This window comes from Schistocerca americana, chromosome 2 (assembly GCF_021461395.2).
Source record: "Schistocerca americana isolate TAMUIC-IGC-003095 chromosome 2, iqSchAmer2.1, whole genome shotgun sequence".
Classification (NCBI taxonomy): domain Eukaryota; kingdom Metazoa; phylum Arthropoda; class Insecta; order Orthoptera; family Acrididae; genus Schistocerca; species Schistocerca americana.
The window spans coordinates 1,053,331,761-1,053,475,939 of record NC_060120.1 but is presented as its reverse complement, the minus strand read 5'-3'; positions in this window follow the sequence as shown (position 1 = coordinate 1,053,475,939).

Genomic DNA, 144,179 nt, shown 5'->3' with positions numbered 1-144,179 from the left:
ATGAATACCCGTTTATCATCTGCATTTCTTCTTGGTGTAGCAATTTTAAGGCCAGTAGTGTAGTTAGCACATGGAGGACATATTCTGGGACATAATGGTAGATAAAGCAACGTGTAGTCCATCTAATAAGTCCCATATCAAGTGCAGTGTAGACTTCGTGGGTGAGCTCTGGTAGAGGATGGTATTTCGAGGTGAGTCACAAACCGTTCAGGAGCAGCACAATCCGTTTATTACACGCCTACATCGCTCAAGCACACATCAGATGGTGCTGGGATAGAGGCCTCGACCCACTGCCTGGCGTTGTTACGTCACAGTAGGATACAGACCACTCTGAGCTCCGGGTAGCCAAGGCGTGACTCGACCTCACATAGACCATGATCCTAGTCTGCAACCAAGCTATATCACGGCTGATGTGGCAGCCTACTCTGCCACCATTGTTCCAGAGATGGTTCAGACCTGCTCTATTGTGTCGAGTAGCGTATGTAGACGCCCAGGGAGTGAATACTGGATTGAGGAGGTGACAGATACTGATGACCACTCCAATAGCTCGTCGGTTAGGAGCCCAACAGCCAGTAGCTAGACTACCCAGCAGGCCATCCAATTGTGACGATGGTAGAGTGGCAGCGACCTCATGGTTGAAGTTGACAGTATGACGAACGACATCCCAATAATTCACCGCTACGATTGACCTGCCTGGATTCGCGACTAGTATTTATTGGTGCACCTTCAATTTACAGACTGCTACCATGTATGGTAGTAGAGCATCCCACACACTTTGGTGACTATTCGTACGATAACCCAGCATCTTCTTTATGCCTCTGTGGACTTATGTTCTCCATTCACGTGTCAGGATCATTGGCTAGCCTGCATCGTACAAATTCGTGTAAAATTTATACAACTGCCTCATTAACTCTGACACAAAACCGGTACCCTGATCCATTATTGCAGTACCCGCTGTCTCAAACTCAGAATCCGATGGTTCATATTTGCCTGAGCTACTGCCTCTGCCAGCTGGTGTGGGCAACGATCACAGCCAAATGACGTGAAAAGTGATCTCTTACAGTTAATACATATCAGTACCCAGTCGGTTTTTGTGCAAATTGTCAGAGGATATCCATTCTGTTCATCTGGAATGGTCTATTTGGCACTATCAATCTCTGTAACACAATGCGTCAATGACAGCTCCGTGCACAGGTGTATATTCTGCAGCACTTTATTCTACATCTTGCTTGCACGTTTCCCACCGATAATTTTCTGCAGTACCTCGCTCAGCAGTACGACGACCTCCATTGCCCTGCTAAGACAGACACATGGCCATATCTTAACAGTTCACTGTGTAGAATCGCCGGCACGTCAATATTTCACCTGCAGTTCGTTTGTTTGTACAGTACTTCATCGTCGAAACAGAATACGACTTGTACCACACGCTGTTAACAATCGCGGTCATTGGCTTACGCTGCTGATTAGCAAACTTTCACCGCGGCCCACCGAACGTTGGCTGGGGTGAGGAAGCACGCTTCTGACGTTTGAGCTAAGTACAGCTTTTGAAATGTTTCAAACGTACCGTCTATTTTACAGTTTATTCGAGTCTTTTGCCCTTTTGGGCGTTTGTATTAATGTTGGACCATGCCTCTTTAGGCAGTTTGTAGTTTTAATGTGTTCCGAAGAAGGCGTGGTTATCCGCGCCGATACTTAGACCAACATCCCGTTTCTACTTGCAATCGAGGCGGATTCTTTATAATCATTAAATTATTCACGATTGCTGACTCGCTGCAATGTTAAAAGTTCTCAGACTTTACATGCTTTGTCACACCATACTCATCAGACTCGAGCCAGTTATTGAACACCTCCCCAAATACAGGCTCGATTTCAGTACACATCCCTCCTTTATATTATTTCTTATGTTTACAAACTACACATGCCTTTGGTTTAACATGCATATAAAGTAAGGCTGTTCTATCATCAGAGTTTATCTCCACATATTAATTTTTCTCTACCCAGCCTGTCTCTTCAAGGTCCATATTTTATAAGATTTACTTTTTATATTGAATTATGTAGGCTACATGTAGATAAATGTTAAGCAGCTTTGGGTAGTATCAACTGCTTTTACGAAAAGAGTACAATTTTTTATTAAGAAATACACTGTAGGGAACTCCAGTATTGTAAGCGCTTGCCAGCTGCTGACAAGCTTCTGTCGTTTTACTATCCAATAGCTTCAAGCACGTCGTTTACTCTTGCTTAATCGCTATATGATTTATCAAGCGCTCATGTTACATAGGCCACTTGTAACATACGAAAAGTGTTGTAACATTAAAGCGATTATATTCTCCGTTGTACACTGTATCACTCTGTGTTTTCGACCATATACTTATGCAGGCTACACTATGAATGAGGTGATCTATAGTGAGTGGTTCTTCAGGGAGTTCTGAATAGGGGATGTGGGATCAGAGTGGTTGTGGATTCAAATGGTTTTTCGAAGTTGAGCTTGAAGGGATAGTGTTGTTAGAGAAGTGGTGGGATAAGGGGCAACAAAGAGGCGTGAGATCCAAAAGCTATGGCAAGAATTCTGTGCTGCAGGTGGGAAGGGAAATCAGATTGCAGGGGCTTTTCAAGGTGTGAAGTGTGATATTTTGTGGTTTGGAAGCTGCTTTTTTTGGATGCATAGAATTTTAGGATTTAAGAATTGATGAGATGAAGAAATGTGTTGGAGAAGATGTTCGGGACATGATGAGGTTCAGTGGAAGTTTTTGGGTTTTAGGATGGTTTGGGTATCAGTGTTAGGCCAGTCATGGGGACGTTTAGAGTATGGCTTGTATGAGAGGTTTGACTGGGGACTGGCGCTGGTTTTCACATACTTTATTTCGTATCTGGAGCTGATGGAGTTGCAGGTGACAGAGATGTGACTGGTGCAAGTCAAAGCTATTCCATGTGGCACTTTTGCAGTTTTTATTGTGACTGTAGTAGTTTTGGCATGTGATGACACTGGTAACAATGAGCAGCAGTAGGGGCTGGTGATGCAGTTAGAATGATGATGGTGGCTGTGACGGTGGTTGTGGTTGAGGGGGAGGAGGGAGGCAGGGGAACTGCAGGGCATGCTGGAGTGATACCATCAGCAGAGGAGAAACCTAATAGGTTAGAGCCCATGTGCATATGTGGGAAGGCTAATGAAGCCATTGAAGTAGTGGGGAATTTGGCAAAATTGAAGAGAGCTGGTAGAGATATTGAACAGAGTTAGGGAATAAATGGAGATGGGAGTTGAGTACATACGGGTGGAAATAGATGAGTGTGGGTAGTCCATTTTAGATTGTGAGGGCAGCAACACTGAAGGTGGAAGGCGGAAGAACCTTGGCGAAGGCGGCCACAGGCGGGCAATGAAATGGTAGCAAAGGTGTCGAAAAACCCCCACCAGTTCAATCGCTCCGATTTTTCTGTAGAAACTAAAGCGGCTGTGTGTGGCGATCATGTTGTACAGGCAAGTCGCTGTGTTCTTGTTTACAGTAAACAAATTTACTTATTATTTTCATCATGACAGCAACACCAGCAAAAATGGTTCAAATGGCTCTGAGCAAAAAATGGCTCTGAGCACTATGGGACTCAACTGCTGAGGTCATTAGTCCCCTAGAACTTAGAACTAGTTAAACCTAACTAACCTAAGGACATCACAAACATCCATGCCCGAGACAGGATTCGAACCTGCGACCGTAGCGGTCTTGCGGTTCCAGACTGCAGCGCCTATAACCGCACGGCCACTTCGGCCGGCCCAACACCAGCAACCGTTACGAAATTGTCTCGAATGAAAAACAGCCCACATTTGCACTAATTATATTTATTAGAATAAATATAATTTGTGCAACTACGGGCTGTTTTTCAGTCGAGACAAAACAAGTTTACAGTAAACACAATTACTTGACGACTTGTTCTGAGTAATCGAAAGATGTGAGGAGTTATCGAGACGAATCTGAAGGATAAGTGGTCCTGTTCACTTCACTGCATGCTTCTCACCATTGCGCCAACCCACAAGCAAGGGCTGTGACAATGCAGGTGCTTCACGAGGTTGCTATGTGTTCCCTCTATTCAACTCCAGGAAGCAGTGGTACAGGCGGTTCCTATTAACATGCAAAGACTTCATACCGCCTTTCTCCTCTTGTGAATTTCGAAAACGCACATCACTTTATATGGAGCTGTTAACAAAATGTGGTTTGAGATTTTGAGAAATTTGTGTTGAGATCAGAGCTTTGGCCTCTGAACATTCGGCACAAAACCTCTAAAGAATCATTTCACACCGCAGAGCTCTTGGCTGCTCATGGGAAGTTCTCAATTATCAGTTCGCCAGCGACTTTCTATCTGGATATACCTGTCTGTAATGATCTGACACCACATGTAATAAACTACCAAGTGCCTATCGACTCTTATGTTCACATCAGAGCTGCAGGATGGTCATTTCTACGCCAAAATGGCATATGGAGGATCTGTGGAATGGGATCTTCTAGTAGCGCAGTGAGTCTGAAGTCAGTACTGGTTATTCGAGAGCAACGTTGTTTATTAAACGGTGCTTCCATGTAGGATGACGACAACTATCCCCATATGCCGGCTGAAGGTTGGTGGATGACGAGTGTGCATCCTCAGACGGCGAAGTGCGTCAGTGGCCTCACTGACGCAAGACTGGACTCAGCTCAGCAGCCACCGAGCTTACGGCTTGTCTATACTTCAGACAGCCTGAGGCAGCTGGCAGGGATGTGCAGACACCTCGCACTGAAAGCAGTACCCACGGTGACTGGCTGTAGTGTCAGGTCATGGTACCCAACGGCTGGCTTCGCCTTGGTGGCACCAATCGGAAGCACAGCGGCTTTGCCCAGTGGATAATGATGCTCGATGCAGCTGTAGGTTCTTCGACAAACGCCTGATGTATGGCTGTCATTACAACTGTCACGACAGTGGTGGAAGACCAAGTGCTGCTACTGGCTGAGTGAGAACATCTCTTACCTGGTACGGCTCGGTGTGATGTGACAGGCGCTTAAAGTCATGTAGGCAACTGCGGAAGTACAGCTTTGTCCTGTGATACGCTGCAATCCACCACACCGTTGGTGGTAGAACGTCGTGTTGCAAAACACTAAGAAAGTTCTCCTTAGCTGCTCAGCTGCTGCATTTCGCATTTGGCATGCCCTCGACACAACGCGACTCCTATTCGGAGGCCGCTACTGCAACGTATCAGATACAGAAATGCCAAAAATAGCCCTACAGGTAGCCTTGCAGCGTTACAAATCGAACACTTCGTGTGTTCGTAAGCATCTTGCATAGAGCTTCTAACATCGCTAGTATGACCAACCACTTGTAAATAAACATGACTTTGTACGCTAAAGAGCCAAAGATACTGGTACACCTCCCTAATATCGTGTAGGGCCCCTGCGAACACGCAGAAGTGTTGCAACACGACATGGCATGGACTCGAATAATGTCTGATGTAGTACTGGAGGGAACTGACACCATGAATCCTTCAAGGCTCTCCATAAATCCGTGTGAGTACAAGGGGGTGGAGATATATTCTGGACAGTACGCCATAAGGCATCCTAGATATGCTCAGTAATTTTCATGTCTGGGGAGTTTGGTGGCCAGTCGAAGTGTTTAGACGCAGAAGAGTGTTGCTGGAGACACTCTGCAGAAATTCTGGACGCATGGAGTGTCGCATTGCCCTGGTGAAATTGCGCAAGTCCGTCGGAATTCACAATCAACCAGAATGAATGCAGGTAGTCAGACAGAATGCTTACGTACAGGTACGTGTTACGTGTCAGAGTCGTATCTAGACCTATCACTCCAACTGCACATCATTACAAAACCTCTACCAGCTTGAACAGTTCTCTGCTGACATTCAAGGTCCGTGAATTCATGAGGTTGTCTCCACACCCATACACGTCTTTGCGCTCAATACAGTTTCAAACGCGACTCGTCTGACTAGGCAACTTATTTCCAGTCATCAACAGTCGAATATCAGTATTTACGGGCCCAGGCGAGGCGTAAAGCTTTGTGCCGTGCAGTCATCAAGGGTACACCAGTTGCCTTTGGGCTCCGAAAGGGCATATGGTGATGTTTCGTTGAATAGTTCGCACGCTGACGCTTGTTGATGGCCCAGCATTGAAATCTTCAGCAATTTGCGGATGGGTACCACTTATATCACGCTGAACCATTCGCTTCAGTAATAGGTCCCGTGTTTGCATTATCGTTTTCAGGCCACAGCGTTGTCGGGGATTTGATGTTTTACCGGATTCCTGGTATTCACGGTACCCTCGTGAAATGATCGCGGAGAATCCCCTACTTCATCGCTACCAAGGAGATGCTGCTTCCCATCGCTCGTGCGCCGACTATAGCACCACGTTCAAACTGACTTAAATGTTGATCACTGCGCAGCGCCACGCCCACTCTTCTAGTTTGCAATGTTTTATTACTTCCTGCTGTCATAAAAGCATCAGAAGAGTATAGAACGCTGTGGACCCGTTTGCGTCTTGTTATCTTTGCCTTCCGCTAGCTATTTTTGACAGCTGTTATTGTCTGTGGTGCAGAAATATATACATTTCAGTTCTGCTGTTAGTGTGAGAATTAGACTGCGTTCAACCTTTTCTTTGTATGACTTACCGTTTGAAATGCCAAGATCGGGTGGTAAAGTGTTTAAGAAAGTGGCTAAAACTCGCGATTTATGTGTGAATAAACAGTTTCTACAAGTGAGTCAACATAATTCAAAGGAAGATAATTGTGAAGCTATGACGACGGGCAGTGCACATAAGGAACTTGGGATTGGTGTAGAGTTTCAGTCCACTAAAGACGAAGTGAATAGTGGCTTTAGGGTAATTGATTTTGAAATTATGTGTCCTATTATTAGAAACTCGTGTGCATGTGGTAACTGTGGCATTAAATACTATTAAATAATTGTGGCATTATACGACAGCAATGACAGAGACGGTATTTGTGCAATATACGCTTGTTTTGTGACAGCTGTCAAACTGTCAGTCAACATTCAATTCAAAACATAAACTGCTAATAATTGGGTATATCAAGCGAACATAAGATTCTGATATGGGATGAGGTGTGTTGGTGTTACAAGGCAAGATAGAATCTGTTTTGTGCGATGATAAATATGCCATCTCCGTCTGCCTCATACTCAACACTAAACAATCATCTTCTGAACGCCTTGGAACCAGAGTGCAATATCAGTTTATCAACAGAAGTCAGACAGAAGTAAATGACACTTTGCTTTCTACAGATATATGTGTTTCATGTGATAGCACATGGATGTAAAGGGGCCACACGATCCTACACGGTGTTTCATCAGTTATAGGTGTTGACACAGGAAAAGTTTTGTATGTCCAAATATTGCTCTATTTGCGCACAGAGAAAGACGTTAGACGATAAGGAAGAAGAGAGACAATTGCAAATAAAACACAAAATAATTTGCAGCAAGAATTATGATGGAGTTGGTGGTGGCTTGGAGCCAGCAGGTATTAAATTAATATATCAACGGAGCGAAATGAGGCATGGAGTTAGATATGTGAAATATCTTGGAGATTCTAGTGCTTTCAGATCTGTTGTAGAAAGCAAGCCATATGGAAATGGTTGCAGTGTGTGGGGCTCATTCAGAAGAAGATGGACGGGAGACTTGAGAAAGTGAAACGACAACAAAAGATGGAGAGCCACTGGGTGGGCCATAATGCTTGACTGACAAAGAGATCCACAATTTGCAAATACATTACGGCAAAGCAATAAGCCAAAACACTGGAGACTTGAAGGGAATGCAAAGGCCGTATGAGCAATATTGTTTCACAAGTTGTCAACTGATGTGAAGCCAGTTCATGAATTGTGTGATAAATCCTGGTGCAAATATAAGCAGGAAAATGCAGAAAACGAAACCTATTCACATGAACATAGTCTTCCTGGAGCAGTCCTAAACACCATAAAGCCAACATTCCAGTTTCTAGCTGATCCAGATTTGTTAAAGAAATGCGCCCATGGTGGAACACAAAATCAGAATGAGAGCTTCAACAGTCTCATTTGGAAGAGATGCTCAAAAACAACACTAAGTTCATGTACTGTTGTTGAAATTCCCACATATGATGCATGTCTGGTTGTTCCATAAAAACACGGGAGAACTGCCGGATATCAGTAACGTCCTGCCACGATATTTCGGCGCAGAGACTTTTGGCCGTCTTCAGGTCAGTACCACTGTAGTGGAAAGCTTTAAACATCAGATGCATGTCTGCTGTTTAATGATGTTAACAATGGAAGAATAAGGACCCTTACTGGGGTTGCTTCACCGAAAAGCTATTGAAGAAGATAGATACTGCGAGTGTTGCACGTTCTGAACTGTCTGTGAAGGATATAGCCAAAAGGGCACGCCAGAAACAACAGACAACAAGCGAACAGGTACACGAAGAGCAAGAAGACCAAAAGTATGGATATGGTCAACATTAAGGTACTAGTTTATGGTGTAAATCTTTATAAAATCTTTTATGTACATTTCCCGGAACTTTCATTTTTCAGTGTTTAAGGAACACTTTCCCCCGAACAAATGTAGATAGAAAAGCGAAATTTTCAAATATGTGTGAAATCTTATGGGACTTAACTGCTAAGATCATCAGTCCCTAAGCTTGCACACTACTTAACCTAAAGTATCCTAAGGACAAACACACACACACCCATTCCCGAGGGAGGACAGGGAAATTTTCAGCAGAATTTTTTCGTATTTTAATATAACTTACTGTGGTAATAATTCTGTCAAAATCATTTACTTTTCTGGTAAATTGAAATTGCTTTGTTTCATACGCATATCTTTTATAATAAATTGTAAGAGCTCTAAAACTGATACTAAAATCTGTTCCACACGTTTACTTATCTGATTACTAAGAATTGCGTACCACAATATGAAAGTTGCAAGGAAAGTAATTTTTGTGAAAATGTTCTTCGTGTGATAGCATGTGTTGCGAAAATTTCCAACAATGCCGTGATCAAATTTTTTGAGAAAAAGTTTTGAAAAAGTTCCAGAATGTATCCCTTAACATAATTACCTCACGTACAAAATTTGGTACTATCATCTTTCAAACATCAGAAACTGTGTTAGATTGTGTAAACATGTCCCTTTTCTCCTACGTCCCCCATTTAATTCAGGCGCTAAAAAGTTTTACAACATGACGTCAGCACTTTCTCTCGAAACGCGTTGTTGGGCTCTGTCTAGAATAGAAATGAGGTTGAATGCTACCAATGATTACTATAAAATTTAACAACCGGTGTCTCACACCCTTAGTCGATAACATTACAGAGAATCATGTCCTCTGTCTGCAACCGACAATGTATATCATGCAGGAAACTTCGTGAAAGTTACTTATACGAGAAACAATAGTACCTTTTTCAATAAACAACGCAACATGATATGTGTTTTCTATTAAGAGCAGTGAAGAGCTACAGCGAATACAGCGCATGAAAGTGCTTAACTATTGATCATTTTTTGTATGACACACTGCACTTAAACCTTCCATGAAATTAAGATGCAGTCCCAGTTATGTACTCAAATCTGTACCTGAAGGGGAAATTAGACATATAATGCTATATCAGTGTCCAGCACCTTACAGCTTACTGTTACTTTATCATTTGTTTCACAGAACCTGTTAACTTTGCTAACAATTTGAACAAGTCGACTCTTGCTTCCACTCAGTATTAAATTTTACTTTTCCCAGGAGTTCACTAGGGTAATAACAAGATAGAACTGTTGATAAGACTAAGGCAATCAGCCACTGAAAGCAACAGATTGCAGCGAATATTGGTTTCATTATTTTATCACTGCGTTTCAGGAGTAGAGCGTGGAAGTCGTTACGACGGCGATTGACCCTATATTGCTGACCCGCAACAGCAGTTGTTGGTGATCGTGCGGTTAACCAGTCCGTGATGTAGACCGCTGACCCCGGACACGGCCGGTCGTCACCAGGTCAGCGCGACCGCTGCCGCCCTCTTGCCCTCTCGCCCTCCTGCCCTCCTCACAGACCTCGCAATCCTCTGGTTAGAAACTCTTGCCTTCGCTTCCCATCTCTCAACAGAAGAAAATTTCTCCAATCCTTCCTATCGACGGTACATAACAAGGGAATCGTGGTTTAGCTCTCGATCTAACGTTTCCCGATGATCTCTGTTCTCTGTCTACTACTTTGATGAGCTAAGTATTATACATATACTGGTGAAGGACTCGTATTGTAACTAACATCGGGAAACATTCTCCAAGTTTCTGGGATTGCAGCATAACTGTTTCGACAGCCTCCCTCGGTCCTTCATCAGGCTTCGAGAGCTGACTTCGTTGCACTGTGTTCAGAATCCCGTCTAATATACTGGAAGCAAAATAACAACATTACTTCTGCGACAGACGGGAGCCTTAGAATGTGTCACTGATGCTGAGAAACCTTCATTGTTGAGAATGAGATTTTCACTCTGGAGCGGAGTGTGAGCTGTTATGAAACTTCCTGGCAGATTAAAACTGTGTGCCGGACCGAGGCTCGAACTCGGGACCTTTGCCTTTTGCAGGCAAGAGCTCTACCATCTTTTTTTCGATATGGTTCGTTGCGTTTGGTCTGAGCGAACGTCACAAGACATCCCTTCAAGTTGTTCGTTCCTTCCTTGACTCAGTTTTTTTTTTTTTATTACAGATAGCACGCCGCCCTCTGACCGAACACGCTGAGCTACCGTGCCGGCATCATCTGAACTACCCAAGCACGACTCATGCCCCGTCCTCACACTTGGCGGAAGTAAAGCTGTGAGGACGGGGCGTGAGTCGTGCTTCCGTAGCTCAGATGGTAGAGCACTTGCCCGCGTAAGGCAAAGGTCCCGAGTACGAGTCTCTGTCCGGCACACAGTTTTAATCTGCCAGGAAGTTTCAGCTTCATTGATGTTTTCTTTTCACTACGAGTGCTGCTCTGCCAAGCAACGAAGAACAGTTCAGTTAACATTACAATACGAAGATGATGTAAGTTAAACACTAACATCTCACTTTAACTATGTATATACACTAAGGCGCCAAAGAAACTGTTATAGGCATGCATATTCATATATAGAGATGTGTAAACAGACAGAATACGACGCTGCGGCTGGCAACGCCTATATAAGACAAGACTGAACGTGGTGTTACAGTCGACGCACGAGGGATGGGATAGAGCATCTCCAAGGTAGCGATGAAGTAGGGAATTCCCCGTGCGACCATTTCACGAGTGTACCGTGAATATCAGGAATCCGGTAAAACATCACTGCCGGAATAAGATCCTGCCAGAAAACGACCAACCATGACTGAAGAGAATCGTTCAACGTGACAGAAGTGGAACCCTTCCGCAAATTGCTGCAGATTTCAATGCTGGGCCACCAAAAATGTCAACTATGCAACATAACATCATCGATATGGGCTTTCGGAGCCGAAGATTCACTCTTGTACCATTGATGACTGCTCTACACAAAGCTTTACGCCTTGCTTGGGCTCGTCAACACTGATGTTGAACTGTTGATGACTGGAAACATGTTGCCTGGTCGGACGAGTCTCTTTTCAAATTGTATCGAGCGGATGGACGTGTACGGGTTTGCATGTCAGCAGGCGACTGTTCAAGGTGGTGGAGACTTTGTAATGATGTGGAGCGTGTGTAGTTGGAGAGATACGGGACCTCCGATACGTCAGGTGAAACATACGGAAGGATCCGTCTGTTCACCTGCATCCATTCATGACTTTAGAAGTTACGTCCCATAGTGCCCAGAGCCATTTGAACCATTTTTGAACAATTACAGTCCCTTGTCCGTTTATTACATGCTAATTCACTTATATCATACTGTACTCAGAAATATGTTGTGTGACAGTATAAGGGACATGTAACATCACAACCGTCACTGACGACGTAATTCTAATGGACGCTATCAGTGGTGTCGCAGTTTCTGAGTGTAATTTCTGGTTTTGTTTCGCACCCATATTGCCTAACAGTCGTGCAATCTCGGGCAGTACAATGTTCATCATACGAACTGTTTTTACAGAAGGTTCAACACAACACAAACCACGGAAATGAAATGTCTGACATTTCCAGTTTCTGCAGATTTTCTCGCAGAAGCATGACACTATTGACAAGTTCAAATTAATAGCGTGTCTAAACAAGACCCCTTGACTGTAATTAGTCTGCTGACGAGCATCAAGTTTTTTATCCATAGTCTGCTCGTTGAAATAATTAATTCTTCTCCTCATCGCTAATAGAGTCCATCGACGTAAATTTCGAGAGTTTACACATCTATGATTTGACATTTCTTCAGTAAATTCGGGACCCATAAAAGATTTACGGTATGGGTGAGTTTCACTAACATGTTCATTCTACCACACAAGCAACGATGGAAGATAACGCAGTCCGTAACAGTGCTCTGCATATATCTGAGCACCATGACTCAGGACTGAAATGAAAAAGTTACAGCAAAACTCCATGCTCTCTGACAGATCCGTAATCTTTTCATGTTTGGCCTGACCTAGTGGGCGTCTGAATGTCAACCGAAAGTTCTTCGTACAGATCTGCCACACGATTTTGCTATGTCGTGTGACTAGGGCCTCCCGTCGGGTAGACTGTTCGCCGGGTGCAAGTCTTTCGATTTGACGCCTCTTCGGCAACTTGCGCGTTGATGGGGATAAAATGATGGTGATTAGGACAACACAACACCCAGTCCCTGAGGGGAGAAAATCTCCGACCCGGGCGGGAATCGAACCCGGGCCCTTAGGATTGACATTCTGTCGCGCTGACCACGCAGCTACAGGGGGCGGACGCACAGCTTTGCTGATGATTCAAGTTGACTGGTAACCTGCCTAACAGTGTTTGTTGCCGACACGGGTTTAATGAAGTCCGTAGTCTCTCCTCGTACTCTGCAGAACAGATGGCTGCAGGAAGTACGTCGGTCGCAAAGAAAGAGGCAGAACATCGCAGAGAGGCAACATCGACTTCAGAGTGAAGCATATTTAACAATCCTCCGCCATGTTTTTGGAAGTCAAAACAAAAGGGCCTGGTACATGATAGTGCATAATGAAATTACGAAACCTAGATTAAAATAATAAATTAACATGGAAGTTCTTTCTTTGCTGGAGTATAATACAAACGAATAAAACCCTCAACAGAGAATATTTTAAACAGTAGAGACATGAAATGAGATATATTCGTAGTTTTACTGCTTTTGTTCGTGCACTTATATGTTACGCAAACTTTAGTCCTGATTTCGGAGAGAAATTCAGCAACTGCATATTTTACAATTCACACATGTGCTGTATCTCGCTTCTGAAACAACCACAGAATGACAAGTGACTAAAATGAGGAAACCACAACCGCTTTCGAATGGTGTTCGTCTGAAATCGGAAATCTGTCACGTAACATTCAACATTCGTTAATTTGGAAAGGATTCATCGCATTTCGTTGTTTCCGAAAAGAATAGAATATTTATTGACCTTTGAATATGTTTACATGTAATTGGTGTTGTCATATGCCTTATACACTGCTGGTCATTAAAATTGCTACACCACGAAGATGACGTGCTACAGACGCGAAATTTAGCCGACAGGAAGAAGATGCTGTGATATGCAAATGATTAGCTTTCCAGAGCATTCGCACGAGGTTGGCGCCGGTGGCGACACCTACAACGTGCTGACATGAGGAAAGTTTCCAACCGATTTCTCATACACAAACAGCAGTTGACCGGCGTTGCCTGGTGAAACGTTGTTGTGATGCGCCGTGTAAGGAGGAGAAATACGTACCATCACGTTTCCGACTTTGATAAAAGTCGGATTGTAGCCTATCGCGATTGCGGTTTATCGTATCGCGACATTGCTGCTCGCGTTGGTCGGGATCCAATGACTGTTAGCAGAATATGGAATCGGTGGGTTCAGGAGGGTAATACGGAATGCCGTGCTGGATCCTAATGGCCTCGTATCACTAGCAGTCGAGATGACAGGCATCTTATCCGCATGGCTGTAACAGGTCGTGCAGTCTCGTCTCGATCCCTGAGTCAACAGATGGGGACGTTTGCAAGACAACAACCATCTGTACGAACAGTTCGACGACGTTTGCAGCAGCATGGACTATCAGCTCGAAGACCGTGGCTGTGGTTACCCTTGACGCTGCTTCACAGACAGGAGCTCCTGCGATGGTGTACTCAACGACGAACCTGGGTGCACGAATGGCAAAACATCAATTTTTCGGATGAATCGAGGTTCTGTTTACAGCATCATGATGGTCGCATCCGTGTTTGGCGACATAGCAGTGAACGCACATTGGAAATGCGTATTCGCCATCGCCATACTTGCTTATAACCCGGCGTGATGGTATAGGGTGCCATTGGTTACACGTCTCGGTCACCTCTTGTTCGCATTGACGGCACTTTGAACAGTGGACGTTACATTTCAGATATGTTACGACCCGTGGCTCTACCCTTCATTCGATCCCAGTGAAACCCTACATTTCAGCAGGATAATGTACGGCCGCATGTTGCAGTTCCTGTACGGGCCTTTCTGCATACAGAAAATGTTCGACTGCTGCCCTGGCCAGCACATTCTTCAGATCTCTCACCAGCTGAAAACGTTTGGTCAATGGTGACCGAGCAACTGGCTCGTCACTACTCTTGATGAACTGTGGTATCGTGTTGAAGCTACATGGGCAGCTGTACCTGTACACGCCATCCAAGCTCTGTTTGAATCAATGTCCTGGCGTATCAAGGCCGTTATTACGGCCAGAGGTGGTTGATCTGGATACTGATGTCTCAGGATCTATGCAACCAAACAGCGTGAAAATGTAATCACATGTCAGTTCTCGTATAATATATTTGTCCATTGACTACCCGTTTATCATCTGCATTTCTTGTTGATGCATCAATTTTAATGGCCAGTAGTGTAGTTACAGTATAACAGTTATTTTGCAATTATCGTTGCCTAATTATGTTGCAAGGAGGCTTTTACATAAGTAACCACTTCAGAAAAGTACATTGTGCACCAACTGATCACTTTTTGCAAACCAAGTGCAGTATGCCACAGTGCATCAGCATATCATGTTAGTCTCCATGTATCTAAATAGCTCTATGCAGTTATAATGATTATAAATTTTATCTCTATGTTGACTTACACAATATGGTGCAGTGAATTAACATACCACACTGATAGCTTCATAAAATATTACAATTTATAATTTAGTATAGCCTCATCTCAAAACTCCAAATCATCTATTACACATTCCTCAAATTCTTTCACTGTATAGAAGGCTTTACTTTTTCTACACTTTGTTATTACACTTTTCCATTTATCCAGGGGCAGTGAGTGGGCATTTTTAGGTAGCTTGTTAAAATATGCGAGACTAAGATATTTATAGCTATTGCGGATCTTTGCTAGTCTGGCATGGGCGATCTCAACTGCATGTCTCTGTCTAGTGTTATGACGGTGTATTGACACCCTAAGGTCAAAATTATCCATGTTTTCTTTCGTGTCTACTAGGCAGCTATAAATACATAAATAAGGTGCTGTCATAATATTCATTTCCTTGAAGCAGTGTCTGCATGATTCTCGTGGTGTGAGGCGCGCCTTTTTTGCCATTTAAATACAGTATTAGATCCAGGTGAGTTTTCCCATAGCTAAATGCCATATGTCAGAAGGGAATATAAGAAAGTAAAGTATGCATAGAGAAGCAGAGATTCACTTACGCGGTCTCTCAACTTAAACTGCACATAAATCACACGTGCGAGTCTGGAGCATAACTTATCTGTATGCGTATCCCAGCTTAAACTTTGATCAATATGGAATCCATGAAGTTTCACTGATTTATTTTTCCATTTGGGGGTCATTCAGATGAAATCAATGTCCTCTGTTTCACTATTGCTTATGTGTAGTGCATTAGCCTGAAACCAGGATATATATACATTTAATGCTATTGCTACATTCAGCTGTAACTCATCCATGTTAGTATTATGAGCTATTAATGAGATGTCATCTGCATATAGTACAGTGTCACAGGGCCATATGGAACGCAAATCATTTATATATGTAGTGAATAGAAAGGGCCGAAGAACGGAGCCCTGTGGCACTCCTTTTTTAACAGGTAAAGGATCTGATTTTTGATTATTCACGCACACTGACTGTTTTCTATTACTTAGGCATGACTGCAGTAGGAGGAGGGCCTTCTCACCAATTCCGTATTGCTGTAGCTTTCTTATCGGGATAACATGGGACATTGTATAGAAGGCTTTCTTTAAGTCACGTAGTGTCACACAACTTACTGACTTTTTTTCGTATTTTGTTCTAATACTGTCAACTGCTTTGACAGTAGAGAGGGTAGATCCAAAGCCATACCGTGCAGGACAGATTAGGTTATTATGTTCAAGATATTGGTTCATCTGCTGGTGAGTACAGTGCTCTGTTGTTTTGGAAATAACTGCGACTAGTGAAATGGGCCGGTAATTGTCAGATGATGTGCTACCTTTCGTATTATAACTTGCGTATTATTGCAGTACGCTGTTTCAGGCTAACCCCGCATTGAAAATGTATCACAAACATGTCACTCTCGGTACAATGTGTTATAATTAAATGTTATTTAAGGACACATCAACTGTAAAAGTCCTTAGGAGATTCTAAGACGAACGGTAATGATTCTCGAAACCGTGACCGACTGTGTGGTCATAGCGTTAAAGACATGCTGTTGGGGAGTCTAAGGAGGTATGTTGGTGTTCTGGTACATGGTTTTTTTCCATCTTCGCGTTTGTAACACACTCTGCGACTTTCTAATTCACGTAACAGAATCATATTCTGCAACGTTCGATGTTATCTGCATATAAGAGCGTGCTCTATCAGGAATGATTTTTTTCCATTTTGTGACTTCATTCGGATCAGAAAACAAAAGATCACGCTGCTGCGAGTTAAACAACCCGCAATATACCCTACTGACTATTAAAATTGCTACACCACGAAGATGACGTGCTACAGACGCGAAATTTAACCGACAGGAAGATGCTGTGATATGCAAATGATTAACTTTTCAAAGCATTCACAGAAGGTTGACGCCGGTGGCGACACCCACAACGTGCTGACATGAGGAACGTTTCCAACCGATTTCTCATACACAAACAGCAGTTGACCGGCATTGCCTGGTGAAACGTTGTTGTTATGCCTCGTGTAATGAGGAGAAATGCGTACCATGACGTTTCCGACTTTTATAAAGGTCGGATTGTAGCCTATCGCATTTGCGGTTTATCGTAGCGCGACATTGCTGCTTGCGTTGGTCGAGATCCAATGACTGTTAGCACAGTATGGAATCGGTAGTTCAGGAGGGTAATACGGAACGCCGTGCTGGATCCCAACGGCCTCGTATCACTGGCAGTCGAGATGACAGACATCTTACCCGCATGGTTGTAACGGATGGTGCAGCCACGTCTCGATCCCTGAGTCAACAGATGGGGACGTTTGCAAGACAACAACCATCTGTACGAACAGTTCGACGACGTTTGCAGCACCATGGACTATCAGCTCGGAGACCACGGCTGCGGTTACCCATCACGCTGCATCACAGACGGGAGCTCCTGCGATGGTGTACTCAACGACGAACCCGGGTGCACGAATGGCAAAACGTCATTTTTTCGGATGAATCCAGGTTCTGTTTACAACATTATGACGGTCGCATCCGTGTTTGGCGACATCGCGGTGAACGCACATTGGAAGCGCGTATTCGTCATCGCCATACTGGCGTATCACCCGGCGTCATGGTATGGGGTGCCATTGGTTACAGGCCTCGGTCACCTCCTGTTCGCATGGACGGCACTTTGAACAGTGTACGTTACATTTCAGATGTGTTACGACCCGTGGCTCTACCCTTCATTCGATCCCTGCGAAACCCTACATTTCAGCAGGATAATGCACGACCGCATGTTGCAGGTGATGTACAGGCCTTTCTGGATACAGAAAATGTTCGACTTCGGCCCTGCACAGCACATTCTGCAGATCTCTCACCAACTGAAAACGTCTGGTCAATGGTGGCCGAGCAACTGGCTCGTCATAATACGCCAGTCACTATTCTTGATGAACTGTGGTATCGCGTTGAAGCTGCATGGGCAGATGTACCTGTACACGCCATCAATGTTCTGTTTGACTCAATGCCCAGGCGTATCAAGGCCGTTATTACGGCTAGAGTTGGTTGTTCTGGGTACCGATTTCTCAGGATCTGTGCACCCAAATTGCGTGAAAATGTAATCACATGTCAGTTCTAGTATAATATATTTGTCCAATGAATATCCGTTTATCGTCTGCATTTCTTCTTGGTGTAGGAATTTTAATGGCCAGTAGTGTAATTTACATTCTTTCTTGTCACAAATACTTGACCGTGTATTTTTTTTCGAATATTTACCGATATCGATGGGTGTGGTTAGATAGCAATCTAATTTAGCTGCTGCGTGTGAAATGAGTAGCTGTGAAATTTATATTTTTCATATCACCAATACGTGGCTGTTTATTTCCGTATTGGTTGCGATTTCCAAGAGTGTGAATAGGAAGGAACCTAAGAGCACAGCTTGAATTGCTACGAATGAAACGAGCAACAATCATATTTATAATCTTGTTCCTCACAAAATATTTAGCTGCCATCGAATCCTGATCAACCCTCTCGTAAATCTGGCTGTCAAGACAAAGAACGCACCACACAGCTAGCAGCTGAAGCCACGTGAACGATTCCGAACGCCAATTGCGCGCTACACTACTTCTATTCACTCGTGCACAATTACTTCCGAAAGTGTGGCGGTCGATACTACTGTGTGGCACCGCAGGGAACGCTATTCAACGTGTCACAGCCTCTCTATTTATACTCCGTCTCTTTGATCGCAACGATATCTTTTGTGGCTGCATCCCAGGGTGGCTGGGATGGGAAGTCATCCGTGCCGAAAAACCTGTGTCAGCGATGGTTGTGTGGAGACAGGGTGGCATGTACCGACAAGGATAAGCACTCCGTCTTCAGGCCACGAGTGGCTTACCGGGACCATCCGACCGCCGTGTCATCCTCAGTGGAGGATGCGTATAGGATGGGCGTGGGGTCAGCACACCGCTCTCCGGGTCGTTATGATGGTATTCTTGACCGAAGCCGCTGCTATTCGGTCGAGTAGCTCCTCAATTGGCATCACGAGGCTGAGTGCACCCCGAAAAATGGCAACAGCGCATGGCGGCCTGGATGGTCACTCATCCAAGTGCCGACCACTCCCGACAGCGCTTAACTTCGGTGATCACACGGGAACCGGGCTATCCACGGCGGCAAGGTCGTTGCCTCTGTCTTTTTTGAGAGGTGGAGCCCCTCCACGCCCACACCGGCATGATGGCCAACACAAAAGGTCTACTGCCATCTCTGCATAAGGGTTAGTATTCACTAAAGTGAGGTGTCGCAGGATGTGGGTACTGCGATGTCTCCGTACGTCTGGTTAGGATTAACCATTAATACGCGCTCATCTGGAGATAGATTGGTCGAAATCTGACGAAGGGTAGCGGTTTGAAGGGCAGAGGAAAAAAAGTGCCAAAGCAAGAGCCAAGGGAAAAGAACCTCTGCGAAAGTTAGGTAGGGCGGCAAGAGCAGTAGCGGTTGTCTTGCTGCCTGCGATAGGTTGTGTAAGGATAGGCTTTGTTAGTAGTGGATATCATGCATGTCGATACCTTGACGTTGTGCGTTTGTGCTGCTCGGCGGCTGGCGCTGGGTGCTGGTACAGAGTCCTCGTTCAGCGTCCTGCATCCTGCAACAGTTAGGTTTGTTATCGGTCTTGTGTCCGATAGGTCATATACCGGAGGCACAGTGTGAGGGAGTGTTGGCAGATTGTTCGTGCGTCTGTGGGCGAGCTCGTCGGTGTCCCTGCTGTGGCCTGTTGGTTGGCTCTAATAGCAGCTGGTAGTTGCCAGTCAGTGTTGCTGATATGCAGGGGCTTACCGGCGTTTGTCGCTGTTTGCGTATGTTAGTTTACCATAGGTGGTTATGCCCTAGCTAGCAGTGTCTTTGGCCGCTTGTGTTTCCACCTGTGGTTGTGATCGTAGTTTCCCAGAGTGAGGATGAAAGGATTGTTCGAGTGTCTCGAGTTCTTGTATAGTCGTGTGGCGTGTTTCTTGAATACTTCCTTGAGGGTATCAAGGCGGTATTCATGGTGAAGATCCACGGTGCGTGTGTAGCGTGGAGCATTGCTGATGATTCGTAGCACCTTGTTCTGTATGATCTGCAGGCGGCGCAGTCGTGTGGGAGCTGCATATCCCCAGACGGGAGCTGCGTACGTCATCAGAGGTCTAATCAGTGTCATGTGTAAGGACCTCGACACCCTCCTATTCAGTGTGCTTGCCCTGTTGAGCATTGGGTAGAGCTGTTTGAGCCTCGCGTGCGCTCGGTTGGCAACGTATTCGATGTGGCCCCCCCATGTAAGTTTCCGGTCCAGCCAGACACCAAGGTATCTGACTTTCTCTCGGAAACGTATTGGGCGTGTATGTAGTGTTATCGGTCTACAGTGTTGGTGTTTGCGCAGTAGTTTCGGTCTGCGTGTGAACAGAACTGCTCCGCACTTGTCGACGTTTACTTTAATACGCCATCGCTCCAGCCAAGGCTCAGCTGTTCTGAGTGCTGTCTGTATTCGTGAGTTGATGTTCGACGGTTTTCAGTCTTGCGCGAGGATGGCTGTGTCATCCGCGTAGACGGCTAACGTCGTGTTTCGTGTCGCTGGGAAGTCATTAATGTACAGGTTAAACAAGATGGGCCCTAGGATGCTTCCTTGGGGTACTCCAGCTTGGATACCGTGTTGTGTTGATTGTTTATCCTGCACGTTAGTGTTGAAACATCTGTTCGTGAGATATGAGTGTATGAGACGCACGAGTCCGTCCGGGAAACCAGCTTCGCTTAGTTTGCGTATGAGTCCGTTGTGCCAGAGACGATCGAAAGCCTTTTCGATGTCTAGGAACACGGCCCCTGTGGCTTTGTTCATGTTGTAGCCGTGTGTTATATGTTCGACTACGCGGAGGAGTTGTTGTGTTGTCGAGTGGTGATTCCTAAAGCCGAATTGCTCCGGTCTTAGGGTGTCGTTGGCGATGCAATGCCTAGTGATACGTTTTAGTATTACCTTCTCAACAATCTTGCTGAGCGAGCACAGCAGACTGATAGGTCGGTAATTTTGTGGGAGGGAGTGGTCTTTCCCTGGCTTCCTGAACATCAGGACCTTGGCCGCCTTCCAAAAGTCAGGGAAGTGTTGGTGTGTCAGGATGGCATTCGTTGAGTGTGTGAGGTATTCTACGGCTTTATCCGTGAACTCCTGGAGGACACGGTTTTGAATGCCATCAGGCCCAGGGGCTTTTCTAGAGTTGGTGTGCTTGATAGCCCATGTGACTTCATTTGTGCTAGCACGTCTTATTTCGTTGCGCGAGGGCTAGGCTACAAGTCGTGTAACCTCCTGGTCCTTTCAAGTGTGAATGCTGGGTCTGAAGGAACCAGATTCGGCATGAAAGACGCTGCAAGTGTTGTGGCCATAAGCTCTGCCTTCTCCGTCGCGGAGTAGGCTGGGCCGTCTGGTCCTTGTAGCGCGGGAATGTAATGTTTCTCCCTGGTGAAGTGTCTGGCCAGCTGCCACACGCCAGGACGTGTGGTATCCAACCCAGCAAGTTTCTGTCCCCATTGTTCGTTTCTGAATGTTTGAATTTTATTCCGTATTATGCCCTGGAGTCTGTTGACGTGCAGTTTATAGAACGGGCGCCTGGTACGCTGCCAGTATCTCCTGAGGCGGTTCCTCGTTGAGATAAGGCCCAGGATTTCCTGGGGCAGGGCCGTCGAGTGTTGTCTTGGTGTTGTAAATGGAATGGCGTCAGTCATTGCGTCTTGGACGGCAGTTGTGAGAGCCTCCACAGCCTCATCAATTTGCTGTGTGTTGTTAATTTCGTGTGTGTCAGGAATGCGACTATCAAGCGTTTCCTTGAACAGTGTCCAATTCGCACGCTTGTAGTTGAGCATCCTGCGTGGTTCGATGTCCTGCAGTGTCTCTTTCATGTGCAGTATTACAGGCATGTGGTCTGAGTCCAGATCGTTTTCAACCGTTAGGTTGAGTGTACATGTAATGCCCTTTATGAGGGCTATGTCTAACACGTCTGGCCTATGTCGGGCCTGTGTAGGCACGAACGTGGGAACATCCGGTCCAAGTATAATGTAGTTTCGGCCTAGCGCGTGTTCGTACAGTTTCTTGCCGTTGGAGGTTCGTATTCGTGAGTTCCAATCAGGGTGTTTTGCGTTGAGGTCTCCAGCGGCTATTACCCGCGGTGCTATGTTGAGTATTGTGCTGATATCGCGTGTTACTATGTGATTAGGAGGATTGTATAGCGATACCAGTGTGGTGTTGGCTCCGTTGAACTTGACCCGGACGGCCGTAGCCTCTAGTCTTTCAAGTGCTGGGAGCTCGATGTTCGTGTGGTCTATGTCTCTGTGTATGATGATTGCCGTGCCGCCTCCCCTCCTGCCATCCGCTCGGTCGGTACGATAGACGCAATAACCTGGGAAGTTTAGTTGTTTGCGAGGCGTAAGCAGTGTTCCGTTCACAAGAGCGATTCGGATACCCTTTCGCTCCATGAACGCGGCCATCTCGGCTTTTTTGCTTGCGATCCCGTTGGCATTCCAAAACAGGATCTGTGTGATTGTGTTTAAGTCTGCGTTTCGGGGCTGGTGTGGTGTATTATCCATGTAGTAGTGTGAAAAGCGGTGTGATAGTGGCTTGGAAGCTAGTCCAGTTGAGCGTACCCGACATGAACTGCATGAAGAGTTGTGAGACACACCCCATAATCTTCGTGACTATTTGGGTGGTCGTGCGTCCGGGGACTAATGTTTCCATTATTCTCTGGAATGTTGTAGTAATGTTGGTCATGTCGGCCTGCGAGTTATTGGTCGTGTTAGCGGCCGCTTGTTCCAGTGTTGGCGTTTGGTGAGGGCTGGCCTGAGAGTCGGTTGTTCGTGTGGCAGTTGTGGTCGCCTGTGTATTCTCTGTGGTGAGTGGGTGTGTTATGTGAGTTGTTGAGTTGGTGTCCGGGATGTGTTCGTGGGTGTTGGTGTTCTGTTTCCTGTGTAGTTGTTATGGTGTGGTCGTGTTCCTCGTGCTGCGGCTGTTTCTCCTTCTCCTCCTCCTCTGGCGCTGTGGTTGTCCCTGTGTAGGTGCGTTTTCTGTAGCCTGTGGTGGGCTGCAGTTCGCGATCTCAGGGGGTAGGGTGGTGTTGTTGCCTGTTTCGTGTGGTGTGCCCGGTGCGGGTGTGGTGTCAGGCGTTGTGCTTGTCTGTTGTGTGTCTGTTGCTGGGGGTGTTTGCTGAGCGTGTTCTGAGCTCTGGGGCTCCTCTGACCGTCCCGCGCTGCTGGGGCTGCCAGCGACCACTCCAGCGAAGGATATTCCACTTCTTACTGGGCGCGGGGGCGGTTTTGGAACTGTGATGGCGGTAGGTTTCGCATGTTTCGCGATTTTGCGCCTCAGAGCTGCTTTGTAAGCAATGCACCCTCTGTAGTTTGCCGGATGGGCAGCACCACAGTTGGCGCACTTGCGAGGTGCTGTATGGGGGAGTTTGCAGCGTTGGGTTGTGTGACCGCCAGCGCAAATGCGGCAGCGGGGTGCGAGACCGCATCTGATACCCGCGTGCGCATAGCGCTGGCAGTTGTGGCATTGTTGGGGGGTGCGCGGCGTGTTGTAAATTTCTACATTTACGACCATGTGAAGAAATAGCTTTAACTTCAGCAGGTCGCGGGATTTGGCCGTGTCGGCCAACTCCGCCATGTAGTTGTGAGACGGTCGCGCTGTGCCGAACTCTGACATTCGGTTTACCCGAATGCACTCCCACCCGAGAGCAGAGAGTTCATTGTGTACTGTGTCGGTCGGAGTTCGTGAGTCTATCCCCTTTATTACGTACTGCTGTGTTTTTTCCAGGACAGTCCTGTACGTGAAGTGTTCTACCTTCCTTTTTTTGAGAAAGTCCAGTAGATTTGTGTAGTCTGCCTTGTTCGCCACGTACAGTGCGGCGTGTTCCCCGGTGAGCTTGGAGTAGTATGTTGTGGGGCTGTGCTGATTGTTAAATTCCTTGTTTAGGAGACTTGGGTCTCCGTAGTTGTGGATGATGACCGGTGGGAAGCCAGTCGCAGTGTTGTTTGTGTTCTGCGTAGCTGCTTGTATATTTGTGGTTGCTGCAGTCGCAGGGTTGTTTGTGTTGGTCCCTGTGTTGTTATTGTTGTTTGTACGCGATGTAGATGGTGTTGGCAGCAGCGCTCGGCCGTTGCCTCGTGAGTTTGTGGGCTCACTTGTTTGCGTAGTTGGCTGCTGTTTGCGCCTTGGGCCGGCCTGCTGCCACGGCCCGTCTTCATCTGTGTTTGTTGTGTCCTCTGTCGGCTCTGGATCCGGTTCCGTCGGTGCCTGGGCCGCCAGAGGTGAAATAGGGGGCATGTCCTTCTGTTGTTCAGCAGGTGCCTGTGTGTGTGGTGTGGGTGTTTCTGTTTGTGTGGTTTCACTGCCCATCAGCTCTGCGATCAGCTCCAGCTGTTCCGCGATCTGTTTGTCCTTCAAGGCAACCTGCTCTTGGAAGGTGGACAGTGGGACGGAAATGATGGCGGGAGTAGCCGGCATTTCCGCCTCTTGTGCTGCAGCTTTGCTGCGGGTGAGTGGTGGGGAAGCACAGGAAAGATCGGACATCTTTGCTGTTTCGGGATTATTTATTTATTTGGATAGGGAAGGATGGATGCACGAAAATTTTGCTCCTTTTCAAGAAGCGACAATATTGCTTTTTAGCGAAAGTGCTGTGTATCGTGTTCCTACAGAAGAGGGGTGTCCTTACGACCTATCTGCGCGGAGTGCAATGCGCGGCGCCAGAGAGCGCGGGTTGAAGAGAGCGGCCTACAGTGCGCGGGGTTATCCGACGTGAACGGACCCCTGACACTGAGATTACCCTACCAAAGAACGGGAGAGTCCCGCTGGGGAGATTTGCAACCGAAGTTGCAGGAAGTTGAGCCGAAGCTCTTGCCACTTAGCGCCCGAAAGCGTTAAGCGGCTTGCGCGGGTTCGTGCCGCTCAGTAGAGCGTCACTGGCAGCTACGCCAGTTGCAGCTTGTTAGAGACCACTCCGAGGAGCTATCAGCGGGCAGCTACGCCAGGTGCAGAGAGCAGCGTTCCGCTCGGGTCGGCTGCTCGACTGCGAGTGCGTTGCCTCTGCCGACAAGGATGCGCATTCTTATAGCTGACGGTGCAGCTGGAGAACAGCCACGTACCTGGATGGAACTCGCTCAGCTGCAAGTTCCCTCCAGTCCTCGCTAGGCACCCAACGCCATGTTGTTTTCACTTGGTCAGCTGTGACAGCCGAGGCTCATGTTTCATTTTCTCGTGCAATTGTGTACGTCAGATTGGTCGTAAATGCTCTTGAAGACTAGTACATCATGGCATTGGACAACAATGCTAGAAAGGTCCTAACAATACCACTGCACACGGTTAGCAAATTAACAGAAAGTCAACAAAATCTTCACAAATAATGTAAAAAAAAGAAGGCAGTACTACTTACAGCTCTGTGACTTCATAAGTCTAAATAAGTACTGTGGTTCTTAGGCCTTCAAAACTGTAACAAGTGTTCATAAAGCTTGCATAAATAAGCCTAGGTTCCGCGGTGTTAAGAGTATTTAAACTATTGAAGTCACTCTCATTGGCCTCTTAACGATTGTCGGAACACATCTAATGATTAATAATATGGGCCATATTCAGCCTTAATATATCATTATTCCTCTAAAAAGCCGGCCGGAATGGCCGTGCGGTTCTAGGCGCTACAGTCTGGAGCCGAGCGACCGCTACGGTCGCAGATTCGAATCCTGCCTCGGGCATGGATGTGTGTGATGTCCTTAGGTTAGTTAGGTTTAATTAGTTCTAAGTTCTAGGTGACTGATGACCTCAGGAGTTAAGTCGCATAGTGCTCAGAGCCATTTGAACCATGTTTTCCTCTTAAAAGAGTTTATTAATTAGCTTAGTCAATATCCGTTTGTGGAGATGCGCATGTGTGTGGATAGCATGGGTTTCTTTATTAAGTTATTGAGCTATTGTAAGTAATCATACTCCCTGATTATTATGATAGGTCTTCCTGTCTCCCTGTCTGTCTGATGTCCTCTTCCTTAATCAACCTTCAGCTAAAGTGCTCCGTTTTTCATCTAGGTTTCGTAGGACTGTGCTGAAGCACGCCACGGTGCACATACATGCCCTAAGTTCGACGACTTCACAAAGCATAAAACTTTATCAATCTATGCATCATACCTGCTAAACATTTACGTAAATGCATCCCATAGCTGTAATGGCCTCCATATTTTACTCCTTTTTTTTACATTAAGGTGGTCTTAACAAGGTTCTAGAGCCCGTAGGTGGTAATCGTATTACTGTAAAACTACTTAATAGAATGTTCTTCCACCGTATGACAGTGGTATCCACTGCGAACAGCTTATTCAAAATAAGTCGTACATTATCAGTTGATTGGCCACACTTAACTTTTCGTGATGTGGCGTGCTACAAAATTAACCTCCCATAAACAATACCACAATGCCTCACGCTACTGCCGCAGCTAATCTCAACTTCAACAAAATCCTCATAAGGTTGGCAGTGCATTACGTAAGGCTAAACATAATAACCTCCACCCCCCCCCCCCCCCACGTCTGCCAGAAATAACTGCATAGTACGAGCGCTATCGACTTCAAATATCAATTATAACTCGCAAAAAGAAGTCCATGTGGGGAAAATTTATAGAACGTCTCAACCAATACACTCATTATTATAAACTTTCAATTGTGCCTCAACAGCTTAAACATCACGGGAAATCTTCCATACACTATTCATCTCCTTTATTCTTCAATGTGCATCGCCCACGGCTATAAAAGTGGTGGTTACCTGTTCAACAAACCTCTTTAAAGACGAAATATGTTGCCTACCTTTCGACTTGCAAATTCTAATGCTCTCAATCTTCACAAATTATTTATGACTGATTTTCCTCATTCTGTATGGCCCACAGAATATGCGGAGAAAGTTATGGGTAATGAATCTGCTCTTTTGTGATCTTCTTCTCGATTTTAATAACACATTACCTGTAGTTCTTTTATGGGGTCTCATTGTTCATACCAAAGCAAATTGTGTTTTACATTCATACGAATTTCCACATAACAATAATTAATTACTTGTACTCTAATCTAACTAATCATACTCCTAATTCTTACTGACTATTTTCATCATTAATGTCGAACAACGTGCTACATATCTCGTCATTGTTATTGCTGTTCAAAACTTGTACCGTGTTCTCTACTCAGCTTGCATCAGCAGAACAGACGGATCTCTTGAAACAGCTACACTTTCATCTCTGGGCTTAATTCTCCACTTACGCATTCAAATTCATCTCCACGGTAATTTCGTCATCTTCCGGTAGTAAAATGTTGCCTTTAGCCAATCTTTTACTTGGCGAAACACATCAAATGTTTTACCAGCCTTGGCTAGCTTATTGCAACTAAGTACTAGCAATTAATACAGCCGTCCTCTGACTCGCTACTCCATACATTTTGCCATCTTCTGTCGTCCTCATCTGATCCTTTGAACACCTATTTATTATTTTCTATGACTACTTCGCTCATTACCTCTGTCTCCAGTACTCCAGATGATGCAGGTGGTTTAGCCTCTCTTTCTTCCACACTAACTCTTCATTGCATATTTCCGTTACTCGAAGTTCTACATTTCTTATTAATGTATTTTCGTCAATAGTCAAAACGATGCCTAGCATTTCAAAATTTTCCTTGCATGATTCACCCTGATTGTCCTTGTGATTTGATTTGAATTCTTTCCAGTGAGAACACGCTAGTGCATAGAGGTACAATACCACCTCGCAGAAACTGAGAAAGTCAATACCGAGAATCACTTTCACACACAAGTTCCAGATGATCAAAGAGTTTGTGCTAAGCATGTGTGACTGATACACAAAGTCAGTTCTGGCTTGCTCCTTTACTTTCGTACATTTTCCTTGTATTGAACCATGACTCTCATCCCTTGTACCTTAAACAAAAGCCACATCTCATCTTTATCGTACATGTCATATACATGTGATTACGTAGGCTTGAAAGTCTCTTCGGGTTTGCTGCCGGATCCTAAAATCAGCGTGACTCGATATTTCGGCGATTTTTCCGGATGTTGTTGCCTCGTGTGACGGCGATGTTCCACACACCTGTCATGCACTGTACGAATAGAACGGCCAACGTAAGCTTACTCACATTGACACGGGATTTTGTACACCCCGGGTTTCCTAAGTCCCAAATCATCCTTCACAGAGCCGAGCAGAGCCCTAATCTTAGAAGGTGGACGGAACACGCTCTTAATGTTAAAATTCCTTCAAATTCGTCCAATCTTAAACGATAAGCCTCCAGCATAAGGAAGAAAGGCCACACATTTATGTTCCTCTTCGTACACCTCCGGAGATGGTCCTAACTCCATAGCCCGGGCTATGCAGTAGCAGAACACTGCATAAATGAGGGACACAAAATGAAATTTGAGGAAACTGTTGTGGTTGCCAACATTTCCGGTTTTTGGAACAGTGTCTATAAAGAGGCGATTGAAATTAGGTTGGCTGATTTTTTAATCAACAGAGACAATGGGTTTCCTCTACGCAAAACATGGAATCCTGTATTATGTCGCATCAAAACTGAACGTTCTTCGGTGCGGCCTTGATTGCGATAAATCGTTGCCAGCAGTGTTTCACTAAGGGCGGCGCCACCTCCCTGTTTTGGAAGGCAGAAACTGATGGGCGGCGCATGCACCGTGTACTGAACGGTGGCCTATGTAGGACGTCGATTTGCAACCTGGCGTCAGTTCTCAGCGGGACTCATCAGCAGAAGCAGCATTTCCTGAAGATGGCGAACAGTTGGATCGCCGAAATATCGAGTCAAGTTGATTTTAGGATCCGGCAGCAAACCCGAAGAGACTTTCATGTCATATACATCCTGACTGAGACTTAGCTTATACTTCCTGAATCTAGCATGCATGGTACAGTTACATCCCGTAGTTCAACATCGAGTACACGATAAGCAATATCTCCTTCTACAAATCCTCGAAATCGACATGGCTCATGGCTGCTGAATTCCTCCTAGTGACGAAGTTGGAAACTTAGTCACTAGTCAGTGTCTCGTCACATTTCTTTCTTCCTCATTTTGTTGCGGATTTGTTTGCGGACGAGGGCCATATACTTCAACGACGTTCTCATCCTCTTGTCTTTCGTCATCACATCCTTCGCGATCTCGTCTATCGCTTGCTCTATAGGGCTTTGCCCAAGAAATGTGCTAATTGTTCCTGTTCCAGTTGTTACCCTTCTTGTGGGGTGAATGCCGCTCTCGCCGGTTCGCATTCGGTGGCCCACGTTATGGCAACCCTATTACGTTTGCACAAAGTGGACTGGTTCTCTGAAATTGGTGTCACGACTGTAGCTAAGTTCATCTAGCAAAAAAAGAATGCACCTGCATCATCCATATCACAACCGTCTAACGTACTGTCTCTTTCAATATGGATTGGCCGTATGATTTGGCAGATCTATATGAGCTGCTTCACCACAAACAGTGCGTCCAAGAATTGGTTTTCCTGACCATTTCTATAAAGCAATGCGTCGGACTTTAAAATTGAGAATCCGCGTATGACATCGTCAAATGCCTAGTTTGACATAGTCCTGTTTTTCCTTCTCCCCAAAACTCGTGCATAAATGCGTCTTTAAACTCTTCATATGTTTGTGACTTTGGCGTGATGACGTACGCAGTCACGGCTGCTTCTTGACATAGGTGTGCTCAAATAAAGTTGATTTTCTAACCATTGCGTTGAGATCTAGGAAAATATTCCTGGAACTACTCGATCCAAATTTTTGGATTTAGGCAGTTTGACCCGTCTGGAAGCAGTGTGTGTGTAAAAAAAAAATCGGATTCGTTCTATGCCATGCTGAGCGCCACGTACACGTTGTGAATTTCTTGAAATTAAGCGTTTTGCAACCAAGGCTTTCTCATTTCGAGACTTACAAAATGCCTCTTTTTTTCGGGGTCCACGTCCTAAGAACTTAATCCTACTGACACAGCTAATTACTCTTCCACGGCGTGTGGTACAAGACCACCAAGTATATACGTCAGAGTCTGTCAGTTAATTCTCACAATTTGTCGTCCTCGTTTTGCCCAGCTTCCTCACTCATCAGTGTTGCACCGATCCACATACTGCCTGGCGATCCACTACTTCGTTGTCTGTCTTTAAACAATTGCACCAGCGCTTCGCAAAACAGCACTTTTATTTCTTCTTGATCTTTTCACCTACAGTAACTACCCGAGCTTGCGTCGTTACATGATGAAGATTCCTCTACCTGCTTCTTAATTTGACAAACGTCGTCCGTGACTACATCCTTCCTTTCTTTAACGTCATTACGTAACTCATTAGTCGTGTCCTTCACTTCTTGAGTAGCAGCGACTAATTTATTTTCGCAACTGCTGACCTGATCCTTAATAACGCCTTTTTTTCTCTCTTCTGAATTTTTAACTTCTTCCCAAATCTTTTCGTCTAGTTTTTCCCCTCATACATGCACGTCATATGTTAATTGTTATTGCAATCTCTTAACGTGACCTTTATCTTCCTCGAACTGTTCTTGAACACTTTTAAATGCGCAACAGTTTTCTCGTCTTGATTTTTGAAAATTTCTTGTATCCTTTTCAAATTCTCGTGTGTTCAACTTCTTGAAACATTAACCTATCATTTTGAAATTGTCAGGTATGATTTTCAGCGTCTTAGGAGTTACTGCTGAAGAAGAATTTCGAGCGTGATCGGAAACACCTTTCGTCACGTTTTCGCGGCCAGCAGCTACGAAATGTTCCGTTATAAGAAAGACTATCACATTCTCTTCACCTAACTCCTGACTGTTCTACGTTGTCCTTTAAGTACTCTGTTTCTCTCTTTATCGCTAACGACACGACTATACTACTTTTCCGACTTTCCCTCACTTCAGAACCGTGCGAACTGCCTTGTTCGATCTCTCTTTTAAGTTCGTTGTTTACATACTGATTCGTTTCTTCCCTTTATATAGTATTCATTCTTTCTAAACAACGTACACATCAGTTCCTTAGTCTACACAACACGCAACACAATAAAATCGTAGCCAAACAAAGAGACAAAATATTTCCCCCAAAATTTCAATTAACAGAAGTTCAGGACAGAGGATGGAACTTTATTTAGCAACCTTTCCTAGGAAGAAGTACAAGTTAGTAAAAAACGCCTGCAACTTCTCATTTAAAATTCCTGATGATCGTTCATTATTAAGTGTTTTTCCTTGCCTTCCCGGTTAAAATTTCAAACAGTTAAAAGATAATTTCACTACGAAACTCAGAGGGTTCCAGGTTTCAAAATTCCTGGCTAAGGGTCAACAAAACCGTATGTGTGGTTTCGATTGCGCATTTTATCACACACTTACATGCTGAAGTCAGATCTCTGGTGAACTACAGGGAAAGGAAGCATTCCATGTGGTCATGGAAACTAATTTAAAGTAAATGATAATATCGCAAAGCGGAAACATACTGCTGAAACCATAATTAGTATAGGTGGTCCAGTTACGAATGAAAATATTGATACCACAGTAGGCACAGTGATATCTTAATGAGAGGAGGGATCATCTGTCTGTAACAGAAACAAGTGATTTCTATAACAATCATGTTCATTATCGTAAACGTCAACATATGAATTACGCTCTGATATAGCTGAATGAACATTTAATAACTGGACTAAGGATTGTGATTCTAAAATTTACTTTGGCACAAATGGGTGGGCACAATAAGAGCATATTTATGAGAATATTTCATGGGTACGACCAGTGACTAGAAGAGTGGTTGGTTGATTACAGGATGAACAAGGAAGAACAGGTAGGAACACCAGAGAGTAGAGCGGAGCGCACAGTGGGAGCAACCAGCTGGATGCGAAACGGTAAAACAGTTCAACCGCCTGCTGAAGGATGTGAACTAACTTCCCATTATAACCTCATCGGTCTTCTCGACTCTGGCTCATCTCGCCAACCTCACATGGCGTGAAGGTGGAAGGCAGCAGGGCTCCCCACCAGCTCCAAGCGACAAATGTGTATTTCCCTATCTCCTAGCAGGAAGTGTTCAATATCTTAACGCTCGGAATGTTTGCTGCTTGTGTCAAAATAATTATCTCGAGGGCTAGTAGAATCAGACATCGCGAGTTACGTCCAGTAAAATATTAGCAACAAGGTTAAACAAACTCCAGAATTCGTTATTATTAACCAATAGTGTTGCGGCGCGTGAAAGAAGCCAGGAGATTCTCCCACTCCACAGAATTATTCTGACAAACAAGGAAGCTCCCACGTAGACGCGCATGACAAAGCGCGCGCTCTATGGCAAACAACATTATGAACCAATAGGAGCCCTTGTTTCAGAAAGTTAAACACATCTTTATTCTATAACGTGGCCATTGAGGCAATGGTGGGTCTCACGCTGGCCTCTGGGAAGCGACACCTGCGTAGATTTTTCATCGTTCTAAAAGGGCTCATCAGACAATGCTATTTTCCCCTCTGGCAGCTAGCTGTCCCTGTCAACAGCCCAGAGTAGGGAGAATGGGGAACTACCTGCGGATGAAACTGAGTTTCGGTCTAACAAGTTTACGGCACAGCTTGTTCCTTTAAGAAAACGTTTATTTTTTCACCGGCAGCTTGAAGCCTCTCAAGACTGCAAGACCCTCGCAGTAAAAATGAGAAGTGAAAAGAAGACAATAAACAGAACAGTCTCTGGTGGTGCCGAGTATGGTCCGCAGTTGTGGCGACTATATTGATCAAGGGAATGAGCATGCAAAATTCTGAAATATGTTGCGCAACTTGTGCGTATTTCACGAAGGGCACCTGACTACACACCACGAGCTGCACTTCAGAAGTATTTACTGCCCTGAATAATTTATGGGATAGCTTAATTTGACCTATGGTATGGTTCTGTATTTCCTGCTGCAAGCCCAAGCACAAACATTATGCGAAAGGAGGTCGTCTGAATCTTATCCTTAGCTACCAATGGTAATACGAAACGTGAACCTAACCGTACCATATTACTGATCAGTTAGCAAGTAACAGGGGGGAAATCTATTTCAGTTAGCACACAGGGCAACGTTTAACTTGGCGTATGTCGCCTCTTGGCCTGCTAAATTCTCGACCGGGTGAGCAAGAGGCGTACTGGGTCCAGAGTTGTTAAAGTAGAACATCTGAGCCCTATACTTCCAAACTGACCTGACAAACGGAAAAACGACAAACGAATGCAGCGGATACGGAAAGATACGGCGCAAACTATTTTCTTTCATACAGCAGCCATTTTCTTCCATAGATTTCTGATGTCACACAAACACTCTCTTAAGGACTATTGCTTTCAGGAATTTGGTTACTTATTGCATAGCTTGATACCAAATTGGACGTATGTAAAACATAGACAATCTTATACCACTTTTATCTACATCTACATTTCTGTGCAGCACATTCACTAGAAGCCATAGTACGGTGCGTGGCGGAGAATACCATGTCCCTCTACTATTCATTGCCTTTCCTGTTCCACTCGCAAATAGGACTAGGGGAAAACGACTGACTAAAAGCCTCCGTACAAGATATAATTTCTGTCATTTTATCTTCGAAGTCCGAAGTGCTGCGAAACTTTGGCGGCAGTAGAATCGTTCCGCAGTCGGCCTCAAACGACGGTTCTCTAAATTTCCGTAGTCGTGTCTCGCAAAAAGAACGTCGCCTGCTCTCCAGTTGAGTTCATGAAACATCTCCGTAGTACCTGTGTACCGATCGAACTTACCGGTAACAGACCTAGCAGGGGCCTCTGAATTGCTTCGAGGTCTTTCTTTAATCCGATCTGGAGGGGTTCCGAAACACTCGAGCACTACTAAAGGAAGGGTCGCAGTAGCGTTCTACGAGTACATGGCACCTACTTTATAGATGAGTTACACTTTCGCAAAATCCATACAAATCATAAAAAGTGATGTACGTATGTATGTATACATGTATGTTTGTATCGGCCACAGCTCCTCCTAAAACTTGGTACACATGTCATTTAATGTCTGGAAATAATCACTGTGGTGATAAGAACCATCCATCCATCAAAGAGGTGGAGTGTAGCCGACGAAACGAGAATACCCATACTTTAGTTACCCCGTAGTTGCGAATGAGACTACTTAGAGACCTCCAACAAGCTTTACACATTATTTCGAACCTCTACAAAACTTTTTCCGCCGACGAACCCCTCAAAGATCTTTACTAAAGTATCATAAATGCTGACATGTGTGAAAAACTACCGCAGCATGAAATATGTTTAAATTTATAACTTCGTTGCTACTGATCATATTCGCAACGCTTTTCGCAGAGAGCATTCACATATGCCACTGAATGTACCTAGAAAAATATATCATTGTACAACTCATAGTTCAGTAGATATGACTTCATAAATGCGTAAGAGACTTCCGCATCCTGGATGACGTTGTAATTTACTATTTCTTTGCTACTAGCACTTTTCACAGCACATTTCCCAGAAAATAGGCACAAATGCCACTGGATGTACCTGCAAAATTAAATCATCCCACAGCACATAGTTCAGGGCATACGACGTCATAGGCATTGAGCTGCGTGAAAGTGAAACTGCTGGGCGAAATTCGCTAGACATACAGGTGAAATATGTGTATAAATACGTGTGAAATTTGTTACATATGTGTGAAATGTATGTAACATGTTCGTATGTGGGCAAAGTTACGGGTAAGAAGCTCGTCCTAAATTCCAGGAAAGATTTCAATCTAATTTGGTACACATATTAGTTACAATCAGAAGGAAATACTGTAGGGATAAGAACCAGCAGCCTTCTACGGGGGTGAGCATGATAACGTGGAGAGAGAAGGAAGGACGAGGAGGTGGACGGACAGCAAGGGGGAAGGGGAAGATAGGCACAGAGAAGGAGGAGATGGAGAAAGGTGGAGGATGTGAGAAATGGACAGAGAAAGGGAAGAGGAGGAGACGGACAGAGAGAGGGGACAGAGGAGGCGATGGACGCAGAAAGGAAAGAGGAGGTGATAGACAGGGAGAGAAGGAGACCAACAGAGAGTCGGTGTCGAGGAGGTGAACAGAAAGAGGGGGTAGTGGAGATGGACCAAGACGGGGAAAGAGGGGACACACTGACAGAAGATTGGAATAAACTCATATCTGGGCAATGCTGGGTACTCAGCTAGTTCTCCGAATAAAACGAAGTTGAGCATTCGCCTTTATAAACCTCCCACTCTCATTCTTTCCTCCCTTACGAATAAATAAATGCAGATTTCGGTAACTTAGCATTGGAATTTATTGTGAAAATGTTCTTCATACCTTTGGGGCAATGATGTACACTCTAAGATAAAGATGGCTTCCCATCAGTGGCAGCAAAACGGGTCCTAGAATATCATCGATGTACCGCTGTGCTCTAAGGGTGTTTCAGATGTCAACCAAAAGGACGCTGCCACAAAATGAAATGACACTTCACACCATCGCTTCTGGCTGTCGGGCTGTATGGTGGTGACGGTATGGTTGGTACCCATTTGCCATCTGGGACGTCTCCAGACTCTCATTGAGCTCCTAGGACCAGCAAAATTATGTCTTTAGACGCCCCAGACAGTAATGGGATATCAACCCAACTGTCACATGCTTGAAGAGCACACTTTCTCAAGAAGTTCGGATATCTACGGAACCAATTACGATTACCGGTGCCTTGTCTTTACATGCACAAGTGATACTTGGTGACATCCATGCGACACTTCTGAAGATTATAATGTAGAAACTGGTTGCTAATAAAACAATCAAACCGCTGTTGCTGCAGTATTATTACATTTCAGCTACCAACCGCTGTCCCACGCTCCTGAACCCAAGATGCTCTTACATTTACTAACCCAGTAGCTATCCGCCATATGGCGCGACAACCAGGAGTGATGATCGGGTGAAATTTCATTTCATAGCAGGATCCCTGTGTTTATCATCCACGGCACAGAGCATATTGGTTCTTCGACGATATTCTATGGCCCGTTTTTTGGCCTTCGTACCACGCCACTCTGGAATTACGTTTCAGCAGTATAAAGCCCACTCCCACAGTATGGGGGTTTCTACTGCTCGCTTCATTCTTGCCAAGCCCTAGCCTGTTCAGCAAGAACGCTGGATGTCTCCCCAATGGAGAATGTCTCGAAAATTATGGGCGGGACCCCACAATCATCTCGAGATTCTGTTGATCTCACACGCCAACTGGACAGAATTTGGCATGATAGTCCTCAAGAGAATATTCAACAACTGTATCAATCAAATCCAAGCCGAATAACTGCGTGTCAAGAATGCACCAACACTTACCGACTTGCTGTATTTGTGGAGCTCTTTTTCTTGACTAAATCATTCAGTTTTTCTGAAACTTTAATCATTTTTGTGTGACTGTACATGTACATCACATCTACCGATTTCCGTCCTGTATGGACATTTCCCTCGTAGTGCATCGTCCTTCTTTCTTGTTTTTTTCCCCTAGAGTGTGTTTTATATAGACCTACTGACATCCACTCACACAGGAAATCGAACGAGACAAAAATGAATCGTCCCAAATCACAGTAACTACTAGAGAGCTGCAAATTACTCATTCCGTAAAATGACTATAGATTCTCGACAGACTCGCGTGACACAGTTCTCTCCAACTAACAGGAGGTTGCAGTCAAGCTTGGAATTACCGATGTCCGCGTAGCTTCCGACACCGTGCTAAGAAAAATTATAAGACTCGTACATCACTGAATTTGAAACATTCTGAATTAACGCTTCGGACATGTAGTTGCAGCTGAGGATCATGGGGGCAAAACTAGTGCAAAATTAATCACCTATTTCATGGACCGACCACGCTACTTACTACACGCGAAATGATCGCACGCAAAAGCAAAGACAAGTGAAGCGCATCACTCCCTAGTCCTGACGGTGCTGATATCAGTAGGCTGAGACGCGACTTAACATTTAAAACCTCGCCCTGATTTGATACACAACCCCTCGTTCCGTCAGAACGTGCGTACTCGCTGGATGCTAGAGTCCAAATGTCTAAGGAAAATACAAGGAGCGGCAAATTACCAGTCCCTGGCACCTGCTAAAAAGTTATGACTGCAAAGCCAACCATAGGGGTTACAAAATCGTAGGCGGCCGTTGCCGCCAGGTACTTTCTGAAGAGAGAAAAGTTCCAGAAAGTTCTAGAAGGCTCCGCGCGTTATTTTTGAGGCCAGTGAAAGGATTGGTATTTAAAAACAGCGGGAGGGCTGGCTGCTGCCGTTAACACATTTTCCCACCAGGCAGGCACAAGGAAAAGTCAACGATCTCCCATACAGTTCCGAGAGAAGGTCAGAAAGAGATTATCTCTGAATTTATGTCGTCATGTTCAAGTGACTACACTGGGACTTGCCAAAGGGAAAGGAATGAGACTGCTGGTCATAAAAGCTAAATGGAAAATAAACTCAAGTATCCACCAGAAAATCCTCCTCCAAGCATCAGAATGTGACAGACACAAATGTATCTGAGAGGGATTTTAAATAAAACGTAGTAAGTCAGAGAAAGATAAAAATATGGAGGGGGTACGAAAACAATGAGCCCCTTTCAACAATTGACATCAATTAAATTCAGTTGACATCAATTGTATTATATTCTTATATCTTACTTGTCGAAATGCGGTATTATGTGTACATAGCGAGTGCATGCTACAGATCTATCAGGGCTTGGTCTCAGAGGTAGAAAGAGACCTGCGCTACGAGACTATGTGACCTGACCAGTAGCCGTATGTGTTTTTACTGTGACTATAGTGTTGGATACGACCGGAATGTGTTTCATATTAGCAAAGTATACACTCTACGACCTGTCTGAGAGAAATAATTGAATATATCGTGATCATGTGCGTATGGCTGCGAATAAGGTTATGATCAGATTTCAAATATTCATGGCAATATGTCTTTCCTAAATCCACATCAGTTTTAATTATGAAAATGATTTTGTATTTTACAAGCATGTTCGATTATGCAGATGTGCTCAGTAAATACATAATATTATGTGTCTTCCTTAGTGCATGCCAAATCGCTTGTTTTACCCACATCGATGTGCCTACATTTATCTGTTCATCCTCTCTACCACATTCCACTCCTAATGAGTGAATTGACTGAATACTTGAAGACTGACACACGTAGGTACGATGACTTGTTACCAGATGTTGTGCGCAGCTTGTTACACAACGGTAAGGAGAGCTGGACTACAGAGTGGTATGGTAAATGTCGTCGTAGGAAAGCTGGACATCAGAAACGATTAGCGGACAAGTTAATACAGTAAACAGAAGATTTACTTCTAATTCTTCAATAAACAAGTTCCAGTTAATACAGCAGCAACAACAATGGAGCAGCGACTAGGCGGCCCCTTCGCAGCGTCCCAGTCATGTATTGTTGGTGTTTTGCCCTTAAAGAGCGCAGTTAGACTAAACTACATAGCAATTCCTTTTGTTGCCGTCCTTGCTGCCAAAACTTCCCTCATTCGCTCGCGGTGTTTCTGCTTCTGGTCCTCTGTCCATGCTTCTTGTTGGCTTCGTGTCTTCGGTTTCATCTTGGTCTTTTCGGTTGCCCATATTTCTTTCATCTTCCGTCTGTGATCTTGTTTTCGTTCTTCGGTCCATTTTATGCCTGTTCGTTTGTCACGGTGTATCTCATGTAGTATACTTTTCTTAATGATGTTCCTGCATTTTATTCTGTCGTTTACCGTGTTTGGTGTGATATTGAGTTGGTTCAGGTCGCTTTTACCTCTGACACTCATTTTTTGTTACCAGTGGTTACCCAGTCAAAGATCTGTTTGGTCAGTCTGTGTGATGGTATTCTGTATAGGCGTCCATAAAATTGTAGTCTATTTTTTCTAATCCTTTCTGTGATTGCCCCCCTATGTTTGTATAGTTCCTCTGTAGGTTTCTTGATCCATATTCCATTGTTGTCAGTTGCGCCAAATATTTTCGTACGTATTTTCCGTTCTACTTTTTCTAGTTGTCTGATACATATATGTCCTAAGATTAGTGTGGTCTCTGCTGCATACAGTGCTTCGGGGAGCACCAACGTGTCGTAGTGGCGTAATTTGGCTTTTTGTGAGATATACTTCTTGTTGTAATGATTCCACACTTCTTTGTATGCCTTGTCCAGTTTAGTTTTTACTTCTTCGTTTGAGTCTCTGTTATGTCCGTTTCACCGAGGTATTTGAAGTCTGCCGTTTTGTAAATCGTGCCGTACTTTGTGTTCAGAGATGAGAGTTCCTTTGTGCTCATAAACTGTGCCTTTTCGTAAGAGATCTCTAGTCCAGTTTTGGAAACGATTTCGTGTAGTTTTCAATAGCTTCTTTTGTTTCCTTTATACCTTTCTTGACAATCGTCAAATCGTCTGCAAAAGCCAAGCATTTAATCTGTAGGTTTCCTAAGGTTATCTCCTGTTGTGATATTTCCCAATCTTTTATTACCTTATCTAACACTAGATTGAAAAGGAGAGGTGAGAGGCCATGGCCTTGTCAGACACCTGTGCGAATTTCAAAGGGCTCTAATGGTTCGCCAAAGAACTTTCCTTTGGAGGTCGTGTTGGTCAAGGTTTGCTCTCTGATAGTCCGTGTTTTGTTGTCCACTTTCTGTTCAGCCAGAATTTTGAAGAACGTTTTCCGGTCGATAGAGTCGTATGCCTTTCTGAAGTCGACAAAGGTAATGATCAGATTCTGTTTGTGTTGTAAAATCATTTTCAGGTTCCAAGTTTGTTCGGCACAAGACCGCCCTTTACGGAAGCCTGCTTGGTATTCCCCAATCAAGTGGTCGCTCTGACATTCTAGTCTGTTTAGTAAAGCTTTAGAGAGGATCTTGTATGTGACCGGTAGTAGGAATATTCCTCTGTAGTTGTTCTGGTTAGTCTTGTCACTTCTTTGTGTAGTGGGTGTATCAGGGCAGTTCTCCAGTCGTCAGTTGTCTTCCAAGATCCTGTGGACGTCTTTGGTGAGTTCTGAGTCTTGTAACTTAGAGATTTCCGCTATAATGCCGTCTTCTCCTGGTGTTCTACGATTCTTGAGTAACTTGTTTATCTCTCTAACTTCTTCTAGAATTGGAGGTTCACTATCTAGCTTGTACGTGCTCGTTTCTGTCATCAGTTCCTCCAAAGGGGGGTCCGTATTGAGGAGTTTTTCAAAGTACTTTGCCAGAATGTCACGATTGTTTTTGGTATTGGTTTTCAGGGTTCCATCCGGTCTTCTGAAGCACAAGTTGGGTGGCTGATATCCAGTCATATTTTCTGTGAACGTTCGTAGAAGTTTCTTGTATTGTTCTTCGTGAAGTCCGATTCGATTTCCGTCAGTCACCGTTTATCATACTGTCGTTTTCCACTGCGGATGATTTTGCTTGATTGTTTCTGTGTTTTCAGGAAATTAATCCAACTCTCTGGAGATTTATGGCTACAAAATTTTTCCGACGCTCTGATTCGTTGGTCAATAGCTTAGTCACATGTGTGGTTACACCAACGGTGTTTCCTTGCACGTGGTGCTCGTGCTAGTTTCATGGCAGCTCGTATTCTTCCTGAAAGTTGTGTCCAGCCAGTTTTGTCTAATATTTATGTCTGGTTTAAAGGAAGGTATTCTGCATCTGGTCTAACAATTGGAGCTTTTCCTTAGGCAAAATACGAATTCTGGTCTGTAGTAGGTGTTGGTCTATGTCGACGTAGCTTTTACGTGTGTCTACGTTCAAAATTTCTTTTTGTGAGTGTTTCTGGACTATTACGTGGTCTATTTTTAGTTCTTGCTTTCCGCTGGAGAATTTCCATGTGGTAAGTTTCCGTATTGTTTCTTGAATTTTGTTGACATAATGGCGAGATCGTGGCTTTTGCAAAAGTCTATCAAGCGTTTTCCATTCTTCTTTGTGTCCTTATGGGGTGTATGTTTTCCTGTGGTATGTCTGTATTCCTTTTATTTTCCGAGTTTAGCGTTGAAGTCACCCAGTATTACTTTATGTGCAAGAATTTTCCTGATAGTTTCTTCCCTCGTTTACTTCGCTAATGCCGAAGCTCACCATAACGAGCGGCAGTTGCGTTAAAGGTGGCTGCCTTCACTGGACTAGAGCGTGCTAACTGTGTGTTTTGGTTTGAAGAATCGAAGTCATCGACAACAGTTCAGCGCATCCGGCCGGAGTGGCCGTGCGGTTCTAGGCGCTACAGATTGGATCCGAGCTACCGCTCCGGTCACAGGTTCGAATCCTGCCTCGGGCATGTATGTGTGTGATGTCCTTAGGTTAGTTAGGTTTAATTAGTTCTAAGTTCTAGGCGACTGATGACCTCAGAAGTTAAGTCGCATAGTGCTCAGAACCATTTGAACCAACCAAGCCAGTTCAGCGCATTTTCCGTACCAAGTACGCTAAATATCCTCCTACTGGGCCTACAATTTACGAGTGGCATAAATGTTTTGTAGAGAAAGAGTGCTCAGTAAGTCATGGGAAATCATCAGGTCGCCCAAGCACATCTGACGACATAGTTGTGTGAGTGACACAACAATTTTTGATACCACATATCGAAGAGGATGACCAAGAACGAAACGTTTACTTCATGCGAGATAGTGCACCATCCAGCTACCTGGCTGACGTCCGGCATTTTCTCAGTGACCGCTTTCCGGGCCAATGGATTGGCCGTGATGCGCCTATTTTCATGGCTCCCACGTTCCCCAGACCTACCACCGTTCGATTATTTTCTATGGGGATTTATCAAGGATATCGTGTTTTTACCTCCTATGCCGGCGTCTCTAGCTGAACTTAGAGCAAGAATTTACGCCGCCATTGAGAAAATTAAACCTGCAATCCTACAGCGAGTTTGGGAAGGAACTGACTTCCAATATGACGTGCGCAGGATAACCAAGGGAAGCCACATATATCTATAGTTTAAGGTAAAAAAACTTGTCGTGTTTCCCTACAAAATAACATTAAACCAAGCTCTATATCTTCTTTCAATAAATTGATACGAAGTTTTAAAGTTGTGAAGTCCTTTTTGAAACATCCTGTATATATGTGTGTGCAAGTGTTTTGAAGCACACCGTCCATTGTATATTGTTGAACACGGATGTCTGCAGCATACTACCTCTACGTGTTCACATGTTACCCAACGACATCGTCAATTATGATTTTCCTGGGACAAGACCGACGGGATTCGACTGTCGATCAATGGAAATGGTTCAAATGGCACTGAGCACTATGGGACACAACAGCTGTGGTCATCAGTCCCCTAGAAATTAGAACTACTTACACTTAACTAACCTAAGGACATCACACACAACCATGCCCGAGGCAGGATTCGAACCTGCGGCCGTAACAGCAGGGCGGCTCCGGACTGGAGTGGCTAGAACCATACGGCCACCGCGGCCGGCGATTAATAGAAACTTGTTGACTCTTCGGGTAAATCACATTCTTGCCACGCTAGGTCGATGGTCGTCTTCACAAAATACGTTTATGGCGTTAAATACACTACACAACAATTGCTACACCACGAAGATGACGTGCTACAGACGCGAAATTTAACCGACAGGAAGAAGATGCTGTGATATGCAAATGATTAGCTTTTCAGAGCATTCACACAAGGTTGGCGCCGGTGGTGACACCTACAACGTGCTGACATGAGGAACGTTTCCAACCGATTTCTCATACACAAACAGCAGTTGACGGGCGTTGCCTGGTGAAAAGTTGTTGTGATGCCTCGTGTAAGGAGGAGAAATGCGTACCATCACGTTTCCCACTTTGATAAAGGTCGGGTTGTAGCCTATCGCGATTGCGGTTTATCGTATCGCGACATTGCTGCTTGCGTTGGTCGAGATCCAATGACTGTTCGCAGAATATGGAATCGGTGGGTTCAGGAGGGTAATACGGAACGCCGTGCTGGATCCCAACGGCCTCGTACCACTAGGCATCTTATCCGCATGGCTGTAACGGATCGTGCTGCCACGTCTCGATCCCTGAGAACAGATGTGGACGTTTGCAAGACAACAACCATCTGCACGAACAGTTCGGCGACGTTTGCAGCAGCATGGACTATCAGCTCGGAGACCCTTGACGCTGCATCACAGACAGGAGCGCCTGCGATGGTGTACAGAACGACGAACCTGGGTGCACGAATGGCAAAACGTCATTTTTTCGGATGAATCCAGGTTCTGTTTACAGCATCATGATGGTCGCATCCATGTTTGGCGACATCGTGGTGTCCGCACATTGGAAGCGTGTATTCGTCATCGCCATACTGGCGTATCACCCGGCGTGATGGTATGCGGTGCCATTGGTTACACGTCTCGGTCACCTCTTGTTCGCATTGCGGCACTTTGAAAAGTGGGCGTTACATTTCAGATGTGTTACGACCCGTGACTGTACCCTTCATTCGATCCCTGCGAAACCCTACATTTCAGCGGGATAATGCACGACCGCATGTTGCAGGTGATGTACGGGCCTTTGTGAATACAGAAAATGTTCGTCTCTGCCCTGACCAGCACATTCTCCAGATGTCTCACCAATTGAAAACGCCTAGTAAATGGTGGTCGAGCAACTGGCTCTTCACAATACGCCAGTCACTACTCTTGATGAACTGTCGTACCGTGCTGAAGCTGCATGGGCATCTGTACCTGTACACGCTATACAAGCTCTGTTTGACTCAATGCCCAGGCGAATCAAGGCCGTTATTACGGACAGAGGTGGTTGTTCTGAGTACTGATTTCTCATGATCTATGCACCCAAATTGCATGAAAATGTAATCACATGTCAGTTCTAGTATAACAGGTTTGTCCAATGAATACCCGTTTATCATCTGCATTTCTTCTCGGTGTAGCAATTTTAATGACCAGTAGTGTAGATAGAATGTTACATAGATACAGGCAGTACCAATGCTGTAAGAATGTACAGGGTGATTCAAAAAGAATACCACAACTTTAGGAATTTAAAACTCTGCAACGACAAAAGGCAGAGCTAAGCACTATCTGTCGGGGAATTAAGGAAGCTATAAAGTTTCATTTAGTTGTACATTTGTTCGCTTGAGGCGCTGTTGACTAGGCGTCGGCGTCAGTTGATGCTAAGATGGCGACCGCTCAACAGAAAGCTTTTTGTGTTATTGAGTACGACAGAAGTGAATCGACGACAGTTGTTCAGCGTGCATTTCGAACGAAGTATGGTGTTAAACCTCGTGATAGGTGGTGTATTAAACGTTGGTATAAACAGTTTACAGAGAATGGGTGTTTGTGCAAAGGGAAAAGTTCTGGACGGCCGAGAACGAGTGATGAAAATGTAGCCTCCAAGAAGCCCTGATCTTACCCCCTGCGATTTTTTCTTATGGGGGTATGTTAAGGATATGGTGTTTCGGTCACCTCTCCCAGCCACCATTGATGATTTGAAACGAGAAATAACAGCAGCTATCCAAACTGTTACACCTGATATGCTACAGAGAGTGTGGAACGAGTTGGAGTATCGGGTTGATATTGCTCGTGTGTCTGGAGGGGGCCATATTGAACATCTCTGAACTTGTTTTTGAGTGAAAAAAAAACTTTTTAAATACTCTTTGTAATGATGTATAACAGAAGGTTATATTATGTTTCTTTCATTAAATACACATTTTTAAAGTTGTGGTATTCTTTTTGAATCACCCTGTATATCTGGTAACTGTTATGCCACATATACAAATGTGTAACTGAGTTGGTTTTTGGACTCAATAAAGGTCTGATCCTAGAACGAAATCTGTCGCTTCTAATAAAATATATAGTTACAGATGTGTATTGCATGTATGAAAGTGATTCACTTACTTTACGTTGCTCTCTGAATTGTTTTGTTCGTGGACCGCAAACATAATACGCTATGCCAGACAGACAGTATGACTGGGTCGCTAGTCGTAAGTTAAAAACGCACAAGGCACTAGTTGCTCGTGAGTACTCAACAACGGGCGGCTGTCGTGTATTTAGAGTGGAGGGCCTCCAAGACCGCCTGGAGGCCTCTACTGCCGTGTGACAGGTGGACAGAAGCCGAAGCAAGGCGGAATGCGCTGCTCCGCTGGCAGGCAGTGGGCGGGAGCGGTTCGCAGCTGCCTCAGCAGAGCGCGGGCGAGTGGCAGTGGGCGTGGTCCCAGAGATTAGCGGCCCCTGTGATCCCGGCCGGGCCGCTAACAACACGGCGCGCTTTGATCTGCTCCCCGGGCGCTCCGGCCACTTCTGCGGGAGAGCGCCGCCGCGCCGAGTCTAAGACAAACACACACAGACACCCGCGCAGACGGATCGGCGGCCGGGATTACTCCAGTAACCTTCGGCTTTGGCTCGTTATCGCCCCAGGGGACGGCTCCGCCTCCTCTCTGCCCTCAGCCGGTGCGCGAAAACGCTGCTGCCCATTCCTGGCTTCCACGCTGTGAGCTTCAACAGGACGTCAACCTTCATACACGTCCACTCCGTCTGCTATAGGTTACACAGTGTCCCACAATATAATACTGGAAGCAATATTGCCAGTAGGTTACCGCTGTGTATGAAGCCCACATTTCTCTAACCACATATCGGAGTGTTATAATTAAACTGAGCTACTCACGGACGTCCAGTACGGGCTGAAATGATCGTATGGCGTCGAAACTTGGTATATATTCTAATGCGTCAATGTGGAACCGATTTACACTCGAAAAATTAGTTCCAATTTTTGGGCACCAGGTGGAAATCTGGCGCTGTGAATGCAAAAAACACTTACCGTATGGGAATGTTTCCATATGTAATGGATTGGGAACGATATGGACAGAAAATGTGAAGCAAGTGAGAAACGCTTAATATTTATTATATTATTAACCGCCACTTACACAATTTGTTCAGTATGAGCACTGGAGACGTCGACGGGATGCTGTAAGGCACCAGATTTGCACCTAAAGGGCAACATTAGATTTTTTTCTGAGCATAAACCGGTTCCGCGTTAACGCATTAGCATATCTACGAAGTTTCGCTGCGATACGATAGTTACAATCCGCAATGGACCTCCGTTAGTAGCTGCATTTGAATTATAATCAGCCAGTACTTATACGAGATGTCATTTGAGGCAAAATGTTCCCCGTCTTGTATTGTAACGCCAACTGTCGCAGTTCTGACACTCCCCGTGACGCGGCGTCCGGCCTCTTCCAAGTCACCTCTCTTTCCCACGCCACTTCGTTGAGAATTTCTGTGACTCCGTATTGCAGTATGAGAGAAATCAGTAATCGTATTGCAGTATGAGGAAAATCAGTAAGTTGACATATTTTGCTTATGTTTATTCAATAATATCATGTGGAATAATGCTCTGGAGTAACTCATCTTTAAAGAAAGAAGGTTTTCATTGCCAAAAACCGTGCCTACTCGCTATCATCTTGTAGGCATCTGTTTAAGGAGTTGGGCATTCTGACTACTGCTTCACAGTATATTTAATCCGTCATGAAATACAAATGGCTCTGAGCATTATGGGACTTAACATCTGAGGTCATCAGTCTTCTAGAACTTAGAACTACTTAGACCTAACCAACCTTAGGACATCACACACATCCTTGCCCGACGCAACATTCGAACCTGCGACCGTAGCGGTAGCGCGGGTCCAGACTGAAGCGCCTAGAACAGTTCGGCCACACCGGCTGGCTATTCCCTCATGACGTTTGTTGTACGTAATTCGCTGCAGTCGACATAAAAGTTTTCTGGGTATCGTACCGCGTCATAATGTTAAAACTAATGCTGCTGGAGAAAAACCAACGTTTCGGCCACGATTGCAGCGGCCTTCTTCTGGGTGTGATGGTGAACTACAGTTCCAAAGGGACGAGATACGTAATTACAATACTAGAAGAAAAAATGACTCAACATTGAGGTTGTCTTTAGCACAGAAAGGGGTGCACGACGCTGCAACAAAAATTTTTGTCCACTTAACCAGTGATATAAAATGTCTAACAGACAGCAAGGTAAAATTTGAAAATAAATTGAAAAATTTTCTCCTAGACTACTCTTACTATTACGTAGAAAAATGTCTACGTTTGTAATGTGTAAAAGGTGGTGGATAAGAATTGCTAACTCAATCTGTATATCTTGTTTTCATTCCGGAAAAAAAAATTATTATATGGTGATGTTTAGAGTACAGAGAGGTGTACAAATTAATTTGCAATATGAATTCAAAATGACTCGTTCCATATCTTGACGATTTATCGTGCAAAATTATCCATGGAAGATGGAAGTAACTGACTAAATAACTAACTAACTAACGTGGTCGCCGACGTGTATGTTGCGAGCAAACTAGGAGGTGGCCCTGACGTCAGTGTAAACATAGACGCTAATCCAAATCAAACTTCAGGCCCACACACGTACAAGCGCAACTACTGAAAAGAGTACAGTTCTATATCCAAAATATACACTTATCCAATGACACACAAACACTCAGCTTCAAGAGATGGTGGTACGAAATTGCTAAGCTGTGACACTGCTCTGAGGGCGCGTCCAGTTGGTGCAACGACAGTCTTCGGTCCGGCGTAGGCACCGACGTGGTGGCGTCCTGCATTGTGAGACGCCTTCGGTTCCTCCTTCGGACAGGTGAGCTGCAATGAAGTGGAGCGGTAGTGACGATGCCTCTCGGAACTGGTACTTAGAAGGTCTCTCGCTGGAACTCTCGAAGGAACACTCCTCCGACGGTTAAGCCACGGAGTGCGACATGTATCCTGCGGAACTGCGACACTAAGCTGCACGCTATTCGTTCCACGACAAGCGTGGCGCGAAACGCAGTTCCGTCCCGCAAGCGACCTCCGTAGCAGGCCTCTAGAATTTGCTGGCGGACTAGCATCGCCTGGCATGTTAGCCGTCCCGCATAGCTTCCGTTGCTTGACGGAAGTCTAACATACAGGAGCTGCTGCTCAGGGGCACAACACACTGCGCCGCTGATAAAACCACTTCGTGCAGGTGCCTTAGCTCTTCCACTAACCTAGGTTTGTTTAGGCCCAGAACGAGGGGCAACACTAAAAATCGGTAGAAGAAAAGTTTTGTAAGCGATCTCATCGCAAATGAAACACTTTTAATCCTTTTTATTTTTTAAGTAGTCAGGCTTCTGACTGATGCGTTCGGCCAGGAATTGCCCTCCTGTGCCAACCCCCTCATTTCGCAGTAGCACTTGCAACCTATGATCTCAATTATTTGCTGATATACCCCAGTCTCTTTCTTCTTCTACAGTTTTTGCCCTCTATACCTCCTTCTAGTACCATGGAAGTCATTCCCCGAAGTCTTTACAGATGCCCTATCACCCTGTCCCTTCTTGTCAGTGTTTTCCAAATATCCTTCTCTTCTCCGATTCTGCGCGGAACCTTCTCATTCCATGCCTTATCAACCCACCTTATTTTCAACATTCGTCTATATCACCACGTCTCAAATGCTTCGGTTCTCTTTTATTCCTGTTTTCCCACAGACTATATTTCACTGCCATATAAACGTACATTCTCAGAAATTCCTTCCTCAAAGTAAGGTCTATATTTGATACTAGTACACTTTTAGCCAGGAATGACCTTTTTCCTAGTGCAAGTCTGCTTTTGATCTCCGCCTTGTTCCGTCCGTTATTGATTATTTTGCTGTCTAGACACTAACACTCCTTAACTTCACCTACTTTGTGACCATAAACCCTAATGTTAAGTTTCTCGGTCTTCTCATTTCTGCTACTTCCGGTCTTTCTCCAGTTTACTCTCAGTCCGTATTCTGTACTCATTAGACTGTTCATTCCATTCAGCAGATCATTTAATTCTTCTTCTCTTTCACTCAGGACAGCAGTGTCATCAGCAAACAGTATCATTGATATACTTTCACCCTGAATTTTAATCCCACCCCTAAACCATTCTTTTATTTCCATCATTGCTTCTTCGATGTAGAGACTGAACAATAGGGGCGAAAGCCTACATCCCTATCTTATACCCTTTTTAATCCGAGCAGTTCGTTCTTGGTCGTCGACTCTTATTATTCCCTCTTGGCTCTTGCACATACTGTATATCACCCGTCCCTCCCTACAGATTACCCCTATTTTTTATGAATTTCGAACATTTGCACCATTTTACATTGTCGAACGCTTTCTCCAAGTCGACAAATCCTACGAAAGTGGCTGTGTGCGCCGCCATATCGGCGGGTGACCTTGAACGAGTTTCGCTCGGCCGCCGCTAGAGCGGAGAGGATCGCGCTATAGTTCTAACTAAGCGCGATCCGCTGGAAAAATACAGGAAGCGGCCGCCATGTTGGTTTCTCGGCGCACTACTTCCTGCCGCGCCCAGCTTATCTGTGATGTACATCCGCTATGCAGGCAGCTGCACGCTCATTCTACTCGAGGCAGCCGCACTGAGCACACAGCCATGCCGTACAGGAGGAGAAGATATACAAGAAGATCAAGATTGCCTGTGTACAAGACTGTGGATACATTTAGTCTTACTCCTAATAATGTAGCACAAGAAGAGCTACTAAATGGACCTACTACTTTTGTAGGAGCTAAGATTCATTTTTCTTGTACAACTACAGAGGTTGTAACTGGTAATAGTTGGTTAACTATTGCTATTGTAAGGGGCAGTGATAAGCCTCAATTCTATTGAATTTCGAACATTTGCACCATTTTACATTGTTGAACGCTTTTTCCAAGTCGACAAATCCTACGAAAGTGTCTTTATTCTTCTTTAGTGAACTACACTTTCCTACAACATTAAATCTTGCATTTCTCTTCCCTTATGCTTACTTCATAATAGAGTTTCACCATGAAACACTTCAGCAAGACGCTCCTACACACTTGATTTTGATAAATGATTCCAGTGATTAGTCACCAATAATATATTTATACCATACTGCACCCTTTTGTCTAATTTAAGCCCACTTCATGTTATTTTCTTTGTAACAGGTACTTTTTCTGCAGTCTCAAGTTTCCACTTGATTACCTCAGGATGTTCATTTTTACTAACCGTTTTAGTAAGCTGACTCGATACACCTGTCAGGAAACGGAAGAACTCTATGTTTACAACCTCTGGCCAAATCTGTGCAGCCGGCCGGGGTGGCCGAGCGGTTCTAGGCGCTACAGTTAGGAACCGCGCGACCGCTACGGTCGCAGGTTCGAATCCTGCCTTTGGCATGGATGTGTGTGATGTCCTTAGGTTAGTTAGGTTTAAGTAGTTTTAAGTTCTAGGGGACTGATGACCTCAGAAGTTAAGTCCCATAGTGCTCAGAGCCATTTGAACCATTTTTGAAATCTGTGCATCTGATGGCAAACATGCAATTCTTCATTCCCGCAGTTAACCTCTCTTCCTTCCTCTACACCACTAGTCTCCATGCTTTCTTCTCTTGTATCGATAATGTATCAAGATTTTTACTACTACAATAATTTAACTTTAAAATGGTGGTTTACGAATGCAAACAAGAATAAAAGAATTATAGCGTGAAATGAGGTTGACTGATGCCTTAGTGATGATAATGGCTTACTTAGAGACCGTCAAAAGTGACCGACGATGACGACATGTGATTTGGTGGTAAACTCCCTGAAAATTCCCATGACAACGGCAAATCAATCTTCGCATCATTCATGAAGTGTATGTAACTACTGTTCATACGTCTCCAATCAAGAGATGCAACTTTTCTTGTCTTTGCTACTTTTTACAAAGTATCTGTTCTAAAAGGGAGGAGAAACTTTTGTCGGTGGCCGTTTAATTCTGTTAATGAGTACGAAGTATTTCGCGACGGAGTTCTTGGATAAAAGTTTCTCAGTTAACACGCACCGTGAAATTCGGATAAAATCGCAAGTTTTTGATGACCGCCCCCATCCTCTTCGTCAGGGGCTGATTCTGACTGTCCTCAAACTACCAGAGTTCTCAGTTTTACGCTGAGAGTACGGCACTTCACTGACTGACGTCAGGGATCTGGCACACGCACAGGTGGCGCCGGCTGCTTTCATAGATTACGTCCAGCTTCACCAGCAGTGCCACCGATCGTGCCAGGAGTCAAACTACGTGCATTCTTCCTCTGTAATCTTTCTTTACCAAATTCACGTTCTGATGTACAGCTAAGTGCATGTCCAGTGTCTCTGTTGAAGTTGTTATCTAATTTCCACTGCTTTCCTAATCAACGAGTCACAACAGTTCGAAGCGTGACTCAGAATTCTCGTACATTCAATCATACCCTTATGTTAATTAGAATGTGCTCAGGCATCGATGATTTTTTTCTCCTGCGTCAGGTGTTTCCTGCAGCACACCTTCTCAAACGCTACGTAAGTACACGTTCCTACCAGCACCATATATCCTCATCGGTCTACGCGCCTCCCAAAAGATCTACTCCTCCTCCAGAGTCCCTTCTCTTATTGCTCTCGCCCCTACGGACTCATGCCCGGGATGCACTCACGTTCCCCGGCAGGTACAGTGAGACATCAGAAATTTATTAAATGCTAAAATACGCCGGGACTGACACCAGAAATGCACCAGATTCAACACAACAACCACAACAACAATCCCATACGACATATTTTAACTGAGTGTGTTTTATATGCGGGTTTGAGGGAAGATTTAAGTTTCCCACCAGACCTGCCCTCTATTTTAACTAATAATGAGGCGAGTGTGGCTAGAGTTTTACGTTTTTGTGTGATGTCTGGACTTCTTCCCAAAATATTGGGATTGAAGTCTTAATGTGCTGTCCAGTGGTTTGGTCACCCATTATTTTTAAGTGGTCACTCAGCCACCGTTACTTCCTTTTCCCTGTTTGTACTCCTCTTTTATTTTTATTTTTATCTCCCTGTTTTGATGTGCTGTGTCCAATCTTGCAATTTGAACAATATCACTTCTCTCACGATTAGGCTCTGAATTGAACTTTTGGGAACGGGCGCTGATAACCTCGCTGTTGTGCGCCCTAAAACACTAATCATCATCATCAGGAAGGAGAGACACACGGCAGTCAGTTGTAATCCCATTAGTTTTTATTATACTTGTAAATGTAGATTTCTGCTATAAATAGCCATCTTCAGTGCGTTTTAGTTACAGATCAACAGACTCGCGGCGGTTCATATCTCCATATGATCCCACAGGCATGATCCACATATGGCGACCCGAATTGCCTCAAGTCTGTTTAGTTGTAATTAAAATACACCGAAGATTGCTATTTATAGCCGAAATCTAGATTTATAAGTACAATAAAAACTAATGGGATTGCGACTGACTGCCGTGTGTCTCTCCTTTCTAACAATACGCAGCCTCTGTGCAAAACGGTTCCTGGTGGAATCAAAGTTGGTCATCCCATACTTGACACCTGAGCAAAGCGCCCAATTTTTGTGACACCTTCACAGTTCCTGACGACCATAATTTTCATTACTGCCTGTTCCCTACAGTTTATGAACGCACAGATTCAATTGTCCCGCCCCCGACTCCCAGCTTTCAGTACATCTCCTACATACTCAGACTCAATTAAATGCACCATCACAGCACATGACTTAAAACAAGTACTTCGCAAATAACGCAACACTTCCCCTGGTGGCGACTGCATTATCTCTCTAAACGGAAAAAAGTACCCCTTTCCTTTCTAGCTCTCTTGCAACCCTTTGTAACACGACCCGAAACTGTGCTTAATCTTCAGTGTTGTGTCTAGGAATCCTGCATTCTCGGTTCGCTAGACAAACAACTCGTATTAATGAGTTTTGTTACAAAAAGGCAGTTAGAGATACTTTGGCAATTACACAGATGTGTCGCAAGCAAAGAATGACATACGAAACAATCAGTCTTTGCAGTGACTGCTGATCTCTAACTAACTAAAGTCTTTCCTGAAATGCTATCGAAGTGTCTAACGTTGGCGCTGCTATCCAAGTGAGCCGCCACCAGTCAGGCTCGGCGCTTACGTTGTCTCCTGGAAGGGAGGTCGGTCAGCGAGCGATTGGCTGACCTCTCATCACAGCCTTCCCTTCTTTATCGTTCCCGACTGACGTGCCGGCACTTGTCTTTACGCCTTAAGATTCAGAGTTATACTTTTCCTCAACCTGCACAAACCTGCTGCTCATACCTCCTCTTACCGTCACCTCAACATCACTTCGGTGTTTACCAACGTGTTTGAATCCTTTCTCTTCCGACGCATCCGTCAACTCCTGTTAGCCCGAGTGTCTATCGTCTGTATTTCTCCTCTGATGAACAGCTCCTGTATCTCATTTACCTCTTACCTCACCGGCTCAAACACCAAAAAATTCGCTTCTTTTGTATCATTCGAGCAGGAGAAATCCTGTAGCCGAATTTGGTGTTCCAGTCTCCTTTTTAAATTTAAAATCAACCACGTCCGTCTTATTGCACCATTCATCTCTAACCGTCCATCCTTTGTCACTGTTAACAATTCCAATTCCCATCTTGTCCATCTCACTACAGGCATGCTCCTAGGCTCTTTCTCCTCTCTCCCTTATCTCCTCTACACTGCCGCTAAGCCCAAACTACTTCCACCAGTCCGGCTCCTTCAGTATGCAAATAACACTGCTTTCCTCGCCCTCTGCCCTAGGCTCCAGAAATCACAACGAGCCCTCCAAATCGGTCTCAGCGAGTTTACCTCCTGGTGCAACCAATGGCTCCTCAAGACCGACACTTCCAAAACCCAGTCAATAATTATGGGACTAGCCCATCGGACCTTCTATCTCCATGACTTTCACTTATCATTTACGACCATCACACTCAGATAAATGATAGACTAATGTATCTTTGACTAATCCTAGACTGGCAGCCGACTGGGAACCCTACCTACTAGCTATCCGACAGAAATTCCACAATAAACTAAAACTGATAACTGCCGGACTTGAGGATTAACCTATACTATCCTCTACACCAATGAAACCTTGATCTGACCCATCCTCAGCTACACAAATGTTTCGCGGATATCCGCTCCACCTACTTTCAATCAGTCACTCCAAACACATGAACGTCAGGCACTCTGTTTTTTTCTGTCTGTTTATCTTATCCCACGTGGATCCTCCTCACCACATCGAACATTTTTTCATATACCGTGCTATCCGCGAACTACATTTCAATAAACTTCAGTAAACTTCCATCATTCATCACCAGTCATGCTACGCTGCTGTACCTATACAAATACATTCCACCATCCCTACACACACACACACATACACACACACACACACACACACACACACACACACACACACACACACACACATTCCATATCCTATTACTTTGCAACCACAACCGACTGTATCCCCCAGGTAATGAAATACACCACAATAATTATCAGTCCTACCAACTATAGCTCTTCCGCACCTATCCCATTCCACATCAGGGTTCCCTCTCCCTCGTACTCTCTTCATCTCATCCCATCCCTCCTCTCTTGATACTATTAACCTGCCCACCTACAAAGCTCCTCGTTCCTTTCCATTATACCACACTACATCCTAACATCTTCATCAATTTCATAGATAGAACACTACAGCGTTTATATAAGGTGGTTCTAGTGAAACTTTCACTACATGTGCTGTTGTAGACAGAAAACTATTTACCGTACGGGCACCAGACTTTGTAGGAACGATGTATAGACTGTGAGCTGCAGGACTTGCGTTCTTAGCAGTGTTAGCGTCATGTCATGCAGATAATCGCATGTACTGGTACGGTGACGCAGGGTTGAAAAACAAGCATCAGTGTACGTTACAAGTGCAGATAGTCGGAAAGGTTTTCTTCACAACGCTGTTTTATCAAAACAACAGTGATGCTACAGTTCACGTGTATCACTGCATCTAACGAATAGGAGAGGTCGTCTTTTCACAACGTGGTTGAAGAACAAGAGTGGGAAGTTCGAATTAACTGGCGATTTGGGAATTGTTCCTGGGAGATGTTGACGGCCGATTGCGCCACAAATTGTTGAAATGGTTGCTGTTTCCATGTTTAGGTTACAATCAGCAGTCGAGATGGCAATAATATTTGTTTATTTAACGTTTTCGGCTTATGTTAAAGCCATCTTCAGAATTTTTGGCTCTGCTAGGGTTGGAACAGCAAAGTTGCAGACAGTACTATTACACACGGAGTTAAAACAAGACAGAGAAAAGATGTAGGAAAATTAGAAACAGTACTATCACATATCGCGTTAAAAGAAAATAGAGAAAGGTTGTAGCGTTTACCCTAGGGCTGCTGCTGGAGCCTCCTCGGTTTTCTCGTAATGCCACGATCGTGCACTGTGAATGATGGCTGTGGGGCCAGGGGTTAAATAATGTGCAGTTCCCAGCCAATATAAAACGCTTCACAAGAACTGAAATGTTGTTGCTGTATGAAATTTTCATAGTAAGTTCTCGTAGACCACGTATAAGTACATAAGAAGTTAAAGCATTGTAAAGCATCAGGCAAGTAGTCATTTACGGCAAAATAAAATAAACAGACTTACAAGAAGCAGTGGTGCGATCTATTGACACTGGTGTGAAAGACAAACACATCGTTCTTACTAATGTTTTGTCGATAGACCAACAAACTAGACAGTGGTGATTCTATGCATGTACGTATATTACATAAAGACGTAAAAACAGATAAAACTAAATTAAAATATATAAGCAAAAAAATACACGTCGTTGCCGGCCGCTGTGGCCGAGCGGTTCTAGGCGCTTCAGTCTGTAACCACGCTGCTGCTACGGTCGCAGGTTCGAATCCTGCCTCGGGCATGGATGTGTCTGATGTCCTTAGATTAGTTAGGTTTAAGTAGTTCAAAAGTCTAGGGGACTGATGACCTCAGATGTTAAGCCCCATAGTGCTCAGAGCTATTTGAACCATACACATCGTTGTATATTTATCATTCAGAAATGACATTTCGGTTCTTGTGAAGCGTTTACCATTGGCTGGTGAAGACGTAATCCATAGCAGGCGCTCGAATTGCCCAATATTTAACGCCTGGCTCCAAAGCCATTAGTCAGTCAACCAAAAGGATAAACACTGCAACCTTTCTGTATTTTCTTTTAACGTAATATGTAATAGTACTGTTTCTAATATTTGCTACAGCTTTTCTCTGTCTTGTTTTAACGCCATATGTAATAGTACTGTTTGCAACTTTGATGTTCCAAACCTTGCAGGGTCAAAAATTCTGAAGATGGCTTTAACATAAGCCGAAACCGGTAAATGAACAATTATTATTGTGATCTCTACTGTTGATTGTAACCTAAATATTGCACCAGATCGCTGCACTCCATAGGCAATGTCGTCTAAATTTACTGTTGCCGTGGCTGAGAATTATGGATGCAATGTGCGATTTGCAAGTAGTGTACAAAATATGTCACGACAGCTGAACATTCTATGGCCACCATTCGGAAAATGCTGAAAAATACTGTGAGAGTGCGGTTCCAGTCTGTCATGGTTGCAGATGGTCGTCACATTCAGCAATGTTTGTAGCTTGTATCGTAAACATGGTACGCAATTAACAAATGTTACCTTCTCATGTGGAAATTAAAGTGTGTTTCTATCAACCGAAGTTCGTTATTTCTCTTCCTCATGCCCTTACAAACATTTCTACAAAGTTTCATTGTTCTGTGATAATTCGTTTTTAATGGGGGCCCTCTGATGTAGCGAAACTCTGACTATGACCACCCCGCATTTACAGTCATATCCTTCCCCCCCACAGGACACCCATCGTTTTCTCTCCCTATAAGCTTTTTTTCTCCAGTGTAGGACCTGCAACATTTTGGTGACAGCACAACACCCCTTTTTAATAAACACCACTGTTCATTTCAAAGCGTTTTAAATATCTATTTTTCTTTCACCTTTATCTGTTAGCCTTTCTCATTTTAATTAGAAAAAACGAAAAAAAACCTACATTGTCTTTTACATAAATAGCATAATACATTCATCTTTGAATATATATTAAATAAATTTCTAAATTTGCTACCTTAAATAATGTTGTAAGATCTTTATTTTTATTGTAAGGCATTTTGGTTCAAGAGCAGGACATTGTACCACTGGCAACCTCCCCCCCCCCCCTCCCCCCCCCAATCCATATGAGACTAATTAACAATGAAGAACAAACATCGATCTTTCAAAATTTCGGTAGTGGATGTGACTGTGAAGTACAACACAACGATGAGCAGTAGCCCATGCAGAAGGGCCGGCCGAAGTGGCCGCGCGGTTCTGGCGCTGCAGTCTGGAACCGCGAGACCGCTACGGTCGCAGGTTCGAATCCTGCCTCGGGCATGGATGTGTGTGATGTCCTTAGGTTAGTTAGGTTTAACTAGTTCTAAGCTCTAGGGGACTAATGACCTCAGCAGTTGAGTCCCATAGTGCTCAGAACCATTTGAACCATGAAGAAGGCTCCACGTAACTGCTGCCACGTTTGCAACGAATATTATAAATTCCTGCTACTCCGAAGCTGAGAATATCTTTATAATGGAGTCACACCTTCTACACACTGATCTGTACCCTGAGCCTTAATGTAATTTATGTTTCATGTACGTCAGGTTAAAAGTGGATGTAGAGGCACATATCATTAGAGGTAAGATAGATACTGCCTACAGGAAAATTAAAGAGACCTTTGGAGAAAAGAGAACCGCCTTTATGAAAATCAAGAGTGCAGATGGAAAACCAGTCCTAAGCAAAGAAGGGAAAGCAGAAACGTGGAGGGAGTATATAGAGGATCTATACATCGGCGATGTGCTTGAGGACAATATTATGGAAAGGGAAGAGGACGTAGATGATGAAATGGGAGATATGATCCTACGTGAAGAATTTGACAGCGCACTGAAAGACCTAAGTCAAAAAAAGGTCCCTGGAGTAGACAAAATTCCATTGGTTTATGGTTAAGTGTATAGAACCGGCAATTTTTGAATGTTTGAAATTATCTACTACTCAACTAAAGTAATTAAAAATAATTGACGCTGACCATTAGCTCATAATGTTAACATACTCTGCACTGTGCATGCTACTCCACTAGCCATGACAATAAAAGGAAGTACAAAAGTAACAGAAAAAATAAAATCTTTTGAGTGCAAATATATGAAGCTGCTTTCATATGATTAAAACACTGAGTAATACTTTATTTTCATGTATGTGGAGCGATATTCAAAAAATAGCCGTTGTGAGTGGATACATACATGTGTATCACTTTGGTCGACACAAGCCATGGAACACTGTTGTGCATATAAATCTGAGCGCATGTTCTTTGCTGAATATTGGTTGAGTGGAATTCTAGAGAGTTTAAGGAAAAATATGTTTAACTCAGATCCTTTGAACTTCCGACGAGGTAGCTTAAAATGTTGTATCGAGAAGTACATCAATAAAACTAGGTATTGGGGAGCAAATGTCACACTGTGACATTTTGCATGTTTCGAAAATGAAATTATCTACTGAAAAATTAATGGATGTTAGCTGACCGAACCTGGTTGATTTAATGTCAGTTATAGCTTCAATTGATATCATTTATAAAGACGGTAAAGTTGCGACAAACCAATGACCAAATCAGTTAGCTGTTCGTAGTACCTGCGCTGGTAGAGGATTTAAACCACCTGGTGAGCGTCAGTAGGGCCACCAGAATTATGAGCAAAGTTCTCAGGGAGAACACCCCTGCGTCAGTCGTTAGAATAACAACAACTATGATACTACTATTTGAATTGAAGGTGGAGAAGGGATATTACTATGATAATAATAACCAGAGTAAATAGAAAAGGCGAAACCCGGAGACGTAACCCCAGTTATACGCCACAGAGTGGCGATAGAAACAGTTACTGGGAAAACAGTAACCACACAGATATATCGAGTATACCTAACTGTAAGAAACAGCTCCCAGTCATTGCTAAAGTAGTCGATGATAACAAACAGTCATTAACCAGTAGATTGTAAAACTAATGGTGACGACATGTAGCCCTGGAATGTTGGTCATGGGGTGTAATAAGGGCTATGATAGCGGAGTAAACACACTAATATTCACCGATGGTAGTGGCATGAGGCACGAGGTATGCTAAATTGCTAATAACAGCAGTAATCAATATTCAATTGTTTTGCATTTCACAATAATTTCGCAGTAGCAGTTATGCCAGTTACATTTGTTCTCGATACCGGCTCATATGTAAGTGTCATGTCCTCTGCCTGCTAGTAACTGTAGAATTCTAGAAGTTGTCAGTACTACATCAAAGCATGTTAGAGAACAGACCTGCCTACAGGTGACGCTTCGAAGTGTAGTGATAGGATGCATGTTTCTTGTGGTGGAAGGTTTAGTGCTGGACTGCTTAATAGATATTGAGCTACCAAGAGAAATGGATGCAAAGCCAGACATTTCTTCAGGGAAAGGTCTTTTTCAGTAAACTGTGTACCCGTTTCAGATGATCTACTGAAAGCTGGTGATGCAGAGGGAATATACTCTCAATACGTCAAAATAAAGCGGTTAGCTACTAAGGTACTAACATTTTACGTACAGGATCCTGCAAATAATACACTTCTTTGTACTAAGGAATGTATACAATTAAAAGTATGAGAATGAAGCTCCTTCACTGAGAGACAAAGCTCTAAATTACTAGACCTGACAACTACAGATACATATGTCTTCTACGGGAAGCCTTGAGCAATCTGAGGCAATCAATACCACCTGAATTTCATACCCCAAAAAACACTTTGTAAGAGTTCCTATTCTCTTCCATAGTTAAATGGAGCAGCAATGGACAAAGTAATTGTGGAGGTCGCTGAATCATAAGACAGTCCACACAGACGTCAGCTTCTGGCAGTTTCAGAATCTGATGGCTATGTTAGATTAGTGAGATCCAACAACCAAATTAATGTAACTGTCTGAACCACACTGGAAAATATTAATGAATTAATACCAAGATTTCACAAAAAACAATACCTTACTAGTGTCGACCTACATAGACATTATTGGCAGGTTCCCCTGACAGCGGAATCTAGCAAATACACAGCTTTTGTCCATTCCATTAAGTTACCAATTCAGAGTGTTCCCATTTGGCCCAAATGTCAGCTGAGGCATCTTTATACGAGCACTTGACTCTATTCCAGGACCTAAATCATGTGACATTGTTTGTAGATGATTTGATGACTATCTACAGATAACATCGATCTCATTTGAAAGGTCGTGAATAAATTTTCACAATCCGGTGTAACTGATAACCTTGAGAAATCTAAGTTCGGTCACAAAAAAGCAAGTTTCTCGGTTCTAATAACATCACATGGAACACTACCGCACAGTGGAAAGCTCAGTTCAGTGGTTAATCTTCCTGCTCCTCGTATGAGAAAGCATTTAAAAGGATTCATAGGGCCCGCATCCCTTTATTGAAGTTTTGCTCAACTTAAAACCACTTCTGCACATCTATAGAATGAATTTGGAAGTGGTCCAGGTCTCAGGACTGACAGTTAGCATTTGACAGTATTAAATAGGCGCTGGTCAGTTTTAAAACGCTTTATCATCCATATGTGAGAGTTGGTTTCTGCCTGCAGGTAGATGCATCATGCGCGAGATGGGGGCCTGTCTCTTCCAAATAAGGGAAGTAGACGAAACGTCTACATTATGTACCGTTACCTTCATGAGCACAATGTTGTCCTGCAAAAGAGGATATTCAGCTACCGAGCTGGAGACTATGGCAATTGTGTGGGCATTTCGAAAATTTTATGACTACATGGATGGGGCACGCTCGGAAGTATATTGCTAACATCAGGATCTGAATTTTCTAATAACTTGCAACCTTGTACACGCATGCATAGCAAGGTGAATAAACCACATGAATGAGGAGGATAAGAGTAGTGGACACCCTATGAGGTTGCGTAAAATTTTCCATGTAACCCAGGAAGTAATTTAATGATCTGCAGAATTGAAAGTGTCATTGATGAAGAAAGCAGGAAATATTACCAATATCTCTGTAGGTATGTGGCCACATTACACAGTGCAGATAGTGCAGCATTGTAAAACAGTTATAACAAAACCTGAATCGAAAGCTCACCGTACATTACACCACAGCCAAAGCTCTTTTGTTCTATAATAGGAAGCTGGTGTCCGACCAGTGGTAGCAGTGATGCATGTGCAACTCGGGGCACTGCAAATACTACTTAATAGAGTACACTCACTGCATGTGAGGATACTTTGGTGTCATTAAATGTGGACAAAACACGTATTGCTACCTTCCTAACATGGGCAGAAAAGCGCGAAACTCACTAAAATCCACCACTCTCTGTCGAAAAACCAATGAAATCTAATCGATGTTAGTTATACATAATTTTGCCCACAAAACTATTACAGACAGTTCCAAGAGATGTCCGTGAATGCCATGCAAGAGCCCATTTGATTTATTTACAAAAATATTCTTTCTCTGCTGTCGAACAATCCAACCAATTTTACTAGGTACTGCTCGTGAAATTTCCTGCTCTACCAACAAATAAAACAAATCTTTACATCGAAAAACAATCCGGAAACTAATTGTTGCGTACATGGTCTGGAGCGGTCTTCTATTTCCTTTCTAAAAACATAACGTTGCACAAGTTCATCACAGTACCATAGGAACAAAATAATCAGTTTATGAATTATCGTGCACATTGCGACGTATCACAAGTGAGTCTTAAGTATGGATAATTGTGGGAATACACCTTCTTTTTTCTTCTAATCAGGGTCTCTGTGTGTGAAAATGTCATCAAATTTTAATGGTTGGTTGGTTTGGGGAAGGAGACCAGACAGCGTGGTCATCGGTCTCATCAGATTAGGGAAGGATGGGGAAGGAAGTCGGCCGTGCCCTTTGAGAGGAACCATCCCGGCATTCGCCTGGAGTGATTTAGGGAAATCACGGAAAACCTAAATCAGGATGGCCGGACGCGGGATTGAACCGTCGTCCTCCCGAATGCGAGTCCAGTGTCTAACCACTGCGCCACCCCGCTCGGTCAAATTTTAATGTATATCCATTGGCGGTGAACTGTCAGTGCTGTGAATATCTGTTGAAACTTTCCAAATTAACTTTTATTTAGTTTGTTTTGCTTATAGTCGAGTTCAGGATTTACTTTTTTTTTTTGCTACACAACAGTAAATTTTAAGAAATTTGCTAGCTTTTCCGTATATTTCCGAAGTTCATTAGGTTGTGAGGCTGTGTAGTGAGACAGCCAGAAATCTTCTTTGCTTTTTTTTCTTCTGTCAGAAAGTAGTGTACTGTATACAGTTATACAGTTCACAGTATTGCATTTTGCGGTAGGGTACAGAACATCAATGCGGATTTATCTGCTGGTGTAATATATTTGGGAGCCGTTCTTTTTATACTCGACAGCTTCTGTCTGACAATCTGCCAAATTTCAGTTACTTTCTTTCTTTTTTTTCTACAACTACATCTACATTTATACTCCGCAAGCCACCCAACGGTGTGTGGCGGAGGGCACCTTACTTGCCACTGTCATTACCTCCCTTTCCTGTTCCAGTCGCGTATGGTTCGCGGGAAGAACAACTTCCGGTAAGCATCCGTACGCGCTCGAATCTCTCTAATTTTACATTCGTGATCTCCTCGGGAGTTATAAGTAGGGGGAAGTAATATATTCGATACCTCATCCAGAAACGCACCCTCTCGAAACCTGGACAGCAAGCTACACCGCGATGCAGAGCGCCTCTCTTGCAGAGTCTGCCACTTGAGTTTGCTAAACATCTCCGTAACACTATCACGGTTACCAAATAACCCTGTGACGAAACGCGCCCCTCTTCTTTGGATCTTCTCTATCTCCTCTGTCAACCCGACCTGGTACGGATCCCACACTGATGAGCAATACTCAAGTATAGGTCGAACGAGTGTTTTGTAAGCCACCTCCTTTGTTGGTGGACTACATTTTCTTAGGACTCTCCCAATGAATCTCAACCTGGCACCCGCCTTATCAACAGTTAATTTTATATGATCATTTCACTTCAAATCGTTCCGTACGCATACTCCCAGATATTTTACAGAAGTAACTGCTACCAGTGTTTGTTCCGCTATCAATACAATAAAGGATCATTCTTTCTATGTATTCGCAATACATTACATTTGTCTATGTTAACGGTTAGTTGCCACTCCCTGCACCAAGTGCCTATCCGCTGCAGATCTTCCTGCATTTCGCTGCAATTTTCTAATGCTGCAACTTCTCTGTATACTACAGCATCATCCGCGAAAAGCCGCATGGAACTTCCGACGCTATCTACTACGTAATTTATATATATTGTGAAAAGCAATGGTCCCATAACACTCCCTTGTGGCACGCCAGAGGTTACTTTAACGTCTGTAGACGTCTCTCCATTGAGAACAACATACTGTGTTCTGTTTGCTAAAAACTTTTCAATCCAGCCACACAGCTGGTCTGATATTCCGTAGGCTCTTACTTTGTTTATCAGGCGGCAGTGCGAAACTGTATCGAACGCCTACCGGAAGTCGAGGAAAATGGCATCTACCTGGGAGCCTGTATCTAATATTTTCTGGGCCTCATGAACAAACAAAGCGAGTTGGGTCTCACACGATCGCTGTTTCCTGAATCCATGCTGATTCCTACAGAGTAGATTCTGGGTTTCCAGAAATGACATGATACGCGAGCAAACAACATGTTCTAAAATTCTACCACAGATCGATGTCAGAGATATAGGCCTATTGTTTTGTGCATCTGCTCGACGACCCTTCTTGAAGACTGGGACTACCTGTGCTCTTTTCCAATCATTTGGAACCTCACGTTCTTCTAGAGACTTGCGGTAAACGGCTGTTAGAAAGGGGGCAAGTTCTTTCGCGTACTCTGTGTAGAATCGAATTGGTATCCCGTCAGGTCCAGTGGACTTTCCTCTGCTGAGTGATTTCAGTTGCTTTTCTATTCCTTGGACACTTATTTCGATGTCAGCCATTTTTTCGTTCGTACGAGGATTTAGAGAAGGAACTGCAGTGCGGTCTTCCTCTGAGAAACAGCTTTGCAAAAAGGTGTTTAGTATTTCAGCTTTACGCGTGTCATCCTATGTTTCAATGCCATTATCATCCCAGAGTGTCTCGATATGCTGTTTCGAGCCACTTACTGATTTAACGTAAGACCATAACTTCCTAGGATTTTGAGTCAAGCCGGTAGATAGAATTTTACTTTCGAATTCACTGAACGCTTCACGCGTAGCCCTCCTTACGCTAACTTTGACATCGTTTAGCTTCTGTTTGTCTGAGAGGTTTTGGCTGCGTTTGAATTTGCAGTGAAGCTCTCTTTGCTTTCGCAGTACTTTCCTAACTTTTTTATCGAACCACGGTGGGTTTTTCCCGTCCCTCACAGTTTTAATCGCCACGTACCTGTCTAAAACGCATTTTACGATTGCCTTGAACTTTTTCCATAAACACTCAACATTGTCAGTGTCGGAACAGAAATTTTCGTTTTGATCTGTTAGGTAGTCTGGAATCTGCCTCCTATTACTCTTGCTAAACAGATAAACCTTCCTCCCTTTTTTTATATTACTATTTACTTCCACATTCAGGGATGCTGCAAGGCCTTATGATCACTGATTCCCCATTCTGCACACAAACCAGTGTCCCTCGCTGCTGATTAAATTACAAGAAGGACAGGATACTGAATTCTCTAGATGGACATCATAAAGTGTAGAGTTGGTCGGTACTTCTCTGTTAACTGCTTTACACCAGGTTGCCCTCACGTTTGATGGTAGATTCTGACAGCTGATTTTCTTGCAGATGCCTTTCCAATCATTGACTGAAAATGTTAATTCAATCGCACTTTTACTTTTGTTTCGCATCAGTTTAAGTTATATTTTCCCTGTCTTCGTCATATTCTGCTCCAGCATGTTTTTCTGTATATAACTGAATTCAGTTAAATCAAGCAATGGAAAATCCAGGACGTAATGCAACAATACGAGAGAAGGAAAGATGCTGCTCACCATATAGCGGAGATGCTGAGTCGCGATAGGCGCAATAAAAAGATTCACACAATCATAGCTTTCGGCCATTAAAGCCTTTGTCAGCAGTAGACACACATACAAATACACACACACACACACACACACACACACACACACACACACACACGCAAGCGCAACTTGCACACATGTCTGCAATCTCAGAGAGCTGAAACTATATTGCGAGCAGCAGAACCAATGCATGATGGGAGTGGTGACTGGGTGGGGGTAAGGAGGAGGCTGGGGAGGAGAGGGGGGATATTATGGTGGGAGTGGCAGACAGTGCAGTGTTACAGTTTAGATGGAGGGTAGGAGAGAAGGTGCGGAGGGGGGAGGGGGTAAGTAGCGGAAAGGAGAGAAATAAAATTAAAAATTAAAAGAAATTAAAGGACTGGCTGTGGTGGTGAAATGACGGCTGTGTAGTGCTGGAATGGGAACAGGGAGGGGGTTGGATAGGTGAGGACAATGACTAACAATTATTGAGGCCAGGAGGGTTATGGGAACGTAGGATGTATCGCAGGGAAAGTTCCCACCAGCACAATTAAGAAAAGCTGGTGTTCGTGGGAAGGATCCATATGGCACAGGCTGTGAAGCAGTCATTGAGATGAGGGGTATCATGTTTGGCAGCATGTTCAGCTACAGGGTGGTCCACTTGTTTTTTGGCCACAGTTTATTTGTGGCCGTTCATGCAGACAGACAGCTTGTTGGTTGTCATGCCTACATAGAATGCAGCACAGTGGTTGCAGCTTAGCTTGTAAAGCACATGTCTGGTTTCACAGGTAGCCCTGCCTTTGATGGGTAGGCGATGTTAGTGACCGGAGTAGGTGGTGGTAGGAGGATGTATGGCACAGGTCTTGCATCTAGGTCTATTACAGGGGTATGAACCATGAGGCAAGGGATTGGGAGCAGGGGTTGTGTAAGGATGGACGAGTATATTGTGTAGGTTCAGTGGACGGCGGAATACTACGGTAAGAGGGGCGGGAAGGACAGTGGGTAGGACATTTCTCATTTCAGGGCATGACGAGAGGTAATCGAAACCCTGGTGGAGAATGTAATTCAGTTGCTCCAGTCCCAGAAGGTACTGAGTTACGAGGGGACTGTACCTCTGTGGTCGGACTGTGGAACTTTGGGAGGTGGTGGGAGACTGGAAAGATAAGGCACGGGAGATTTGTTTTTGTACAAGGATGGGAAGACAATTACGATCAGTGAAGGCTTCAGTGAGACTCTCTGTATATTTAGAGAGGGACTGCTCGTCACTGCAGATGCGACGACCACGGATGGCTAGGCTGTACAGAAGGGACTTTTTGGTATGAAACGGATTGCAGCTGTCGAAGTGGAGGTATTGTTGGTTGTCAGTAGGTTTGATATGGACGGAAGTACTGATGTAGCCATCTGTGAGGTGGAGGTCAACATCTAGAAAGGTGCCTTGTTGGACTGGGTAGAACCAGGTGAAGCAAATGAGGGATAAGTTGTTGAGGTTCTGGAGGAATATGAATAAGGGTTCCTCACCTTCAATCCAGATAGCAAAGATTTCATCAAGGAATCTGAACCAGGTGAGGGGTTTATGGTTCTGTGTTTTTAGGAAGGATTCCTCTACATGACCCGTGAATAGGTTAGCATAGGATGGTGCCATGCGGGTGCCCACAGCAGTACCATGGATTTGTTTGTAGGTTATGCTTTCAAGGGAGAAGTAATTGTGGGTGAGGATATAGTTGGTCATAAAGACTAGGAAGGAGGTTGTTGGTTTAGAATCCATCGGGCGTCTGGAAAGGTAGTGTTCGATAGCAGTAAGGCCATGGGCAATAGGAATGTTAGTGCACAGGGAGCTGGCGTCAATAGTGACGAGCAGGGCACCATGTGGTAAAGGGAAAGGAACTGTGGACAGTCGGTCGAGGAAATGGTTGGTACCTTTGATACAGGAGGATAGATTCCAGGTAATAGGTTGAAGATGTTGGTCTACGAGAGCAGAGATTCTCTCAGTGGGGGCACAGTAACCGGCCACAATGGGGCGTCCTGGGTGGTTGGGTTTATGGACTTTAGGAAGCATGAAGAATTTGGGAGTGCGGGGAGTGATAGGGGTAAGTAGAGAGATGAATCTGAACCAGGTGAGGGGCTTAGGATTCTGGGTTTATAGGAAGGATTCCTCTAAATGGTGCATGAATAGGTTAGCATAGGATGGTGCCATGCAGGTGTCCATAACTGTACCGCGGATTTGTTTATAGGTAATGCCTTCCAAGGAGAAGATATGTACCCCACCCAGTCGCCACTCCCATCATGCACTGGTGCTGCTGCTCGCAGTGTAGTTTCAGGTCTCTGAGACTGCAGACATGTGTGCAAGTTGCGCTTGCGTGAGTGTGTGTGTGTGTGTGTGTGTGTGTGTGTGTGTGTGTGTGTGTGTGTGTGTATGTGTATGTTTGTCTACTGCTGACAAAGGCCTTAGTGGCCGAAAGCTATAATCGAGTGAATCTTTTTGTTGTGCCTATCGCGACTCAGCATCTCCGCTATATGGTGAGTAGCGACTTTCCTTCTCTCGTATTGTTGAATTCAGTTGAAAATTGTCATTTAATTCCGGTTGGGACGTGTTGCACATTTATTGATGGATTCACACTGACTGGAGTAAATATGTTGAGCAAGTGCGATGTTAAGCTCTCGAATGACCTTTTCCATAATTTGTACATTGTACATACAAATAAGGCTTTACGCTTTATGTTATCACTCACAAGGCTTATTTCACCTCTCTCTGTTGAGAAAGTGTCGAATTTAACTTTGAATAACTTTCCAAAGGTTACAAATTGACCAAATGCCGACATAATTCTGGTAGTTGTGTCTCGATATCTAATATTTTCATATGGGAGATGACGTTTAACTCTCCTGAGTTTTGCATACGTATTCCGAGTCAGATATTGATGATATTTGATTGTGAGACCCACGTCATCAGAAAATATCCAACAAATGCTAATTTGAGCATTTGTGTACAGTCCTCTTGTCTGTTACTCCAGAGTGATGTGGGACAGACCAATCGACACTGGACATTCCTATCTTACCGAACTGTTGCAGTTAAATGTTCTCATTAGTTAGATGAACGTTGGCTTAATATTCTGAACATTAATTTGATAAAGCGTTGTGGAAAACACATTACCGCCATCGTCTCGAATAAGTAATGATGATTTACTCCGTCAAAGGTTTCTTGAAAGTCTAGTAACGTTACAGCGCATTTCAATTTTAGAGTATCTGCTAAGGCTATTACATCTCTATAGCCACGCACAGTCTGTATAATCGCTCTATCCTTACCCACGCTGGTTTGGTAAGGGCCGGTTACTGTAAGCATTACATTCTTGAACCCGTAAGCTAGTATACCTGTCATGATCTTATAGTCACTATCCAGCATAGTTATGTGTCTAAGGTTTTCGATGGATACACTGTGTGGGTTTTTTGGAATTATAACCACAATTCTTAATAGTATTCTATATGATTGTAAACGGTTCATAGAGCGCCACTTTTATTAGATTCTAGGTTACTTCCGTTCAATCTAAAGTTTTTTAAGTTAAAAATGTCCGAACCGTATCAACTTATCGAATGAACAGACATGGCTGTAGTTTCATCCATTTCATCAGCCCACGAAATTTGAGAGACAATATTGCGACTACATCTTTCTATTTTACGTAATTTGGTAGCTGGGTAGCCGGGTACAATTGACCCTCGATTTGGAGTGATAGAAACAGCCAACAAGTTGCGGACTTGTTGTTGACCTGATATAGATAGATTTTGTACTACGTTTTCCACTCGTCTTTCAGTTAATTTAGTACTGGCCAGCTATGCCTTCTCACGTGTTGAAGGCGCGGTGTGTTCTGCATTTCTGAGTGTCAGCCTTTGCTGTTTCTGCCACGCGGGGTAGCTGCGCCGTCGAGGCGTCCTATCACGGTTCGCACGGCTGCCCCCGTCGGAGGTGGGAGTCCTCCCCTGGGCATAGGTGTCTGTGTTGTCATTAGCGTAAGTTAGTTTAAGTTAGATTACGTACTGTGTAAGCTTAGGGACCGATGACCTCAGCAGTTTGGTCCCATAGAAACATACCACAAATTTCCAATATTTGCTGTTTCTTTTGAGAGCAGACTCTAGTTGAAGTTTCGTCATTATTGGTAACAGTTTCCATTCATGGCTGTTCTCACCAACAGAGAGAGTCTCTCATTGCTGTCTGCAACAGACTCGTTTAGAGGATCCACATCTGAGTCTTTCGGATGTGCTCCAGTCCAAGTCACATCTTGTGTAACATTGATTCCACGGGTGTATTCTTGTCCATCTTGCATCTGCATTTCCTGGTCTCTGTGCAGTACTAGTGACATTTACATTGACAGTGATTTCGGTGTCTACAGTCGCTTGTCACAGTAAATCAGCAGCCATTACATACATCACTGATAAAGTAGTGACCGCTGCAGGCCACAAGGTCTCGACTTCACGCAACAGGCTGACGCACCGTTGCAAACACTGGGTGGTCACCTCGCCTGTAGAGCCTAACGCTGAGCAGCTACCAGGCTGTCCTTCATACGAAACTTGGACTCGGCGGCCGCTGCGTACGTCACTGATAAAGTAGTGCCAGTTGCAGGACGCGGAGCCTCAAATGCACAAAACTGGCCCACATGCCTGAATAAAGACTGGGCGGCCACCTGACATGAAGAGCCACGAGCTGACCAAGTACCAGGCTGTCCTACATACGAAACTGTGGCTCAGCAGGCGCTGCATACGTCAGTGACAAACTAATGACAGCTTTAGAACATGGTGCTTCGCCTGTACACAAATGGCCCACGCGGCTCTGCGAACACTGGGCAGCTACCTGGTCCGTAGAGCCACTTGCTCAACGGGTACCCGGCTGTCCTTCATACGAAACAATGTCTCGGATGCAGCTGCGTACATCACTGATAAAGTAGTGACAGTTGCAGGCCAAAAAGCCACGCCTGTACGCAACTTGCCCACACGCCTCTTCAAGCACTTGGCTGCCACATGGAGTGTAGAGACACACGCTGAGCAGGTACCAGGCCGTCCTTCATATGAAACTATCGCTCCGCAGCCACTGCGTACGTCACTGATAAAGTAGTGAGATTTGAAGGCCACGGGGCCTCACCTATACGCAACTAGCTGACGCTCGTTAACAAACACAGTGTTGCCACCTAGCCGGTAGAACCACCCGCTGGGCAGCTACCTGGCTGTTCTTCATACAAAACTATGACTCGGCAGCCGCTGCATAAGTCAGTGATAAAGTAGTGACAGTTGCAGGCAACAGAGCCTCGCCTGTACGCAACTGGCAGACTTACCTATGCAAACAATGGGTGGCCACCTGGCGAGTAGAGCCACATGCGGTGGAGGTAACACACTGTTCTTCGTACCAACCCTTGGCTCGGTAGCCGCTGTGCACGTTAGTGATGATGTAGTGACAGTTGCAAGCCGCGGGTCCTCGCCTGTACGCAACTGGTCCCGCCCCTCTGCAAAACCCGGGCGGCAACCTGGCACGTAGAGCCACAATCTGAATAGGTACCAGGCTAACCTTCATTCGCAACTGTGGCTCAGCAGGCGCGGTACATATCAGTGATAAAGTACACTCCTGGAAATGGAAAAAAGAACACATTGACACCGGTGTATCAGACCCACCATACTTGCTCCGGACACTGCGAGAGGGCTGTACAAGCAATGATCACACGCACGGCACAGCGGACACACCAGGAACCGCGGTGTTGGCCGTCGAATGGCGCTAGCTGCGCAGCATTTGTGCACCGCCGCTGTCAGTGTCAGCCAGTTTGCCGTGGCATACGGAGCTCCATCGCAGTCTTTAACACTGGTAGCATGCCGCGACAGCGTGGACGTGAACCGTATGTGCAGTTGACGGACTTTGAGCGAGGGCGTATAGTGGGCATGCGGGAGACCGGGTGGACGTACCGCCGAATTGCTCAACACGTGGGGGGTGAGGTCTCCACAGTACATCGATGTTGTCGCCAGTGGTCGGCGGAAGGTGCACCTGCCCGTCGACCTGGGACCGGACCGCAGCGACGCACGGATGCACGCCAAGACCGTAGGATCCTACGCAGTGCCGTAGAGGACCGCACCGCCACATCCCAGCAAATTAGGGACACTGTTGCTCCTGGGGTATCGGCGAGGACCATTCGCAACCGTCTCCATGAAGCTGGGCTACGGTCCCGCACACCGTTAGGCCGTCTTCCGCTCACGCCCCAACATCGTGCAGCCCGCCTCCAGTGGTGTCGCGACAGGCGTGAATGGAGGGACGAATGGAGACGTGTCGTCTTCAGCGATGAGAGTCGCTTCCGCCTTGGTGCCAATGATGGTCGTATGCGTGTTTGGCGCCGTGCAGGTGAGCGCCACAATCAGGACTGCATACGACCGAGGCACACAGGGCCAACACCCGGCATCATGGTGTGGGGAGCGATCTCCTACACTGGCCGTACACCACTGGTGATCGTCGAGGGGACACTGAATAGTGCACGGTACATCCAAACCGTCATCGAACCCATCGTTCTACCATTCCTAGACCGGCAAGGGAACTTGCTGTTCCAACAGGACAATGCACGTCCGCATGTATCCCGTGCCACCCAACGTGCTCTAGAAGGTGTAAGTCAACTACCCTGGCCAGCAAGATCTCCGGATCTGTCCCCCATTGAGCATGTTTGGGACTGGATGAAGCGTCGTCTCACGCGGTCTGCACGTCCAGCACGAACGCTGGTCCAACTGAGGCGCCAGGTGGAAATGGCATGGCAAGCCGTTCCACAGGACTACATCCAGCATCTCTACGATCGTCTCCATGGGAGAATAGCAGCCTGCATTGCTGCGAAAGGTGGATATACACTGTACTAGTGCCGACATTGTGCATGCTCTGTTGCCTGTGTCTATGTGCCTGTGGTTCTGTCAGTGTGATCATGTGATGTATCTGACCCCAGGAATGTGTCAATAAAGTTTCCCCTTCCTGGGACAATGAATTCACGGTGTTCTTATTTCAATTTCCAGGAGTGTAGTTACTGTTCTAGGCTGCTGGGCCTCAATTGCACACAACTGGGCCATACGCTTCTGCAAACACTGAGTGGCCAACTGCCCTGTAGAGCCACACGCTGAGCAGGTATCAGGCGGTCTTTCATACGAAACGTTTGCTCAACAGATGTGTCACATGTCAGTGATAAAGTAGTGCCAGTTAAAGAATGCGGGGCCTCATCTGTACGCAACTCGCCCACACACTTCTGCAAACACAGGACAGCCACCTGGCCTGTAGGTTCACATGCTCAGAAGCTACCAGGCTGTCATTAATACGAAACAATGGCTCAGCAGACACTATGTACGTTAGTGATAAAGTAGTGACAGTTCTAGGCCACAGGGCCTCGCCTGCATACAACTAGCCTACGTGCCTCTGCAAACACAGTGCAGCCACTTGTCCTGTAGAGCCACACGCTGTGGAGGTACCAGGTGGCCCTTCATACGAAACTATGGCTCAGCAGCTGCTGCGTACGTTAGTGATAAAGTGATGACATTTGTAGGCCACTGGGCCGCGCCAGTACACAGCTGATCCAAGCGCCTCTCCAAAACCTGTGCGGTAACGTGACCTGTAGAGGCACATGCTGAGCATGTACCAGGCTGTCCTTCATAAAAAAAAACTGTGGCTCAGCAGGTGCAGCACATATCAGTGATAGTGACAGTTGTAGGCCTCAGGGCCCCGCCTGTACGAAACAGGCCCATACACCTCTGTAAACACTGGGCCGTCACCTGTCCTGTAAAGCCACATGCTGTGGAGGTACAAGGCGGTCCTTCATATGAATTTATGGCTCGGCAGGCTGTGCGTGCCACAGTGATAAAGTAGTGACAGCTGTAGGCTGCGGGGCCTCACCTATACACAACTGGCCAACGCATTTTTGTAAACATTAGGCGGCCATAGGGCCTGTAGAGCCACATGCTGCGCAGGTACCAGGCTGAATTTCATATGGTACTTTGTCTCGGCAGCCGCTACCTACATCAGTAATAAAGTAGTGACAGTTGCTGTCTACGGGGCTTCGCCTGGATGCAACTGGCCCACGCATTTCTGCAAACACTGGGTAGCCACATGCTGAGATTGCACCAGGCTGTCCTTCATACGAAACTATGGCTCTGCAGCCGCAGTGTATGGCAGTGAAAGTAGTGGCAGTTGTAGGCCACGGGGCCTCTTAAATACACATCTGGTCCAAGTGCCAGTGCAAACTTTGGTGACAACCTGGCCGTTAGAGCCACACACTGAGCATGTACCTGACCCATAGAGCCACAAGCTGAGGAGGTATCAGGCAGCCTTCAAGAAACTATGGCTCTGCAGCTGCTGCGTATGTTAGTGATAAAGTAGTGACAGTTGTAGGCCACAGGCCCTCACCTCTATACAACTGGCCCATGCGCATCTGCAAGCACTGGGCGGTCACCTGTACTGTAGAGCCACACGCTTTGGAGGTACCAGGTGGACCCTCATACAAAACTACGGCTCAGCAGCCACTGCATATATCAGTGATAAGGTAGTGAGTGTTGTAGACCGCGTGGCCTTGTCTGTATACTTGTGGTCCACATTCTTCTGTAAACAATGGGAGGCCATTGTGCCTGTACAGCCACACGCTGAATACGTACCAGGCTGACCTTCGTATGGTACTTAGGATCAGCAGCCGCTGCCTACGTCAGTGATAAAGTAGTAACAGTAACTTGCTATGGGGCGTCGCCTGTACGCAACTGGTCACCACGCCTCTGCAAAACCTCAGTTGCCACCTGGCCTCTAGAGCCACACTCTGAGGAGGTACCAGGCTGTCATTCATACGAAACTATGACTCAGCAGCAACTGGGTACATTAGTGATGAAGTAGTGACAGTTGTAGGCCGCGGGTCCTCTCCTGTACACAACTGGCCAGCGCGCTTCTGTAAACATAGGTCATCTGTCTCGCCTGTAGAGCCACACTCAGAGCAGGTACCAGGCTGACCTCCATACGGTACTATAGCTCGGCAGCCGCTGCCTATGACAGTGATAAAGTAGTGACAGATGCAGGCTATGGGGCCTCGGCTGTATCAAACTGGCCCACGCACCTCTGCAAACACCGGGCAGTCACCTGGCCTCTAGAACCACACGTTGAGGAGGTACCATATGGTCCTTCATACGAAACTATGGCTCATCAGATGCTGCGTATGTCAGTGATAATCTAACGACAGTTGTAGGCCGCGGGGCCTTTCCTCTGGCACACGTGCCTCTGCAAACACTAGGCGGCCATCCGACCTGTAGAGCCACATGCTGAGTAGGTACCAGAGGCTTCTGGCAAAGTGTGTACTCATGAGAAACGAGAAGGGTACATTAGAAGTCTGAAAGCAAGCAGGAGAATGACGTCTAGGAACGAATCGAAGTAAGATTTGACGAATATTTTTCGCTGAAGCTTTTCACATTTTTTAGAATGTGTTTTCCTTATTGAGCAAATTTTGATAAACTTTATATTAATTTATCTCCTTTTGTAAGAAATTATTACTTACTTATAATCAAGCGCAAATTTACCAAGCTAAATGTTTATCAATAAAGTAAAATCTTGTAAACTGGAAAACCACGCATCAAACTGCAAATTTTTGGACACTTCGTTCACAAAAATAACGAAATTTTAACGTTAGCTTCTAAAATGACACGCCCTATTGATATATACAGGTTAATTTGCTCTTATCAGAACTCCTCTTGCAGGAGTTTATTTACTGTTACCCTGGAAGTCACAAGATGAAAGGAGTGCATCCACACTAGGATCTGAAGAGATATTTCTAGAGTTAAAGTTAAAACTGTCAGTGAACAGATGTAATATATGAAAGGTCTTACACAGAAATGCATGACTATTGCTGTGTGGTAATGATATAAGAAGAAAGTTTGACATAGCCTCTGGCAAACAATCTTTGATTGGGCATGTAAAATGTATTCATTTACATGTGTAAACAGATTAATTTTCAGTTTGTGTATTTGATGTGTTCTGCCCTCAGATAGTCAGTAAGACATATTTTGGTGAAATCCACAGCAAGCTATTATTAGTGTCCTTTGTGTATATAGTGATTTTGTGTTTTCTTTGTATTAGTAAGAAAAAAATCTCACTCACAAGTTAAGACTTTTCTATGCCTTCCAAATTAATTAACTAAAGTGTTCTGTCCCTCTGCAAGAATAATGATATCAGCTGTAAATTATTAATTAAATGCTGTTAAGGAGTCCCTCGAAATCAGTAGTCATCACCAGTAAATAACTGAGTTGTGAATGATGAAGAATCTAGACCACGTTCTCTCAGATGGTTTCACCACCAGTACGCGAACATACACTGCTGGCCACCGTAAATGCAACACCCTGAAGAAAGCATCCGAATCAAGTGAAATTTACACCATGGGTTTGCAGCGATGAGATATGCAACTGATTAGAATTTCAGCGCAGACGCACATCACGCGCGCCTGTGGCGCCACCTCATAGCGCCATTTAAGGCTTGGCGATTTCGACGAGTGTACATTCGGCACGTGTGTTTACCTTGTGGTTGTTTCACAAGGCGATCAGTTATGCCTCGTAGACAACAGCGAACATCGCTTGATCAAGTATCCGAGTTCGACAGAGGAAGGATAGTGGCTTACCGAGATTGTGGATTATCATACAGAGAAATCGCTAGTCGTGTTGGACGAAACCAAACAACTGTAATGCGGATATGTGACCGTTGGATCCAGGAGGGTACGACGGACCGACGTGGTCGATCGCATTCACCTCGGTGCACCACTGCACGTGCTGATAGGCAAATTGTGCGCATAGCAGTGACGGATCGCTCAGTGACATCCTGAACCATAGCACAGCACATTGCGTCTGTAACGCATCATCCAGTGTCTGCGCGTACCATTCGACGCCGTTTACAGCAGAGTGGTCTGTCCGCAAGACGTCCATTGCTTCGTCTACCATTGACGCAGAACCACAGACGTCTCCGTCGCCAATGGTGTGATGACAGACGGATGTGGACGGCAGAATGGAATGACGTTGTCTTTACTGACGAGGCACGCTTCTGTCTGCAGCACCACGATGGTCGGATTCGAGTGTGGAGACACCGTGGAGAGAGGATGCTGGACAGCTGCATTATGCACCGCCACACTGGTCTTCCACCGGGTATTATGGTATGGGGCGGTATTGGATATTACTATCGCACGCCTCTAGTACGCATTGCCGGTACTTTAAATAGCCGGCGCTACATAGCCGAGGTGCTGGAGCCAGTTGTCCGTCCTTACCTTCAGGGCTCGGCCACAGCCATATTTCAACAGGATAATGCGCGACCACACGTGGCACGCATTGTCCAAAGGTTCTTCGTCAATAACCAGATTGAATTGCTTCCCTGGCCGGCTCGCTCTCCGGATCTTTCGCCGATAGAAAACATGTGGTCCATGGTTGCTCAACGAGTGACCCAGATTACATCCCCAGCTGCCACACCAGATGATCTTTGGCTACGTGTGGAAGCTGCTTGGGCTGCTGTACCCCAGGAACACATCCAACGTCTCTTTGACTCAATGCCAAGACGTGTGGCAGCGGTGATCTCCAACAATGGCGGCTACTCTGGCTACTGATTCTGGTAGGAACCACATGTCACAGACGTCTGTAAACGTAATCATTTGATACTTGGTCAACATGTTATCTACAAAATAAATTTTGTTGTGCTACCTCTTGTCTTTCTTGGTGTTGCATTTACGGTGGCCAGCAGTATACATACAGGCTGATCGGTAACAATCTGAAAATGTTGCAAATGTGTTGCTGGGTAGGCTGTGCTGAGAAATAATAGTTAAGAAAAAAAGTCGATACGTTCCACCGTTTCCGAGCTAACTGGCGGTGAAGTTAACCAGTTAGTCCATTGCGTGCGTAAATTCAAGCGGCCTGCTAGAGTCGGTGTCGCCAAACGTGTTCTTCGTTTGGTTTTCCCAAAATGAACAAGTGAGCAATACCAACATTGGACCTGAGGCGGTGGTAAGGATCAAACCCGAGCCGAAGGCTGAGCAGTCTCGTGCGCTATCGTCTACACTATGAGAACAACTAACACTTATTGTAGCTGGTGGACCTAATGAATTATACGATCTCTTTCAAACTCAGTGAGGTGCTAATAAAGGTGACTTTGTCTCCTTTAAGGCATTCTTGACTAACATCAGCTTACCAAGTTCAATCTCAAAGGTAACTAAAGCTCACGACCATTTCAGAGCATATTTAGAGCGAACGTGATCTGCACCCTCATAGTGGCGCTACGAGCGCCACTCTTACGCCACTGGCGCAAAATTTAGATAGACAACATCTTTCAAATTTAGAAACACGCCTCTCAACTTTAGTTTATATCGCATAACTCCTCGGTATTGTTATTTTTCTGTTTAAATATATACGCGCTTCGAAGCTCAAACGCACGTCCACCATGTTGCTGTTACTTCCTTGCCAGTGCTGCCACCTGTTGAAGAAACATAACATTACTTTCTCACAGATATTTAACCTTGTAAAACGGGAAATAAATTGTCTGTGACAGTTCAAAGTGTGTATACATATATCTTGACCACCCTAAATAACTGTTTGTCCAGATGCAAATTAAAAAAAGTTTCAAGCAAATGTTCTTTAGCCGTCAGGGGGACATCAATCAGAATGATTGCCTTCGTTGTAGCTCTGATTTTTACAAAAAACTTTCTTAAATAGCACCCTGTATTTTTTATTCGGTAATTCATTTCTTCTCCTAAAGACCTATTAAAAAATGTATCACAGTGTACCATTAACGAAAGCACGTTATTAATTACATAACACAACATTGACGTTGACACTCCCAGCGCTTAGAGCACTACTGGGGGTAATGGAACACATCCACGTGCTGACGTTGGCAGAGGAAAAATGTAATCATAGGTAGAATGCACACCCGTCATTCCGTCAACCATCGTCAGTTGAAGAGTTGTTTGAGTAGAATGTACACCAACGAAGAGAAAGTAGAAATTCTACACATCCATGGGGAATGTAAGTCACCAGAACAGTAACTCCAATACTGTTTGCTTATGTGGAGATAAATGTAGTACAGTAGTTTAGTCCTATTAACTATTGTTGTGTAGAGTGGGCACACACTAAAGGCTGTCCTTCTTACAAACTGTATCGTCATAACTTTTCTTTTATTGTTGTTGTTGTTGTTGAAGGTAGGCGAAATGATACGCAGGCAATGGAACTGCACAGACAGCGATATCCTGACAAGAACACACCTTCTCGACGGAAGTTTTCTCGTCTTGTTGCGACGCTTCAGGAAACGGGAAGTTTCAACACACGACAACACAACACAATCATCGTAGACTCGCGCAGACGAAGCTGCCGAAGTTACTGTTCTCGCTATGAATCCACATGTGAGCACACGACAGCTTCAACACGAGATTGGCATTCCTAAAACCTGTGTACATCATATTCTTACACTTCACCGGTTCCATCCTTACCATGTACACCTACATCAAGAATAGCATGGGAATGATTTCCAGAATTGTGTAACTGTCAATGGGCACAGCAGCAAATCCTCGACAACCCAAACTTCTTCTTCAATGTTCTGTTTACTGATGAATGTTCCTTCTCAAACAAAGGACATGTAAATACAAGGAACATGCATTATTTGTCTAGCGACAACACACGATCGCTTAGACAGCTGGAGCACGAGCGTGAATTGAGAGTTAACGTCTGGTGTAGGATGCTTGGTACTACAATTATTGGCCTTTATTTCATCAATGGTAGTCTAAACAGCATGGCGTATGCCAACTTCCTCGGACGAATTCTTACTCTTCTTCTGGATGAAGTGGAGCTAAGAATCAGAATGTTTATGTGGTATTAACACGATGGATGTCCAGCACGTAATGCCTTGCGTGCACGTCGTGTTCTGAATCGAAGGTGTCCTGCCAAATGGATTGGTCGAGGAGGAACAGTTACTTGGCCTGCTAGGTCTCCTGATTTAAATCCTCTGCACTTTCTTCTTTGGGGCTGCATTAAAGACGTTGTCTAGCCCGATATTCCAACAACTCCAGAGGACATGCAGGAACGTATCGTGCTTGTTTGGAATTCTCTTCAGCAGGCAACACTGGAAGCAGTAAATATTTCTTTCATTCAACGAGTGCACCACTGTATCAGTGTCCAGGGTCACCACTGTGATCATCTTTTAATGTTCTACTCCAGGGCAATGGTACAGGAGAGTCAAAGTCAATTTTGTGTTATGTTTTTACTTGTTTTTCATTTGTTTTCTGACAACTCCAGCAAGTGGACTAGTTTGTGATCCCAGGCTCAAAGTCAGTGTTGTGTTATGTAATTAATAGCATTGTGTTTCAGTGAATGGTACACTGTGATACATTTTAATAGGTCTTTAGGAGAGGAAATGAATTACCGAATAAAAAATACAGGGTGCCATTTGAAAAAGTCATACCGCTGTTCATATCTTTGTAAAAAACAAAGCTACAACGAAGGCAATCATGCTGATTGATCTGCCCCTGACGGCGATAGAACATTTGCTTGAAACATTTTGTAATTTGCATGTGGACAAACAGTTATTTAGGGTAGTGAAGATAAATGGGACACCCTGTGTATATCTGACCTACCTCTGCCACCTCAAATATCTCTGGAACAACAATAGATATTCAAAAACGGTTTTCCCGAGCTTGAATGTACGGCAGGTGCTTAGGAAACCAAATATTATCCGAATTTTTAGAACTTAAACAAATACTATTTTCAACACGAACTTGTATATTTTCAAACGGACACCCCCTATTATTTCGTATGCAAAATCACAAAAATAATGGCGTTGGTTGCATCGCAATACGTCAATTACATACCGAGAATTTGCGAAGCGAAGTTGACGCTTGAAATAAATGAAGCGTACAGCTAGCGCACGTCCTGAGACTCAAGCGTGCGCCTCACGCTGCCGGCAATCGTGTTGTGATTGGCGTACTACGTCAGTAAAGTGTTAATGTATGGTGTGGTATTGTATGACAACACATCATCTGTCCATATTTCAGTGATGGCACTCCTAAATAGGGATAGTTTAGCACCTTCTTCAGCTGTGCCTTACTTGAACCGGTCCACCTCTTATAATGTGTCAAATAATGCGGTATCAGAATGATGGATGTCGTGCGCATAATGTTTATTGTTGCGAAATGACGACTAGAGGCACAATTAGTGGGCGAGTAGCAGTAATCGTGTGACGGGTAGACGCAATTGGAAGCGCGTGTGCGTGCATTATTATTGCTGCTGCTCTTTCTTCAATAGCTTGTTGTCCAAAATGAACTATTGCATGTGTTCTTTTAACCATTGTCTTCCGTAGGAGAAGCGCGTATTCTGTTAATCATACCGAACTCAGCAGTTTTATTTTGTACACTAATGAAATTGCACTAGCACGACTCAGTTAATGTACTGTAGTTAACACTGTCTGGACATTATCGACCACAGAGAATACATATCTTTTACGCACTGTTTTTCTTCAAGGTTTCCAATATGATAGATAAAACTGTCTCTCAAGTATAATTTTTTCAAACTTCCTTCATATAAGTAAAAAAGTCGTTAATATTTTATGACTCTATTGCTACGTATGATCAGAGTGTTTCTTCCCAAAGAACTGATAGTTTCCAATAATTTACAGCTGCAATTAATTTCAGTCTTATTCATATTACACTGCCCAAAAAATAACAAAAACCAAATTAAACTGTCTACAAGAGATATAATTTATGCTAGCCACCGAGTGCCGTCCTCTGTGTATAAATGTGGACGTCTCGCTAGCTTCACAATACCATTTTGACAGCAGCAGTCTTTCTTCATCTGCAGAATGCACCTGTCAAAACATGGCAGTAAAATTTTGATCACAAAATGGTGACACAGACGCACATACCAGATATCTCTATTAAAATTATAGACGACTTTTTACGAAACAGAACATTGTTAATGACCAGACTAGGTAAACGTTCTGCTCTTAAGCAGAAGTTAGCAGCATTTTTTTTTAATTATTTGGCTTTCGGAATATCCCCATAGAGTCATTTCAACATAGGACATGTTATATTACAATTTGTTTTGACAGTGCATGGTATACATTAGATTAAATTGTACGCTAGTACGAAGTTAAATGGGCTTGAAAATGTAACGCAGTATACATATTAGAAGTGTACTATAAAAATCCTACCGGTAACACAATAAGAAATGAGAAGTCACCGTTGGTCCACATTTGAGATATTCCCAGTTCAGTCCAGGTTAAAGACTATTATATATATCTAAAGTAACAACAGAATGTTCTCTGTATGTCCTGTAAAAATAGTTTCAAAAGCTGCGCATAGAGAATCGAATATTTGTACAGGTGTTTAAGTACTATCTAGACAGAACAGGAGACCAGCATACAAGAATCAGATTTTTGTATCACTGCCACTCATGTAGGTAGATACGCCAGTATTCAGATACATACATATAGGAGGTGCACAGTGACTTACATTTAGAGGCTGAGCGTTCCATATTCTGCTGAGTAGCACGTGGGGATATGGTTAGTTAATTGCGCTAAAGTTTCCTCCTGGCAGAGCAGTTACCAAGAGTATTGCATTAGCAGGTCAGGGAGCTTTGTAGGGATGTTGACGAAGTCATACAGTAGTTTATATGTCGCCATATCGTTAGCTGCTAACAAGATGTGAAGGCTGCCTCCGAACTGGTGACGAAGAGCCCGAAAATTACTTGTAAAGACGCCTCGTCGTTTGCTTCAGGGTACCGGACAAGCACTACCAGAACCTTCACTAGACTTGGACCCATCCGCACATGCCGAAGTATGCATTGTGACAGCCAGACAGAAATTCCTAAGCCGTTGTGTCAGTTAGGTCCTGGTTTTGAAATGTTAAACTGGTCCTGTGGTTCATTCTCTTCAACTAGTAGCATGTTGGTGAGGATTTACGTGAAAGCCCCAGTGTACAAGGCTCCGCGCTGTCCAACATTTGCTTCAATAATTATGTTAATGACATGCCACTAGATCCGCACTGCAATATTACACAATACGCAAAGTACACGGCAATCTTTAAGCCGTAATAACGAATACTGTATCAGTTGACTCCAGCGCCAACGGTCAAGTGGTGCAGGGTGGATAGAATCCCAGCGAAGGTAGAGAAAAAAAAATGCAATCTACTCAGTTTACTTCACAAGAAAGGACCGATCTTACACGACAACGTCACTATAAACAACGTCAGAGTATCACGGAAAACAGAAGGAAAATACATCGGCATAACGACTGGACACGAACTCCTTTTCCATAGATACGTTAGTCAGATTAAACCTACATCTTTACAAATCAGTTATACAGATATCACAAACTTGTGGGTGTTCTGCATAGATGAAAATTAACAGAACGAGGATGCAGGCTCTCTGTCCATTAGAAAAAAAAGTTTCTCCACTGCAGTTCACATGTGCCCCCACCGACAATGATTACGACGCTGCACTAAAAAATAAAGAAGACAATACTAAAAACGATAATCAAGGCCATAGCACGACAACTCTAGCAGAAAATCCACTCACTGCATGAATCATTTGCATAATACGACTTTGAAACTGCCGTGGATTCCGAGAACCTCGGACCATATGAGAAGATGCAGACGAAGACCAGGAACGAAGCATACTTAGTACTTTACTCAGGAAGCTAAACTAAGGCCACACCTCAGGAATCATACCGCCACCGCGAAGAGTGGCGAGTAAATGAAAGTTCCAAAACAAACTGAACAGAGTAGTAAACAAACGAAATGAAGCGCGCCCATCCGCAAATACAGTGAGCACTTTATCCTAACGCGACGACACACAAAAAGAAAAACTTATGGGACAGTCAGGCTTAAGCCGGTCTTACGCGACACACGTATCTTGTGCAAGTCTGCAACAGCGCCCCAAGCGTACAAATTCGGAAATGGAGGCTTCTGCACGTCGGTTACGTCGTTGAGTGTGAAAGCTAAAATTTTTGTAGCGCTGCTGTTTCATCATATTGAAACTTCTGAGAGGTCCAGGTTACCATTTATTAAGCAGTTATTGTAATGCCGCGCACCTAGAATGAAATTGCTTTAAGGTTATACAAAACTGTGGACCAAAGTGTTCGTTTTATATTATGTTGCTACCAGCAAATGACGTTTTTGTTTCACGGCATTTTGGACATGTAGCAGTTGTGTGACAATGTACGCCTTAGTCGTTAGCAGAACTACGACCTGATTCCGGAGCAGGAATTGGGATCGATCATGGCTGGGAGGGACGAGTGAAGGCAGGGGCATATACTCCATGTTAATGAAGGAGTCGGGTGTGGAAGAAGCTCAAAATTCTGTGTTCTGCCTTGCGGCAGGTCTTGTATAGGGATAGCCTCGTCAGAGAGGTCCACCGCATGAGCGTCTAGGGAAGTGATTCCAGAGGTGGTTTCCCGTTGTCTTCCACTGATGATAATAGAGACAACACAACACCCAGTCCTTGAGCGGAGAAAATCTCCGATCCAGCCAGGAATCGAACCCGGGCCCCTTGGCGTGACAGACCGCCGCGCTGACCACTCCACTATCAGGGCGGACAGACTGGAAGACACACGGGAATTCAGGAACTTCGTCAGAATGCATGTGCCTCGTTTTGACAACCTGCTGTAGATCGTACATGAAGGGATTCGCGCAACCGACACATAATGAGAGAATCTATTTCACAACAGTGCGACCGCAAAGATGCGAAATGGCTTTTGCTGTTCTCACTGGTCGTGGCCGGCACAACTGTCTGACTCTCTTTCGGCTATTCTCTCAACACTACGCTCCCTGGCATGCTAAAAATAATACAAGCTGCTATTCTCTTAACACTATGCTCCATGGCATGCTAAAATAATACAAAAGATGCAGCCAAATCAAACACCAATGAAGATGCCAGAATGAGATTTTCACTCTGCAGCGGAGTGTGCGCTGATATGAAACTTCCTGGCAGATTAAAACTGTGTGCCCGACCGAGACTCGAACTCGGGACCTCTGCCTTTCGCGGGCAAGTGCTCTACCAACTGAGCTACCGAAGCACGACTCACGCCCGGTACTCACAGCTTTACTTCTGCCAGTACCTCGTCTCCTACCTTCCAAACTTTACAGAAGCTCTCCTGCGAACCTTGCAGAACTAGCACTCCTGAAAGAAAGGATATTGCGGAGACATGGCTTAGCCACAGCCTGGGGGATGTTTCCAGAATGAGATTTTCACTCTGCAGCGGAGTGTGCGCTGATATGAAACTTCCTGGCAGATTAAAACTGTGTGCCCGACCGAGACTCGAACTCGGGACCTTTGCCTTTCGCGGGCAAGTGCTCTACCAACTGCGAGGAAGTTTCATATCAGCGCACACTCCGCTGCAGAGTGAAAATCTCATTCTGGAAACATCCCCCAGGCTGTGGCTAAACCATGTCTCCGCAATATCCTTTCTTTCAGGAGTGCTAGTTCTGCAAGGTTCGCAGGAGAGCTTCTGTAAAGTTTGGAAGGTAGGAGACGAGGTACTGGCAGAAGTAAAGCTGTGAGTACCGGGCGTGAGTCGTGCTTCGGTAGCTCAGATGGTAGAGCACTTGCCCGCGAAAGGCAAAGGTCCCGAGTTCGAGTCTCGGTCGGGCACACAGTTTTAATCTGCCAGGAACTTTCACCAATGAAGATGGTACGGACACACTCGAAAATAAAGGTATCTGCATCTATAGGTAAACTAAAACAAATGAACTGCCGGCCGGAGTGGTCGCGCGATTCCAGGGGCTACAGTCTGGAACCGGGCTACCGCTACGGTCGCAGGTTCGAATCCTGCCTCGGGCATGGATGTGTGTGATGTTCTTAGGTTAGTTAGGTTTAAGTAGTTCTTAGTTCTAGGCGACTGATGACCTCAGAAGTTAAGTCGCATAGTGCTCAGAGCCATTTGAACCATTTTGAACAAATGAACTCAGAATCAGACATTTGTAGACATACTCATGGTCTTCGCCGCCGTGCAGTGTCGACGTGCTGTTGTTTCCGCCTGCGGAGCGCGCGCGCTCGCTGTTGTTTACATTTCGGCGGCCGTCACTTACGTGTCGCTTACGTGTAGTAGAACCATGGCCAACCGTTTTAGAAAATGAACGCTACGATTCACCTTGTCCAACGACTACGCACGACCAAAGGCCTAGGAATTGGAACACTTCCTAGCGACGTTGCTAAGATCCCAGCTTCCGACGTCTTGGGCATCCATTTGTCCATATTAAGCAGTACGGTGTACGTCAAAGTCGTCAATGATGCGGTATGTGAAAGAAAACTTCGTGTCACAATCATGGATTACGCCTTTGCCACGCCGACGGCAATGTCGGAGCGGTCACTGTCGACCATGCAAGCTTAGGAATGCACACCATACGAGTTTTCGAACTCCCGTTCGAGCTCCCAGCGGAAGACGTTATCGCGGCTTTCCGCCTCAATGGCACTGTACATGGCCACAATGCCGGACGCTGGGCGCAATTCCAAACGTACCCCGTTCTTAACGGTGTACGACAGACCACCATCGATTTCCATCGCCATTACCTGCAAATTAGCGGGTGCCGCACGCTCGTCATATACGACGGCTAACCTAAGACCTGTTCCGGGTGCGTCAAAGAAGATCTGAGTGTCTTCAGCGACGAATCACTCAATTGCCACCCGCTACCGTAGCGCCTCCGGCTCCGGCGACGGTTTTACCGATCACCTACGCATCGGCGCTCTCTTCTCCTCCCACCGGCCGCCGCCCGTCGGACCACGTACCGGTGACCCTTCCAGCTGCTACGGATACCGCCGGGGCCGCCACGTCGCGCTCACAGCCTGACGCTACTCCGGCGCCACTACCAACACCGACGACTTCCGACACCCGCCCGCCCGATCATATGCACGTCCCTTCATTTGACGTTCCCGCGACGGCCTTCCTCCCAGAGCGACGCGACTCCCTTCCTACTTGCGACACAGAGGGACGAACCCGCAAACAACGTTAACCTAAGAGGTGCAAGAGGAGGCGCCGTACGGTCTCGGAACGAGACGGATCACCTCCCCCTGACGCTGCTGAGGCCTTCCGTCCCGACGAGGCCTCGGAGAACCTGCACGACGACACGAATGACGACAACATGACGCCGACTGTGGCTGTGTCGATACCTACTCTACTGGCTCGCCCAGGTGCTCCTGAACCAATGGGCTCCACCGTTGCGACTGCCGCCGAGGCGTCCTCCGCCCCTACGACCGAAGTGGAACGTACTACCATCCCAACGACAGCGCCTTCAATGGCGTGGAGTGAGGACGTAGATGAAGACCCGGACCACACAATGGGGACAGAGTTACCCCAGAACGAAGCATCGTGAAGATAGCGTGCGGCACGACTCGCCGTTGCCCCGCCCCTCTTTATCCTCAGGCTGGTGGAATTCCCCTCCACAGCGGCGTACGGCTCCAAACCTACCCAGTACGAGGTGCATTCAATTTTTTTTCTCCGGACTGGAAAGAGATAGAAACATGTGCATTGTTTTAAAATGAGGCTGCGTTCATTGTCAATACGTCCCAGAGATGGCAGCACCATACGGGAGATTGAATTTTACCGCCAGCGGCGAGAATGAGAACTGTTATAAATACTTAAAATGGCGAGGTTTTCCTTACTTGAACAGCGTGCAATCATTCGTTTTCTGAATTTGCGTGATGTGAAACCAATTGAAATTCATCGACAGTTGAAGGAGACATGTGGTGATGGAGTTATGGATGTGTCGAAAGTGCGTTCGTGGTTGCGACAGTTTAATGAAGGCAGAACATCGTGTGACAACAAACCGAAGCAACCTTGGGCTCGCACAAGCTGGTCTGACGACATGATTGGAGAGAATTGTTTTGGGGGATTGCCGAATGACTGTTGAACAGATCGCCTTCAGAGTTGGCATTTCTGTGGGTTCTGTGCACACAATCCTGCATGACGACCTGAAAATGCGAAAAGTGTCATCCAGGTGGGTGCCACGAATGCTGACGGACGACCACATGGCTGCCTGTGTGGCATGTTGCCAAACAATGTTGATGCGCAACGACAGCATGAATGGGACTTTCTTTTCGTCGGTTGTGACAATGGATGAGACGTGGATGCCATTTTTGAATCCAGAAACAAAGCGCCAGTCAGCTCAATGGAAGCACACAGATTCACCGCCACCAAAAAAATTTCGGGTAACCGCCAGTGCTGAAAAAATGATGGTGTCCATGTTCTGGGACAGCGAGGGCGTAATCCTTACCCATTGCGTTCCAAAGGGAACTACGGTAACAGGTGCATCCTACGAAAATGTTTTGAAGAACAAATTCCTTCCTGCATTGCAACAAAAACGTCCGGGAAGGGCTGCGCGTGTGCTGTTTCACCAAGACAACGCACCCGCACATCGAGCTAACGTTGCGCAACAGTTTCTTCGTGATAACAACTTCGAAGTGATTCCTCATGCTCCCTACTCATCTGACCTGGCTCCTAGTGACGTTTGGCTTTTTCGAACAATGAAAGACACTCTCCGTGGCCGCACATTCACCAGCCGTGCTGCCTCAGCCACAGCGGTTTTCCAGTGGTCAAAACAGACTCCTAAAGAAGCCTTCGCCACTGCCATGGAATCATGGCGTCAGCGTTGTGAAAAATGTGTACGTCTGCAGGGCGATTACGTCGAGAAGTAACGCCAGTTTCATCGATTTCGGGTGAGTAGTTAATTACAAAAAAAATCGGAGGCCTTAGAACTTGAATGCACCTCGTAGCGACGATCAACACTAACACCATTAATTCACCCGTAAAACTTCAACTGCTGCGAGAGATGATATGGGCGTCAGACGTCGACATCGCACTACTACAGGAAGTACACTTGGCCACACTTCCAGACGTTGCGGGATATAATACTTGTCCTCCTCCTGGTGACCACCTGGGACGCGGCGTAGCCATCTACGCCCGAGAAGGCATTCCGTGGCCGATATCACATACCTTCCATCCGCCAGAGGCATGGCCGTCACCGTCATAGGGACGCCTATTGTCAACATTTACGCTCCGTCAGGCTCCACCCGCAGACGCGACAGGGCACTCTTCTATTCTGAATAAATCGCTCATTTGTTTCTTAGACGCTACGACCATTACTTGCTTGGGGGTGATTTTAATTGTGTCTTGCACCCTAAAGATCAAGTGCCCCACTACAACACCTGTCAAGAACTGCGCCTTGTCGTCCGAGAACTGTTGCTCCGCGACGCTTGGGAAGTTCGGCACGGCGACGCGCCTGGACATACTTACCAGACGAGTCACTCCGCGAGTCGCCTTGATAGCATTCACGTCTCTCGGGAACTCACACCTGCAGTCCAAGGTGCAGAACTTTGGCCCCTGGCCTTTTCGGACCACTGTGCCTACATCTGCAACATTCTTCTCCCCCAGCAAGTGGTCTGGCGTAGTCGTGCACCGTGGAAGCTAAACACCTCCCGTCTTCATGATCCCGAATGTCTTCAACATGTTACCGAGACATGGACCACCTGTGAACGTCGCTTACCTAAGTACTGCACGATATTGCCCTGGTGGCTGGAATGTGCCAAACCTGCCATTCGACGTACTTTGATTTAGTAAGGCAAGGAAGTTGCTACGTGGCGCCGGCACACTACCGACTATTTCTACGCCGTTCTCCGCGACCTGGACGCCCAGCCGTCAACCCCGGGCACCCAGAGGGAACGCAGCAGGATTAAGGCGCAAATTGTAACGCTGACATGCCGTAGACTGCAGGGGGCTATGGTGCGAACCCGATGTCAAGAATCGGCGGAACAAGAACATCCCACCATGCATCATATCGCCTCCGATAGGAAACATCGACGACAACGACTCATCACCGAGATCAGCACCTGTCGCGGCCAGCACGTCACTTGCCAGGCCGAAATCGTCAGTGCCTTCGTCGACCACTACCGCACAATGTACCAGGAGGAGACTACCAATAACCACGCTGAAGAGTCTGTGTTACCACTTGTAACTCACACCCTCCCCAGCGACGAAGCGGACGAGCTGATGGGGCCCAATTACGCGTGACGAAGTCCACGATGCGATCAACAAAGGTGCTCTGAATAAGTCACCTGGTGTCGACGGATTGCCGATAGAATTTTATCGCGCTTTCCTCGCGCTAAGGGCGTCACGGTGGACGACGATGTTTCGTGAACTGATGGCGATGGGGAACGCCGTACCGCCGTCCTTTGTCACGAGAATTATTATACCCGTCCACAAACCGACACTGGGTGTGACGACAGCACATTACCGTCCCCTGACTCTGCTTAACGCAGACTATAAAATTTTTACACGCCTACTGGCAACGAGATGCCACAAGGTCCTGCCTAGCATTCTATCCCCGGATGAGAAAATTTCGGGTGGCTCAGTTAATATACAAACGGCCACAGGAGAATGTCACGATTTAATTGCACTGGCAGCGGCGTGCAGACTCCGCGCCGCGGTGGTTGCCATTGATTTTGACAGCGCATTCGACAAGGTGCGGTATAGTTTTCTGTGCTCAGTGATGAACCGCATGGGTTTTCCACCAGCCTTTATTGACGACATCCGGCGCCGGTACGGCACCGGCGAATCGCTGATTGAGGTTAATGGCTGTTTGGCGGGACCAGTGGCGATCCGGCGTTCTGTATGGCAAGGTAGCCCACTTTCGACCCTACTCTAAGCCATAAACCTGGACGCATTCATCGGGAGTCTGACGAGCCACCTTTCTGTCTCACTTTGTGACAGCACAGCTTCCGATGTCGTGCGTATGCGGACGACCTCCTCCTCTTGATTCGCTCACGCAGTGAAACACAAACGGGACTTGATTTGATACCAACGTACGGAACTGCAGCGGGCAGTAACATGGATGTGGCTAAATCCGCGGCGATGTCCACTGGACGCGATCTCTCACACGACGACTTAGCACCTCTCCCGTGTGTACAAAATCTACGATACCTTGGTATCATTTTCACCTCCACCGTGCGCCGCTCCGCTGCCATCAATTTTCGGCGTGCGCTCCAAACTATCCGCACGACGGCGCGACAACATCTTTTCCGCCAGCTCGATTCTTTACAACGTGTCCAATACCTCAATCAACATGTGGCGTCCAGAATGGTCCACATCGCACAGGTCCTCCCGTTGCCATCAACTATTGTACGCAGCCTCCAAGCTGCCTTCGGATACTTTCTTACGGCCGGTACGCTCTTTAAGGTCCGCTACGACACGCTCACCCTTTTCCCGCGAGCGGGAGGCCTCGCCCTTATCAATGTGCGACTCCGAGCGGCGTCCTTGTACATGTCCACCATGCACAAGCAGTGGCACGGTGGCTCCTCCCTTACGCGCAGCTTGCTGGAAATTCTTGTGCTCACGACCGTAGCACCACCAGTACCAGTCGGACACATCAAGCACCATCTGACGCACATTTATGATTTCATCGTCGACTTCAGTTATGCACACACACACTTACCAACCACGCGTTCTCCTCGACCTAAAGATTTTTACACCCCACTGCTTCGTTCCATATCCAGCAACAATATCGAACTCAGACATCCGTCCAAGCGGTGGCCCACGGTTTGGCGTCACATCAAATGATTCAAATGGCTCTGAGCACTATGGGACTTAACATCTGAGGTCATCAGTCCCCTAGAACTTAGAACTACTTAAACCTAACTAACCTAAGGACATCACACAACACTCAGTCATCACGAGGCAGAGAAGGCGTCATATCCACCAGCCTTGGAAAAAAGGCCAAATTCGCCACAAATCAACGTCTTCACGCCATCGGACTAACGGACTCTCCAATCTGTTCCACTTGGCACCTCATGGATGACGGTGTCCATCAACTGTCTTGTGCTGTCACCAGTGACGTCTGGAAACTTGCCCGACAATTCGTTGCCTGTTACCGCCGCGTTCCGCCGGACTCGATTGACCCATGGACTTTTATCCATCCTGAGGATACTTATTTCCCCGCCACCAAAAATCATGCGATTGTATGGGTCAAGGGACGGACGATCACCTACATTGTATATGGCTCTGAGCACTATGGGACTCAACTGCTGTGGCCATAAGTCCCCTAGAACTTAGAACTACTTAAACCTAACTAACCTAAGGACAGCACACAACACCCAGCCATCACGAGGCAGAGAAAATCTCTGACCCCGCCGGGAATCGAACCCGGGCCTACATTTATAATAATGGCGACAAATCACGCCTTGGTTTCTGGCAGTACTTACAAACCGCCCACAGTGAAGTCGAGCACCGACCGCGCTACCGCGCCTTCTTCGCCAATTACCTACACGCGATCTTTACGTCACCCCCGCTCAGTTGGATGGTGCCCCACGCCGACAGCACTCCCCCCCCCCCCCTCCCACCTTGCTGACGTCTGAAACTCCCCGCGCTACTTTCTATATTGTAACCCACAGTAGAGTACGCGCATGGACATGCGCCTCCTTTCCTTTATGCGCTATACTAGAACACACTGGTTTTTCCCCCACTCCACTGTATATTGCTTTACACCTCTTAGCTTACATCAGTATTATTATTCTTTTTTTTTCCTACACCCTGTTAATAAAAAAAATTGCTCGCTTTGTACGAATGGAACGTCTCGTTTTATTTCCACCTGAAGGATGGCATTTCTGCTGTATTTGAGCTTGTGCCAATAAAGATGTTTTGTTCATTTACCCTGTCCCTGGCAAAAAAAAAAAAAAAAAAAAAAGTGGTTTCCTTATGCGTTGAGATGCTAGTGCTATATGAGAGGGCGGCTCCGATCTCGGTGAAAGCCGCTGAACACAAATGTTTTATTTTCCATTTTAATTCATGGAGTTTCAAACTGCTAGTAAAAATTCCTTATACGAAATCTGAAGAATGCCTTTACACACAAATCTTCGTGCAATTTCGACTTAGTAAATTATGTTAATATCACGGATGTCTGCTTTACAAATGCCAAGGTGCTTCATTGTAAACTAGTTTCTGAAAAGATTCAAACCGACTGTCAACGCTACGAATTTGAGCTTTGTTCATCATATACGTCTAACATGTCAGGAGGTTGTTTATGAAGTGAACATGTTGATTAATATGATTCCTCTTCTTTAAATTTTTGCAAAAGCATTTAACTGTAGAGGTTTTCTGACACCGGCGTTAGCAATTCCTTTCCGTTCTCTGAAAACTCAAAAACGATAAAGTTATCTGGTTTATATCTGATGACCTTAACTATCATTACCGATCAACGTTAAATACTTCACGATTCCATACATGGTACTCCAAATGCACAGTGTTCCTACACTGCTACGGAGCATGCATTGCAAGGTATTCACACAGTTCATCGCATAGACTTACCATAAGGAATGAAACAACAACTGTAATACACTTTACACCACAGACGCTCGCTCTGCCTTGACGAAAACATCCGAAAAAAAGGAAGAAAAATGGGGGGGGGGGGGGGGTAGCGTCTTTGATTAGTAATCAAAACGGGATCGGTTCGAAACCGGCCACGGCTTCAATTTTGATTTATAATCAGCATTTGGTGGCCGAAGACTTCCGACGTAAGAAGTCACCCCCATTCTGCCAACGGCCTTGTCAAAGAGGGTGGAGGAGCGCATAGAGGTTCTCTTGTCCTAGGGATGGGAAATTGCCCCTAGAGGCGGAAGAATCAGCAATGATCAACGACATGAGGATGCAGAAGGCAATGTAAACCACTGCATTACAGACACATAACGTGTATCCACAGGGCATGTGTAACTGAAAAAGTTGATTGTCTCTACAATGGGAAAAGATTCCGGAATAGTCCCCCATTCGGATCTCAGGGAGGAGATTGCCAATGGGGAAATGACCATGAAAAAAGAATTGAATAATCAGCGAAAGAATAACGTTCTACAAGTCGGGGCGCGGAATGTCAGGAGCTTGAATGTGGTAGGGAAGCTAGAAAACCTGAAAAGGGAAATGCAAAGGCTCGATCTACATATAGTTGGGATCAGTCAAGTGAAATGGAAAGAGGACAATGATTTCTGGTCAGATGACTATAGGGTAATATCAACAGCATCAGTAAATGGTATAACGGAGCAGGATTCGTTTTGAATAGGAAGGTAGGGCAGAGAGTGCTTTCTGCGAAAAGTTCAGTGATAGGATTGTTCATATCAGAATCGACAGCAAACCAACACTGACAACGATAGTTCAGAGAGAGAGTAAGTGTATGAGGGTATTGAAGGATAGTACAGTATGCAATGGGATACGAAAATCGAATAGTCATGGGAACTGGAATGCAGTTGTAGGGAAAGGAGTAGAAGAAAACGTTATAGGAGAATGTGGGTTTGGGACATGGAATGAGAGAGGAGAAAGACTAGTTGAGTTCTGTAACAAGTTTCAGATAGTAATAGCGAATACTCTGTTCAAGAATCACAAGAGGAGGAGGTATACTTGGAAAAGGCCGGGTGATGCGGAAAGATTTCAGTAGATTACATCATGGCCAGACAGAGATTCCGAAATCAGATACTGGATTGTAAGGCATACCCGGGAGCAGACAGACTCAGATCATAATATAGTACTGATGAAGAGTAGGCTGAAGTACAAGAGACTGAATAGGGAGAATCATTACGCAGTGAAGTACGATACAGAAATACAAAGGGATGACGAGACACGCTTAAAGTTTTCTAAGGCTATGGATACAGCAGTAAAGAATAGCTCTGTATGCAGTACAGTTGAAGAGTGGGCATCTCTAAAAACGGCAGTCACAGAAGTTGGAAAGAAAAACATAGGTACAAAGAAGGTAACTGCGAAGAAACCATGGGGAACAGAAGAAATGCTTAAGTTGATCGATGAAAGAGGGAAGTACAAAAATATTCGGAGAAATTCAGGAATACAGAAATACAAGGTGCTGAGGAAGTAAATAAATAGAAAGTGCAGGGAAGCATAGACGGAGTGGCTGCGAGAAAAAAGTGAAGATATCGAAAAAGAATTGACTCTCAGAAAGACTGACACAGCATACAGGAAAAGTAAGGCTGGTAACATTAAGAGTGCAACGGGAATTGCACTGTTAAATGCAAAGGAGGGAGCGTACAGGTGGAAAGAGTACACTGACAGCCTCTATGAGGCGGAAGATTTGTCACATGTGATAGAAGAAGAAATAGGAGTCGATTTAGAAGAAGCAGGGGATCCAGTATTTGAGTCAGAACTTACGAGAGCTTTGGAGACTTAAGATATAATGTGCAGAAGGGATAGATAACATCCCATCAGAATTCTAAAATTATTGGGAGAAGTGACAACAAAACGACTATTCAAGTTGGTGTGTAGAATGCATGAGTCTGGGGACATACCATCTGACTTTCGGAAACATATCATACACCTTATTCCGTAGACTGCAAGAGCTGACAAGTGCGAGAATTATCGCACAATCAGCGTAACAGCTCATGCATCCAAGTCGCTGAAACAAAAATATGTGGAACATTAGAAAAGAAAATTGAGGATGTGCTAGATGACCATCACTCCGGCATTAGACAAGGTAAAGGCACTAGAGAGGCAATTCTGACGTTGCGGTTGATAGTAAAAAAAAAGACTATAGAAAGATCAAGATACGTTCATAGGAGTTGTCGACCTGGAAAAAGCGTACGAAAATGTGAAATGGTGCAAGATGTTCGAAACTCTGAGAAAAACAGTTTTAAGCTATAGGGAGAGACGGGTATGTACAAGAACCAAGAGGGAATAATAAGAGTGGACGACCAAGTACGAACTGCTCGGATTAGAAAGGGTGTAAGACAGGGATGTAGCCCTTCCCCCGTAATGTTTAATCTGTACATCGAAGAAGCAATAATGGAAATAAAAGGAAGGTTCAAGAGTGGAATTAAAATTCAAGGTGGAAGCATATCAATGATACGATTCGCTGATGACATTACTATTCCGAGTGAAAGTGAAAAAGAATTACATGATCTGCTGAATGGAATGAACAATTTAATGAGTACAGAATAAGGACTGAGAGTAAATCGAAGAAAGACGAAAGTAATGAGAAGTAGCAGAAATGAGAACAGAGAGAATCTTAACATCATTATTGATGGTCACGAAGTACATGAAGTTAGGTAATTCTGCTACCTAACCAGCAAAATAACGAATGGCGGACGGAGCAAGGAGGACATCAAAAGCAGGCTAACCCAGCAAAAAGGGCATTCCTGACCAAGAGAAGTCAACTAGTATCAGACATAGGCCTTCATTTGAGGAAGAAATGTCTGAGAATGTACGTCTGGAGTACAGCATTGTATGGTAGTGAAACATGGACTGTGGGAAAAGTGGAACAGAAGAAATGTGGTGCTGCAGACGAATGTTGAAAATTTGTTGAACTGATAAGGTAAGGAATGAGGCGGTTCTGTGCAGAATCGGAGAGGAAAGGAATATGTGGAAAACACTGACAAGGAGAAGGGACAGGATGATAGGACAACTGTTAAGACATCAGGAAATGACTTTCATGGTACTAGAGGGAGCTGCAGAGGGCAAAAACTGTAGAGGAAGACAGAGATTGGAATACTTACAGCAAATAATTGAGGACATAGTTTGCAAGTGCTACTCTGAGATGAAGAGGTTGCCACAAGAGAGGAATTTGGGGCGGGCCGCATCAAGCAAGACAGAAGACTGATGACCCAAAATGAAAAAGGACATACCTTATCAGGGTGCAACTTATCTAGGCGATTCTTACTGTATGTCTCAGTAAGCACGCTCTAATTTCTATGTGTCATTACTTGTCTACCATTTATTTAATAGTATGGTGATTTTATAGAATATACAGTTGATACAAGGCAAGTGATTTTATAGAATATACATATGATATAAGACAACGTTAAACCTTAAAGTCCGTGTTTTTCAACCAATTAATTAAGCTGGGTGTGCTGGGTGTAAGAGTGAACAAGTCGTCGGGAATTCCAGGGTATGGATGAAGTGGACAGCGTTGTTCAGTTGTCTGCTCTTCTTGATTACATTCACACATTGGTGAACTGATCTAGCCCCATCTGTACGTGAAGTAGCTACAACAACCATGTCCTGTCCTTAACCTGCTGAGGAGGCACCAGAGGTTCCTCGGTAGGTCAAAACCCTTTGGCTTCTTTGTGGGATCAAGGTGATGGGCTCTTGTTCCCAATGTTTTTGTTGACCATTCATGCTTCCAGCTTTCATTTAGATCGAAACCATCAGTGATGAGTTGTCCTGCAGTAACACTTGCTGGTCTTTTTGATCGCAATCGTTGCTGTGGCGGATGACAGAATTCCTGGTGCTGTGGTAGAGAGGGTGATGCAGAGATTTTCTTGGCCTCTCTTAGTAGAACTTGTTTCCGCCTTAGGTGAGGTGGAGGTATGTCACTCAGAACAGGTAACCAGTGGCATGGGGTTGATTTGATGAAACCAGTGATGCAGCGCATTGTGTCGATATGTGTCTACCTTCTTCACATGTCCACTTTCCAACCAGACAGGTGCACAGTAGTCGGCAGCAGAGTACACAAGACTACTACCAGTTAAACGCAGACAGTCAGCAGAGGTTCCCCAGGTGAAACCACTGAGCTTATTTAGTATGTTGTTCCTTGCAGCAGCTTTATGAGAATGCTTCGTGATGTGCTCTTTGTAGCTCAGGGTTCTATCTAGAGTGATTACGAGATATTTTGGGAAAGGATTGTATCTCAACGTTTGTCCATTGAGCAGAACTCTTGGTTTGTAGTTCGCAGCACGATTCGCTATATGGAAACAATAGACTTCAGTTTTTGATACGCTTGGAATCAATCTCCAGGTCTTAAAGAAAGTTGACATCTTCTCCAGATCCTCCGTAATAATTCGTTCAGCATCTTCGAAATTACTGCTCTGTGCTACCAGTGCGATGTCATCAGCATAGATGAATTTAGTTGATATTGTGGTTGGTAAATCATTAATGTATAAATTGAACAGTGATGGGGCTAAAACAGATCCCTGCGGTAGTCCATTATTTAGTTTCCGTTTGTGGCTTTTAGAGCTGCCTACAAACACTTCAAATTGCTATTCACTAAGCATGCTGGATATTAGATCCACAATTTCTCGACTTGGTACAACTTGCAGTAGCTTGTAGATCAGTCCCTGTCGCCAGACTCGATCGGTGCAGCTGCGTCCTTGTCTGAAGCCAGCTAGTTCAGGAGGGGTAGGAGCCTCGTCGGACGGTGCTATTCTGGTTAGGAGAACTCGTTCCAAAATTTTGAACGTACAACTGAGCAGTGCTATAGGGCGGTAACTTTCAGGGCTGTCTTCAGGGTTGCCTGGTTATAACTTTCGACGGTTTGAAGTGTCTGGGAAGTTTGTTCTCTTTGAGTATGTAAGTCTACCATAATACTCTATCATTAGATGTACAGATCTTTTATTCAACGGCAGTGAAAATAAGAGAACTGTCATCTGTTTTATTACTGTATCTACTGGCAGAAAAGTTTGTAGAGCACATCCGCAATAGCGAAAATGAGTCCTCAAGCGCTCAAACATTTCTCGTCTGCTGACCAGAAATGAAACCAGTAACAGGCTGAAAATCAGCTCGAAATGCTGTATTCATCACACTCACGCATCCACCTATTCCTCTGCGATGCGCGAATGCACGGCAAAACTCAACGGTTACTATTCTCCCGGAGGATAACCGCTGTGCAAAAATCTCATTTCCACTCTTTCTGCCGTTAGGTGGCGGCCCGCCTTCCACATGTTAGATGTGGCGTGTGACACCGACTCAAAGGAAGGCCTCGGCGCTTGTTGGCGACGTCACATCAGCTAGGCACGGCGAACGCCAGGTCTGTTGCAGGCAGAAACGCCTAGGCGTGCTTATCACTATAAATCTCTTATTTTTGGACAAAATGTTTGGTATTGTTCTTGCGGTGTCACCGCCAGACACCACACTTGCTAGGTGGTAGCCTTTAAATCGGCCGCGTTCCATTAGTATATGTCGGACCCGCGTGTCGCCACTGTCAGTGATAGCAGACCGAGCGCCACCACACGGCAGGTCTAGAGAGACGTACTAGCACTCGCGCCAGTTGTACAGCCGACGTTCATAGCAATGGTTCACTGACAAATACGCTCTCATTTGCCGAGACGATAGTTAGCATAGCCTTCAGCTACGTCATTTGCTACGACCTAGCAAGGCGCCATAGCATTTGATATTTATCTTGAAGCATGTACAATCAAGATCGATGTTCTACAATTGTGGATTAAAGTTAAGTATTATATGAACTACGTACTTTATTTGCTACTATTAATTCCCTTAACTGTTCCAGACCTCACGCCAGTCAGCGTGTAATTAAACGCGTGAATTTCGGCCTCTTCTAGCAACACGGTGTTGGCACTTGAGCCAACACTACAGTTTTGAATTGTGCAGTTGTATTTAGATGAAAGATTTTCTTACTATCGTAAAGCTACAAATGAAGATCATAGTTCTGTATTACTGAATCCTGTCGAAGCAAACGTAGATTAATATGATAAGATGCTTTTCCCATTTGCAAGCTTCGGAAATTTTACATTCAAGTAGCTATATTTACTTGATCCATTTTGTTATCGAAACTTAGCCCAACCCTCTTACAATTAACTCTTTTATTTATTTATTTATTTTAGTTTGACATCATCACTGGAAATGTGAACTAATTTACATGTGTAAATGTCCAACTGTTGCCAGTCATTAGATTACAGTCATTTTCAACCAAAGGAATTCTAAACAGGAAACAAAATAGCTTCATACACCGAAAATACTGCTGAGCTTAAACTTTTTTAAACATGCACATTAGAAAAGATAAATATTCCCCTCTTGCAACTGAAAGGAGAAGCTTCATAAGATAAAAAAACTTTATTTGATAAAACAATTATCTCTATTCTGCCTCTTCTTCTGTCCCCCACCCCCTCTCCCAACGTTTACAATCGCAAGATATTTCATTAACATTCAGTGTTCCTCACCACATAGTCAACCAAGATACCTTAAGAAGAGTACCGATATGTTCACAGTTTCTTGTCAAAGCAGCCCAGTACAAACGTAAGTTTCTCAGATTTACAAATAAGGTAAAGAAGCACGATTTCTGTTGCTGCTGGACCATGGTGTTGTTTTTGTATGTCAATCCTTAAAACAGGTGGAAATTTAGGTTCAGGCGTATACTATTTGTTAAGAAGTGTAATGAATTGCACAATTAATTGACTGCAGAAATCTCTCAGAACAATGTGTGTTGGTCAACTACCGCCAATAGTTTCACATTTTCCTGTGTCGGAGAGGGAGACACCACCATTATGAGTATGCCTGCAACAGACCTGGCGTTCGCCGTGCCTAGCTGACGTGACGTCACGAACACGTGCCGAGGCCTTCCTTTGAGTCGGTGCTGGTGACACCGGCTTTAGCCCCCGATGACGATGTTAGAGACAGTCTGGATAGCTTGGGATTTTATCCGAATTTGGCGCGGCAAGTTGACCGAGAACTGTTTACCACTGCTCGCTTAAGCGCTCCGGCAGAGAACGGGATGTCAGCTCGTCGCTGCAGCGGCGCTCCACACGCCGGGCCGCATTCCGCAGCGGCGCTGACAAGCAAGCCATCCCAGCCGGCGGCGGGCGACCGTCACCTAACCTCTGCTCCGCTCTGCCCGGGAACAAATAAAACGGCTTCCGGGCGGCTGCCTGCAGCGCTATTTATTGCGAATTCCTCAACGCTGCCGCCGCGGCGCGACGTAACAATAGCGCCCCCCACCTGCCCCCCTAGCCCCTCCCCCTGCTGTATTATTATATGACGTTCGATAAAGCCCAGCCGCGGCGGCCTTCCGCCCCGAGCAGGCAATCCTCCATCGACCGGATTCGTGAAAGCGGATCGCGCTTCTGGCGCAGCCCGCGCCCTGTAAAACCAAAATAGCGGCTGCCGACCGAGCCGGTTACCAGGCAAATACTTCCCGGGCCAGTGGATGTGATCCGCTGAAACGCCAACATGTTTGTCGTTCAGGTCGCCGCGGCGCTGACTAAGCTCGTTTCGGGGGGCTTGTCACGTGTAGAAGCCTCACCGTTGATATTCTGCCTTTCCTCCTCTCCATTTAAGGCCCTTTATTCCACTATTTTTTTTGACCGTACGAAGGAGTAGATCGGCTCTACACTGAAGAGCCAAAGAAATTGGTACACCTGCCTAATATCGTATAGGGCCCCGGCGAATACGCAGAAGTGCCGCGACACGACGTGACGTGGACTCGACTAAAGTCTGAAGTAGTGCTGGAGGGAATTGACACCATGAATCCCGCAGGGCTACCCATAAATCAGTAAGTTTACAATGGGGGTGGAGACCTGTTCTGAATAGCAAGTTGCGAGGCGTCCAAGATATGCTAAATAATGTTCATATCTGGGTGTTTGGTGGCCAGCTTAAGAGTGATCCTGGAGCCACTAGGACGTGTGGGGCGTCGCACTGCCATGCTGGAATTACCCAAGTCCGTCGAAACGCACAATGGACAATGCAGGTGATCAGACAGGATGCCCACGTACGTGTCACCTGTCAGAGTCGTATCTAGACGTATCAGGGTTTCCATATCACTCCAACTGCACCATTACAGAGCCTCCACCAGCTTGAACAGTCCCCTACTGATATGAAGGATCCATGGATTCATGAGGTAGTCTCCATACCTGTACACGTTATCCGCTCGACGGAATTTGAAATGAGACGTGTCCGACCAGGCAACATGTTTCCAGTCATCAACAGTCCAATGTCGGCGCTGTCGGGCCCAGGCGAGGAGTAAAGCTTTGTGGAGAACAGTCATCAAAGCTACACGAGTGGGCCTTTGGCTCCTGAAGCCCATTTCGATTATGTTTCGATGAATGGTTCACACGCTGAAAAATGGTTCAAATGGCTCTGAGCACTATGGGACTCAACTGCTGAGGTCATTAGTCCCCTAGAACTTAGAACTAGTTAAACCTAACTAACCTAAGGACATAACAAACATCCATGCCCGAGGCAGGATTCGAACCTGCGACCGTAGCGGTCTTGCGGTTCCAGACTGCAGCGCCTTTAACCGCACGGCCACTTCGGCCGGCTCACACGCTGACACTTGTTGGTGGCGCAGCATTGAAATCTGCTGCAATTTGCGGAAGGGTTGCACTTTTGTCATGTTGACCGATTCACTTCAGTCGTCTATGTTCCCGTTCTTGCAGGAACTTTTTCCAGCCGCAGCCATGTTGGAGATGTGATGTTTTACTAGATTGCTGATATTCACTGTACACTCGTGAAATGGTCGTGCGGGAAAATCCCCACTTCATTGATACCTCGGGGATGCTGTGTACCATCGCTCGTGCACCACGTTCAAACTCACTTAAATCTTGATAATTGTTGCAGTAGTAACCGATCTAACAATTCTGCCAGACACTTGTCTTATACAGGCGTCGTCGAGCGCAGTACCGTATTCTGCCTTTTTACATATCTCTGTATCTGAATACGCACGCCTGTGGCAGTTTCTTTGGCGCTTCAGTGTACATTAACTGAGTTGACCAGGGTGACGCTCGATTTTGCAACCGACATTCATGCTATATTTTCAATAAAATAACAAATTACGGAACTGGCTTTAGACTTTTATTTTACACCCTTAAGACCGTAACTGTATTTTTTAAAGTGAAAACTTGCACCTAGAGGTCATTACAAGACACCGACGAAAGACCTAGATAGCGTGCGAGGGTGGTTGTTGGGAGTTCTGAACAACACAATTTTCAACCTGGAATGAAATTTCAAAAGGGGCGTTCAAATGGATGAATCTGTCTGACGTGGTACGTAGCAAATTTTTAAAAAATAGTTTTTAACATAATGACGGCATTCTGAAATAAAAGTCGACAATAAAAGTTATTATAAAGACGTGCACCACAAAAGTAAATTAAAATATATAGTGAAAATATACAGTAGAAAAAACGTCGTCTAGGTGTCTAGGTATAAGTTAATTGTAAGTATATTTCATGAGTTGGGGTTCCAGCCAACTTGAAAAAAATGGTTAAAAGTGAGAGAGAGAGAGAAAGAGAGTGAGAGGGTTTAAAGATTCAATTTGTGTTTTTTAATACTGAATCTGAGTAATCCTTTAATCGAAAATGCCAGCTCCATACTGTTGGCCTGTCTTTCGCTGATGTCGCAACACTCTCATTTTGAAGAAATTATATCGAATACCAGGCTTTCGCTTACCAATCGAAGCGTTGGGATTACTTTCCGAACCTTGTCTATCCTATAAATACGTTTGTTTGTCATTTTCGGGCCCTCGCGTTTCACTTCATATTAAAAAAAAAAATGGAGCGAGGTGGCGCAATGGTTATCGCACTGGACTCGAATCCGGGAGTATGACTGTTCAGACCTGCGTCTGACCATCCTGATTTGGGAAATTTCCGTCATTTCCCCAAATCGCTTCGGGTAAATGCCGCTATGGTTCCTGTGAAAGGGCACGGCCGACTGCCTTCTCCATCCTTTCCTAATTCAATGGGACCGATCACCTCGGTGTTTGATCCCTTCCCCAGAGTCAACCAACCAACCAACGGCATAAAAACACAAGCAGCCAGGATGCAAGAACGTGGTTTCAGACTGTTTACCATAAACTAACCATGTTACGAAGAGAAATCCTGTTGAGAACAGTATTTTAGTTGGTTTTAATGCCCTCTTTGATACTGTCCGAAAAAGTAAGAGGGTCGCTGTTCTTCCGGTTACAATTTGATGCTAGGATGCGCCAGACCCCCATGCAATAAACCGAGGTTTTAACGTATTTTAACATTTATGGCACGCTTTACATTAATGAGCAGTAAAAATAGACTCTCTGAGCAACATTTTAAGCCAATGAAGTAATTAGGCTAAAACAAATTTCTATTCTGGTTCACCCCGGTAAGTTGCGTGAGTGACATACCGTTGCTAATGAGTTAAGATTGTTAATCGAAGAAATACTGAACGCTCGAGAGTTTTAGTTAACTCTCAGATATGCCAATAATCGCTCGCAATATCCATATGAAGTAAAGCAGTCAAACAAGGGATAGAAACACCTTGGATTCAACTTATCTTTCTTTCAATTTTGCGTAAACGGTGACTGTTACTTTCTCTCTACGAAAGGAAGCTAGAAGGGGTGAAGAAAAAACAGTCGCACTTAGATATCGGCATGCAAGTCCTCATCCAGATTGAAGACAAAAAAGTATATCTAGCAAAGTCAGATCGGGCGCATCTTGAAAACATATGTATGAAAGCAACGAGACGGCAACACTGCCACCAAGAAACAATCAATGCCTTCTCTCAGATATAACAATGAAGATACTATCGAACACGTTGCTGCCAAAGCAGATTTACTAAACACAGCCTTCCGAAATGCCTTCACAAAAGAAGACGAAGTAAATAATTCCAGAATTAGAATCGAGAACAGCTGCCAACATGAGTAACGTAGAAGTAAATATCCTCGGAGTAGTGGAGCAACTTAAATCACTTAATAAAAGCAAGTCTTCTGATCCAGACTGTATATCAATTAGGTTCCTTTCGGAGCATGCTGATGCATTATCTCTATACTTACCAATCATTTACAACCGTTTGCTCGACGAATGATCCGCACCCAAAGACTGGAAAGTTGCACAGGTCACACCAATATTCAAGAAAGGTAATAGGAGAGTAATCCACTAAATTACAGGCCCAAATCGTTAACGTCAATGTGCAGCAGGATATTGGAACATATATTGTGTTCAAACATTATGAATTACCTCGAAGAAAACTGTCTGTTGACACACAGTCAACATGGGTTTGGAAAGCATCGTTCCTGTGAAACATAACTAGCTCTTTATTCACATGAAGTGTTGAGTGCTATTGACAAGGGATTTCCGATCGATTCCGTATTTCTGGATTTGCGGAAGGCTTTTGACACTGTACCACACAAGCGGCTTATAGTGAAATTGCGTGCTTATGGAATATCGTCTCAGTTATGTAACTGGATTTGTGATTTCCTGTCAGAGAGGCCACAGTTCGTAGTAACTGAGGGGACGTCGTCGAGTAAAACAGAAGTGATTTCTGGCGTTCCCCAAGGTAGTGTTATAGGCCCTTTGCTGTTCCTCGTCTGTATTAAAGAGACAAAAAAATGGTTCAAATGGCTCTGAGCACTATGGGACTCAACGTCTGAGGTCATCAGTCCCCTAGAACTTAGAACTACTTAAACCTAACTAACCTAAGGACATCACATACATCCATGCCCGAGGCAGTTTTGGAACCTGCGACCGTAGCGGTCTCGCGGTTCCAGACTGTAGCGCCTAGAACCGCACGGCCATTTTAGAGACAATCAGAGCAGCCGTCTTAGTTTTTTTGCAGATGACGCTGTCGTTTATCGACTAATAAAGTCATCAGAAGATCAAAACAAATTGCAAAACGATTTAGAAAATACATCTGAATGGTGCGAAAACTGGCAATTGACTCTAAATAACGAAATGTGTGAGGTCGTGCACATGAGTGTTAAAAGGAAGTCGTTCAACTTCGGTTACACGATAAATCAGTCTAATCTAAAACCCGTAAATTCAACTATATATCTAGGTATTACAATTACGAACGACTTAAATTGGAAGGAACACATAGAAAATGTTGTGGGGAAGGCTAACCAATGACTACATTTTATTTGCAGGACACTTAGAAAATGTAACAGATCTACTAAGGAGACTGCCTACACTACGCTTGTCCGTCCTCTTTTAGAATACTGCTGCGCGGTGTGGGATCCCTAGCAGATAGGACTGACGGAGTACATAGAAAATGTTCAAAGAAGGGCAGCACGTTTTATACTACCGCGAAATATGTGAGAGAGTGTCATTGAAATGATACAGGATTTGGGCTGGACATCATTGAAGGAAAAGCGTTTTTCGTTGCGGCGGAATCCTCTCACGAAATTCCAATCAGCAACTTTCTCCTCCGAATGCGAAAATATTTTGTTGACACTGACCTACATAAGGAGAAACGATCACCACGATAAAATAAGAGAAATCAGAGCTCGTACGGAAAGATATAGGTATTCGTCCTTTCCGCACGCTGTACGAGATTGGAATAATAGAGAATTGTGAAGGTGGTTCGATGAACCCTCTGCCAGGCACTTGAATGTGATTTGCAGAGTATCCATGTAGATGTAGATGTAGACACCGTGTAGGGCATTACAATATACAGAGGAACTTGTATGAACCTCGTTCCGACTACAATACTAGCCGTCGTAGCTCGCTGAGTACACTGTAGGGACACCAAACCTGTGTCCACCATGAAGGTCTAGTTCGTATCCTCATCTGGTTATTTTTTATTTTATTTTTTCGACTCCAGTTTCCTATTCCTCGTCGTTTACAAGCAGGATATCGTTTTCGCACGAGACGATAGCCAATCACATAACAGCGGGATCCATTAAACGGCGTGCATGTGTCTACCACCCGCGCAGTGCCCAACCATAAGTGGGCCTGTCAGCTTCATGTAGGCGGCTACGAGATGAAGTACAAAAACGATGAATACATCGACATACTATAGGCGCTGGGTGCATCTGATAACGAAGCTGCTGCTGCTGCTGCTGCTCGTGCGTACGCTGCACGGTACCCTCAAAGCCGCAGTCCCGATGAGAATGTTTTTTGTCGCCTGGAGCAACGCCTTCTGAAAACCGGCAGTGTCCGCCACAATTAATGCAGAGCGGTCGTCCAACGACTAGGCATACTCCACAAACGTGGGACGCGATTCTGGAATCCGTTCACCAATCACCTCCACGAAGTACCCCTGATATTGCTAGGCACTTACGAATATTAAAGATTAAGCTTATCATTACGGGTATTTTCGAACCCGTGACAGTTAATTGAATGCCATAAAACTGCAACCAGACACTTTTTTGTATAGTTATTTATTATTCCGTGAACCTGTTTTTGAACAGTTTCACGTTCATTTTCATATGGTTCTCTGGAAGTTATATAACTATTTCTAGCATAATACTGGGTGCTGGCTCTGTGACTAGAAGATGGAACACGCTTTAATGTATCGCCATGACTATTGTTTATCTGTTGATATGGATGCAAAATATAGTTTTTTACTTACTGCGACAGTATGGGCGGCTTTTCCGTTAGCGTCCTTCTGTCTGTTTCCAAATTTATGGTCAGTTGGTATATCGCTTCACACACTTTTACACAATCTGTATTCATTTATACTGTGATAGCGAAACTTTGCCAGCAGTCAGCATGTGCTATTCAACTATTGCTTGTAACGAAGATCTTGACGAAAAGATATGACATAGGCTCACTTTTCTCAGAGATGTGATTTGTTCTGGTTTACATGCATTAAAGTCGATACAAGGGCAAATGTTTTGATCAGACTGCCGATAACATGGGAGCACAAAGTAAAATAAATAAATGAATGAATTATTACAAGAATAAACGTCAAGTAATCTGACATCTTATTTCTAAAAATGGCTCTGAGCACTATGCGACTAGAACTTAGAACTAATTAAACCTAACTAACCTAAGGACATCACACACATCCATTCCCGAGGCAGGATTCGAACCTGCGACCGTAGCGGTCCCGCGGTTCCAGACTGAAGCGCCTAGAACCGCTTGGCCACACCTGCCGGCGCTGTGGTTTCAGCATTATGGTCCGATGACACCCTTTACAATGATTGTACACAAATGAAAATTTTCGAGGGAAATGGATTGCTCATGGAGGTGCAATGTTCTAGCCTGGCTCTTACCCGGACCTTAAACCAAATAGATTTTTATTACTGAGGACATTTGAACGGCCAAGTTTATAGCACTCCAGCCTTGGATGCACTTTGCGCAGCTCTCATGCACGCCGCTTTGCGATGGTGGATGTAGCTGTGATGCATGGGGTCCAGCAAAGTATTCCGCCCAGTTGCGAAGTGTTTCGATATACAAGGTGGTCGGTTTGAACATCTTCTCTAAAGTACGTGTACGTACTAACTCTATGGAGATGAGCCTGGATGTCAAACATAAAGAATGGAGTTATTTTAAGTAGCATAATATCCAATCTAGTGTAACCTACCTATTGTGCTTTCTGTACCTCATTGGACACAGAAGATGTTGGCGTTATTTGTGTCACGGACCGAACAACGTTGTAATTTATCTCTGTAAGCAATTCATGTTTTGTCTTAATATTTAAATAAACGTAACAGTAACAGAAATAAGTACACAAGTTACCCCCTTGTGGAGGTGTAAATTGGCTGCAATTTGATGCTTTAACTGGAAAAAGAAATATGTTTGGCGTGAATGCGACCTGAGCAATGGCGAGTCTACGTGTCCATACCTCACGGCATTGCCTCGTCTCTTTGAGATAATGGAACAGCTGCGGCTTAGTCCAGACCTCATGCAGCATGTATTTGGTCATTCTGCAGGCAGTTACAGCAATGCCGGAGCCTTGTTTTTTTTTATCGCTTTTCTATTAAACCTACTGGCGGGACTAGGCTTTGCCACATTAGAAGTCGGCTTTGTTTTTACTTTCTAAAGTATCCTATGTAAAGCATTAGGGTTCATCTTATCCCTCTATCAAATTTCATCGGTCAGTGGTTTAGTCATGAATACGTAACAGAACAGTTAGTTTCACTTTTATAATATTAATGTGAATATTTTATACTGAAGCGCCAAGGAAACTGGTATAGGAATGTATATTCAAAAATGTTCAAATCTGTGTCACTTCCTAAGGGACCAAACTGATGATGTCATCGCTCCCTAGCCTCACACACTACTTAAACTAATTTATGCTAAGAACAGCACACACCCATGCCCGTGGGACAACTCGAACCTCCGGCGGTGGTGGCCGCGCAATCCGTGACATGGCCCCTCAAAGCAAGCGGCCACTCCGCACGGCATGCGTATTCAAATACAGAGCTATGTAAACAGGCAGAAAACAGCGCTGCTGCCAGCAACGACTATATAAAACAACAAGTGTCTGTCACAGCTGTTAGATCGGTTACTGTTGCTACAATGGCAGATTATCAAGATTTAAGTGAAGTTTGGAAGGTAGGAGACGAGGTACTGGCAGAAGTAAAGCTGTGAGTACCGGGCGTGAGTCGTGCTTCGGTAGCTCAGTTGGTAGAGCACTTGCCCGCGAAAGGCAAAGGTCCCGAGTTCGAGTCTCGGTCGGGCACACAGTTTTAATCTGCCAGGAAGTTTCATATCAGCGCACACTCCGCTGCAGAGTGAAAATCTCATTCTGGAAACATCCCCCAGGCTGTGGCTAAGCCCATGTCTCCGCAATATCCTTTCTTTCAGGAGTGCTAGTTCTGCAAGGTTCGCAGGAGAGCTTCTGTAAAGTTTGGAAGGTAGGAGACGAGGTACTGGCAGAAGTAAAGCTGTGAGTACCGGGGGTGAGTCGTGCTTCGGTAGCTCAGTTGGTAGAGCACTTGCCCGCGAAAGGCAAAGGTCCCGAGTTCGAGTCTCGGTCGGGCACACAGTTTTAATCTGCCAGGAAGTTTCAAGATTTAAGTGAGTTTGAACGTGGAGTTGTAGTCGGTCCACGAGCAATGAGACACAGCAACTCCGAGTTAGCGATGAAGTGGGGATTTTCCCGTACGACCATTTCACGAGTGTACCTTGAATATCAGGAATCTGCAAAAACATCAAATCTTCGACATCGCCGCGGCCGGAGGTAGAACAGAACAAGACAGAAGTCGAGCCTGAACGTAATAATAAGTTAAGTACATCTTCAACTCAGGGAGCCAGATGTCATCGCTGTATCAAGAGCTGTATGCTATGTGTGATAAGGGGAAACGGTGGACGTCATTAAAGATGCAAAGAATGAGGATTCATGTTGCTCTGCATGGGAAGCACGCCGAAATTAAAGCGCAAATAAGGCAGACTTTGAATGCCACTCAAAGATACAGACTACTAAATTTTGGAGAACAAAGAATTTGAAGTCACACTGGGACTGGATTTATGGCAATATCGTGTAATACTGGATCTGAAGAGGGCATTAGCAAAATTTTAAAGTTAAACTGAGAAGAGATTAAATTACAATTTGCAGACCATACGGAAACAATAACTGAGGAAAGCTATATGTCAGATCTGCTATTCGCAAAAGAATTAGAATATTCATTAAACGAGGAGAGGGAAGAAGCAAACAAATGAGACTGGCAGCAGTTCGATAACAAAATACAGAGAGAGCGTACGGGAAACCTCTACACCTGGCCCCACTATAGACATAGTTGATGTGACAAAGCTTCTGTTTTATTAGTTGAATGTCAAGATGACAGCGATGAGACACAGCCAGCACCCTTTGGAGCCTTCGTGAAACGAATTGAAGAGATGGAAGCAGACATTAAAGATGATGACGAACGGGAAGATGTAAGAACCAATGACTCCGCTGTATGGACGAGTGGCACTGATGACGAAGATGAAGCGGAACTGTTAATACGCTCCATTTAAACCATTTATATTACAGTTTTACTAAAGTTATTGTTGTGGCACTCTGTTACTTCACAAGAATTTTTCTATTTTAATGCTTGTGAAATATGGCTTTTCGATAAAGAAATCGACCAGTCTTTGTTTTGTATTACTGTATCATATTTCCCATTTCTCGTCTGTGCCCTTCCATGACTGTGTGATTGCATGAAGTTTGAACGTGATGCGGTATAGAAAGATGAAGGCCTAGCCAAAGATCATTAGAGTGTAGTGAGCTCTGTGAAAGCAGAGAGATTGCCTGAAGGCTTCAGGAAAGATCGTCAAAATTGACAGTGGAGGGTATCAGGTGGTTACAGCCAATAAGAGAGGTGCCCCTCCAAGAAACTGGAACTAAGAGACGTCGTCTCCGGAAGTCCACCACGCTTGTGCATTTCTAGAAGGGATAGCACGAGGTACCGACGGTGCTGTGGCGCTCCTGCCGATATGGTGGATAAAAGGTATAAAGATGAGTTATATCATCGTGGATAACGTTGGCTATGAGTCTTTTAGAGTAATTGTAGTCAGGGAAGTGTAAGAAGACGGTTTAATTGTAATTTTGCCGCTATTAATTGGTAAATCGTGGTGGTGGCCATTGAGTATGAGTGCTGGCCACCAGCTCTGCGCTCTGGTGAATAACTTAGGGCAATATTTGTTCATGTGAGAGAATGAGTCGAGCTATTGCATTGTTGTGCGGTAACGTTGAATGCCATACAAGTTTCTTTATAGCGTGGTCACGAGCACATGTTCATGCCAACTGTGCGAGTGCATGTTAACAAGGTGAAATTTAATGTTTTGTTGGTGGTTAATTATCTTAAATGTTTGCTAAAGAAAACAGATGTCCGGCCACAGTACTTTCATTCAGTTAATTTATAAATCTCAGGCAGATTCTGCGTGACTTCTAGTGGCGCTACAGGGTTCACCATGTGGGTGCGTGGAACCTGTTCTGAGTCCATGCCAGATATGTTAAAGTGACTTAATGTTTCCTGTAGTGATTTTGAATAATTTGGTACGTTTTTGTGATAATTTTTTTTCGATTTTAACTTTTTTCTTTGTAAGTAAGGACTGGCCATGTGTGAAGTAGCAGGTCACATGGTACATAAATTGAGAGTGATTCAGATATTGTTTAATTTCTTGCCATACGGTATAACGATTTTCATGGCCCTTAGCCACATATTACGTAATAATTTAGTAATTGGCGGTGAGTTGCCTTTGTACATACTAAACAGCCACTGTGTTCCCATCATTGTGTATTCGTTAGCACCTGCCCGTCCAAACAGTTTGGTTCAATCCCTTGTTGTGGAATAATATCTCATGCAAGCTAAATTCGTTTATTCATCTCAGATTTTAAACGTCGTAGTAGATTTTTTATTTGTTTGTTATGGTTTTAGGGCGCAAAACTGCTACGGTCATTAGCGCCCGGTCTGTGACTTAGGAAAAGGTAAAAAAACGAAACTGGAAACCAGCAGCAATGGGAGATGGGAGCGAAACTCAAAGAAGTGGGGAAACCAAAAACAGAAGGAAAGCTTAAAAAACCACTATAGGAGGGGGGTTGTCTGTCCCCAAAAAGAGCTTCAGATGACTGACGTCATCTCACTGGCACTAATGAACTCGAGAACGCGATCGGCTGAGCTCGTGTCATCTGCTAAAATGGAAGATGTATCAGGCGACAGATGTAGACGGGCGCGTAATGGAGTAAAATAGGGGCACACAAGTAAAAGGTGTCTCACCGTCCACAGTTGAGAGCAGTGGGGACAGAGTGGGGGAGGATTGCCGCATAAAGGTGTCGATGGCTAAAACTACAGTGCCCTATCCGGAGTCTAGTTAAAATTACCTCCCCACGAAGAAGAGTTCGGGAGGAAGAGTCCAAGCACAGGGAAGAGCTTTCACGTCCCGCAATTTATTGTTGGGAAATGTCGACCAAAGTGCGTGCCATAAAGGAGCAACACGACGAGATAAGACACTCCGTAGATCGGCGAAGGGAATCATGCGAATAGCTGGCTGAAGAAGAGAGACTGCAGCCTTGGCCGCTACATCGGCCGCCTCATTTCCACAGATACCAACATGTCCTGGGATCCAGAGGAACGCGACAGAGACGCCCCCCAAGTGGAGCAAGTGGAGGCAGTCCTGAATCCGGTGGACCAGAGGGTGGACAGGGTAGAGAGCTTGGAGACTGAGGAGAGAGCTGAGAGAATCTGAACATACTATATCCGCTGATGGCGAAGGATGTATTGGACAGCCTGGAGAACAGCGTAAAGCTCTACAGTATAACCCGAACACTGGACGGGAAGCCAAAACCGATTTGAGGTGTCGCCAATAATATAGGCACTCCCAACACCAAACGACGTTTTTGAGCCATCAGTGTAAATAAATGTGGCATCCTTCATTTGTGCGCAAAGAGCAGCAAGTGCCCGACGATAAACAAGAGAAGGGGTACCATCCTTGGGAAACTGACAAAGGTCACGGAGCAGGCAGGTCCGAGGCCGGAGCCAAGGCGGTGCTGTACCCAAGTTGTCAAGAAAGTTTTAGGAAAGTGGAAGGAAAGAGAATGGAGCAGTTGACGGAAGCGGACTCCCTGTGGTAGTAGGGAGGAAGGGCGGCCTGCATACCCTAAATCTAAGGAGGCGTCCAACAAAAATGTCATGGGCCGGATTAGCAGGCATGGAAGACAGATGGCTAGCAACTACTCAGAAGGACAGCTCGCCGATTGGACAGCGGAGATTCAGCAGTCTCAGCATAAAGGCTTTCCACAGGGCTGGTGTGAAAAGCTCCAGACACTAAACGTAATCCTCGGTGGTGGATAGAGTCGAGACGCCGAAGAATAGACGGCCGAGCAGAGGAGTAAACTATGCTTCCATAGTCCAACTTCGAGCGCACCAAAGCGCGATAGAGGCGGAGAAGGACCACTCGGTCTTCTCCCCAGAAGGTGCCATTTAGGACACGGAGGGTGTTGAGGGATCGCAGACAGCGAGCCGAAAGAGAAGAAACGTGGGAGGACCAACACAGTCTTCTGTCAAACATAAGACCCAAGAATTTAGCGACGTTCTCGAACGGAAGATTGACAGGTCCTAGATGTAAGGAAGGCAGAAGAAACTCCGTACGACGCCAAAAATTTACACAAACGGTCTTACTGGGAGAAAAGCGGAAGCCTGTTTCGATGATCCAAGAGTGGAGGCGATCGAGACATCCTAGAAGACGTCGTTCAAGAAGGCTGGTCCGTTGAGAGCTGTAGTAGATCGCAAAATCGTCCATAAAGACGGAGCCCGAGACATCAGCAAGGAGACAATCCATAATTGGATTTATGGCAATGGCAAACAGTACAACAATTAGCACGGAGCACTGGGGTACCCCGTTTCCTTGCGAGAAAGTACGGGAGAGAGTAGTGTTCACCCGCACTTTAAATGTGCGCTCTGCCATAAATTCACGAAGAAAAAGGAGCAGCCGACCTCGAAAGCCCCAAGAGAACAGTGTGCGGAGGTGCCCGTCCTCCAACAGGTATCGTATGCTCTCTCCAGATCAAAACATATTGCTACTGTTTGGCGTTTCCGGAGAAAATTGTTCGTGATATAAGTGGAGAGAGCAACAAGATGGTCAACTGCAGAAAGATGCTTTCGGAAACCGCATTGGGCAGGTGTTAAAGGACTGCGGGCCTCCAGCCACCAGGCTAAACGGCAATTCACCATAGGCCCCAAAACCTTACATATACTACTCGTGAGAGAAATGGGACGATAGCTAGAGGGGAGATGTTTGTCCTTTCCAAGTTTCAGAATAGGAATGACGATAGCTTCCCGCCATCGTCTAGGAAAAGTACTGCCGGTCCAAATTCGATTATATAGGCGAAGGAGGTAACGCAGACTATGGTATGATAAATGCAGCGACATTTGGATGTGGAGACCATCCGGCCCTGGGGCAGAAGAGCGAGAAGAAGAGAGTGCATGTTGGAGTTCCCGCATGGAGAAAACAGTATTGAAGCTTTCGCGATTTGGAGAGGAGAAAGCAAGAGGTTGCACATCCGCTGCACGTTTCTTCGGGAGAAACGCTGGTGGGTAATTTGAAGAGCTCTAAATCTTTGCAAAGTGTTGACCCAATGAGTTAGAAATTGCGACGGGGTCCACTAATGTATCATGCGCGTCAGTGAGCCCAGAGACCGGGGAGAAACTAGGCGCGCCAGATAACCGTCGAATCCGACTCCAAACTTCCGAGGAGGGAGTGAAGGTGTTAAACGAGCTAGTAAAGAAGTCCCAGTTTGCCTTCTTGCTATCGCGGACGACGTGACGGCATCGCGCACGGAACTGCTTATAGCGGATGCAGTTGGCCAAAGTAGGCTCGTGTCTGAGAACGCGAAGAGCACGTCGCCGCTCACGTATTGCGTCACGGCATCCCTCGTTCCACCAAGGAACTGGGGGGGGGGGGGGGGCGCCGGGGCAATTCGGAGGTGCTTGGTACTGAACGTTCCGCAGCTGTAAGAATAACTTCTGTAATATGAGTGACCTCATCTTCGACGCTAGGAAAGTGACGGTCATCGAATGTCGCTAGAGACGAAAAAAGTGTCCAATCGGCTTGGGCAAACTTCCAGCGTCTCGGGCGCATATTTGGCAGTTGTGGCTGCAATCGAAGGACACATGGAAAGTGGTCACTCGAGTGTGTATCAGCAAGAGCGAACCATTCGAAGCGCCGAGCTAGCGGAACAGTACCGTCCGAAAGGTGCAAATGAGAGAAATTTGTCGTGGAAGCAGACAAAAATGTAGGGTCCCCAGTGTTGAGGCAAACAAGATCTGCTTGGAAGAAGATGTCCATCAATATTGAGCCGCGCGGACAAGGATGAGGAGATCCCCAAAGTGGATGGTGGGCATCAAAGTCCCCAACCAGGAAATAGGGGGGGGGGGGGGGGAAGCTGACCAAGAAAATGAAGGAGATCAGCTCGTGCCATTGCTGTGGACGATGGAATGTATACAGTACAACGAGAGAAGGTGTATCTGGAGAGGGAAAGACGGACAGCGACAGCTTGGAAGAAAGTGTTCAAGGGGATTGGGTGATAATGGAGAGTATCATGGAGAAGAATCATGAGTCCTCCATGTGCTGGAGTGCCTTCAACAGAGGGGAGATCAAATCGGACTGACTGAAAATGGGGGAAAACAAAGCGATCGTGGGGACGTAGGATTGTAAGAGGATCGACAATTCATTCCGATTGGCTCGAATGCCGCGGATATTCCAATGGATAATGGACATAGGGTGGACAGAAAATGGAAGAATGTGACCAAGGTTGCCCTTATCTCAACGACTGCTCAGAGCTTGCGACCGACAACGTGGAACGGCATTCAGACGAAGGCAGAAGATCCTGATCCATAGGTTGTTGGGGAGCAGTTCCTGCCACCAGCGATCCGCCGGTTGATCGGCCGCCAGCAGTGCGCCTCGGCGACACGCCATGGCGGAGAACTGGGTTTCTTATTAGCCTTCTTGGAAACAGGACGTTGAGATGAAGGGGGAACCGATGGTTGTGAAGTTGGGGTACGTAAAAAATCTTCACGAGTAGGCTCTTTTTTGGAAGTCCGGGTGTCTGACTTTGGGGCTCGAGATTTAGCAGAACCCGATGAAGGGTGAGCCATAGAGTGAGCAGGCGAGAGTGGGGGAGGTTGAACGGGCGATCTTTGTGCTGGCCGATCTGACGACTGTGGCACTAAAGGTGAGATCACAAGTCTGCGTGGCTGCCTCCTTTGTTGGCCGAGGAAAGGACAGTGCTGTATTTATCTGTCTGAGGCACAGTGGGCTTTCGACTGGCGAATAACTTTCGAGCAGCAAAGGTCGACATCTTTTCCTTTGATTTCCTGAATGAGCCGTTCGCCTTTAAAAATGGGGCATTCTCTAGAGGAAGCAGCATGGTCACCCATACAGTTGATGCAACGAGGGGATACCCTCATGGGCATCCTTGCCACATGTAACGCATTTGGCCGGATTGGAGCAGGACTGGCTGGTATGATTGAACTGCTGACACCGATAGCAATGCGTAGGGTTTGGGATGTAAGGGCGAACGGAAATTATCTCATAGGCCGCTTTTATGTTCAATGGGAGCTGAACTCTGTCAGATGTCAAGAAGACAGTACAGGTTGGAATTATGTTCGTGTCAACCCTTTTCATGACTCAATGAACAGCCGTTAGGCCCTGATCAGACAGGTAGTTTTGAATTTCCTCGTCGGACAATCCGTCGAGGGAGCGTGTATAAACGACCCCACGTGATGAATTTAAAGTGCGGTGCACTTCCACCCAGACAGGGAAGGTGTGTATCACTGAAGTACGCAGCAATTTCTGTGCCTGGAGGGCACTGACTGTTTCTAACAACAAGGTGCCATTTCGTAATCGGGAACAAGACTTTACAGGACCTGCAATGGCGTCAACACCTTTCTGAATAATGTAAGGGTTGACCATGGAGAAGTCTTGACCTACGTCAGACCGAGAAACAACAAGGAACTGTGGCAACGATGGAAGAATTGTCTGTGGCTGAGACTCAGTGAACTTACGCTTGTGAGCAGACATAGTGGAAGGTGAGGAAACCATTGCGGAAGAATCCCCCATGATTACTGGCGTCTCCGATGGCGCGCTCCTCCCTTGTGGGGGCCCTCTCTGAGGGCACTCCCGCCTTAGGTGATTGTTCACACCTCAGGTCACACCTCCCGAGAAAGGGACGGAGGGACCAATCGGCACTTTCGGAAGGTATCAGCTTGGGTAATCACCCCTCCCTTGGCCTGGCCATTACCAGGGGGTACGTATGTGTCCTACCTGTCTACCTGGGCCGGCCGGTGTGGCCGTGCGGTTAAAGGTGCTTCAGTCTGGAACCGCGTGACCGCTATGGTCGCAGGTTCTATTCCTGCCTCCGGCATGGATGTGTGTGATGTCCTTAGGTTAGTTAGGTTTAATTAGTTCTAACTTCTAGGCGACTGATGACCCCAGAAGTTAAGTCGTATAGTGCTCAGAGCCATTTGAACCATTTTTTTGTCTACCCGGGGCGGGGAATTACGCGTTACCCTGTCTCAGGCTACGCATGGGAATGTGTTGGTCGGCCTTCAGACACATACAGGGATGAAAAAAGAGAAAGGGAGGAACAAAGAAAGGGAAAGGAAAGAAGAGAGGTCTCAAACGCCACAGCGGAGAAAAGGGTAAAGAGAAGAGGTAAGGAAAAGAGAAGGACAAAGGAAGGACAAAGACTTGCCAGCAGAGGAAGCGAAGAAGAGAGACTGTTGTATAGTTTCGAGCGTCCGTCTCCGGACGTAGGCACTAAACATACTCCCAGAGGGGGAGAAATGGAAGGAAAGAGGCGGAGGTAAGGGAGGGGGGCGAAGATGGGGGATGGGGGAGGATGCGGAAAAGGAAGGTATGTAGCCCGGAAAGGAAGGAGGGCCACATTAGCTCGGGGTCCCATGCTCGCTACTCACGTATCCACAAAATAGTTGTGGACGCTCTGGGAGGTAGATTTTCTTTTGTTGAGTCAATACACACCTCCTCGTTTCATTAAACGATGTCAGATTCGGTGGCTGTTCTGATAGTGCAGTTACACAAAGATACTCAGCAATCTCCGTTTTGCTTCACTTTCCCGCAGTGCAAGCTGAGGCAGGCAGTCAGAATGCCAACCACGCACGTCACCTCTCCCTTCCCTGTGGTTTTAACCCGTTCGTGTGTGAATGTTTCACAATACTGCGTTGAACGAGGAAGTTCTTTTTGTGTGTGGGAGACCAAATCTACTAAAACTCTTAACTTTTGTTACTAACTGGAACGTGAAAGGCACATCAAAACTTAATTTTCTATAGCAAGGTGGGGAAGCGCAACTGCTATCACCATTCCTCCTCCTCTCCCTCCCCCCCCCCCCCCCCCCCCTCTCTCGCCCCTCACGCATCCCTCAACCCCAAGCACTTCCCTTCCCACCGAATCTTCCCTTGCGCTACTGTGAGAGAGAATGTGGTTTCGTTTTTATCCAACCCTATAACGCCATATTGAAAACAGTGTTTTAGAGCAACAAATTTAGATGATTATGGAGTACCACATTTTGAGATCGATGTAAAAAAAAGTACTATTCCGTTTCATCAGTAAATGCTGGTTGTGTTGAACTTCATTGCAAAAAATGATTTCAGGAAGAATGATCGAGGTTTGAATTGACTTAACTGTGGTCGTGATAAAGCAAATGGTTATCACCCTCTGTACTGAATGGGTACAGTTAGCGTTAACCTTTGCTTCGTTAAATAGGTTATATTTCAGGTTCTATGTTGTAACAGTGCAGTATGAGTAACAAACCCACCAGGGACATTTCGACCCTTCTAAAAGAGCCCAGGTTGACTGTTGATGCTGTGATTATGAAATGGAAGGAAGGAATAGCGAATGCTAAACCAAGAGCAGGCACACCTTACGTACTGTCTGACAAGGACCGCCGAGCACTGCGGAGAGTCGTTGCAAAAGACCGCATGGAATAAGCGGAAGGGGTCACCCGCGACTTCCAGAGTGCTGCCCCCACTCCAGCTGGCACTCTGTGCTCAGGGAGTTGAAACGATAGGGCGACAATGATCGTACGGCTCCCCATAAACCGCACATTTATGTAGTCATTGCTAAGTGGTTGACTGGAAAAGAGTGATTTGGAATGATGAATTAAGCTACACCCTGTAGCAGCCGATGGGAGCATTCAAGTTTAGTGAACGCCTGGTGGACATTGCCTACAGTAGTTTACTAATGGGGGATCTGGGACACATTTTGGGACGTATATACGCAGCTAAGGTTAGCTGCGGTACCGTACCCAAGCTGCCGTCGCTTGTCATCTGTTCATTACATCACACTTGGCAGCCTTCCAGCTGGCGGGCTACACAGGCACGCACGCACACACACACACACACACACACACACACACACACACACACACACGTAAACACACACACACACACACACACACACACACACACGCACACACACACACACATATTAGAATACACCAGATGTTGCAGATGTGGTTTTTTTTTTATGAAGGACATTCCTTGGACTCATCTCTTTAAACGAGAGGGAAAAGGAAAACAAATAAAACATATTAAAGCAAGGCTTTTTTAAGTGAGAAAATATTTATTACAAATAATTTTTCTATAAACATACATAGAATGACGAATTAATAGACTACATAATTTCATATATTAATCAATAATAGCAGCTTCTCGAAGTTATTCCTCTATTGAAATAATTTCATTGTCGTGCGAGTTGTTGCCGGCTGTTTTTTAAGCAAGCAGGAAAACTAAACGTTCGCCAAGTTCGTTAGGGTTATTCCAGTGAATGTAGTCCGTACGTGATTTAGTGGAGTACCTCTTCCAGTCTTTAATGTCAATTTTTTCTCTTTCTTCGTCTTTTTTATCTTCTTCTTTAACAGGTTCATAGTAGATTCCTTTTCCTGCACGTTTTTTGCTTTTGATTTTCACCGCTTTGTCACTTTTGTAATCATCATCTTCTTCATCATCATCATTGTCAGTAGTGTCTTTTTCTTCTTCATCATCATCATCGTCGTCATCTTTTACTGCAGAGTATGCTAGGGAAGAAGTTGACGCTCCCTCTGCACCAACAGTGTGATGTTTTGGAGACTCAAGTATTTTAATCAATGGCTTTATGATGTGTGTATACTTATACCCTCTGTTTGCATTTACAGGTTTGAAGGACATATAATGCTGTCTAAAGGCATTGGTTGCTTTGAGAATTTTGGCGTAATTTTGAAGATCACGGGTGGTGTAATTCTTAGGCCTGATTTTGAACAGTAAATTGTATAAACCTCTAGCTCCCGGATATCTTACATTGTGAATTATTAAATCATTTTCATCGACGTCCACTGGTGAGTTTCCAATCATCCATCCAGCTCCTGACGGGTCGAATCTGATACCATACACGGTGTCACGGTTTCTGTCTATTGGTTTATTAAAGTATGAGGCTGGCAGTCGAGCTGCTGCAGTCTCTGCTACACGTGTATTTGACGTTTTTTCACTTTTTCTTTCTTTAACATCACAGATATTGATATCGCCATCATATGCAGCAGCATTATTATCATCAGCAGCACCAGCAGCAGCAGCAGCAGCCGTAGTGCTATCCTTTTCTTGTTTCCGAAATCGTTCTTTATTAATGGAAACCAGTTCTTTCAGCGGCTGTGAAAGGGGTCTAAATGTCTTCTCTAGCGCAGACTTGGTTTGAGCTTTCTTTTGTGAAGAGCTAACAGCTTTCTTCGAATGTTCTGTCGAGCTTTGACGATCTGTTTTTTAAGATTAATGTTTCTTTCGATAGACGAAGAAGAAGAAGAAGAATTCCGAAGCATGTTGTCATTGCCAACTGATCAGTCACCATCATAACATAATTTAAGTGATTCCTTTAATTTATATAACATGATAGTCAAATTCGGCATGAAGTGATTTATTTCCGATTACTAAGCGATCGGTTCTGGTGAACTTGAATCTGTCTCCCTTGCGTACAGCAATCTCTGTGTTCATCGAAAGTTGGCGGATGTCGCCATTCAGTTCAAAGACAACTGTTTCGATATCTGGGCTAATAGAGCGCAAAGTAACTTCGCCATCATAGGGAAATATATATTCATACTGACCATTGTGTAAAACGTAAGCCAATTCGTTGGGATCTCCCGAAGGAATGCCGTCAATTCTAAGAATGAAAGAAAACTTCAAGTTTGCTTGCTTTTCAAAATATCCTTTCGTTATCACATCTGAATCCAAAATCGGTTCACGTACATTTGTAATACGTTTGTTCTGAACGTCTAAAACGCGTTCAGTTACATTAATCAGGTCAAAAAACTCTTCAACTTTTGCAGCCATATTTACACGTACATTATTTTTAAGCTCATTCAAGCTGCTAAGCTAATTTTGCAGCTTATAGAACAACAGATCAACATACAGTTTACTTACTACATCACTCCTCTGTGGCTTTGCCATCTCAGAATCGACTTTTTCCTTCACACGTCTCACAGAATTTTCAATTCTTCTTCGAGTATCGTCAACATATTTCTTCGTAGCTGCATCATGATCAGTTGCGGGATCAGCTAAATTACCGATAGTTGTACGATTCTTGAGCTTAAGTGACCTTTCAGTTACATCAAATGCGTGTCTTTTTTCCATTGCGTTATCTACATAGGCTTTCGTGCAAGCGTCATGATTCTCAGCAGGTTCATGCAAACCACTTAAACGTTTATTATTGAAATACACTGCTGTGTCAGTAGCATATATGGTAGAAAAGAAAGAAGCCATCTGCGGCAATAATTTTGCAAAGAGAGTATCAGTGTAAGATTTTGTTTCAGCATTTTCTTTTACTTTTGCTTTCGGCGACAAACCTTCACTATTCGTATCTGTTACGTGTTTCTGAAATAACTGATGTACTTTATCGATAAGATCTGTTATAATGTCGGAGTATGACTGGAATTTTGAATCCACATACTTTTTATTTGCAATGTCATTACTGTACTGAGGATCTAGCACCAGCAGCAGAGCGTTGCTGCTGCTGTTGTTGTTATTGTTGCTGCAGCTCATGCTTGATGACGATGATGATGATGATGCCTTTGCAGAAGCCATGGCGTTAATAATCTGTGTTGCTCCAAGACTCGACTTAAATACAAATATAATTGTCAAAATTTACTCGATAACGTCCATTGTTTAAATTATCATCTTTGCTAATAACGAGAAAATCATAGGTGTTCCCATTCCATGCTCGCTTACACATTTCAAGGAAATCATTGAATGTCATATCGGGATTGACATGATCACTGAAGACATGCTTCAAATTACGCTCATCTTGCGTGAAGAGCACAATAACATTAGCATTATCTCTGATTAATTGCTTCGGGATTTTACTGTATGTTTGACATAAGTAGAAACTGTCTGTACCATAATGACGTCCCATGGAAAAGTAAGCTTTCATGTAATCTTGTTTGTCACAAGCAATGTCATCAAATATAAAAACTGAAAGCGGACGTGCCTGATCTGGTGGTATAACATCTTCCTTACTGGGAAATGTAAAATACCCAATATCATTTACGTTCTTTAAAACTTCTTCTAGAAATTTGTACTTGTATTGTTGCAGCGATTTGGAAAACACATAAACGTTCTTAAATTTGAGACCATTTTCGTGAATTAGGAGATTAACAACCACATTTGTTTTTCCACAGTTGGAGGGACCTGCTACTATACATCTAATCGTATCAGGAAATAGATCACCATGTCTTCGATCTTGCATTAGCACTCCATCTCTGTGTTCATTAATAGGACTGATGGGAAGCTGAAGTACATGTTTCTTGAAATGCATCTTCAGGCACACTAAGAAGTCTTCTCATATTACAATTGCTAATATAAGAGAACATTCTAAACTGTAAAAGACCAGTCTTTAGTTAACACTCGAGCAATGAAGATGTGTCACAGTAACAACAATAAACAGAAGAAAAAGAAAAGGAAGATGCTTGGTGGTTCTCTTCTTAATCGCATGATTAATAAGTGACCTGTCGAACTTCATTTACCTGGTTACTCGTACTGCGGTCCAGGGACAATGTTAGAGGAACGACTCAAAAGAGGTGACACTGGTATCAATCCACTAGATGAAGCGTGTAAAGAACATGACATAGCGTACGCAACTCACCCAGACAGTTTGCCTGACAGACATCGAGCAGATCGAATTCTGGCTAGAAAAGCGTGGGGCAGAGTAAAGGCAAAAGATACCAATTTGAAGAAAAAGTTGGCTGCTTTAGCTGTGACCGGTGCAATGAAAGCTAAACTTAAAATGGGGATGGGTGTGAAGAAAAGGTTGAAAGCAGCTGGTGCAGTACTGAATAACATAATTAAAAAAGTTCGAAGTGGTCTCAAATATGTGAAGCCAGGCAGTAATCTGATGACAGTTGTGAAAGTAGCTCGTAAAATTGCTTCACAAGTTGCACCGACAAAAGCCAGGGGGAAATTGCTCGACAAAGAACGAATAATACCTATTCCCAAAACAGGTGGAATATTACCTCTAATTCCAATATTTGCTGCTTTATCGGCACTCGGAGGACTAGCCGGAGGTGCTGCTGGAATTGCTAAGACAGTTAATGATGCAAAGAGTGCTCGAAAGCAGTTAGCTGAAATGCAAAGGCATAATCGTGTACTTGAGGCAATTGCTTTGCGCGATGGAAAAGGACTGTACTTAGGTCCATACAGGAAAAATTGATTCGGTCTGTATCTAACTGGTATAAATGGAATGAGGAAAAAAAATTCTCCATAAATAGCCTTCCTACAAGACCACTTTCCAACATTGACTTACAGCACTATGCTAAAAAGCTGCAGATACCACACTTTCGAGGTTTCTTTATGAGAGATACTTTACCTTCAAAGTGTAACACCCGTGAGAGTCCAATTATTAATATTAATACCGAAGATGAACCAGGTTCACATTGGGTAGCTTACAAAAAGAAAGGTAATATTGTGTACTATTTCGACAGCTTTGGAAATTTACCACCTCCTCCAGAAATAGTAATATATCTGAAAAACTGTACCATAAAATATAATTACAATACGTTTCAGTCACTTAACAGCCGGAGATGTGGTCATTTATATTTAAAGTTTCTGAATTCCAAATAAAACAGTCAGCTTTGCAGGTCACTGTTTCAGTCTAACAATGGACATTGAACACGGTGTAACATTAAGTCTGACGGGTAAAGAGCCACTTCTAACTGCTGTCTTCAATCCTGCACTAAATTTATCCTCTCATGTTTTGAAATTGCCCTGCTAAACCTTTTTACGTATAATTCCATCCCAAATATTACATCAGCAAACAATAATTTCTACTTCTACAACTACTTAAACGATGTAGAAATTTTGGACAAAGTTAGTCTGCCACATGGAACATATGAACCACATGACATTTTTTCAGCGTTAATGAAATAAATTGAAGCATACAACTTGAAGATTGCCAATGATAACTCAACCAACAAGAAAAAATATGAAGTACAGTTAAATATTTCCTTCAATAAAACACTGAATCGATGTCAGATTAAGAGTAATGTTACTATTGATTTTAATATCTCTAACAACATAGGTTCAGTTTTAGGTTTTGCAGATACTGTAGTTGACAAAAGAGTCACGAAGACGGCTGAATATGCAGTTAAGATTCAAAGTGTTAACGTCTTATGTGTTGACTGTAATATCTCAGGAGGGTCGTTTCACAATGGAGAACCTACACATACATTACATCAGTTCTGGCCTACTGTCCCACCAGGATATAAGATTGTGGAAACGCCGAATTCACCCATTTACATGCCAGTAGTTGCAAGATACGTTTCGGAATTAAGTGTGGCAATTAGAGATCAAGACGGGAATCTTGTGCATTTTGACGGGGAAGAGATAACTGTTCGATTGCATTTGAGGAAAATACGTTAAAAAAAAAGAGAGAAAGGAATGGGTATCATATACCAACAGAATGCCTGCATAAGCAAAGACACTAGATGTCTTTACACTGTGAGCCACAATAACAACAACAAGAATAATAAGAAGAAAAGAAAAGCAAAGAAGAGGCAAGTGAAAAACGTTTTAACTCTGTACAATAGACAAATACTGTCATCACTGGGACATAGAGTGCTATAAATACTGATACATTTCTCTGTAACCTCTCATTCGAGTCTTCCGACTTTCACTGATCAAACAGAAGGAGGTTCAGGAGGAGGAAATGAAAATGTTGAATGTTAGAGAAAAATTCTCGTCGACGACTCGGTTACTCGCCTTCAGTATCAAAAGTATAAACCTTTTGATCAACCAGCTTTTGCTCAGAACGATTCCATATCAATTGTTATACAAAATGAAAATACTTACCTGCTGCCCTCTGAGAGTCTGCTGTATATAGAAGGACGACTTGTCAATGCAGAGGGAAAGGGAAAAGCTACTGATATTGAGTTAAAAAACTGCGCGCTTCATCTGTTTTCAGAAATTCAGTACCGTCTCAATAACCAAATTATCGACCATGTGCGTAATCCTGGAATTGTAGCATTAATGAAAGGATATGCATCTTTTACCCCAGGTGAAGCAAACTCATTACAAAATACCGGATGGGGGACAAGAAGTGAATTGAAAGAGTTAGTCGATAACGATGGACGTTTCAATTTTTGCATTCCGCTTAAAATGATCTTAGGCTTTGCAGAGGATTACAAAAAGATAATTTTAAATGCTCGTCATGAATTGGTACTGATTCGTAGTAGACAAGATATTAACTGTATTGTTTCAGAAACAGCAGATACCAAATCGAAAATTGTGTTGGACAACATGCACTGGGAAATGCCACATGTCCAAGTTTCTGAAAAGCAACAAATAACACTGTGGAATATTTTGAAAAATGATATCAGTCTCAGATTAGCTTTTCGTCACTGGGATTTGATTGAAAGCATTGCACCAGAAATTAACTCCTGGACATGGCAAATTAAATTTAATACAGCCCTTGAAACCGCACGGTATGTAATATTAGCTTTTCAGTCAAATAGAAATTCGATTACTGCTGACGCTAGTGTATTCGACAAAATAAACATAACAGACTTGAAAGTATATTTAAATTCATCTAAATTCCCAGAGGAGAATTTTGCTGTCGATTTTGACACTAAGAATACAGCACAAGCGTTTGAAATGTACGCGAATTTTCAGTCACTGTATTATGGAGACAGCGGTGTAAGAAGATGAGGAAATCCGCTCATGAACCGTACCGAATTTCAGAACTGTCCTATATTTTTCATTGATTGTTCACATCAAGGCGAAACACTGAAACCTTCCATCGTTCACATGAAGATCGAAATAGAAACAAAAAAAGCATTTGCAAAAAATACAATAGCTTACTGCTTGGTCATTCATGAGTCAGTAATTGAAATGACTCCATCAAGCAATCAGGTTGCAAAGCGTACACAGATATTAAAGGAAGTGCTTCTCAACCGTTTCATCATTAGAGTGCTACATCGTTGGAGGGGGTGAAGCAACAGGACAGAATGAACAAAGTTTTTATAATTAATACCAGTTCAGACGAGCAGTCAGTGAGAGTGTTAGTGGCAAATTTAAGTGCTGGAAGTGAATGTATACTACAGGTTCTAGACACAGAAGCCTCATTCAATGCACTGAACCCTTCCATTCAATCACTACTAAAAGAAAACAGTGACTGTAAAACGCTGGTGTTTTCACAAGACCTACTGTGTCCGTTCGTCTTAAGTATTCTGCAACAAACTATTCCTGAAGATGTCGAATTGCTCCGACTGGAAGACTATGGATTCAACTGATGTGCTGGAAAGAAAGAGGGAGCTACTACTTTTATGGCTGATGCCGATGCTAACTTCTTGTTCGAGTGGATTAAATCGAAAAACATTTGTAAAGTGCTTTCTGAAATTTATAAGAAACTTGTCCAGTGTCAACATTTGAATGCAATTGATTGTTATTTATTTCCTACACAACTGTTACCATCTATATGTGATATTTCACACAACTTTCACAGGTTGCCACAAGTGTTTAAGAATGATGCTCTTATTTCTAAGTATCAGCATTGTTATAAGCATTACAACTTTAATGCACGTTGTCAGATTGATGGTCCACCTCCTATTAAAATGAACTGTAGAGGTTTCAGAAAGGAACATCGTGATGAAATGAAAGAAAAATAATGTAATATGTATTTTTATTTTCACACAATAAATCAGTTACAAAACATTTTTTTTTGTTTGTTTTCACACAATAAATCAGTTTCAAAGCATATATAATGTATTATGTACAGAAATCAGTTTTCACACAATAAATCAGTTTCATAGCATATATAAGGCATTACATACAGAAATCAGTTTTCACACAATAAATCAGTTTCAAAGCACATATAATGTATTATATACATAAATCAGTTTTCAAACAGCAAAAAAAAAAATTAAGAATTATCATCTTTCTTTAGGTGATAGTGACCCTAAGCTAAAGTATTAATTTTATCAGTAAGTATAAATCGTTTATCGTCTTGAGCTGATAAACCTAGCTTGTGCTGTTCAATAGTGTATACAATATGACTTTTGGACTGTATAACATACTGTGTAGTAGATTTAACATCTGAATTCAATACCCAGTTTCGGTAATCATCAATGGTCAACTCGTTGACAGAAGATTGCTTCACACGCTTTGCCCTACGCATTACACGTTGTGACTCAGTCTCAAGAGCACACATTTTAGCTCGCAGACCTATAAATTCTGTTATAGGATCGCCATTTAATTCATCTTTTAATAACCCTACCACTTTCTTATTGACAATTGGAAGATTATATTTGTTATCTACAGGATAACCTGAGGTATCAAACCATTTATGAACATCAGTCTTAATATCTTCATAAATATTGGAAGTTTTAATGTGGTAAATTAAGCTATCAGTATCTGTATAACACAGTTTTACATGATTTGCTGGGAACTTGTTTAGTATGTAGTTATAATGAAACTCTATGAGAAGAGTCTTTGATAAATCTAAAATACCCATACCTACTGCTATTGGTTTACCAAACACAACATTAACTTTATTTAGTTCAATATCAACTAAATTTTCATTGAAAATTACACGCCTTTTGAAATCAGGCTTAGCAATCAGTGCAGCTGCTCCATATCTACCACCCCAGCGTGTTGCTGGTTTTATATCTACCATTTTTCTTACATTTTGCATGGTTTTGCCGAAAACACTGTTATTCATAAGTTTGAAGAAATTTTTTTCAAAGTCATTACTTGCTCTCATACGTTTCTCTGTATCAATGACAATGTATGGTTTCATCCATGGCGCTTGCTTGAATGATAGTATTCTGTGAATCTTTCGCAATTGTAACTTATGTTGTAAGCACTGTTTTAAATTCCTATAATGTATTACATAATTTTTCTTATCATACAAAGTAGAAATTAACTTTTTTGGAGCACTAGCTTTGGTACTGTTACAGTCAGTTGTTGTTGTTGGTGGTGGTGGTGGTAGGATCTTCTCAGGACACCGTGGTAGATCGGAATGCAGATCATGGATATTTTCAGGATATTCAAGATCTACTTCTAAAGTATATCCTACATCAGAATCATCTGGCACTGTTGTCACATCAAAAGTGTCTAATAATGTTTTTGAGTCAATCTAAGTAAAGTCTGACACAGGAAGGTGTTGCATCATTGCCCAGCTGTAAACGCTATTAACATCGAGATAGATAATGTAAGATTCATCAATATTTGCATTATAATTAGACATAAATCTGTTGTTTGCAACAGCATGCCGACAAGAGCAATGAACAATCCCACCTCTAATACCTCGCTCAATAAACTGAAGTTGCTCAATGTCAGTAATAAGCTGTAGTTCTATTTTGCTAGTTTTGAGTAAAGCATCCCATGCCAAGCCAGGAGAAGTAACGTAATGAGCAGGGTCTAACTCATATGTTTTAATGCAGAGGCTGCGGAAATTCTCAAAAACGTCAGACAACAGCAATACATCAATTTTCAAATACAAATCAGAATACTCTCCTAGTGTTTTACATTTGAATAAATGCCATACATCACATGCTCTTTGGTAATCGGATTCCGAGACAGTTCTACCGCCTGTCAATAAACTTTTAAAATTATCAATTGGAGGTAAGTGGTCCTCTAGTAAAACAGATTCATTGCTCACATATATGGGAATATACCTTTTTGATTGACTAAATTAAACTCTTGATCATCGGGAAAGTATTTCCTAATTATCTTGAGTTCCTCTGGTTTCAAATATGAGGCACACTTTTCAAGCGAGCATGTGAGAAAATTTAAGGAACCTATGAATCGAAAGTTTATGCTACCTCGGTGCATTACTGGAATGCTCTTCGTAAATGATTTATACTTTTCCATGTTTGACAGTAGAATGGAAACGGAGCCTGGATTTAATGTAATTTTTTCATCATCATCGTTATCATTATCATTATCATCAACAGGCACAGTTTTTTCGCAAATGCTTGTCATCAAGAAATGCCCGTCGTAGTTTGCCAGATTATGAAACACTACAGGTACTGTGAAACGAGGTCCATAGTTTACGTTGCAGCCGGCATGAGCCGCGCCTCTGTAAACGCCTGTGAAATGACAATGGTCACGATGCTTCACGTCATCCTCCTGAAAGGGTTTCTCACAAATGTGACAATTCTTCGCAGAGCGAAAAGCTAATTCTTCCTCAGCGCTGATAATCATCTCTTTATTTCGCGCCATGCAATCACGACCTCTGTACAGTTTAAACTCTGAATATTCATCATTGTAGGTACAGTGAATATAATAGGCTATACTGAATGGAGTATGTAAATGTACTTGATTTGAATTAATACTACGACTACAAGTAGCAATTGGTTCTAGCATGCATTCCGTATCGGCATAAATTATAAAAGGCAGCTTTAGCTTGTTTCTGAAGTTGCTAAATTTTACATACTGTTTCTCACCACTAGGCATAACACTGCTAACTGGCTTAAATTGTACGCAGTCAGTCAAGTGTACATCTAACTTTTCTTTGGAATGAAAATAACACAGGCAGCGATGACAGACCACTATAGATTTATTATGACTAGTAATGTTATAATGCGTCAGCCTTGACAAGTTTTTTATATAATAGAAAGGGTAAATATCTGTGTTTTTGACCTGTGACATTAATAGATTTACATGTTTCTCACGATGGTACTTCGTAACATGCAGAGGGACAACTTGAAAATTTTTTTCCTTTTTTATTTCTCCCCCACCTTTCCCTTTGCTTTTCCCTCTCCTCCTCATCATCATCTCCATCACTAACTACCATCCACTGATAGTCAGAATACTGGATACCATACACGTTAACAGAGACGTTTTCATTTCTGGCATGTGTACAAATGTTTACGTATTTTTTGTTTTGTCCTCCTCCTCGCAGCCTCTAGCGTGATGATGGTAATAGCAGTATTACGTAACACACGTGCGGCATGGTATGGAGGAGGACATGACATTGACCTCCTCCGCGTGTGCACAACAAAAAACGCTGCGACAGCTGCTCCCCGCCACGTGCTGGAGAGCTGATGTTATTTCAGATGTTCCGAAACAGATGCCAAACCTCCAACCCGTGTTCTCATCGCTGTTATTGTTGATATCTGCTGGCTCCCTTCGTGCACATCACATGCTTACACATACAGTTTAGCTTCTGGAGGAAGAACGATACTGTTTTCTGCATTTTACAGCACGTCTTCTGAAAATAATAGAGAAATTCCTTTCGTTTTCTTCTTCTTCTTCTTTCAACTATAGATGTTAATAGTTTATCAGTGCTAGCAGAAAGACTGTGATATGATGAGAGGAGGGGAATAATAATAAAAAATAAGGGTGCTCGTACACATAACACATAAAACGAGATGCTTTTAGAGAAATACTATCAGTCGATATTGTTCCACTGAGCAGGTTTACGCTATTGTAGTTTCTGCAGAATCAATCATCATCTTGTCGTGCTTCAGGTAACAGAAATTTTCTTGTCACATACGCACATACAACGATTTCAGTCACAGCAGTTGTATGCCACCGCTGACTTTTCTTTCTTTTTTTTCTTCTTTTCTCTTCCTCTCACAGAATGAAGATAGCATTCATAGATCTGCACGGATTCAAAGATGATGCAAATAATTTTGTGCCTAAACAAGCAGCTGCTATCATAGTAGATGGAATGCATGTTATTGCAGAGGAATATGTCACTATCGCTCAAGTTGTGGCCTTTAACAGCCTATCAGAAAAGACTCAGAAGATAAACTCGTGGCTGACACGTAATCATCACCACGAGCACTGGGGAATGGACGGCGTGTCATTACTTACTGCAAGGAATACTTTGTGGGAGTTGTGTAAATGCTGTGATTATATTATGGTAATGGGACAAGAAAAAGTAGAATGGACATCTGCTTTACTGGGTGTGCATCATGGTAGAGTAGTCAACATGCAATCTTTCGAGTGCCCTTCATTGAAAACTCTGAGAACATCTTTTAATATTCCTGAAGATCGATTGTTAGCAAAGACTAATGCGAGACTTATTATGAGATGGTACTTTGAGAATAATAAAAATTCTTCTTAGAATATATGTGTGTCCTTTCGTTTTTATTTTTATTTCCCTCCCTTCTTTTCCTTCCCGCACTCCAGTCCATATAAGCAATCATTTCATCAAAATTCTGTCATTACAAAGATATATTGTCTTCCATAAGGAACACGCATTAAGGAGAGAGCATGATGCAAGCTGCAATTGCTCATGAGCTTCATCGTCCTGCTCGTCGAACGTATCCTAGGAGACCGGTTATCACAGAAGGACTTGATGATCTCCATCAGGCAGACTTAGTTGACATGATTGCATATTCAAAATGGAATTCTGGATATAAATATTTATTAACAGTAATTGATGTTTACTCCAAATACGCATGGGTTGCTGCTCTAAAGACTAAATCTGGAGTTGCAGTTGCTGTTGCGATTAAAAATATATACACAAAAAGCAAGCGAATCCCAGTACATTTACAAACTGATCTTGGGAAAGAATTCTACAATACTAGTTTTAAAAAGTTAATGCAACAACTCAGAATTAATCATTATTCCACTTTTTCAAATATGAAAGCTTCTGTAGTCGAACGCTTTAACAGAACTCTCAAGGGTCTTATGTTCAGAAAATTTACTGCTCAGGGCTCATACAAATGTATTAAGACTGTACAAGATCTGGTCACACAGTATAATCACACGAAACACAGAACAATTCAAATGAGGCCAGTGGACGTAACAGATAATAGCCTTCTATCTACCATGTATAACAAAATCAAAATGATTGATCCACGTCGCTCAAAACTCAAAACTGGTGATTATGTCAGAATTAGTAAACAGAAAACAGTCTTTGACAAAGGATACACTGCCAACAGGTCCACGGAAATTTTCAAAATACGTAAAGTGCAAGAAACCAATCCAAGAACATATCTCCTTGAAGATTACAAATCTCAGCCCATAGCTGGAGCTTTCTATGCAGGAGAGCTACAAAAAACAAAATATCCATCAACGTACATTATTGAGAGAATCATACGTAAGAAGGGAAATAAGGTACTGGTAAAGTGGCTTGGATTCAGCAATGCACACAACAGCTGGATTAATTTGCAAAAACAATATGTACAATAAATGTTGAATTACATCTCACATATGTTGGTTTAGGTGTGTGTGTGTGTGTGTGTGTGTGTGTGTGTGTGTGTGTGTGTGTGTGTGTGTGCGTGCGTGCCTGTGTAGCCCGCCAGCTGGAAGGCTGCCAAGTGTGGTGACGTAATGAACAGATGACAAGCGACGGCAGCTTGGGTACGGTACCGCAGCTAACCTTAGCTGCGTGTATACGTCCCAAAATGTGTCCCAGATCCCCCATTAGTAAACTACTGCCTATGATCATGATTGGTGCCAAGAGGGAAGTACAGAGGAGGTGGTTTTACGGTATGGGGCTGCTTTTTGAAGTTTTCGTGGTGTCTCCTTACTGCGCTTAACAAAATACTGTGTGTGGAAGGATGTGAACACATTTACGGCATTGTGTGCTGCGGACAGTAGAGGAACCAACATGACTATGCAGCCCGTCGTGTAGCAGCATCTGTGAAGCAGTGTTTTGTGGACAATAAAATTCCTGAAATGGGATCACCTGCGCAGAGGTCCCACCGGAACCCAATAGAACACCTTTGTGAAGTGAAGAAAATAGATACTGAAACGCCCACTAAACCCGCTGGGCAGAACAAGTAATAGGATTGTGGAAAGGGCAAAAGGTTGAAGTCAGTTTCTGCTTCTAATTGTCATTTACCGTAATTTAGGAACTCTTTCACGACTGAAGGACTCCAACAAGAAATCTTAACAAGATAAAAATCGAATTAAGATAGCAATAAAATAATTCAAAAAACAACATACGCAAAGTGCAATACAAATGGCTGAGGGCCACAATTAATTTCCAAAGTTCAAGATTTCAAAAGATATTACCATATCTTTAAAGGCAGAAGGCCGCATTGTTTAAGGTTGAAAGATAAATTTAAAAATTAATTTTTCAAAATTTTGAGAAACAAACAATAACATAAGCGTAAAATTTAAAATAGCTGACAACAGATAATTAAACACCAGTGACACTCAGAAGACATCCAGGGAGGTCGGTCTGCCCTCATTCACTTAGGTGAGGCAGGCGGTGAGCCGAAGTATACTTGATCCATCGGAACCCAACCAGGGGACAGCCACAGACCTACTGACACAACAACTTGCTTCCCGTCAATCAGTACATGAGAACTCAAACCGGCAATGTTACAAACGTGAAAATTCACAATGGAGTATGTATTAGCTGTCAAAATTACACACCACGTTGGATAACGCCAACAGGTGAGGAAAGAACGCTGCCTGAAATTACGTTAGTGGCCAGGGCAGGTAACCAGAACACTAACGGCGACAAGACAGAAAATTCCACTGGTGCACTCAAATCGTAGTCGACCAAAAATTGTTAATTGCACCGCATGGAGGCTAAATCTCAGCAGTAGAACCACTCAGTGTTACTCACCGCCGGCCGAGGTGGCCGAGCGGTTCTAGGCGCTTCAGTCTGGAACCGCGCGACTGCTACGGTTACAGGTTCGATTCCTGCCTCGGGCATGGATGTGTGTGATATCCTTAGGTTAGTTAGCTTTAAGTAGTTCTAAGTTCTAGGGGACTGATGACCTCAGATGTTTAGTCCCATAGTGCTCAGAGCCATTTGAACCATTTTTTGTTACTCACCGGAAAATCTCCCCAACAGCAAACCACCGAAGCGAACCACCACAACATGAATAGACGTGGGTAGGGTAGTTGAAACCACTACTCATCTTTGACGTGCTGAGTCGGCGAACCACGAAGCTCGTAGCGATCGGACAGCTCCACAAACGCTCCGACGCTGCGTAGGGACTGCCAGCGGCCCCAGCCGATTGCACCGCGCGGAGATAACTTCCATCGTTCGCCACAACCGACCGACTACACTCCGAATGCCGACAACATCTAAAATCGTCGTCAGCAGACATAACGCCAACCACACACTCAACCTGACATACACTTGCACGAAGAGCTGAACGATACACAACAGTAACTAAGCATGCATGAAGACAAATCAGTTGTCGATGCGCACACACACACACGCACAGACGACTCATGAACGATCGACGAGCCAAGACGCGTCGTTCGGTTGGACGATCGATCGACGATCCATCAAGACTGTGGCCCGATTCAAGTGAGGCGTGGCGGCAATGGTCGGGCGAGCCATGTCGCCGGCCGCGGTGGCCGAGCGGTTCTAGGCGGTCAGTCCGGAACCACGCGACCTCTACGGTCGCACGTTAGAATCCTGCCTCGGGCATGGATGTGTGTGATGTCCTTAGGTTAGTTAGGTTTAAGTAGTTCTAAGTGCTAGGGGACTGATGACCTCAGATGTTAAGTCCCATAGTGCTCAGAGCCATTTGAACCATTTTTCGAGCCATGTCGAAGCAGAGCTCACTGCTGCTCCAACCCGACTGCACTAGTGCCGCATTGCAACTCCGTGACTGGCAGGTCCGGACTGCGCTCCAGACGCGTTCCCACTGACTGGCAGCCCAAACTCGTAACACGAACTCGCGACGTGAACTTCCCCACGACAGACAACGACCGGGAAGGAATAGCAGTCGAGCAAAGATACTACGAGAGGGGATATATCGATATGCGCTGCTAACGCCGCTCGCGGTCAGGCAAAGCAGAAACTCAGTGACAGTAGTAATTACACGTGATGAGGTGGAAGTACGTTAAAAACAGGGTGTAAAATACATAACTGGTGGGAACAAAGAGCCTCGCATGGCTCAGATACCAACAGCCGAAATTTTATTTAGTGACTTTATTTAACTACCAGTGTCGAGGCGTCGTTCGTACTGCCTTCAGACCTCTGCGTATATCGACAAAACCATCAGGCTTACAATAGACAGCGAATCTGCTATGCAACATCAATTCCAATCAAAAATACCAAGATCTACAAACTTAGGTCACTGAATTGATGTGTGTCGATTAAGTGTGTTAATAAAGACCACTTAAACAAAAACACTAACATAATATTACGAAGTACAGTAAACATTACTATATTGTAGTAATTAGAAAAGCCTTAATTGAAAATTACTATGAGTCATGTCGTAGAAACTATGTTATCGTAAAAAGTGGTCCTACTGTAGCTAAACGAGACGAAGAAATAGAATCTGTCTGAAAATATAAATATTAGGTTGGGTAGATTTGGGAAGGAGTCCAGACAGCGAGGTTGGCTCAAATGGCTCTGAACACTATGGGACTCAACTGCTGAGGTCATTAGTCCCCTAGAACTTAGAACTAGTTAAACCTAACTAACCTAAGGACATCACAAACATCCATGCCCGAGGCAGGATTCGAACCTGCGACCGTATCTGTCTTGCGGTTCCAGACTGCAGCGCCTTTAACCGCACGGCCACTTCGGCCGGCAGACAGCGAGGTCATCGGTCTCATCGGATTAGGGAAGGATGGGGAAGGAAGTCGGCCGTGCCCTTTGAAAGGAACCATCCCGGCATTTGCCTGGAGCGATTTAGGGAAATCACAGAAAACCTAAATCAGGATGTCAGGGCGCTGGATTGAACCGTCGTCCTCCCGAATGCGAGTCCAGTGTCTAACCACAGCGCCACCTCGCTCGGTTATAAATACTGGAAAATAAGAAAATGAAATAATGAATGTATACACACACAAAGGCAGAAGGCGAACCTACTGTAATGGTACAATTGAATTGTGAAGGAATGGAAGAACCGCTAAAAAGAAGTGCAAACCACAAATAAGACCCTAAGTTCATAAACGTAATCTTTTTTTACTGTAGTAATTAAGACCCTAAGTTCATAAACGTAATCTTTTTTTACTGTAGTAATTAGCTTTCATTCACACGTCCTTTTACTCATACGTGAAATCCAACTAAAAACCAAATTTCTAATAATGTAACCAAAGATAAAAGACAGAGAAAAAGATATAAAGCCAGAAGTCATCAACAATATAAACTATCGAGCTGTGTATGCTGGCGTTGGGGCACAGAGGGAAGTGAACCCTACAAAGTTCTGTAAACCCTTATAGTAGCTATCACTACTTATGAGAGTTACTGTAATAAAATATCTTGTCAATCACTTTAAACTTTAATAACATAGAATAAAACAGTTTATGAGGAAAACTGATACATTAAAATAATATGAACTGATACCTAACAGAACATGAATGTTTGAACAAAGGACGAAGAGAGATTCAATAATATTAATAAGACATGACATTAACCAATATTTTTGAAATTGTGGAAACACTGCACGGTTATGGAAGATGAGACACGGACGAAGACACAGAAAATGTATACAAATGGGAACATGGATGGTGTGCTAGAATAGTCAATATCCAGGGAAGACAACTCGAACCATAAAAACCAACAAAAATGAGGGGTGCAAACAAAGTCCCCTAAACTTATCAAACAGCTGCATAAAAATTAGAGGCGAAAATATATTAACGCAGTTACAAAACAGACATTTGCAAAAGGTGGAAATACAGAAACTTTGTGCAAGAGTCTTCTTTCCAGACTGCCGTGTCCAATGTCACGACCTTTCCTGGCTTCGGCTCTAGGGTAAGAATGGCCTGCCACTTCGGCACAGACACTGAGACGCCTCACTGAAATTATACCCTGCAGATTTCAAGCCGTCACAAAAGCGAAAGATGGACCCATCGCCTATTAACGCCCGCCAGCAGGTGTGCGGCTGGATACTTTTGATCGGCCAGAGCGGTCCCCCTTCAGCCGCTGCTGCCTGCAGCACCACCGCGGCAGCACTCGGCTGGTTCCGCCGCCCGCCGGCAGAGCGCAGCTAATGTGCCAATATCCGCGCCTCATCATCTGCCCGCTCTGAGGCGATGTTCTTTTGTTCGCGAAATTCATCAGCTCGCCGTAATTGATTTCACATTTGATCGAAGAGAGGCCCGCGCCGAAATCATTCGCCGTAGGATTGCATTACGATGCTTAATTGAATTTCAGGCCAATTTGTCGCTCATTGATGGGAAAACAGGCAAATTCGGCGGAGGGACCGTATCGACTGGCAGGTATACGGCGCTTCGTCTGGGATCGGATTTTATGATCTTCGCAGTCCAGTGATTTTCATTCGATTTTTATTGTGTGGCTATCACCTCACCGTCCACGGTCTCCACCTGTGACTCTTAGCTGTTTAGCAGTTTAACGTGATTTTAAATTGCTAAATAATTCGCAGGGAGAATTACACTGACGAAAAATGTCACAACACCAGAGAGTTGGGGGACGTAAACTAAACTTGACAGGCCTCTTCCTGCGTCTCAGAGAAGATACCTATCCAAATTTGGCACCAGACCCAAAAGAGGATGCAAATCAAATTTGCTTTAAATACATGCTGTAACTACCGCGAGCGTTAGTTACCTTTCAAACTGGACGTGGTGAGTTGATGTTATTCAAGAATGCCATTAAGGCGACAAAGACGCCTCAGTAACTCACTGAGTTGAATGAGGTCGGGCAATAAGGCTACGAGAAGATGGATCGACCTTCTGAGATATTGCAGAAAGACTTGACAGGAAAGTAGCTTTTGTACTTGATGGCTGGCGGCGGTGGTCACGGGAATTACAAGGCGTCATGGGAGCATTTAAATGAACTTCAGGCTATAATTCAAAGTTAGCCTTAATTGATAATGAGCGTGGAATCCGTATTCTGCATGCTATACTTCATAATATTTCTGAGAGAAGCTTTCTACGATCATATTCAGTTACTACATACAACTGATCAGACGGCATCTGTGGGAGATATGAGCGTAAATTAAGAATAAAGGTCAATTCAACTACTCGTTATCATTCATTTCCTAATTACTTGAAATGAAGCATTCACTACTCTTTAGTTGCTGCATAAACTTAATGTTGGTTCACAATAGGAGAGCAGCCGATTATAACCTTTATAAAATGAGTGTCCTACAGAGCACTCCGTCTTCAAGCCACAAGTGGCCCGTTGGGACCACCTGACCGCCGTGTCACTCTCAGTTGAGGAAGCGGGTAGGAGGGGCGTGTGGTCATCACACCGTTCTTTCGATGGTATTGATGGTTTTCTTTGACAGGAGCCGCTGCTGTTCGGTCGAGTAGCTCCTCAATTGGCATCACGAGGCTGAGTGCACCCCGAAAAAACGGAACAGCGCATGACGGCCCGGATGATCACCCATCTAAGTGACGGCCACGCCCGGCAGCGCTAAACTTCGATTATCTGACGGGAACCGGTGGATGCACCACGCCAAGGCCGTTACCAGTGTCCTACATACAGGCATCAAAATCTTAACCTTTGGCTATGAGCTTAAATTATAAAGCGAAAGACGCAGCCACTCACTCGACTTAATGTGACAAGAATACTATTATGTGACGACATTATAACAGACACTTACGGACCTTCCTACTGCAAGAATTTGAGAAGGAGTTGGGAGAAAGGTTTCGAGACGCAGCCCGGAAAAGGAACACTTAGTCTACGTCACGTCGGACACACTGCTACCTCTACCAAACGCAACTCAATTTTTAGTCATGACATAATGCGCTGTGACAGGTCTTCCATCACATCTCCCAAAACCTTCTCCTCTTTTGGCCGATCCTCCCACATTCTTGATTGGACCCTCATTGCCAAGAATTGTAATATGACGCTGCGCCTCTCGACAACTGACATCTGTCATCATACACATGGGCATCGCGCCGTAAATTACACTCGAATAATTAACAGAGTGGAAAAAATTGCATGTCATCACATTAATAAAGCCTAGTATCTATTTCATTTACTAACCCAGTATCGCTACTAACAAGTTATACTATGGCGCAATACTGCGCTCAAAATAAGAACAGACCACTAAAGAGCTACACATAAACACATTCATGCACATATTTTATCCTACACTACACAGGGCTCGTCGTTTGCTTCTGAGGCGCATACCATTGAGGAACTTTAAATGCTACATTTGCGAAAATCCAAAGTTTCTGGCGTAATTGATTGAAACGTCATTGTCACCTTCCTCCTTACAAGTTTAATATTGTACAGCACAATGGTTTTGCTGATGCCCTAATCATGAATCGTGAAGCCGTGACAGCTATTAGCATAGACTGGTCCCAGAATGATAATTTCCACTCTGCAGCGGAGTGTGCGCTGATATGAAACTTCCTGACAGATTAAAAGTGTGTGCCCGACCGAGACTCGAACTCGGGACCTTTGCCTTTCGCGGGCAAGTGCTCTACCAACTGAGCTACCGAAGCACGACTCACGCCCGGTACTCACAGCTTTACTTCTGCCAGTACCTCGTCTCCTACCTTCCAAACTTTACGGAAGCTCTCCTGCGAACCTAGCAGAACTTTAGCATAGACTGATGGCGAGGATGGTGCTTTCCACACTTTTGCCACATTTCCTAACTAGATGTTGTGGGAACTGCCATCAAAATCTGTGGAACGAAGTACAAATCGATATTAAAATATGGTGATTTTGCCGATTCGAGTCCAATGATTTATGGTCTGTAATCCTTATCTCCCTGAGCTATCACTCTTATCAGTGATCACCTCTCCCTTGCCCATCTACCCTGTTCAATTATCCTTATCTCCTCCAACTGTCACCCTTATGAATGAATTATGGCCCTTCTCCTCCCACACCCATCTACCCTACTCAAGTGCAGTTATCCTACTGGTTGAGGGATAATATCACAGCGGCAAAAAAAGGAAGTCACAAGACGGCAGCTACTATTACATCACAATCCAAGATGGCAGTCCTAGATGGTGGTCCTGGGAAACACGCATGTAGCCTGCAGTGCTGCCTGTCCAAAATAGTTTTTCAATTTCCATAGCACTGCAGAGTCTCCTCTACGCTCAGCATCTGCACCGATCATTAAGCCATCAGCATTGCTCAGTGCACATCATACGTCGGAACATAAATCAAGTCTGCACACAAAATTGTTTCTAGACTTTGAAATTCCACTAGTTCCAACATCTTCATCAATCATTGAGAAACAGCTAAGTCGTTTCAGAATGCCGTTGTTCACCATTACTTATGAATTGACTGCCAGCGGATTTTAACGTGTAAATGTAGGCATAGCGCCAGTTAATGCCTACAAAGTAATAATAAAAAACGAGAATGGTCATCATAGTGGTGAAGTGCAGTTTCCTGATGTGGGACCATCTATGTAGCATGATGAAATACATTCAGAACCTGATGACGACAGAGTATCGCTCATCTCATACTCCTATAGGTCTAGCAACGAGATGTCCACCAACAAGAAAGTTAACATATGGAGAATCTTTGCAACACATTTTTTTCTACCATTCATTGTTGTCGACGTATGTAGTCTATACAGTGCATTATGGACTGACATAAACAGGCTTAGTTGTTGGCAACTGTGTGTCAAGACAGTATCTGACGATAATGTGAGGTTTGTGTGTGAACATAGTGCACATGAGGAGTTACATCAACGTACAGAATCATATATTCGTGCAGAACTAAAGTCTCCTGCTGTTACTCCAGTAGTTACTGAACTCGCACAAGCAGAATTTACAGACGGAATACCTAGGCGTATTGTTGCTACTATTGGTTTGATACAATGTGGAGCGAATTTAAGGCGTAAAGAGCTGGATCGGAAAATATTGCTTTGGGATTCATGTAGAGAGAAAAATAGGACAGCATTTTAAAGATAACGGTTTATATTCCACAGTTAATCATCATCATCATCATCATTTAAGACTGATTATGCCTTTCAGCGTTCAGTGTGGAGCATAGTCTCCCTTATAAAATTCCTCCATGATCCCCTGTTCAGTGCTAACATTGGTGCCTCTTCTGGCGTTAAGCCTATTACTTCAACATCATTCTTAACCGAATCCAGGTATCTTCTCCTTGGTCTACCCCGACTCCTCCTACCCTCTACTGCTGAACCCATGAGTCTCTTGGGTAATCTTGCTTCTCCCACGCGTGTAACATGGCCCCACCATCTAAGCCTGTTCGCCCTGACTGCTACATCTATAGAGTTCATTCGCAGTTTTTCTTTGATTTCCTCATTGCGGACACCCTCCTGCCATTGTTCCCCATCTACTAGTACTTGCAATCATCCTAGCTACTTTCATATCCGTAACCCCAACCTTGTTGATAAGGTAACCTGAATCCACCCAGCTTTCGCTCCCATACAACAAAGTTGGTCGAAAGATTGAATGCTGCACAGATAACTTTGTCTTTGTACTGACTTCCTTCTTGCAGAAAAGAGTAGATCGTAGCTGAGCGCTCACTGCATTAGCTTTGCTATACCTCGCTTCCAGTTCTTTCACTATGTTGCCATCCTGTGAGAATATGCATCCTAAGTACTTGAAACCGTCCACCTGTTCTAACTTTGTTCCTCCTATTTGGCACTCAATCCGTTTATATCTCTTTCCCACAGTTAATACAATAGGAAAAATGTTTATTAATCCTGACATGGTTGAAATTTATTTTGCATATTTCGGATAAATAAAAGGTCAAAAACTGTCCTCCTTTGTCAGAGTGAGTACTAGCAAATAATTTTTAAGCCAACCTACTTTGAAAATCGGTTAAATGGGACACATACGTCCCACGAACCTAACTAAACCCATGTTTTCATGTGAACGTAGGATTTTCAGAGCTAAATTCTTAATTTTAGCACGATTTGATCACGATGGCAATTATTGAATAAAGTATAAGAGTCAGTAACAAAACACATTTATTCTCCTGGCGACGAAAAACATGAAATATTATTCACAAGTTTTCAACATAACATTTGAAGACTGCTTTGATATGTATGCCACACTCCTTTTTTTCTGTATTCTATGAAGTTTCCTGGAGCATATAGTACAAACAAATTATGTAAAAGCAGCACAATTAATGATGTGCTTTCTGATGTTCCAAAACAATATATGTGATGAATCCGAAAACACAATGAGCTACTTCAGACATTCTTGGAATGGAGCCGGCCGAAGTGGCCGTGCGGTTCTAGGCGCTACAGTCTGGAGCCGAGCGGCCGCTACGGTCGCAGGTTCGAATCCTGCCTCGGACATGGATGTGTGTGATGTCCTTAGGTTAGTTAGGTTTAATTAGTTCTAAGTTCTAGGCGACTGATGACCTCAGATGTTAAGTCCCATAGTGCTCAGAGCCGTTTGAGAAGATGGGGATTTGATCTGATTTTCGTGAACCGGACACACTATAAACATATGCTGTCCCATTTGATCACTCGCAGATTATCATATATTCACTCCATGGTCCGGAGTATTTTTGTCCAAGTCCCGGAAGTAACTCACTACTTGCTAGCACCAGACGCATATGAGACACAGAAGTCCCAAATCTCGAAACTGCGTGTTGCTTTAGTGGCACATACTGTATGGATTCCATCAACCACGAAAGGGTTAATAGTGTATAATAACTATATGAAAATATATAAAAACAATATTTTTACATGTTACAATGTGTTTCAATCCGTCAGACATATTTCCCGTAACACTTAACAGTTCATTTGTAGCAGAGAGACTCCTAGTAGTACATAAATTTGCAAGTCCCCGCCTTGCGCTCATTTGAAACATCTCACCATCCCCCGTTCGGAGCGCTGTCTGTCACTCTGACGCTGCTTGGCGCTGTTTTGGCGACTCCGCGCGTGCAGCAGCCAGAGGGGGTAGGAACCCTCACTTGCGGAACGCTGGTAGCTAGCTGGTAGTCTTGGCCGCCTCTCGCGGTCGCCATCAAGTTTTCGTTGTTGTCTCGTCGGACATTAGTGGTGTATTAAGATGTTCTTGTGATGACATGATATCACAACGTTATGGGCAATTTAGAGGGCTTGTGTGCCGTTTAGTATTCTTATTACGAGCTACGGTTAGCTAAGTGTTTGTTCAGTTCTCCAGTCGTGCCTCTCACCTGTCGGTGTCTGCAGTGTTCAGTTGGATTTTATTGTCTTTTAATGTCCGCTGAACTAAGAGACTGTTTAGTCGAGAATGTTGTGCATTGGCTGAGCAATGCGTGACTGAGAGTGGAAGTGATTTTGAATTGTTCTGTCTGCTATCACATTATTTTGAAATGTGGAAGTACTCTTTAGCTTCGGTTAGATTCTACCATCACCCGATTAGAGCTGTTTCCTGTGACTGGTAACTCAAAAAAAAATGTTCAAATGTGTGAAATCTTATGGGACTTAACTGATAAGGTCATCAGTCCTTAACCTAAATTATCCTAAGGACAAACACACACACCCATGCGCGAGGGAGTACTCGAACCTCCGCCGGGACCAGCCGCACAGTCCATGACTGCAGCGCCTAAGACCGCTCGTATAATCCCGCGCGGCGCTGGTAACTCATATACAATTGTGGATATGCTTTTTTAAGAAGAGTAAAAGGCTTGTGTGTTCTTGGCTTATTTTGTGTCGTGCCTTCTGGAATCTGGTATAGCTCCTTGAGGAGTGGTTCCGCTGTGACGTGCGAACAAGGATTAGCTAAATGTGCCGGGTACGTGATGGTAGTCCAATGGAGAGAATTTGTCCTATGGTCAACACCCACAAGTTGTTGTTAGACCGAATTTGTGGCAAGTGTCAGCGGCATGTGTGCTCCTCGTTTGTTGGGATCGCGCGCTAGGGAATCGATTATAGCTCCACTGCGAGTGTTTCTAATGTTGGCGTGTGATCGATAATGAGACATACATGCCGTGTGTATTTGCTAGTTTAACCACGTGAAAGGCTGTGTATAATTTGGCTGTCTTTTGTGTTGCACTACCTTGTGTTAAGACCGTGTAGCTACTGTTTGAAATCTGGATGACTTCTTAGTGGTACGAGGCGAGTAGTGTTTACTGGCGAGGAAACAGTTTGCACGTTTCCGAGAGGATGACACTATATGCAGTACCAGTCGCTAAATTGAAACTGGCGTCCCCTTAGTGGCGTTGTCTGTTGGACATGTTTGTGACAGCTGCGTCGGACACAATACTATATTTGTCACGTTTTGTTTTAGTCTGGTATGATCGGTATGATCTTGTTGGTCCTCCCTGTTCGTACGTCGGCATCTTCAATGGTGTCGCCGTTGTGTTTCCTGTTATCGGTTTCGTTTGTTTCCGTTGTAATTTTGCTATGTCTTATCTATGTTGGGCACGTGGTCTCAGAATTACTGTTTTGCATTTTGAGTGCTTTTAAAAAACGCGAAAGCCTTGTGACTCGTCGTGTGAAAATCTTTTACGCTTGTCCATGTTCTTTGTTGTGGGCGGCTCCATAATTGCTTAGTTGGTCTCGTGTGGTACTCAGAGGGCAACGTGCTTGCGTTAGTTGTCGCCCTCGTCCACTTCAGTGTGGTGGTTCTTAAGTTTCTTTTGTGAAGCCTAGACCCTCACCTGGTGGTGATCGAGTGGTCTATGGAGCACCTTTCTATTATAGAGAGTCTGATTTTTTGTTACGGCTAGTGCCTGCTTAGTTATAGGGAGGTTACGACCACACCTTAAGCTGAAGACGCGATTTAAGTTACGGCTCATTCCAGTAACAAGCCATAGTTTATTATAATAGCAACTGACACAGTCCTAAATGGCGCCAAGCTAAGTAAGATAACTATTTTGAGTTCAACAGTTTGAGGAACAGTGGACTGCGTCTGTTAAACAATACTGACAAAGCGACTGTTGAATATATAATTCAGTCCAACTACAACCACAGTCTCCGCTACATAATAAATGTGAATTCCTGTTACCAGTAGCAGTCGCTAAGTAGCTCATACGTGAGGCTGAATAGAGCCGTGCTTAGCTTTGAGTCATTTCTGAAAATAGAGGACAGCAGAGAGCAAGTCAGGGGCTGTCTGCGCATCGCCGTGCTGGTGTTAACACGCTGACGAGAGTGCAACTGATTTACCGTACGATTGGTCTAGTGGTTGTGCAGATTCCCTTTAGTTTTACTGTTGTACACGTCTACATTAGACAGGGAATCCCTTGTTCCTCCTGG